This window comes from Podarcis melisellensis (genome assembly GCF_964234715.1).
Source record: "Podarcis melisellensis genome assembly, chromosome: 6".
In the NCBI taxonomy this organism is placed as follows: domain Eukaryota; kingdom Metazoa; phylum Chordata; class Lepidosauria; order Squamata; family Lacertidae; genus Podarcis; species Podarcis melisellensis.
Window position 1 is genome coordinate 1,041,175 of NC_138538.1, and position 139,623 is coordinate 1,180,797.

At 48.2% G+C, this 139,623-nt stretch overlaps 8 protein-coding genes across 13 annotated transcripts; 2 read left to right on the plus strand and 6 right to left on the minus strand.

The window, feature by feature from the left end:
* Window positions 1-3,312: 3,312 nt before the first annotated feature.
* On the plus strand, window positions 3,313-7,896 carry LOC309373152 (kunitz-type serine protease inhibitor 28-like). Its single transcript, XM_081917397.1, has 4 exons — window positions 3,313-3,478; window positions 5,944-6,096; window positions 6,626-6,793; window positions 7,706-7,896. Exons 1-4 carry the CDS (start codon window positions 3,400-3,402, stop codon window positions 7,714-7,716), a joined length of 411 nt encoding a protein of 136 aa, XP_081773523.1. The 5' UTR covers window positions 3,313-3,399; the 3' UTR covers window positions 7,717-7,896.
* A 2,518-nt stretch (window positions 7,897-10,414) lies between these two features.
* Window positions 10,415-16,031, minus strand: LOC309373172 (kunitz-type serine protease inhibitor vestiginin-5-like). The gene is made up of 4 exons (XM_081917415.1): window positions 15,280-16,031; window positions 14,982-15,153; window positions 12,529-12,696; window positions 10,415-10,564 (listed from the first exon to the last, which is right to left on the minus strand). Exons 2-4 carry the CDS (start codon window positions 15,064-15,066, stop codon window positions 10,560-10,562), a joined length of 258 nt encoding a protein of 85 aa, XP_081773541.1. The 5' UTR covers window positions 15,067-15,153; window positions 15,280-16,031; the 3' UTR covers window positions 10,415-10,559.
* Window positions 16,032-33,608: 17,577 nt separating this feature from the next.
* On the plus strand, window positions 33,609-42,034 carry LOC309373145 (eppin-like). The gene is made up of 4 exons (XM_081917389.1): window positions 33,609-33,765; window positions 35,478-35,663; window positions 39,850-40,017; window positions 40,864-42,034. Exons 1-4 carry the CDS (start codon window positions 33,669-33,671, stop codon window positions 40,872-40,874), a joined length of 462 nt encoding a protein of 153 aa, XP_081773515.1. The 5' UTR covers window positions 33,609-33,668; the 3' UTR covers window positions 40,875-42,034.
* A 3,865-nt stretch (window positions 42,035-45,899) lies between these two features.
* On the minus strand, window positions 45,900-59,594 carry LOC309373032 (tissue factor pathway inhibitor 2-like). Its single transcript, XM_081917205.1, has 9 exons — window positions 59,447-59,594; window positions 58,516-58,656; window positions 58,224-58,379; window positions 55,122-55,259; window positions 54,830-55,012; window positions 51,486-51,533; window positions 48,966-49,133; window positions 47,675-47,842; window positions 45,900-46,191 (listed from the first exon to the last, which is right to left on the minus strand). Exons 1-9 carry the CDS (start codon window positions 59,460-59,462, stop codon window positions 46,181-46,183), a joined length of 1,029 nt encoding a protein of 342 aa, XP_081773331.1. The 5' UTR covers window positions 59,463-59,594; the 3' UTR covers window positions 45,900-46,180.
* On the minus strand, window positions 59,518-69,718 carry LOC309371640 (uncharacterized protein; the record flags this gene model as incomplete). The annotated part of the gene is made up of 6 exons (XM_081914490.1): window positions 69,561-69,718; window positions 67,061-67,135; window positions 65,966-66,109; window positions 64,380-64,529; window positions 61,693-61,911; window positions 59,518-59,567 (listed from the first exon to the last, which is right to left on the minus strand). The coding sequence occupies exons 2-6, from the start codon at window positions 67,101-67,103 to the stop codon at window positions 59,518-59,520; spliced, it is 606 nt and encodes a 201-aa protein (XP_081770616.1). The 5' UTR covers window positions 67,104-67,135; window positions 69,561-69,718.
* Window positions 69,719-73,489: 3,771 nt separating this feature from the next.
* LOC309372891 (uncharacterized protein) lies at window positions 73,490-102,750 on the minus strand. Of its 6 annotated transcripts, none has more exons than XM_081916936.1 (14): window positions 102,675-102,750; window positions 101,137-101,325; window positions 95,856-95,996; window positions 93,725-93,868; window positions 91,614-91,757; window positions 90,178-90,288; window positions 88,631-88,741; window positions 87,282-87,428; window positions 83,850-84,002; window positions 80,971-81,135; window positions 80,097-80,159; window positions 78,257-78,322; window positions 76,386-76,523; window positions 73,490-73,656 (listed from the first exon to the last, which is right to left on the minus strand). In XM_081916936.1, the coding sequence occupies exons 1-14, from the start codon at window positions 102,739-102,741 to the stop codon at window positions 73,613-73,615; spliced, it is 1,683 nt and encodes a 560-aa protein (XP_081773062.1). In that variant the 5' UTR covers window positions 102,742-102,750; the 3' UTR covers window positions 73,490-73,612. The 6 variants fall into 6 exon arrangements, with proteins under 6 accessions (XP_081773062.1, XP_081773063.1, XP_081773061.1 ...); XM_081916937.1 differs by having other exon boundaries at window positions 80,986-81,135; window positions 101,137-101,328; XM_081916935.1 differs by having other exon boundaries at window positions 101,137-101,328.
* Window positions 102,751-113,966: 11,216 nt separating this feature from the next.
* On the minus strand, window positions 113,967-119,769 carry LOC309373090 (uncharacterized protein). Its single transcript, XM_081917310.1, has 4 exons — window positions 119,264-119,769; window positions 118,130-118,279; window positions 117,332-117,484; window positions 113,967-114,399 (listed from the first exon to the last, which is right to left on the minus strand). Exons 1-4 carry the CDS (start codon window positions 119,673-119,675, stop codon window positions 114,368-114,370), a joined length of 747 nt encoding a protein of 248 aa, XP_081773436.1. The 5' UTR covers window positions 119,676-119,769; the 3' UTR covers window positions 113,967-114,367.
* Window positions 119,770-127,673: 7,904 nt separating this feature from the next.
* WFDC2 (WAP four-disulfide core domain 2) lies at window positions 127,674-135,768 on the minus strand. Its single transcript, XM_081917396.1, has 4 exons — window positions 135,599-135,768; window positions 135,128-135,277; window positions 129,254-129,406; window positions 127,674-127,867 (listed from the first exon to the last, which is right to left on the minus strand). Exons 1-3 carry the CDS (start codon window positions 135,705-135,707, stop codon window positions 129,255-129,257), a joined length of 411 nt encoding a protein of 136 aa, XP_081773522.1. The 5' UTR covers window positions 135,708-135,768; the 3' UTR covers window positions 127,674-127,867; window position 129,254.
* Window positions 135,769-139,623: the final 3,855 nt, after the last annotated feature.

The following is a 139,623-nucleotide window of genomic DNA, read 5'->3' on the forward strand; positions in this document are numbered from 1 at the left end:
TTCTAATTCAATTTGTTATTTCAGCAAATTCTTCCAACCTTATTTTTATCTTAATACTTTGTCTCAATATACTATAATTTTACATTCTCTCTTTCACGCAACTCATTTTAACTTAATCCTTTATGTCATTTCTACTAAAACCACATAATTTTCTTTTCCCAACATCTTCCTAGCAATCCTTAAGTTTACAATATTTTTGAAGATAAACTTTGAATTTTTTCCAATCTTCTTCCACCAACTCTTCTCCTTGGTCCCAGATTCTGCCAGTCATCTCAGCCAATTCCATGTACTCCATCACCTTCATCTGCCATTCTTCCCGGGTGGGTAAATCTTGTGTCTTCCAATACTTTGCAATGAGTATTCTTGCTGCTGTTGTGGCGTACATAAAGAAATTTCTATCCTCCTTTAGCACCAATTGGCCGACCATGCCCAAGAGAAAGGCCTCTAGTTTCTTCTGGAAGGTATATTTAAATACCTTTTTCATTTCATTATCCAGAAATTCATTACCCAGAAATTATTTCATTTCATCTCCCAGAAGGTCTTAATCTTTGGGCATGTCCACCAAAGGTGAAAGAATGTACCTTCAACCTCTTTACATTTCCAACATTTATTATCGGGCAAATGATAAATTTTTGCAAGCTTGACTGGTGTCATGTACCACCTGTATATCTCTTGTTGACACTCTCAGATAACTCCAATATGTTCGTGAGACATGATTTGTCCTTGCAGAAGCCACACTGGCTCTGATTCACCAAGGCTTGTTCTTCTGTACACTTGGATATCTTGTATTTAAGAATACTTTCCACTTTCAAGAACAGTTGTTAAGCTAGCCAGCCTGTAATTCCCAGAATGCCCTCTGGATCCCATTTTCTAAAATTGTTGTTACATTGGCTACTTTCTTGTCCTTTCTGTTCTGCTATTCCTGTGCTAGTGGCGGCGATTGTGGCCCAGTTAGGAGGCGACGATGAGCAGCAGCCGGCATGGACGAAGCATCTGGAAAGTATGAAAAGATGTTGCTAAACTTCCCCTCTGGGTCTGCTTGCCTGTGTGTCCTACATACTTCAGGTTCTTTCCTGCTTGCACTCACAAGAGGGGACAATTTGCCATGACAGAACAAGGAAGGGGGAGATCAGATATGCTTGTCCAGGTCACCAGATCACTGCAAGCTCTGCTGGAGCCCAAGGTCTTGTTTTTGGAGCAGATCCCCAGCAGAAACCCCCTCCAAGGCTGAGCTCACATCTCTTGTTGCTTCCCACTAGCCCCTGCTTTTCAAATCCTGAGCTGCTCTCTCTGTCCCATCCCCTTCGAAGCCAGGCCCCCACAACCCCTGTTTTGCCATCCATGCCCTGTGCATGTTCCTGCCCCACCCCTTTCTGGAATCTGGACCTATAGTCTGTAACTGTGGCTCATAGGAATAATAGAATACTAAATCATAGAACTGTAGAGTTGGAAGGGACCCTGAGGATCATCTAGTCCAACCCGCCTTCAATGCAGGAATTTCAGCTCAAGCATCCAGGACAGAGGCCTTGTTGGAAATGTAGAGTGAAAGTTGGCAAGTTTTTTCACATGTGGTGGACATGTGAAAAAATGAAAAAAAAAATTGTGATATGATTTACAACGAAATGAAAAAATTGTTTAAACACACTTTCCCCAAAAAACTAGAAGCCTCTTAGCTGGGGTTGATAGGAGATGAAATAAGAAAAGCAGACCAGAGATTATTCATGTATGCTCTGACTGCTGCCAGAATCCTAGTAGCCCCAAAATGGAAAACCCAGGAAATACCAACATTAGTGGAGTGGCAGACAAAAATGGTTGAATATGTGGAATTAGTAAAACTGACCCTCAGGATCTGTAACCAAGAAGAAACAAAGTTCAGAAATGAGTGGCGTAAATTTGTGGAGTGTATACGTAATAGCTGCAGAAGTTTAAAAACTGTAGTAGGACTAAAATAAATCTTATGATGTGATTAGGATGTTATTAAGAATCTGTGATAAATGAAAGATTAATATGAAAACCTGTTGAAGGGAGGGAGGGAAGTCTGTGTTCAATAGAGCGTGAGAAAATAAGTGTATATAAGTTTGTAGAACATCAGTGTATTTATTTTTTTTGTTGGTGTTAAAGAAAATTCATGACAGATGCCCATCCAACCTCTGCTTAAAAACCTCCAAGGAAGGGGAGTCCGCCACCTCCCGAGGGAGACCGTTCCATGGTTGGAAATCTCCTACTGCCAGAAAGTTCTTCCTGATGTTTAACTTGTAACTTGCAGCCATGGGTTCAAGTCCTACCCTGCAGAGTAGGAAAAGGCCCTCATTTCCACAGCAGGTAAGACTGGGGAGGGAAGAGTTTCCTTCTCGATGGTGGCCGTTGGGGAGCCTGAATGCCTCTCACTGGGGGAAGTGCTGAATCCACTTCTGGGCACTACAGGTTTGGGGTTTTTTTTTGCTATGAACCACCCTGATATCTTCAGGCGAAGGGCAGTATGCAAATTTAATCAGCAATAAAGAATCATTAGGGCCCTGCGGGACTTGACATCTTTCCGCAGGGCCTGCATGACAGAGCTGTTCCACCTGCCCTTTGGTTTGGACTCAGTCTGACCCTTATGTTTCCCTCCCCTTATGGTTTTGATTTATGGGGTACTTTTAAAATGAGGCTGCATTTTAAGTTGCATTTTAACCTGTATTTTAAATTGGGTCCCCCCCCCATTATGTTTTTACTGTAATTTTACTGGTGTTAGCTGCCCTGAGCCTGGCTCTGGTCGGGGAGGGTGGGGTATAAATAAAAAAATATTATTATTATTATTAAAAGAAGGAGATGGTGAAGTTAGAAGGTGTGCAGAGGGCGACCAAGAGGACCTTGAAACCAAGCCTTGTGAGGAACAATGGATCGAGTTGGTATGTTTAGCCTGAAGAAGAGGACACTTAGAGGTGACATGATGATAGCCATCTTCAAATATCTGACAGAGCAAGCTTGTTTTCTGCTGCACAGGAGGAACCTGAACAGCAGATTCAAAAGACAACAAAGGAGAGCGGAGGTTTTTCAACAGAGGTTGCATGACCACCTGTCAGGCCTTCCTTTGCTGCAATTCCTGGGATTCTGTGAAGAGAGATCCCAGCACGTCCAACACTCCAGGAGTTCCTGATGGAGCCGCAGGTTCCTCCTGCCCGACTACTTACCTGTGTGTCCAGGCATCCCAGCCTGGCTCACCGTAGAGGGGAAGCAAGCTGACTTGCACTTTCTGCTCACAGCTCCTCCCTGGCTGGCAGGGGTGCCCTTGCGCAAGAGAAAGGGGCTGGCAGACGGTTAGACGGTTAGTCTTTCCCACCGCCCCTCCCTTGCTTGGGACGGAGACATCTCCAGGATGACTTGACTCAGCGCTGGGCACTCTCACTTCACGCCACGATGGCCTCAGGAGGTGGCGTCGCCCTTCTTCTGGGGCTGCTGGTTCTTGCAGCTGATCTGCCACGTATCGTATCGCAAGGTAAGTCCTGTGAGCTGCCAGGTGGGCGGTTGGGAAGAGAGGTCCCTCTGGCCTCCCGGTCCAAGACCACCAAACCCAGCTCCCTCCCATCTCTGTTTGGCTTGCTACCTGACCATTCCTTGTCCTCCCAGTGGGGCATGAATTCGAAATGCTAGGCTTCCCCAATACCCTCCAACTATGGCTTCACAGGCTGCTTTATTTAGGCCTACAGGGGTGGCTTTTTAAGTCAGACTCACAATTCTGCTTTCCTTCACACACATATGGAACTAAACTATCCATCCACCACTCAAAATACAGTCATTTCTTCTTCTTCTTCGTCTTCTTCTTCTAAAAAATATGGGAACATCTAGCCTCTAGAAATCACCATATCATTTAAAGATTTGTCTGATTTTCAAGAAGAGAGGAAGATACATTTGAAGGATAGTTCCTTTTTTCTTTTTCTCTTTTTTTAAATGAAACAGTAATTTATTTGAACAGTTTGCAGAGAACACACATACATATATATCTCACACTATACATATGCAGACTGTCTCATCTAACTTTGTCTTGTGTTGAACAAAGCAAAGCATTATGATTAAGAAAAAGCAAGTGGTTTGAAAAAAATAAATTTAGGTCATATATGGTTTTAACAGAAATTATAATATCTGGTCAAAAACAATTCTGCTGTTCTATTTTATTTTATTTTATATTTTAATGTATTTTAATTAAAGATTTATTGGTTTACAAAAGTATGTGCAATGCCTCCTTTTTTCAAGTTACATTTTCTACAGACCAGTCTCATTTGTTGAGACATTAGTGTTATATTAGGTAGGAGGGGGGAATGGTGAGTGGGTCTGGGGTCTGGTGGCGATGCTTCTTTCGCCTTTTGATGGCTAGTTTCTGTGGGGCAGGTGGCTGGCAGGGAGCATCTCCTGACTTCATGCCCCCCTTGGGAGCTTTTTGGCAGCTGATCGCCATTGGAAGCAGGAGGCTGGGCTAAGTGGACCCACCTGGATCTCTAACTGCAAGGTTGCTCTTGCGAGACCCTCTCCGATCCTTTCTTGGAGCTCCCAACCAACTGCATGGATCACCAGGAAACCCCTGATGTTTTGCCAACTGAAGATAAGCTATGCCCCCCCCCAATCCCCCGGGAACCTTTGCATCAAAGGTTCAGAGAAGGGCAACCAAAATGATCGAGGGGATGGAGAGATTCCTTTATGGGGAAAGCATGCAACATTCGGGACTTTTTCGATTAGAGAAAAGGCCAAGAGGCAGCATGGTGCAAATTTATAAAATTATGCACGGCATGGAGAACGAGGATAGAGAAAAGTTTTTCTCCCAAGCATCATAGAAGAGTTGGAAGGGACCCAGAAGAAATCTAGCCAAACCTTCTGAAATTCAGGAATTTCAACTAAAGCATCCGTGACAGATGGCCATCCAGCCTCTGCTTAAAAACCTACAACTTGTGGACAGTTGGATGATTGAGGACAGATAAAAGAAAGCCCGTCTTCCACAGTTAAACTATGGAACTCCCTGCCACAGAAGGCAGGCATGGCCACTAACCTAGATGGCTGCTGAAACAAAATTTAAAAATTCCTTCCAGTAGCATCTTAGAGACCTACAACCGTATTTTTTGCTCCATAAGATGCACCTAGTTTTTAGAGGAGGAAAACACACAAAAATAATATTATGAACAAAACAGTGGATGTATCATTTTTGTGGTTCATGCTGTGGCCACAGACATGACATGTGATTTGACGGTGAATTTGGGGTGACCCAATGCAAAAATCCTGAGGATCCATGTGGATCCGTGCTTTGTAACCACGTTTTTACGCTATTGCGGCCCCACGCAACAGTGGGTGTGTGGTTTTTTGTGTGCAGGCTGTAGCCATGGACATGCTATGTGATCTGATGGTGAATTTGGGGTGACCCAATGCAAAAATCCTTAGGATCCATGTGCTTTTACCTCCCCCCTCCCGAGCAGCCTCCTTTATCGCTAGCGTCCCTTATCTCCCTCCGTCCCTTATCTCCCTCCGATCGCTTGCCGATCAGCTGCTCAGTGGCTTCATTTCAACACCCCCTTCCCTCTTTCTAAAAAAAAAAAAGCACGATTTGCTTTTTGTGTTGGGCAATTCGGCTCCAGGGACCATGCATTCACTTCATAAGACGCACAGACATTTCCCCTTACTTTTTAGGAGAAAAAACGTGTGTCTTATGGAGTGAAAAATACGGTAAGTTAGTTATTGGTATGAGCTTTCGTGTGCATGCACGCTTCTTCAGATGGCTGTGTTCTGTCTCCAGGGCCGGAGGCAGCAACATTTCTGAATGCCAGTTGCTTGAAACAACAGGAGGGGAGAGGGCTGTTTTGCTGGAATCCTGCTTGCAAGGTTCCCTTTGGGGAAGCTGCTCAGCTATGCCTTCCTTTCAATGTCTTCCTTCTCCCCCAGTGGCTAAACTGGTCCCCACTTGTCTTTCTTTCCTTCCAGACCAACCTGGCTATTGCAGGGAACTCCCTCTCCATTCTACTGACCCCTCTGGTGGGGGCTCCTGCAACACGTGCAGTTTGGATGCCAACTGCCCACCAGGCAAGAAGTGCTGTGGTTCGCCCTGTGGCAACACTTGCCAGGCACCTGAGCCGAGTAAGAACACCCTCCCTTCCGGGTTCTGTGCTTCTTTCCTTTTTGGCCTGTTTCCTATGCACATCTTTTTGTTCTTTTGGAAAATCAGGGATGGTTATTGCCATCTTGCACCCTGTCATTATCTCCTAGGAACGCTCACGTCTCCAGACTCCCTCCAGGCAAGACTGTGGCCTGCAACTGGAAAAGCCAGATTGCGTAAAGGCAAACGATGAAAATGTCCCGGAAGGCCTGCAAATGGGAGTCAAAATTGTCAGCATTTGATTAATTGCTCTTTGCTTTCAGGAATGAGCTTGCATGTGTCTGTCCGCTTCGGAGCTTTGAAACACATTTTAAGCTGTTTTAAATTTTCTGTTTTTAATTGCTGTAAGCTACCCTGGGAGCTTAGGGGGAAGTGGCTCCAGGCTTGTGCTGTGGGTGGGCAGCTGCGCAGAACGAGACTCTGTGTGGCACGCAGTGTTGCTGTTCGTGTGCCACAAATATCCCCCCCCCCCGCCCAGCACTTCTCTTCCTCCTCTTCTTCCTCCTCCAGATCTTTGCAGACTTCCTCCTGCCACAGGTCCCTGCAAGGCTTTAATACGGAAACTGTATTACAACTGGGGGAAGAAGAGGTGTGAGGAATTCATCTACGGGGGCTGCCAGGGCAACCTGAACCGGTTTGACACCCTGGAGATGTGTCAGAAAGCCTGTGGGGGTCAAGGTAAGCACAGCTCCAGCTCTGGGCTTTGCGGGGACCCTGGGGGAGAAAGTCCCCTTGAGAAGGGGTCCAGAAAAAAGGCCAAGACTGGATCCCCAAGTATAGAATCCTAGACTAGTAGAGCAGGAAGGGACCCTTGAGAATCATCTGGTCCGCCAGCAATGGAAGAATCACAACCGAAGCATCCTTGTTGCAGGGCAAATCTGCTGTCTCACAAGTACTATTAACTACTTGTGAGTTGGGTTGAAGAAAGAGTGCAAAATTTATTTACTGCAGTAAATAGGTTCAGTGTGGTCACTTCCACAAAGGCTGAATGTGTGTGAACCTTTTATAGGGTTTACAGACAAAGAATTAATATAAAATCCAACCAGAGCGCTGCAGACATTTGCAGAGGGTAGTTGGCAGAACACTCACTGGATACAACTTTCTAGATGTCCAGCCTGCAACTTGACATGTGTCCAGCCCTTCTAGGGTCCCTCGCTTCTAAAGTTTTGAAGCCTACATAGATACAAGCATAAAGGTAAAGGGACCCCTGACCATTAGATCCAGTCTTGACTGACTCTGGGGTTGCGGCACTCATCTCGCTTTACTGGCCGAGGGAGCCGGCGTACAGCTTCTGGGTCATGTGGCCAGCAGGACTAAGCCGCTTCTGGCGAACCAGAGCAGCGCACGGAAACGCCGTTTACCTTCCCACCTATATATCTACTTGCACTTTGACGTGCTTTCGAACTGCTAGGTTGGCAGGAGCAGGGACTGAGCAAAGGGAGCTCACCCCGTCGCTGGGATTCGAACAGCCGACCTTCTGATCAGCAAGTCCTAGGCTCTGTGGTTTAGAACAAAGCCTACATACCAAAGAAAGGAGAATTGTAGTCTCAAGGAGCTGCCTCTCCTGATCTGCTTGTCTTCCTGTTCCAGGTGCGCCCTAGAGCAATGGAGGGAGCAGGTGAGGGTTTGCCCCGTGGGGAAGAAGATGGAGCAGCACCCACAGAGCCATCCTGCTGGGCTCCTTCCTCCCTCCTTCCTGACCCCCATTTCCCCACCCCTGGGGGGCTGACGGGCTCCTGGAACATGCTGGGTAATACAAAACAATAAAATTATGCAATTGACTGGCTGGCTCACTGTCTCTTCCCTCCTATGGTATCCTGTTCTTCTCCCAAACCCCGGACCCTTCTTGACCATCAGCTGTGCGAAGAAAGGATGTGATCCCAAATACCTTTACTAGGGAGTGGCTCCCATTGTACTCAGTGGGGCTTACTTTGGAGTAAACACACACAGCCCTGCCTTCTTGCCTGCCTCCTGTGCTGATGGGTGCCAGCTGAGGGGCTGGTTTTGGTGCCCAGCCTGGGATAGAAAGATGGGGGGCACAGTTGGTTAGTCTGGGTGGGGAAGCAAATGCAACCCTCCCAACCTCCCCAAAAATTCTTATTATTTTGTAAAATGTATACACTGCTTGATTGTTAACAAACTTCAAAGCGGTTTTTGGAGGGGAAGGTAACAAAAATAATAATAAACTAAAAAGAGATTAAAACTCACATCAAGATTAAAACTCACATCTGGGTGGGCTTGCCTAAACAAGAATGCTCTTAGCAGGCACTGAAAGGAAGACCTTGAATGCAGGTAGGTGCTGCTATGCTAAAAGGTATTATGTGGCAGGTGTAACTGTGCCGGTTCTGCAGATGGAAGCGATTGAGTGGGCGCATCTCAGGTATGGCAACCTTTGCAGATAAACTAGCCCTCAGGAGGAATCCACTCCAGAGGCCACACACACTCTGCCATGGCTCCACCCCTTCCCAGATAGAGAGGTGGAGAGGGGGTGAACAGAGGAACTGTAGCGTTCCAAAAACAAGGAAGGATTGGACTCTGATTCATAGAATACACACGAGGCTTGACCAGCAAGACTCTGGGAGGAGGTGCCAATAAATAATAATTCCTGTCCACCCCTCAGCCCAGGTCGTTTTATTCACGAAAGAACTTTTTACACAGTGTTCGTAAGAACCAATCAGATTTCCTCTGAGCATATCAAAAAACCCCACGTGGGGACAAAGTTAAAGATTAAAACCACAAGAGCTAATTTCCTACTTGAGCATGCGTATGTAATTCAGAGTAAATAAAAGAGGAAGCAAGGAGGAATGCTTTTAGGAAACTCCGGAGGTCATAAACAGCAATAAGGATAGGATAGGTAGTATTTACCATCTCCTTGTGAACGTTAACAAGCTACGTCAAGCTACCTTCTAGCTTTATGACCCAGGATGCCTGATGAACAACTGTGTATTTAGAATGCTGATACGTGCCTGTCAGGTGTAGAGAAAGCAGAGATGCAGAGGCTTCTGGGATTTGAGCAGAAATTATTGTCAATGAATTAAACCCAGTCAACGCAATCCTTTCATCGCGGACACCATGGCCTGATGCATATTTCATAATTCCTCATAGCAATCCCACCTGACCCCCACACTCTGGATATCTGCACCCCTACAAGGAACCACTTTTGCGTGGCCAGAAACCAACCCCCGGTACAAAGATGCAGTGACTCTGCCCATCTTTTGCCACTGACCTTGTCCAGCAATGCCATGTGTCTCTAGGAATATTGCCCAAGATTGCCTTGAGTGGAAATAAATTCCCTGGGGTGGGCCAAACCCAAACCCTGCAGGATCACCGTGAGCGCTCTGTGATCCCCCCCCCCCAGATTCCCAGACTTGATGGCTACAGCGCCTCCTTCCCTGCAGACCCTCTCGGGAGCTGAGAGCAGCAAAGGGGCCCCTCTTGGTAGGTCCTCTGCCTTCAGAGGCTGAGGGTGGTGGCCTCAGGAGAGAGGGCCTTCTCAGTGGTGGCCCCTGAGCTGTGGCACTCCTTCCCCACAGAGGGGCGCCTGCCTCTGCCCCTGAGGTCTGTGTCTTTGGCTGCACCAAGCTCAACGCTCACCCCTGCTAGGTGCTCTGTCATGCACCCTCTTACATATGACTCGGTGGTCATATTATCCTGCCTACACAAAGGGAGAAAAAGGTATCTTTTGCATCAAGATGATATACGTAGGAGTCTGGCAGGACATTTTGCCTTCATTTCTCTTTCCTGACACATCATGATCTTGTTTTGATCTTTGGATAAAATAAAAATGCATGCAGGTTTCCAGCTATAGGCACCCACAAGCCAAACTGCTCTTCTGATAAAAGCTTTGACTAGGAGCTGGTCCAGGTCAGATCTCCAGCATGGCTGGGGAAAACCTCAATGTCAGCCACCTTCTGCCCTCCATGTGCTGGACTGCAGCTCATAAGAGCACAAGGAGAGGTTGCAGGATCAGGCCAACAGCCCATCTAGTGCAGCGTCCTGTTCTCTCATAAAGCCCAAATTGCATTCCAGTATATACCATTTTTCACTTGGTTTCAAACTGATTAATATTAAGCCTCTTGCTTCATTTGTTTAGCCGGTCATGTTTCCCGTTAACAACACAACGAACAATCATTTCTCCATACCATTTCAACGGAGGTATAAGACATACCAAATGTGGAGCGTTTGAATTAAATAGATTTGATTCCTCTTGTCTGCAAACTTCCTTCCAGGGAAATTTGCCTGGAAGAGATGTTCCCTTGCACTCACGATGATAAGAACACCATTTCACCCGGAATCAGGTACTAGTCAGGTTCCATTTATTTGGAGAGGAGAAACACAAAGCGAACCTCCAGCAGGAGATGCTGCCTGGTGCAGAATCTTGCCCCACTTCTCAGCTGTTTCTCAGCGGACGCTCAGAGGAATCTAGTCTTCTCCAGCATCCTTGTTAGGCTGTGGGGAGAAGAGGCGGCAAGCGTCAGCCTGATGGGACTCATCCTGACTAAAGGCTTTCCTTCTCTCGGAGAGGATTTGGTGGAGAAGATCCTTGGCAATAAATTGATTTATTAATTTTCATTTCATAAAAAAACAACCCTTCAAAGCAGTTTAGGTTAGTAAGACAGGACTAAACTTCGCAGAAGCTGTCCTGGTTTGTCTTCAGCAAGTCTGATAATTTTAGTCTTCACCCAGAATGGACCATAAGGCAACAAGCCCAGCCTGGGCTCTCCTCCAGGGGCAGAGAGACCACATACAGGCCCACCAAGTGTCCCTATTTTCCAAGAACAGTCCTGGATTTACAGAAGCCATCCTAGTTTCTGATTTGATCCTGAAATGTCCCTCTTTTCCTTAAGAAATCCCTATTTTCACCAGAGGAATGTTGGAGGGTAAAGAGTTCTCCGACCCCCGAGCCAAGCAGATAAGTAACTTTGCAACCTTTAGAAGACATCAGAAGGCAGCCCTGTATAGGGATTTTACATTTTTATATACTGTATTGGCCTGAATATAAGCCTCACTCCCCCCGCAAATAATCTGACCGTGAAAAGTTAAAGCACAGCTTCAATTCGCAACCTTACAAAATTTGGCTTTTATGATATCGCTGCTGAAACAGACATACAGTAAAACGGAACGGGTGTGAGAGCCTGCAGAATTTTAAGGGAGTGGCTTATATTCGGGTATTGTTTCTCTCTCTCTCTCCCCCCCCCCATGAATTTTAAAGGTGTGACTTATATTTGGGTGCGGCTTATATTTGGGCCAATACGGTATGTTGGAAGCCACCTGGGGCAACCCTATCAGGTGGGCGGGGTATTCTTCTTCTTCTTATTATTATTGAATAGGACTTCCCTATTTTCACTGGAGAAATGTTGGAGGGTATGCATATAGTTATTTTATATATATATATACATATTTATTGATTTTTTTAACATATCAGTTCCACCAGTCATACAACATAACTTCCCTTCTTATACCATGTTTTAGACTTCTGTCAACACCTCTGATGATTTTCCATGCTTTATCACTTATTCTGCATTTCTTAATTTCTCTATTACTCTTAATTATCATTAACTAATAGTTCATCTCATAGTCTTTCTTGCAATATTTCCAATAGTCCACCTTACAAAACTTCTTGCAAACCTAATAGTGTGATCACAATTGCTTTTCAAATAGTTCATATATTTACTCCAGTCTTCTAAGAATCTCTGGATATAGGCATATAGTTAGACTGTGGAACTCACTGCGACAGTGGTCTCTAATTCATGGAGGAGGAAGAGAACTCCGCCAGTGGCTTCTAGTGGCAATGGCCATATGTCTCCTCCAGGATCTCAGGCTGCAAGCCATAAAAGAGCTTGAGTGACCATGTTGGGAACAGGATGTTGGACCAGCATGAAAACCAGAAAAGCCCTGGAGACTTCCCTCCAGCTTCCCTCAGATGAAAACAGGGACATTTCTCACTCCCCCACCAAATGGACGCTTCTCGGCCCCCATTTTTGTCCTCCCCCCACAGAGCATTTCCTATCAGAAGGGCGAGTCCCACCACCACTTCACCAAGGGGACACAGCACACACGCCCTCCGCAGTCCAGGGTTCGAATCTCCACCCAGCCAAGAAGCTCCCTGGGTGGCCTTGGGAGCCAGTCGCGACCACTCAGCATAACCTACCTCGCAGGGTTGTTGTGCGAATTAAATGAGGAGGAGAGCCACATGGGCCACCTTGAGCTCCTTGGAAGAAAAGGTGGGCTATAAATTCCTGGGGTTGGACTGGATGACCCTTGGCTTCCCTTCCAGCTCCACGATTCTGTGAAATGTGATGACCAAATAGCCCAATAACTAAACCTCTGGCATTAAACATTTTAAAATGGGCTTCTGGAGCTGAGCAACCCTCTCTGTGGGATGGGGGTTTCTCGGGGGGGGGGGGGCTTACCGTATTTGCTGCAGGCAGCTTCACACAATTTCCGACTCTCAAAGTTGTTCTCGTTCCCTTGGCATCCCCCCCAGGTGAAGGGCAGGCATTGCTTTTTCTCATAGCTGTAGTACCAGCGCTCTTGCAGGATAAAGCAGAGTCCTTCGTCCGGAGGGATGATGCAGATACCTGGTGGGGGCAGAGGAATGGGACGCTGAGAAGCCTGGAAAGCAGAGAGTTCAAAAAGAGACAGAGACCACCTGGGTCAGGAATAGGCAACCTCGGCCCTCCAGATGTTTTTGGCCTACAACTCCCATGATCCCTAGGTAACAGGACCAGAGGTCAGGGCTGATGGGAATTGTAGTCCCAAAACATCTGGAGGGCCGAGGTTGCCTATGCCTGGCCTAGGTGATAAAGGCTCTGGAAAGGGCTCAATGAGTTGGATCTGCTTAGTCTGGAGAATGGAGAGCAGGAGATGGAGAGGTGAACCTAGAACCATCTAGGTTCTAGGATCCAGTAAGGATGGAGCAAGCTTGCTTTCTGCTGCTCCAGAGGAGAAGATCCAAATTCCAAGAAAAGAAATTCACACCCAACCTTAGGAAGAACTTTCTGTTGCTGAGCACTGTTTAATAATAATAATAATAATAATAATAATAATAATAATAATAATAATTTATACCCCGCCCATCTGGCTGAGTTTCCCCAGCCACTCTGGGCGGCTTCCAACAAAGATTAAAAATACATTAAAACATCGGTCATTAAAAACTTCCCTTCAGATGTCTAATAATAATAATAATAATAATAATAATAATAATAATAATAATAATTTATTATTTATACCCGGACCATCAGGCTGGGCCTCCCCAGCCACTCTGGGCAGCTTCCAAAAGAATATTAAAATACTGTGATACATCAAACATTAAAAGCATCCCTAAACAGGGCTGCCTTCAGATGTCTTCTAAAAGTCTGGTAGTTGTTGTTCTCTTTGACATCTGGTGGGAGGGCGTTCCACAGGGCAGGTGCCACCACCAAGAAGGCCCTCTGCCTGGTTCCCTGTAACTTGGCTTCTCGCAGTGAGGGAACCGCCAGAAGGCCCTCAGAGCTAGATCTCAGTGTCCGGGTAGAATGATGGGGGTGGAGACACTCCTTCAGTTCTACTGGACCAAGGCTGTTTAGGGCTTTCAAGGTCAGCACCAACACTTTGAATTGTGCTCGGAAATGTACTGGGAGCCAGTGTAGGTCTTTCAAGACCAGTGTTATGTGGTCTTGGCGGCCGCTCCCAGTCACCAGTCTGGCTGCTGCGTTCTGGATTAGTTGTAGTTTCTGGGTCACCTTCAAAGGTAGCCCCACATAGAGCGCATTGCAGTAGTCCAAGCGGGAGATAACCAGAGTATGCCCCACTCTGGCGAGACAGTCTGCAGGCAGGTAGGGTCTCAGCCTGCGTACCAGATGGAGCTGGTACACAGCTGCCCTGGACACGGATTCAACCTGTGCCTCCATGGACAGCTGTGAGTCCAAAATGACCCCCAGGCTGCGCACCTGGTCCTTCAGGGGCACAGTTACCCCATTCAGGACCAGGGAATCCTCCACACCTGCCCGCCTCCTGTCCCCCAGAAACAGTACTTCTGTCTTGTCAGGATTCAGTCTCAGTCTGTTAGCCGCCATCCATCCTCCAACCACCTTCTTCTAAACATCAGATAGTTGTTTATATCTCTTTGACATCTGGTGGGAGGGCGTTCCACAGGGCGGGTGCCACCACCGAGAAGGCCCTCTGCCTGGTTCCCTATAACTTGGCTTCTCACAGTGTGGGAACCTCCAGAAGGCCCTCAGCGCTGGACCTCAGTGTCCGGGCTGAACAATGGGGGTGGAGACGCTCCTTCAGGTCTACTGGGCCAAGGCTGCTTAGTGGACTCCCTCCAAAGGTGATGGCTTTTAAGCAGCGGTTGGATGGCCACCTGCCATGAATTCTTTAGCTTCAAGTCGTGCATGGCAGGGGGTTGGACTAGATGACCCCAACAGGTCCCTCCCAAATCTACAGTTCTACGAGGAAGGAAAGGGGTGGAGGCAAGAGGCAGCAGGTTCAGAGAGAGAGAGTGCCAGGGAAGTGATGCAAGCGGAAACTCAGCGGTGAAAGGGGAAGTCACAGATCATTTAATGGATTTCATCAAGAAAGGGGAAAGTGTGGTTGGATGAGAGATGGTGGGGCAATGGGATGGCAGAAGGTGGCTGGGGAGAGGATGAAACAGCCAAGATGACCTATAGTGGCTAAAGTTTGTAAGGTGTTGCTGAATAAAAGTGTGCCTCTCCTTCAATCTGTCATGCCTTAGTTGAGATTCCTGCATTGCAGAGGGTTGGACTAGATGACCCTGAAGGTCCCTTCCAACTCTACATTTCTATGATTCTATGAAATGGGGAGGCAGGGAATCAAAGGACAATCCCCACTGGACCACAAGGGTTTCAAGCCCTGTACTCACCAAGGTCTGCAGACACCACAGGCAGCTTGGCCCAGAGGGCAATGAATGCTGGAAGAAGGCAGAAGATGTCCCTGGACATCACCATTGTGCTTGGAGAAGGCTCTGAATCCCCAGGACTACTGATCCAGGCTGTGACTCGACTTGCTTTGCAGTGGACCTGCCCCCGTGCGTTCTGTTTGAGGGAAATCAAGCACCCACACAGCTGAAACCATTATTTGCAAACCAAGTTTTTGCTGCTGAGGACGACCCTTGGGGCTCCCTTCCAATGCTACAAGGCTTCTTCCACAACGATTCTTACCTGCAGGTATGGAGGCCAGGTTGGCCCAGAGAAGAAGGAGGAGCTGCAGAAGGAGAAGAATTATGAGGAGCTCAAATCTCCTTGTGCTCTTTGGAGATATGTTGGATGTTCCAAAGATGAGCTGGGCTGAAGTCAATCCTTGCCCCCTCTTCTCTTCCAGCTACAGCTGATGATGTCCAGGCCAGCTCTGAAGCTGGGAGGCAAGACTTGGGCTGGAGAAGAGTCATCTGATGATGGGCTTGGTTGGTTAAGGACATATAGCACCGAGGAAGCCTTAATTTGAGCTCCAGTGATCAAGGAGTCCCAGAGAGAACACCAAGTGTACGAGGACATCCCACCAGGCGGCATTTTAATTGGAGGACCAACAGCTCCAGGGTTCGAAGCAGGTGGGAGATGAAAAGGTCCCACCTACATAAGGAACAAGGTCCGTTTATCACCAATCAACAGGTTACAAGAGTTCAAACTGACCTAAAACAAGTCTTGCGTTCTTCTTCTTATGAAATGGCTAAAGAAACGGCCAGTTACTTCTCGTCTAAAATGACGAAAGGGGATGGAAGGGGTCTAGCTAGCCATTAAAAGGACAGATGCATGAAAAGGACGAGGAAATGGGGCTCAGGAGACAAGCTGTTAGAGGGTGGGCAGGAAACCTTTTCAATAAATCACCAGTTAAGGAGCCTGTTCACCACGTTTGCATGGGCTGTATGCATGGAGTAAGAAACAATGACGCAATGAAGATACAGAACTTTCTCTCATCTATCATCTATCTATCATCTATCTATCATCTATCTATCAATCAATCAATCAATCAATCAATCATCTATCTATCTATCACCTATTTGCATTTTCAAAAATAGGAACAGAGAGCATATTTAACCCCCTGCCCCACTTACAACTTATCAAATACAGCAAGTTTTCATATACCATATGACTTCCTTTCCAGTCTTTTCCTGATTCCTTTTATTCTTCTACTGCTCTGCGTAATCCACATCTTTTTAATCATCCAATTTGTTGTATCTTAAATATTCTATCTATTTCAACTCTGCTGGATTTACACTAGATCTGCTAAGCATGTATTTGTCTATTCTGGTTCTTGAAATAGTCAATAAACATTCTCCATTCCTCCTTATATTTCTTATCTTCGTTTTCTCTTCTCCTGTTCATCAGACCAGCCAGTTCAACATATCCGAACATTTTACACTGCCATTCTTCCTGAGTGGGTACTAGACGTGTTCTCCATTTTTGTGCCAGTAGGGTTCTAGTTGTGGCGTATAGTACTAAACTCCTTTGTTTTTGGGGACCTCAGTTGTTACCATCCCCAAGAGGAAAATCCAGGTGTTTTGGGGAAAGTTTTTTAAACTATCTTTTTAAATTCATTCTACAGTATATATTCCCAATATTCCTTAATTATTTTACAGGACCACCACATGTGGATAAAAGATCCCCCAATTTCATTACACTTCTGACATATACCTTTTTCTTTTTTAGATATTTTCACCAATTTGGTGGGTGTTAAATACCATCCGTGGGCCATTTTCATCATATTTTCTTTTATTCCATAACATGCAGTGAAATTCATATTTATTTTCCACAACTTTCCCCGTAATCATAATCAATATTGTGCCCCACATCTTGTGCCTACTTAATCACGCTCAGTTTCACAAATACTGTACAGAACTTTCTGAGACATGGCAGCGGAGCCACAGTTAAAGTTTTGATTTCAGCTCATCTCGGAAGAGCATAGAGTTTCCTCTGCAGTAGCAAGCATTTCCCTACCCAATTTTTTAGAGTCTCACAGTCAGGAGGCTCAGAGAAGCAATGCGCTGACCTCAATCCAACATTCCACCAAGGAAATTAACCCATAGCATTTCCAGATGGTTTCTGATGCAAGAAGTAGAGTTTCTTTCTCCTTCATGGCAAAACATCTCAGGTCCAGGAGCCATTGCTGTTGGAGTGCTGAGAAGTGTCTAATGAAAGAAGTCTTGATGGCCTTTCCAATTCTAGAATCCTATTATTCTATGACTCGCAACCGCAGAGTATATGGATTTTGGCCATCCCATCTCCTTCTTCTTCCCACGCAGCTCAGCCGGAGCTTCATTGTTCAGTCTTGCGTGCAGTTTTGTCTCTGGGCAGCAGGGGGCATGAGAAGACCTTGAATCATTGAACTGAAGAGTTGGAAGGGGTCCAGAGGGTCATCTAGTCCAACCCCCCGCTAAGCAGGAATTTCATGTCTCCATACAAGTGCCTTCAGTTCAATCCAGACGTCTCGGAAGGGTGCTGTGTTTTCTCTTCTGAGTAGAATCCAGAAATGCAAGAAGGGCTTTCACTCCTGCTAGAAGCTCAGCCTTGCCCTCACTGGTTCTGGAAGGCTCCTATAGAAGAGTCCCTTACGCACAGAGACTTTGCGCCTGCCCATTAGGGGAAATAGGAAGCCTCGAACATATATATATTTTTAGATGTCCTTTTTATGTTGAGATCCTTAGAGACACCATTGATCCTTTGCTGAAGAGGCTCACCGATCTTTCAGACAAGTCTAAACTTAATTCTCTCCTCTTAGGCAAAGATCACAAGACGACCTGGCTGGCAGCCAGATTCTGCGCCCAGATTTGTAGGCACAGAATAAAATAGCTTACTAGGGAAATGCTGAAGTTGCACTTTGGGGTGCCTCAGGGTCAATTTTTATGGTAGCCCAAATCTCAGTTGTATATATCTCAATTTTAACTCATGAGCTATTGCTGCAATCTGCTCCAATTGTATATTTTATCTTTATGAACGCTGCTTTTACTGTGTTATGTGAGCTGGTCTTTGACCGTAATAAATTATCTATCTATCTAATTAGCACTTCCATGGGACTACATTTGCCTCCTCCCTTTGATTCTGTTGTTCTTCTTGTTGACATTTTCAAAATTTAGTTTGGATAGGTCTATAGCATCTGGAGCTAGTGAAACCAAACCAAGAAATAAAGCAAAACTAATTAGAAGTCCCATAAACACCAGGGCACAGTAAAGAAAGATCACAAATGCCATGCTTAATTGTTCATGATTTCAGCAAGTCCCTCCAAGAATAGAATTGCAAAGTTGGAAGGGACCCCCAAAGGTCATCTAGCTCAACCCCTGTAATACAGGAACCGCAGCCATGGTGTGTCCGAGGCAGCTGTTTCAGCTGGACATTCCTCTTTGGCTTGAGGTTTTCCCCACAGGCCCTGAAATGAGAAAGCTAGAGCAATAATCTGCCAACGAATTAGGGATGTGGAACTGCAATGCCACATGAGCGAGATGAATAAACACCCAGCAATAAAAGAAAATAGGAGAGGATTTACCCCAGCAAATTATTTGTCAAAATTACAAATACCCAAATACAGACGGTCATTTACCCTGGCTAGATTCAACGTGCTCCCATCTGCCTTATTGCAGGGCAGATTTGAGGGTAAACCATACATGGAACAAGTCTGCCCCTGCAGCTTGATGGAGGTGGAAACTGTCTCTCATGCCTTGTTGCACTGCCGTTTCTACAGGGATATATGCTCGGTATTTATTACCCCTGCTATGCAAAAATCTCCAGATGAGTCCAAACTTCAATGTCTAAAATCCCTGGTAGAGGACAAGGATCCTGAGATCACGTTAAAGGTAAAGGTAAAGGTAAAGGTAAAGGGACCCCTGACCATTAGGTCCAGTTGTGGCCGACTCTGGGGTTGCGGCGCTCATCTCGCTTTATTGGCCAAGGGAGCTGGCGTACAGCTTCCGGGTCATGTGGCCAGCATGACTAAGCCGCTTCTGGCGAACCAGAGCAGCGCACGGAAATGCCATTTACCTTCCCGCCAGAGTGGTACCTATTTATCTACTTGCACTTTGACGTGCTTTCGAACTGCTAGGTTGGCAGGAGCAGGGACTGAGCAACGGGAGCTCACCCCGTCGTTGCGGGGATTCGAACCGCCGACCTTCTGATCGGCAAGTCGTAGGCTCAGTGGTTTAACCCACAGTGCCACCCCGTCAAGGGTAGCCAAATTCTGTGTGATTGCCATAAAACTTTTTAATGATAATTTTAGATTATAGGTTAGTGACTAAGTTTTAATTTATATATTTTTTAACTGTTGCTATATCTGTATTGTCCCTGTTATACCTAATTGCAATTTCAAATGTATCCCTATCATGTTTTATGAATTCCTTGATATTGTATGTGGGCTGGAACTGGTCTGTGACCGAAATAATAAAATTCATTCATTCATTTCTCTTTAGATGCAGGAGGGAGCAGGGTTGTCGGGTGACAGGTGATATATCAGCGTCAGGGCAAGCTTGAGCCACCTTTATCTGATGCTTTAGTCAACTGTTCACCCCTGAACATGCAAAGGGTCAACTGACTATATTTCCATACAGAAAGTTCCAAGCTCAGAAACCTGGAGGGGTTGGGGGTTGGGATTGTGGGATATTTCTGCATATGTGATGGATTAGCCCAGTTGCAGAAACAGCAGAAAACCATAAATGGTCACAGCTTAGATTCCATCCCAGTGAGGCCCTGATGGCAGGCTGTTCTGTCGCTCTGGGGAAACCACTGAAAACACATCTCTTTGGTGTTCCTGTGTGGGACAGTTGGAGGGCAGGCAAGAGATGTTCCTTTAGGCGTGCAAGAACCACCGTTTGTGGGCAAACTGACTGCTGAATTTTGCCCACAGGGAAGAAGCTGGAGCGTTGTTGCAACGCTGGCCCAGTGGCCCTGGAGGCAGCAGACACATCCGGTGCTCTTAGCTGAAGCCTCCAAAGAGTCTTCAAGGGCTGTCCCAAACAAAGCACATAGTAGTAGTCTATACTTGGGGCTCTTAAGAGAGGAACGATAGCCCAGTTGAATAGTGGCTGCCTTGGGAGGTTGCAGACTCTCCTTCCTTGGAGGTTTTTAAGCAGAGGTTGGGTGGCCATCTGTCATGGGTGCTTTAGCTGAGATTCCTGCATCGCAAGGGGTTGGACTAGATGACTAACTGTGCTGGGCCCGGGGGTTAACCTGAGCAAAGCGGTCCAGGTTCAGTCCCGAATCCAAGGGTTCCGCGAGGAGTCAGTCCAACAGGGCCATGGCAGGAAACCAAGCAAGGTCAGGATCTCAGGCAGGTTCCAGCAAGCAGCAATGTTGCTCCCGTAACCTGGGGCAGGGTCCGGCAGCCCTTTATCTTTGTTGGGGCAATGGCCGGTCCGGATCCCCCGGTGATTCACCTCCCTGTCTCATCCGAAGGTGAGCACTCCTCCTGCGAGTACTCAGGTCTCTCCTTCTCTCAGACCTCAGTCTCTGCAGCTCGGGAGACGTCGGTGGGTGGGTTACTAGACCCAGGGGCTGCCTCAGCCTCCCCTGACCCAACCAGTAGTGGAGCAGCTGTAAGTGATGGCCCAGCTGGAGGCAATGAGGGAATCCCCACATCTGGAGCCAGGGCAGGCTCAGGCCCCTGACTCGGCCCAGCTGGTGCTTGTTACAGGGGAACCTGTGCAGACTGGGGCTCTTCAGGATCAGGCCCCAGACTTGGTTCAGATGATGCCTGAGGCAAAGGATGCCGTGCAGACTGAGACTCCTCTGGTTACGAGCCCGAGCTCCAGGTTATCACACTCACAGGGTCCCTTCCAACTCTTCAATTCTATGATTCTATGAAGGAGGGCCTAAACATGGTTTGTAGCACCCTTTGACCTGACACACCTCCCTCGTTCCATGCCAGAGAGCGAGAGCGAGAGAGCGCACCCTTTTTGTCTGCTCCCTCCCACACTGAGCCAGAATTTGCACCTGCACCTTGCAGCAATTAAGGAGACAACAATCCCATTGGAATGGCTGCCTCTCCCTCCCGCCTACACCTCTGCTCATCCCTCTCCATCTCATTTGCCATGAAATTCCCTGCCACACCCAGCACCAGGCCAGGCGTCCGTGCAGCGAGATGTCAGCTAGGGAACGGGGAAGAGAAACTTGGCTGTGATTTCTGCATCCCAGGGGGTTGGACTAGACGATTCTATGCTTCTAACTCTGGTCACATAGAAGAACTGAAGTCCACCCCTGAAATAAGCCTGGAAGGGAGGGGCGTTTCTCTAGCAATGAGGCACTTTGGGAACAAAGCTGGAGTGGTACCTCTTCCCTGTTCCCTCTCACAACTACAGTACAGAGTTCACATCTCTGGCCTGGTGCAACTTTCCCCATGTGAAAAAATCGCAGCATCGCAGTTTAAATTAAAAGATGGTACGAGTGTGTGAAATGATGGATGGTGTTTTGTGAGAAAGCTTCTCTCTCTCTCTGTCTGTTTCCTAGCACTAGAACTCAAGGGCATTCTTGATGTGCTGGGCCCAGGGGTAACCTGTGAAATGCGGTTCAGGACCGCTCCAGAATCCAAAGGTTCCGCTGGGAGTGAGTCCAACAGGGTCAAGGCAGGACATGAGGCAGGAAACCAGGCAAGGACAGGTACAGGATCTCAGGCAGGATCTGGCATACAGCAATGTTGCTCCCACAACCTGGGGTGGGGTCCAGCAGCCTTTTATCTCTGTCGGGGTAACGGCCGGTCCTGATCCCCCGGCGACTCACCTCCCTGTCTCACCCGAAGGCAAGCACTCCTCCTGCGAGTACTCAGGTCTCTCCTTCTTTCAGACCTCAGACTCTGCAGCTCAGGAGATGTTGGTGGGTTACTAGACCCAGAGGCCGCCTCAGCCTCCCCTGACCCAACAGTGGAGCAGCTGTAAGTGATGGCCCAGCTGGAGGGAACTGGAGCCAGGGCAGGCTCAGGCCCCGGACTCGGCCCAGCTGGTGCTTGTTGCGGGGGAACCTGTGCAGACTGGGGCTCTCCAGGATGAGGCCCCAAACCAGGTTCAGATGATGCCTGAGGCAAAGGATCCGGTGCGGACTGAGACTCCTCCGGTTCTGAGTCTGAGCCTGAGTCCCAGGCCATCACACCTGATTCAGGATGGATAAAAGGAAGTCTTTCTTCACACAGGGCATAAGCTGTGGAACTCCCTCCCACAGGAGGCAGGGGATGGTGGCCAACTTGGTTGGCTTCAAAAGAGGATGAGACAAAGAGGACGAGTGGGCTTTCGAGGGCTGAAAGCTATAATGGCTAGGCTGTGCCTCCACAGATGGGTGGGTATAAATAATAAAATTAGGCTCATTTTATGCCCGTATGGTGATGCCAGTGTGACTGGCACTGATATGAATATGGAACACTTGCGTGTGGCAGGAAGTGGAGCACCTCATGGCCTCCATAAATGACTTGCTAACCCACTGATCCAGCATCCCTGCAGGGAAGGGCGTGAAGCAGATCCCGTCTGGCGTGGGGCTCCTGCACCCGCATGACTGCACACCTCCTAGCTGGCTCCAGCCTCCCACTCCAGGTGAGACATTGCTCAGTGCTCCTAAGCAGCGAGAAGATCCTGGGCTGGATTCCTTCTGGAGGAGAGGTCACTGGAGGCTGACTCACAGAATTTTCCTAATGTGTGATTGACGTCGGAGGGATGGGTAGAATGTAAGGCAGAGGCCCAAAGAAGGCGTCAGGAAATCTCAGAGCAGCCATCTCCTTTAGACGTTTGTCCATGCAGAAGTCATGGGCCAGAGGGACCTTTGCTGAAGCTGCAGAGATGGTTAGGTCTCAGCTTCTGGACCAATAGGAAGATGAGAATTGATTTTTTCATAGAGTTGGAAAGGGTCCTGAGGGTCATCAGTGTTGGTGCTGACCTTTAAAGCCCTAAAAGGCCTCAGTCCAGTATATCTGAAGGAACTTCTCCACACCCATTGTTCTGCCCGAACCCTGAGGTCCAGCTCTGAGGGCCTTCTGGCGATTCCCTCCCTGCAAGAAGTGAGGTTACAGGGAACCAGGCAGAGGGCCTTCTCGGTGGTGGCACCCGCCATATGCAACGCCCTCCCATTAGATGTCAAGGAGATAAACAACTGTCTGACTTTTAGACAACATCTGAAGGCAGCCCTGTTTAGGGAAGCTTTTAATGTTTGATGCATTACTGTATTTTAATATTTTGTTGGAAGCTGCCCAGAGTCTTTGTGGAAGCCCAGCCAAATGGGTGGGGTAGAAATAATAAGCTATCATCATCATCATCATCATCATCATCATTTTCTCCAACACCCTAAATGGAACCCCAGCCAGTAATCTCGATGCTGCACTTTGGGCCAACTTAACTTTCCAACTTCAAGGGCTGCTCCATGCACAGGGCCCTGCAGTAATCTAATTTGGAGCTCCAGCAATTGAATTTATGGTATTTCAGTGCATGCTTAAAACACACCTCTGCCCTTGAGTCTTTTCTAGTGCTTAATATCAGGAAGGAATTCACGCGCCTTTGCACTGCCATCTATGTTTTGTTTACATTATTGCAATTTTACTGTTTGATGGCTTTGCCAGCAGACAGGTTGTTTTAGATGCTATATCAACATTTTTATAAATAGAATGAATGAATGATTGAATGAATGAATGTCTGGTTGGCTGGCTGGAAAATTAACAACATTGACTTTAACCACACACCCAGGTTGTGAACCTCACCCTTTGTGTGTATTGCATCTCTGTGCTGAACAGGCTGAACTCTGCCTCCTTCACGCTTGCCAGGTGAATGACTTGATCATCAAAGCTCTGCCTTGCCTCTGAGTATTGGGCCCCAGGATTCACTGTTTCCAAGAGCCTGGGTGTCATCAGGAGAAGAACATGAGAACATAAGAAGAGTCAATGGCCCGCCCAGTCCAGACTCCTGCTCTCACAGTGGCCAACCTGGTGCCCATTATGGGAAAGCCGCAAGCAGGATCCCACCAACCTGGTTGGCTTTAAAAAAGAATTAGACAAATTCATGGAGGCAGCAGTGCTTCTGAAACCAGCTCTTGTGCTTGCAGCCTCCTTGCTGGTTTCCCATAATAGGCAACTGTGAGAATAGGGTGGGCCATGGGCCTGACCCAGAAGGCTCCTCTTATAATAAAACAATAAATAAATTTTTATTTATACCCCGCCCTTCCCAGTTCAGAAAACCGGGCTCAGAGAGGTTAACAACAAATTTAAAACACTTAATTGATGCAATAAAAACAGCATAAAATACGGTATAAAATGTGAATGACAATAAATTCAGAATTCAGAAATCAATTTAGGGGGGAAATCCATCCAATAAACATTAGATGATCACCAGGACTAGCTGGCTAAATTAGTCCTACTTGGGCCAGCGAGGAGACCATGGGAGAATTAGCTGTGGGGTCTCAGAGCGGGTGATCTTCATAAAAGGGGAGGGGGAGGGAAGGAAGGAAGGAAGGAGAATAAAAGATCAGACTGAATTCAAATTAAAGGCCAGGCGGAATAGCTCTGTCTTACAGGCCCTGTGGAAGGAGGTTAAATCCTGCAGGGCCCTGGTCTCCTGGGACAGAGCATTCCACCAGGTCGGAGCCATCACTGAGAAGGCCCTGGCCCTGCTGGAGGATAGTCTGACTTCCTTAGGGCCTGGGACCTCTAAACTATGGTTATTCATAGGCAGTCCCGTAGATACATGGGCCCTAAGCCACATCAGTATGTTCTTACTGATCTGGGGGTCACACCAGCCGTTGTCCTTTTCGGCCAGTGAAGCCACTCTGTCCCAGCCGTGCTCACCTGCCCTTCACCTGACATAATACAGGATGACGTCAGCCTCTTCAGTCTGCTGCCATAACATTGGCCTCCCAAATCCAGTCTGGTGTATTTGTTTTGGGCACATGTTTGCCACGCCCGTCAAGTGTTGCTGGGGTGGCTGTTTCGCTGGCCAGACTGACAGATCCTCCATGGCTGGGGAGTCTCCAGGGAGCGAGAGATCAGCCGCCGAGAGCTCCTCTCCCTGCATCTGGGGTGGGGCTGTGTCTCGATCTCCTGTCTTGAGGCTCAGCTCCTGGGTGCGAGGGTGGCAGGTTACGCAGCAAGCGGCAGGAACAGGCCAGCGGAAGTCGTATCAACCCAACCTGGTCATTTCATTTTTTTAAAAATTAAAATTTACATTTTTATCATGTTGACAAAACATCAAATCACTGAAATAAAATTACAAAGAATACATTCCCCAAAATTCCCCCCAATTCCCTCAACTTCCTCTTCTGTTTTTTTTATGTATTAACTTCCCCTGCTTGCTTTGTTATATCTAATAATAATAATAATAATAATAATAATAATAATAATTTATTTATACCCTGCCCATCTGGCTGATCCACCCAGCCACTCTGGGTGGCTTCCAATCGAGTGTTAAAAACAATACAGCATTAAATATTAAAAACAGGGAAGTTATTTATATTAATTATTGTTTTCTCTTATCCTTTTAACATCATCTTCATAGTTTCTATATTTATTTTTGTTAATTGTAAGTGTTTATTTGTATATTTCAACATACCATACATAAGAATGTCTTGCTATTAATTAAATTCAATAAAGCATTTTTTTGGGGGGGGGAAGTGTTTACTCAAACCCTGCTAGTGAGTCCATTTCTTTACATTGTAGATATAACACGAATGGTTCCCAGTCTTTTTTAAAATTCTCTGTTGTCTTTGTCTCTAAGTCTTTCTGTTAGCTTCGCCATTTCAGCATATTCCAGCAGTTTTGTAGCCCAACCTGGTTATTTCAGACCAGTCATTGGATACTTGGGGTTTCTTCCATCTCTTAAGAACAGGCGGGTGCAGAATACAGTAAACGAGGAAAGCTAAAGTCAAGTTGGGCACTGGGAGAACAATGCGGAGCTTGATGGCTTCTGGCTTCATCCAGCCACATGGGACTACTTCTACATAACGGAGGTGCCCTGTCTCAGCCCCTTCAACTCGTCCGTTAGTATCTAGACCTGTGGCTCCCAAATTTGTTTGGGTCTCCTCTCCCCTGGTTCCATAATCTCAGTCTTGGTGCCCCCCACCCTACCCTATGAAAAGCATTATTCAGAATACGTAGCAGTTTGCAAGCCCCACTGAGGAATCAAAGAATCAGAAATTGCTGAGCTGGGAGGGACCTCGAGGATTGTCTTGTCCCATCAAATAGCACAAGAGATCTGAATCAGATCCAGAACAGTAACAATTAACTGCACATTTGTCCAAAATCCAGTTAAAACCATTTAGGTTAATTAACATGGCAAAATTGATTTACTTGATCTAGTGACGCCAGCTTTTCGAAATCTGATAGGCATTTGCACTGCCACCTCCTAGTTTGTGCAGAAGGCTTTTAAACGTATTTTTTTTTTAATGGCAGAGTGCAATTGGAAATCCAGGTGGGTGAACAGAAGGGCTTTAAACGTATCTATGAACAAAATTTAAACAGCAAACACTACCAGTGGGAATGCAAAGTTCCACTCGTATGGCAGGTCTTTCTTCCCCGCTTTGCCCCCCAAATTAGCTCAGAGACTGAGAAGTGATAAGATAGCCATCTTCAAATATTTGAAGGGCTGGAAGAGGGAGCCAGCTTGGTTTCTGCTACTCGGGGAAGACCGAGTAAAAAGGATCCTGATTGCAAGGAAGGAGATTCTGACTCAACGCTAGGAAAAACTTTCTGGCAGTATAATAATAATAAATAATAAATAATTTTATTTATACCCGCCCTCCCTGGCCAGAGCCGGGCTCAGGGCGGCTAACACCAGTAAAATTACAGTAAAAACATCATAGGAAAAAACCCACACAATTTAAAATACAGGTTAAAATGTAATTTAAAATGCAGCCTCATTTTAATAGTTGCCATAAGGGGAGGGAAACATAAGGATCAGACTGAGTCCAAACCAAAGGCCAGGCAGAACTACCGGTACTCTGTCTTGCAGGCCCTGTGGAAAGATGTCAAGTCCCGCAAGGCCCTGGTCTCTTGTGTCAGAGCGTTCCACCAAGTCGGGGCCAGTGCTGAAAAGGCCCTGGCCCTAGTTGAGACCAATCTAACCACCTTGCGACTTGGGACCTCCAAGATGTTGTCATTTGTGGACCTTAAGGTCTTCCGCAGGGCATACCAGGAGAGGTGGTCCCATAGGTACGTGGGTCCTAGGCTGCATAGGGCTCTGAAGGTCAAAACCAGCACCTTCAACCTGATCCTGTACTCCACCGGGAGCCAGTGCAGTTGGTAAAGCACTGGATGAATGTGATCCTATGGCAAGGACCCTGTAAAAAGCCTCACCGCGGCATTCTGCACTCGCTGGAGTTTCTGGGTCAGCTTCAAGGGCAGCCCCACATAGAGTGAGTTACAATAATCAAGCCTGGAGGTGACCGTCACATGGATCACTGTGGCCAGATCAGGGCGAGAAAGGCAAGGGACCAACTGTTTGATACAGTAAGAGCTGTTTGACAGTGGAATGGACTGACTCCCCTCTGGAAGTTGTAGACTCTCCTTCCTTGGAGGTTTTCAAGCAGAGGTTGGATGGGCCCCCGTCAGGGATTCTTCAGCTGTGATTCTTGCATCACAAGGGGGTGGACTAGATGGCCCTTGGATGCTAGTCTAACTCTACAGTTCTAGGATTCTGTGGTTGCATCACGCAAGGAGAAATGCTTGAGCTGGCGGGGGAGATCTGCTTAGTGCTGCCCTGAATTCCTCTCCATGTATCTTTAAATATGGAAATGAAAGTGCAGTCACAGGAAAATGAAAAGGAGGATTAGCAAAGAGACGGATGAGGGATGGCCTAAGCCACACAGGCACTCAATGGATGTTTGAGGTCAGTAGAGGCTACACACCCCGAAATCCTAGGCAGAAGCAGCCTGCCAGGGAGCGAACATGGAGTCATGGGTTGAGTCATGGCCTTGGTCTGGGAAGACTCCTGGTTTTGAATCCCATCTTGGGCCTGTTTCTCTCTCTCAGTCTCAACTGCCTTGTGAGGATAAAACCGAGGGACTGAACAACATAGAGCTATAGCCAACGTTGTCTTACTCAGAGTAGACCCATTTAAATTATTGGGTAGGGCTGGAAGGATCTGTCAACTTCAGTGCTTTCCATTTCATCAGCAAAAATAAATAAATGCATCCACATTTTTGTGTGAATTTCTCATAATAAACACATTTTTTTTGTCTGGAGTTTTGACCTAAATACACATTTTCATAAGCAATGTCCCTAATACAATGCATTTTTTGTGAACACTGTTTGGCTGGAGAGCTGCATCAGAAAAACTGGATGATTTTATTTATTTATTTATTTATTTTAATAAGATTGATGCACCACCAGATTGTAAAGAAAACCCTCCAAGCATTGTACAAAAATAGGTAAAAATTTTAATAAGAAAAAATAACTACAGTAATATAAGAAATAAACCACAGGCTAAAGAAAGATCAAAAATTTGCATCAACTTTTTGAAGAAGACTTGTTTTAGTGTGATGGCTTCATGTTGGATTGTCTATTGTTTTCAAAAGTGCAGATGTGATAAATTCAGCTTTAAATGTAAACAGCATTGAATTTCTTCTCCATCCCTAACTCTGGGCAGTCCCAGACCTTTCCCCCTCAAATTTACCAAGGCAAGTGAGGTGTTTATATTTCCAGGACGTGGGTTATAATGTTCCTACAAAAATTACGCACCCAAGAAATTCCCGTCCAGCATGGAGATACCCACAACAATTACACTAACATTTCGGTTTCCCATTTCTGTGCCTCGCCCTTGTCGCTTCTGAATGGGTTTGTGCAGGAATAACATAGAGGTTCTTGCAACTGAAACAGAGAAGTGAGCAATTTAATTACTCTATTTCATATTGGGATGGTGCACTTAAACATTTCCTTTATAGACGGCAAAGCCAGAAGCTTCAGGTGCAAAGTAACTGGAAATTCCAGGATTGCTCTTCTGGATGGATTTTGCCGAATGCAAATCAGGGATGGGCGGCTTGAGAACAGTACCTGGCCCTTCCCTTCCAGCCACCCGTCCATTCAAAACCCTGGCTACAGAATTAACCTGCGCCTCCATGGACAGCTGTGAGTCTAAAATGACTCCCAGGCTGCGCACCTGGTCCTTCAGGGGCACAGTTACCCCATTCAGGACCAGAGAATCCTCCACACCTGCCCGCCTCCTGTCCCCCCAAAACAGTACTTCTGTCTTGTCAGGATTCAACCTCAATCCGTTAACCGCCATCCATCCTCCAGCCTCCTCCAGGCACTCAGACAGGACCTTCACTGCCTTCACTGGTTCTGATTTAAAGGAGAGGTAGAGCTGGGTGTCATCTGCATACTGATGAACACCCAGTCCAAACCCCCTGATGATCTCTCCCAGCGGCTGCATGTAAATGTTGAAAAGCATGGGGGAGAGGACAGAACCCTGAGCCACCCCACAAGTGAGAGCCCAGGGGTCTGAACACTCATCCCCCACCACCACTTTCTGAACTGGCCCAGAAGGAAGGAGCAGAACCACTGTAGGACAGTGCCCCCAGCTCCCAGCCCCTCTAGACGGTCCAGAAGGATGTTATGGTCGATGGTATCAAACGTCGCTGAGAGAGCCAGCAGAACTAGGAAACAGCTCTCACCTTTGTCCCCAGCCCGCCGGAGATCATCAACCAGCACAACCAAGGCAGTTTCAGTCCCATGATGAGGCCTGAATCCCGACTGGAACGGATCCACTGAAAGCCAGTGTGGTGTAGTGGTTAAGAGCGGTAGACTCCTAATCTGGGGAACCGGGTTTGCGTCTCCGCTCCTCCACATGCAGCTGCTGGGTGACCTTGGGCCAGTCACACTTCTTTGAAGTCTCTCAGCCCCACTCACCCCACAGAGTGTTTGTTGTGGGGGAGGAAGGGAAAGGAGAATGTTAGCCGCTTTGAGACTCCTTAAAGGGAGTGAAAGGCGGGATATCAAATCCAAACTCTTCTTCTTCTTCTTCTTAAGAACATCAGAACCTCCTGCATCAGGAACAATGGACCATCTGGCCCAGCATCCTGTTCTCACAGGTGCTTGTGGGAAACCAGGATGCAGAATCCGAGCACAGAAGCCCTCTGCCCTCCTGTGGTTTCCACCAGTTGGCATTTATAAGCTCTGCTGCTTCCAACTGTGCAGGCATAGCAAAGCTATTGTGACTAGCATCCATCAAAAGCCCTCTCCTCCTCCATGAATTTGTCCAGTCCTCCTTTCAAGCCATCTAGCTTGGTGGCCCTGGTTGCCTCCTGTGGGAGGGAGTTCCACAGTTCACCCTCCTCCTCTGGCAGAGCACAAGTGGCAAGAGGCATAAGAGGGAGTCTGAGATGCCCAGTCACTGTGCCTGTAGGTCTAGCTCAGGGCATGGGGGGAGGCCTTGAACCCCGAGAAGCCTTGCACCATTGGGTCAGGAGCCAGGAGGATGTCTGGGGCCAAGGCAAGGTCATGTGCAGGTGGTGGGGGGAGCCCAGGCCAGGTGCTTTTGGGGCAGGAGGCGGGCATGATGGTGGGAGAAGTAAACAGGCAGTGCAGGTTGGAGGAGGAGGAGGAGGAGGAGAAGGAGGAAGGTGCAGCAAGATTGCTAAGAGGAGCAAGGCCTTGTTGGCATATAACTCCCATGCCCAGAGATCTGCACTGGTTGCCTCTTTGCTGCTGGGCCAAGTTCAGCTATTAGTATAAAGATAAAGGGACCCCTGACCATTAGGTCCAGTCGTGGCCGACTCTGGGGTTGTGGCGCTCATCTTGCTTTACTGACCGAGGGAGCTGGCATACAGCTTCCAGGTCACGTGGCCAGCATGACTAAGCTGCTTCTGGCGAACCAGAGCAGTGCACGGAAATGCCGTTTACCTTCCCGCCGGAGCGGTACCTATTTATCTACTTGCACTTTGACGTGCTTTCGAACTGCTGGGTTGTCAGGAGCAGGGACCGAGCAAAGGAGCTCACCCCGTCGTTGCGGGGATTCGAACCGCCGACCTTCTGATCGGCAAGCCCCAGGCTCTGTGGTTTAACCCACAGCACCACCTGCGTCCCTAACTATTAGTATACAAACCCTTAACAACTTGGGCTCAGTTTACCTGCAAGATCACCTCACCCCAGAACCGGCCCTGTTACAGGTGCCACACAATGCCTGTTCTGCAGTTGCAAGAGCTCAATCTTTCTGTTGGAAGCTGCCCAGAGTGGCTAGGAAAACCCAGCCAGATGGTTGAGGTATAAATAAATAATAATTATTAAATTATTATTATTATTATTATTATTATTATTATTATTGAGCATGGCAGCACCTGTACTTTTGAGCCCTCTGCCTTTCGGCATCAGGCAAGAGCCATCGCTGGTGCTTCTTTTCAGTGCCTGCTAAAAACATTTCAGTTTAGGCAAGTCTACCCAGATGTTATTGCTATTTTAACTTTGCCAAAGTCTTAAATGATTGTTGATTTTTCTCGTATCGTTTTTGTAAACGGCTTTGAGGGTTGTTGCTCTTTATCCCAGTTGCAGCGCCTGCGTTTTCCTTCCCATCCAGCCCTGGCTCCCGGTCTCCGCAGCTTCGATTGCCCTGCTTGGTGCAGCAATCCAGGTGTGCTCAGTGCTGCCAGTCAGGTGCCAGGGTGCTTAGCCTGGCTAATGATAAGCCATAGCTGAACAATGGGAGAGGGAGGGTGGGGTGAGGTGCACTTTTGGTGGCCACCGAAAGCCGCCCTGTCCTTCTGGCGAACTCTGCAAGTGTGGGAGGCAGAGGGGGCCAAGGGGACTGGGAGGAAGGTTGCACGGGTGCTGCCTCTCGAGTCGCCATCCAGCCCGACCGAAACACAGCTCTCTGTTGAAATTCGCATTTCTCTGAATTTTGCAATGCAATTCTCCACACACCCCAATAGTTACATAATTGCATAGATTGGGGGGAATTGTGCACAGAGGTGCATGTCTCTGTAAAAACTGCACACAAAATCCATTATATTAGTATAATGAAATGCTATTATTAGTATTAGAAATATTATTATTAAGAATTTCCTGCCCTCCACACAAAGGTCCCAAGATGAGTCACAGCACCAAAACACAATTTTAAAACAATGATAATTACATTGCCATATCTATCAATTACATTGTCTATATCTATCTATCTATCTATCTATCTATCTATCTATCTATCTATCTATCTATCTATATCTATCTATCATCTATCATCTATCTATATCTATATCGATCTATCTATCTATCATCTATGTATCTATCTATCTATCTATCATCTATCTATCTATCATCTATCTATCATCATCTATCTATCTATCTATCTATCTATCTATCTATCTATCTATCTATCTATCTATCTATCTATCATCTATCTATCATCTATCTATCTATCATCTATCATCTCTCTCTCTATTATCTATATCTATCTATCTATCATCTATCTCTATCTATCTATCATCTATCTATCTATCTATCTATCTATCTATCTATCTATCTATCTATATCTATCTATCATCTATCTATCATCTATCATCTATCTATCTATCTATCTATCTATCTATCTATCTATCTATCATCTATCTATCTATCTATCATCTATCTCTATCTATCTATCATCTATCTATCTATCTATCTATCTATCTATCTATCTATCTATCTATCTATCTATCTATATCTATCTATCTATCTATCTATCTATCTATCTATCTATCATCTATCTATCTATCATCTATCTATCTATCTATCTATCTATCTATCTATCTATCTATCTATCTATCTATCTGTATCATCTATCTATCTATCATCTCTCTCTCTATTATCTCTATCTATCTATCATCTATCTCTATCATCTATCTATCTATCTATCTATCTATCTATCTATCTATCTATCTATCTATCTATCTATCATCTATCTATCTATCATCTATCATCTATCTATCATCTATCTATCTATCTATCTATCTATCTATCTATCTATCTATCTATCTATCTATCTATCATCTATCTATCTATCTATCTATCTATCTATCATCTATCTATCATCTATCTATCTATCTATCTATCTATCTATCTATCTATCTATCTATCTATATCTATCTATCTATCATCTATCTATCATCTATCTATATCTATATCTATCTATCATCTATCTATCTATCTATCTATCTATCTATCTATCTATCTATCTATCTATCATCATCTATCTATCTATATCTATCATCTATTTCAAAATATGAAAGGAGTGAAAACCACATCCAAAAATCCCTTTTTCAGGTGAAACTCATCCTAAAACACTAGTGAACTTTTAGGAGGACTAAATACACATATATATTGCAAATTGCTGCATGAATGTGGACAACTGAAATAAGGATTGGGAAAAATGGGAAACCTGGAGAGTGGAGATTGACAGCTCCCTCCCCCTGCCAGGCTCCAGTCTGACTGGTCTCCCTGCGGCCGGGTGTCGCCCTGTGACGCCTCCCCCGTGTTTGGGAATACGCCGACCTGGGTAGGGCTGTTGCTCTGAGGCCGGATTAGAAGGGAATCCAGTGAGCCGGCTTGTGACAAGCCTTAGCGCGTCCCCCGTGAGCCGGCCCCGCCTGCATGGCCCTTTAAAAGCTACTGGGCTCGGCTGGCAGGGCTCAGACACGGCTCTGGCAGCACCATGAAGGCAGGTGGTCTCCTCCTCCTCCTCTTCCCTGTGGCCCTGCTGGCCCTGGGGGCCCATTGCATGCCCTCTTTGGACGCCAAGGAAGCAGAAGGTGAGTACAGCTGGTCAGAGGGAGCTTGGGGCCTCTGAGGCTGGGCTGGGGGCACCTTGGGTGGTCACTGGAATTGTAGAGATGGAAGGGACCCAAAGGTCCTCTAGTCCAACCCCCTGGAATGCAGGAACCACAGCTCTAGAATCCCTGACATATGGCCACCCAACCTTCAGTGAAGGAGAGTCCACCACCTTCCAAGGTAGACCATTCCACTGCCCAAGAAAGTTCTTCCCAAGGTTTGGTCGGAATCTCCTTTCTTGTAACTTGAAGCCATGGGTTCAAGTCCTCCCTTCTGGATCAGCAGAAATCCAGCTTGCTCCATCTTCCAGGTGACAGCCCTCAGGTGGCTCTCATGTCACCTCTCAGCCTTCTCTTCTCCTGGCTCTGCAGCTCCTTTTCCGCCCCACCCCAACCCCAAGACGCACACCTGAGGCAGCCGAGTCTTTTGTTGTATGACGTTCCTTCTCTCTCCACCAGTGGTCTGTGGGTCCAGGCCAGGAAAAGATGGGACCCTCTGGCACAGTCTTTATATAGATGCCGCTCAAGGTGGGCTGTCCAGACTGGGGTGGGGCTGTTTGTTTTTTAGGGGTGTGCACCAATCAGCAGGCGATCTGAGCATTGCTCCCCAAGATATCTTCCCTTGGAACTGATGGTGCTTTAGGGGGTGGGGGACTGCGTGCGCATAGGGGCACAGCCTGGGCAGGGCCCCTTCTGCACCAGCTGCTGTCTTTAAGTGCCAAAGAGAATAGAGGTAAGGGACCTGCTTGACATCAATGGGCAGGGAGTTCCAAAGTGAAACTGCTGCCATACGAAACAACCAGGTTCTTACAAATATGGAAGAGGTATTACGTGGTTCAGCTTACGTTGTTATCTCTTGCACTTCTTTGTGGGAGGTGCTCTGGAAAGTGGCTTATGTAAGTGAACCTTTGTGGGTCCCTTAAGGAAATCCTGTTGGATGAGGCCAGTGACTCACCTAGTCCAGCATTCTGTTCTTACAGTGGCCAACCAGATGTTCATTATGGGAAAACCCATAAGCAGGATTAGAGCATTGAGAAGAGACATCCTGGCTAGTAGCCTGCGAGAGCCCTCTCTGTGAATGTCTCTAATCTGCTTTATAAGCTGTCCAGCTTGGTGGCCCTCATTGCCTCCTGTGGCAGGGAGTTCCACAGTTTAACTCCACAATTTGTGAAAAAGGATTTTCTTTTAGTTGTCCTGAGTCTTTCAACATTCATCTTCACTGGATACCTATGAGTTCTCATGTTAGGAGAGAGAGGGAGAGGGAGGGAGAGGGAGGGAGAGGGAGAGAGACTTTCCTCTTTCCCCTTTCTCCGTGCCAGGCATGGTTTTATAAACTTCGACATGTTGCCTCCCAGGGCTTATGCACACCTCTATTTGCCCCACTGCTTTCCCCTGGGAAAACCCAATCTTTAGCGCTGAATTGGAACAAACAGCAATCAGGTTTTCCACGAACTGCCATTTGTTCTGATTGATCCCTAAAGAGCAGGTTTTCCAGGGGAAAGCGGTGAGACAAAAGCAAAACTGTTTGGACCCGTGCTTTGTAGACACAGGACAAGCAGAAGTGTAGACAATCACTTGGCCACCTTTAATCAAAACCCCAAAGTCCCAAACGCTGCAACCTTTGCTCCACCCCCTTGATAGTTTTGGCTGCCCTTCCCCGTCCCTTTGGTGAGCTTCACCTGTGGCTCTTGCAGGCAAGGACGGCAAGGACGGCTACTGCTACAACGTGCCCCCCGTGGCGAACATCTTCGAAGAGAGGAACTGTAGCGCCTGCCTCCAAAACAAGTCCTGCTCCACCTGTGACAATGACTCCCAGTGCCCAGGCACCCAGAAGTGCTGCCCGGGGGACTGTGGCTACGTCTGCCAGGAAGCCGTCATTGGTGAGTGGGGTGCTGGGTGGGGTCCCTACCTGCCTGCCCCTTGCCTCTCCCCACGGCTTCCTTTCTGTGTCTTAGGGGATGTCCATGGGAGGCAGTCAATCTAAAAAGTTCACCCCCCCCAAAGCTCTCCTAAGTTATTGTGGCAAAAATGGGAGACCCTATTCCTCAATTCTTGCTTTCTTTCACATTCGATAAATTTCTGCACCCAACCGCTGGACTCCTAAAGGATATTGTACATGATTGGCGCAGTTCCCCCCTCCTTTTTTTGCTATACTGAATCATGTTATTGGGTCCCTCCCCCCATATGGCTGTACTCATATAGACAAATGTGATTTAAACATGATATTCAACCTTTATTCAGAGCCTTACGTGAAAATGCTTTGGATTGGAACACTAAGACATCGTACCTTTTACGGCCCTTAAAATGCTTAGTTTTTTAAAATTTTCTTTTAGGAAACTGCTGAAAACTGTTAGAATACTAAATTCCAAGGGTCACTAACACTCGGGTCCAGTGCCAACGGCCTTCTGGCAGTTCCCTCGCTGCGAGAAGCCAAGTTACGGGGAACCAGGCAGAGGGCCTTCTCGGTGGTGGCACCCACCCTGTAGAACGCCCTCCCACCAGATGTCAAAGAGAACAACAACTACCAGACTTTTAGCAGACATCTGAAGGCAGCCCTCTTTAGGGAAGCTTTTAATGTTTGATGCATTACTGTATTTTAATATTTTGTTGGGAGCCACCCAGAGTTGCTGGGGAAGCCCAGCCAGATGGGCGGGGTATAAATAATAAATTATAATATTATTATTAACTTCCAGTCCACGCAAAAGGTGCAGGTGCAAGTCAGTTATTATTTGGGAATTGCAAGAAGCATCCCTGCCACTGAGTGTGGTTCCCCCACCCGTATGTTTATTTATTTCACGAGATTTCTAAACTGCAAAGCATAGCCACTGTGGCTAACAGCCCTAGGTAGCCCCACACCTCTCAGGGGGCACCTCTCAGGGGGACCCACTGATCTAGTCAGCCTGGGGACCTGCTTTCAGCCGTCCAAACACCCCAGCTCAGCGAGGGCTTGGCAAGTTGGGGCTTCCAGACCAGCTGCGTGTTCTGGCTTGCCTTTCTCTGGGGAGCCCAAGGCTGACCAGAGGGAGGTTGCAGAGTCCCACAGAGTGCCCAGACAGCATCTTCCACGTGGGACAAAAGTGATGGATGGGGGCAGGTGAGGAGGAGAAGGAGGGGGGCCAGGAGCCTTGGCTGGTTGGAGCGAGCCGTGGGTTTCTTAGGGGCCCTGTTCAGCTCCTGAAGGCTGCATCCGGCCATTTTCAAAGTGCGAAAAATAATATTGGGTGTGGGATTCTCAAGCAACAACTGGATAATTGCTGTCTTTAAAAAGTTATAGAATTGTAGAGTTCAGGGACTGACAGGCGTCATCCTGCAATGAGGGAATCACAGTTGAAGATTCCCAAGAGCTCAAGTCATCACAAGGTGTGCGTGTGTTTTAAAAGGGACCTTCAAAATGCGATTTTGAAAAATCAGTCTTCAGAACATCACTCATTCCTTGGTGATCCTGGAGATTCTGACTTTCAGGGAACGGAGAGATTGAGGTGTTGGGAGATCCCATGGATGGGAAATGGGAATTGTAGTTCTCCTGCTACAGGACACAGACGTGTGGCAAGTGTAAACTGCTTGACGCTTGAGGGGTTCTTCGCCCATCTCCCTTGCTGTGCTCCCCTACAGGGCAGACTTGCCTTGCTCTTAACAGTCCAAAACGGGGAGAATTCCAACAGGTACAGTTTCTCCAAGCCCGGCGCTGTGTCGGCGAAGGGAGCTGTGCCTGCAGAAATTCTCCACTCTGCGCAGCAGTGCCTGCAATGGAATCTGGAAACCAGCCAGTAGCTTCCTGTGCCAAATCCCTCCTCACACCTGAGATGTTCACCTTGAAGGTGTGAGCACCTGTGTCTCAGGGAGGGAGAAAGAGGCCGACCTGTGTCCCCACACCCTTCAGTGTGGCTCGCCTCATGTTTCTTTGTGGTTCTGTGTCTTGCGCTGGGTGGGAACCACCTCTGACTGCCTCACGAGGAGGGCTGGGCCAGGCTGGCAACATTACACCAAAACAACATCTCAGAACCAGGATGATGCAAATGCCATGAGTTTCTCCATCGTCCTCGCTTTCCTCAGTGCCACACAGAGCTGCACATCACTAGCTGCCTGTTGCCAGCTGTTGCCAACGCACCTGTGGCTGTTCATAGGCAGGAGAACCCACCTGCGCAGGTGTGACTTGAAGCCCTTCCAACTTTGTGTGTGAGAGAACAAGCTTGGCTTGAGCCTTTACTTGCGTCCCCAAAGGTACAAAGTGAAAGAAACTTCTGCACATATTCAAAAGCAAATTTGGAGCAAAATTATGGTGTGTGTTTTTTAAAAAAACAAAGCAAGTAAGAACTTAAGAAATGCCACTCTCCCCTCCTGCCTTTTACAGCAACTCATATTCAGAAGCATTATTGCTTTCAGCTGTAGAGGCCTCGGTCCAGTAGACCTGAAGGAGCATCTCCACCCCCATCGTTCTGCCCGGACACTGAGGTCCAGCGCTGAGGACCTTCTGGCGGTTCCCTCACTGCAAGAAGCCAAGTTACAGGGAACCAGGCAGAGGGCCTTCTCGGTGGTGGAGCCCGCCCTGTGGAACGCCCTCCCACCAGATGTGAAGGAAATAAACAACTGCCTGACTTTTAGAACGCATCCGAAGGCAGCCCTCTTTAGGGAAGCTTTTAATATTTAATAGGTTATTGTATTTTAGTGTTCTGTTGGAAGCTGTCCAGAGCGGCTGGGGAACCCAGCCAGATGGGCAGGGTATATATAATAAATTTTATTATTATTATTATTATTATTATTATTATTATTATTATTATTATGGCTAGCAGACAGACTTATCCTCCATGAAATTGGCTAATCCTTTTTCATAGAATCGCAGAATTGTAGAGTTGGAAGGGACAACAAGGGATCATCTAGACCAGGGGTTGTCTACCTGGTCCCTGCCGCCCAGTAGTGGGCATTTCAGGATTCTAGGTGGGCAGTAGGGGGTTCTAAGGCACAAGCTGAATCCTCCTTCCATCGAGTGCTGGTGGGCAGTAAGGAAATTTGACTATCAAATAAGATGCATTAGTGGGCGGTAGGTATAAAAAGATTGACTACCCCTGGTCTAGTCCAGCCCCCTGCAGTGCAGGAATCTTTTGCCCAAAATGGGGCTTGAACCCCAACCCTGAGATTCAGAGTCTCATGTTCTCTGCTAATTGAGCTATCATTTGGTGGCTGCCACCGTTTCCTGCAGAAGTGAGTTCCGTAGTTTCCATCCCTTTGTTTGTACTCTTTTCAGGGCCGGATTTAGGTTTGATGAGGCTCTCAGCTCCTGAAGGTAATGGGGCCCTTTCTATGTCCAGCTGTCCTTTGCCAAGAACAATTTGTTGCTGTTTTTGGGGTTGCTATATGGTAATTTATGGACCTCATAGGTATCTCAAGCCATTTGCACATAACAAACAGGAGCCTACACAACACAAAACACTGTTGCTGTATGTAGGTTTTATTACATTTGTTTTTTATCTTATATTTTGGAAATGTAGATCCAGTTTTTTTATCCTTTAAATTGTTTTGGGGCCCCCAAGTGAGTGGGGCCCTAAGCTAGAGCTTGTTTAGCTGATAGGTAAATCCGGCGCTGACTCCTGGCCTTTCCCACTTTTAAAATTGGTTTATGTGAGACATATGACCCATATGTTTAAGTACCACCTTGTCTCCTTCGACAATTCTCTGGAAGTTTGCTCTTTCTAAAACCTTGAGGCACAATTTGGAGCAGGAGAACTGAAAAGGAAGGCGAGGACAGCTGGCATTTTTTGGGCATGAGCTCAGCCATGGTTTTTCCACCCGAGGGTGACATTTGTCACCAGCCAGCACATGCCTGAACATAAACACCTGAAGCCTCCCTGAGTTTGCCTGCGCATTTCCAGATCCGGTCTGTCCGGTTATGCAAAGAATTCTCCTCCGTCCTTCTTTCTCCCCTGCGTGCCAAGAAGATCAATCAATAGGGTAGAAAACCAAGTGGGATTGCCAACGAAGGTGGGGGGCCTTCTGATGTTTCCTTCCTCCTAAGGCCTGCCTCACATTGCTGTGCACCCTCCCTTCTCTCCCTCTCTCTGGACCCCACAGACTTCTGCCGCCTGCCCTCGGTCTGCGGAAACTGCAAGGCGATGTTTGCTCGCTACTTCTACAACGCCTCCACCCAGAAATGCGAGCAGTTCGTCTATGGTGGCTGCGGTGGGAACAAGAACAATTTTGACACGGTAGACGACTGCATCCGAACCTGCGGGAAGTCCCGTGAGTACGCACTTTTAAGCTTAGCATGAGGCGACAGTGTGATGCAGCAGCAAAAAAGGCAAAGGCTATTCCAGGTTGCATCAGCAGAGGTCTAGTGCCCAGATCAAGGGGAGCCATAGGAGTACTCTACTCTGCCTTGGTCATATCCCACCCAGAGTCCTCTTTTGGGCACCATTTCTTAAGGAGGATATGGACAAGCTGGAAGGTGTGCAGAAGGGGGTGACCAAGATGATCAAGGGCCTGGAAACCAAGCCTTATGAGGAATGGTTGAGGGAGCTGGGTGTGTTTAGCCTGGAGAAGAGAAGACTGAGAGGTGATATGAGGAAGGGCAATATAGCTCAGTGGTAACAGCATTTATCTTGCAAGCAGAAGGCCCCAGATTCAGTGGCACCTCCAGGTGGAGTTGAGAGAGACTCTTGCCTGAAATCCTGCAGAGCCGTTGCTGCCAGTCGGCGTAGACTAGGCTTCCTCAACCTCGTCCCTCCAGATGTTTTTGGCCTACTACTCCCATGATCCCTAGCTAGCAGGACCAGTGGTCAGGGATGATGGGGATTGTAGTCTCAAAACATTTGGAGGGCTGAGGTTGAGGAAGCCTGGTGTAGATAATACTGAGCAACATGGAACAATGGTTTGATTTAGTACAGGGCAGTTTCCTGGATTCCTATATGGTCGCCATCATCAAATCTCTGAAGGGGTGTGATATGGAGGATGGAGCAGCTGGAGTGTTTCTTCGGAGCTTCTTGGTGCAGCTAACCAGCTGTGCAGGGGATCAATATTTGGACCCACCAAGCTCCAGAGGAGGACATGACTTGCCCTTTCTCTAAATTGTCCTCCTTTCTTTTCCAGGGACGGCCTAGACTGAGAAAGCCATCGGGGCAGACCTGTCCCCTCGCTGCGAGACCTGACTCTCAGCAGCTGCACCTTCTTTCCTGGCCTGGTGGAGAAGGGGCTCAGAGACCCCTGACATCTTTGACTCTGTTTTGGAAAATGGGATGAGAGGAGCAAGGGATCCTGGGTGCGTGCTCTGCCTGCTCTCCAGCCTGCCAGCTCCTTGATCGTGGGTTCCTGGGAACACCTTACCCTCTGCAATGCATCCGACATGTTTCTGCATGAAAGCAATACTGTGTCGAAAGCCTGTGTCACAATCGATACTTAACCCCCCTTTGACACTTCTCTGCTGTTTCCTGTTTCCAGAGTGATAGTCCTGGCAGGGGAGACCAAGAATTTGTGCTTCAGGCCTCTTGGTCCACATCTTTGTAGATACTTGATCCTGTGGAGAAGTTTAGGGATCTCCAAAATCATAGAATTGTAGAGTTCTAGTCCAACCTGCTGCAATGCAGAATCCCTGACAGGTGGCCATCAAACCTCTGCTGATAAACCTCCAAGGAAGGAGATCATTTTACCCAAGGAGCGCTGCTGGATGACCCGCTGATGTGGCTGGCCCCTCTCGTGGTTTCCGTTGCTCCCCGATTGTTGCTTGCAGCCCCCACTGCCTGCTCCCCTGCAGCTGTCTCTGACCTCTGTGATGACCTGCGTGGCGTGAGATGCACCTGTTTGCGCTTTGGAAAGGGACAAGGGCTTTGCTAGGATATACGGCTGCACTCCCCACCCCACCCAAGGAAATGAGAAGCAAATACTGCATTTGCCCAAGCAAAGCTCATAGCAGATCCTCTCCCCCCATTTGGAAACTCAGCCATGCAAGGCAGGCGCCCGCTGAGAAAAAGATGTCACCTTATGTCCAAGATACAGAAAAAGGCAGCTATTGGCCGCCTCCTGAGTGTTAAGTTCCTAGAATCCTAGAACAGTAGAGTTGGACTCCAAGAGTCATGGGCAGAGCCAGGATCTTTGCTGGGGGGGAAGAACCTCAGTTAGCTATGTATTTTTTATTTTTTTATTGATTTAGGGGGGCAGCTGCCCCTCCCTGCCCCCCGGCTACGCCCATGCCAAGGATCATCTAGTCTCTCTGTTGATGTGTTGGTGCTTTCTAAATACTCAAATAAAGAAATAAATAAACAGATTTTGGCTTCTGCTCATGAATGAATGAATGGGTACTGACTGTCACCCGTTGGTGGGTCTATGTTCCAGGCAGCACTTGCCAAAGCCACAGATGCGTAGGCAGAGAGGGAGGGGGCTGGACAAGGGGGGGGGGACAGGGAACCAGTCTTGTTTGTGATGCCAGCCCTTCTTAGGTACTCCTTAAAGGTAAAGGGACCCCTGACCATTAGGTCCAGTCGCGGACGACTCGGGTTGCGGCGCTCATCTCTCTTTACTGGCCAAGAGAGCTGGTGTGCAGCTTCCGGTTCATGTGGCCAGCAGGACTAAGCTGTTTCTGGTGAACGAGAGTAGTGCATGGAAATGCCATTTACCTTCCCACCGGAGTGGTACCTATTTATCTACTTGCAGTTTGACGTGCTTTTGAACTGCTATATTGGCAGGAGCAGGGACCGAGCAACGGGAACTCAGTCACAGGGATTCAAACCACTGACCTTCTGATCGGCAAGTCCTAGGCTCTGTGGTTTAACCCACAGCGCCACCCACGTCCCTTTGCAGATCTTTCTCTGGCGTCCTCAGATTCAGGTCCTGGCCAGCAGAGAGAGCTGTACCAGCTGCTTGCCTTATTTGAAGGCAGAAGTTTCAAGCTGTAGCACTGAGACCCGGACAGTGCTGGAGTTACGTGTAAGCTAAACAAGCTATAGCTTAGGACACCACTCTCTTGGGGCCCCCAAAAAAATTTAAAGGAAAAAAAACACCTGGATGTACATTTCCATAATATAAGATAAAAAACAAATGTAATAAAACCCACATACAGCAACCGTGTTTTGTGTTGTGTAGGGTCCTGTGATGTAAGTCATGGGCCTGCTAGCCTGCTCCCTAAAATATCACTGGTTTGCTCCTTTCTATATATAGGGTGCCGACATTCTGCATGGACTGGATGCATGACAACATGTGCAAATGGCTTGAGATACCTATTAGATCCATAAATTACCATATAGCATATATTCAACACAAAAAAGCAACAATTTGTTGTTGACAAAGGGCAGCTGGACATACAAAGGGCCCCATTACCTTCAGGAGCTGAGGGCCTCATCAAACCTAAATCCGGCCCTGGACCTGACCCAGAGGACGCCCTGACCCTCCTCCTGCTTCAAAAAGCCCTTTTAGAGCTCGTTTGCATGCCCTCAGGCTTCCCACAACAGCTGGGGCTAGAAACTCGAACCTTCAGCAGAAATTCCCCCACCGCCCTGCAATTTTCCAGATCCTTTGATTCAGAAGAATTTGGGGTTTGGAAAACCCACACAAAGCCGCCCTCCGCATGGCACCAGCAGTCGACAAAGCTGAGAGGAGAGTGGGCTGGCACTGGAGTCTGTGCTGAAGCTGATCACAAAACCTTGGGGTAGGTCTTGTGGAAATGGGAGCACGACGAGCGATTCTACCACGAGCCCCCCAGGCCTGGCAGGCTCAGAGCAGTGGGGCAGTGTTGTGGTGCTGTGAGTTTTGGGGTCAGTCTGGATGATGCCCCTTCCGGTTCTTGGGAGCCTACGAGGGTGGAATGGATGGAAGCCAGCTGGCCAAATGAGTCTCTTGGTCCAGACAATGGCCTTGGCTATTTATGCACCACCATTAGCTGAACTGAAGTATCTTCTCTGTGCCATAGAACAAATGGGGGGGGCTGTCTTCCACCCCCTCACCTACCTGCTAGGTAGGTGTTATGTTGAATAGGATCCAAAAGGCAGCAGTCTGATTGGTCCTAGAACAATAGGACCCAGAATGCAGCAGTCTGATTGATCCTAGAACAATAGGATTCAGAATGCAGCAGTCTGATTGGCCCTAGAACAATAAGTTCCAAAATGCAGCAGTCTGATTGGTCCTAGAACAATAGGACCCAGAATGCAGCAGTCTGATTGGTCCTAGAACAATAGCATTCAGAATGCAGCAGTCTGATTGGTCCTAGAACAATAGGATCCAGAATGCAGCAGTCTGATTGGTCCTAGAACAATAGGATCCAGAATGCAGCAGTCTGATTGGTCCTAGAACAATAGGATTCAGAATGCAGCAGTCTGATTGGTCCTAGAACAATAGGGTCCAGAATGCAGCAGTCTGATTGGTCCACAGGAGCCACCCAATCCAGCTCCAGGTGGGAGTGAATCCGCAACCTGATTGGCCTGCAGGAGAATCCCAGAATTAGCCAATCATGTGTTGCCCATTGTGTAAATAATGTACATAAAGCAGACATTCTGGGGGAACTTCTATTCCTCCTCACCACTATGAGCTGAATAAAGAGCAGGAAATCCACTCTCGACTCCGAGTATATTTCAGTAGGAGTCAACTGAGATGGAAGCAGGCTGGAAGCTGGAGACACTGAGACCTGCTTGCTCTGGGCTGGAGCCAAAGCTGCAACTAACAGAGAAGCAAGAGCTGTTTGGGTGTCTATGCTGTGAGCCCCCAACCCCATCCTGTTCTCTGGATGTAAGGTAAAGGTAAAGGTACCCCTGCCCGTACGGGCCAGTCTTGACAGACTCTGGGGTTGTGCGCCCATCTCACTTAAGAGGCCAGGGGCCAGCGCTGTCCGGAGACACTTCTGGGTCACGTGGCCAGCGTGACATCGCTGCTCTGGCGAGCCAGAGCCGCACACGGAAACGCCGTTTACCTTCCCGCTGGTAAGCGGTCCCTATTTATCTACTTGCACCCGGAGGTGCTTTCGAACTGCTAGGTTGGCAGGCGCTGGGACCGAGCAGCGGGAGCGCACCCCGCCGCGGGGATTCGAACCGCCGACCTTTTGATCAGCAAGTCCTAGGCGCTGAGGCTTTAACCCACAGCGCCACCTGTGTCCCATTCTCTGGATGTACATGAGTGTAAATAAAACCCTCTAGTCTAAATAAACCACAGTTTCTGCTGACCTTTATTCCAAGAAAACTTTCCCTGCAACGTCCAGGAGGCCATCACCATTTGGTGACTGGAGTGTCATGTAACAACACAATCACCGGATTTTCCAGGCTGCAGATAAGGCAGTGATTTCTTATTTTTTTAATTTTATTAAATGTTTTCACATAAGAAATTATTCCAACAAATCATTATGTTTTCCCCCATTTCCCCCCGCCCTCCCTCAGCTCCTCTCTCTGATTTTTTAACACGTATTATTCTCTGCATGCTATAAAAATGTAAAGATCCTCAACTTATCTATCTATTATATTAGTATTGTGTATGTTTGTTCAAAACCTGCCTAGGAGTCCAGTTTATTTTGTTGTTTTTTAAAATAATTTGTAAAAGGTTCCCATTCTTCTTTAAAGTCACAGTTGCCCTTATCTCGCAATTTATATGTCAAATTTGCGATAAGTAAGTAAGGCGATACGGCAGTGGTTTTATTGCAGGGTCCACAAGGCTCTGCTTAACCCTCCAAGCAAACCGGCAGCTGAAGAGGCCTTATAATGGTGAATACTCAAAAATGACTGAAAAGCATTAAAAATACAAAATTCACTGTGGTTCTGCCACCGCCCAGCAGAAGCCTGCTCCCTAACAACTCCCACCCCTGACAACAAAACCCCTGGCTATGCCCATGCCAGCAAGGCATATGGTGAGTACCAGAAGCAGAGTCAGATCCCTGCCCCTAAAAGCTTACAATATGATGGGAGGCAGGGAGGGTAACGAAGGATGATTGCATTGTGCAAAGACTCTGCAGAAAAGGAGTTTTGAAGAACGAGAGAGATGGTATCACAGGGCTATTCTCTGGAAGGGAGGGAGGACACAGAATCATGAAATTGTAGAGTCGGTAGGGAATCCAGTGGTCATCTAGTCCAACCCCTGCAATTCAAGAATCACCATTGATATTGTCACATGACCTTTCCTTCCCACCCAACAGAATCATAGAATAACTGTGCTGGGAGATGGGTGACTTGCCCAAGGGCACCTGGTGGGCTTCATGGCAGAGTGCTCTAACCACTGCACCGCACTACCAGAAGGGGCAGCAAGGGAGAAGGAGCCCCTCTGAGGGAGAAGGGACCCTTCTGAGAGCTGTGGCTGGAGAAGCAAAGATCGAGGTCTTAAGATATAAGTGTGGGCAAGCGAGAGTGAGAAAGAGAGGCGAAGGAAGGAGGAGTCAGCCTCGGGTTGGTGGGCTCTTCTTTGGAGGGTCCCAGGAGCTTTGTATCTTGCCTTGGTGGGGGGGTCACTGTCTTCCTGGAAAAAGAAGAGAGGCACCCCCATCAGTCTCAGAGGGCTCATCTTGCCAGCTGGAGATCTGGAACATGATTGTGATGCCCTGGGACTTGGGCTCGGACTCGGAACCAGAGGAGTCTCAGTCTGCACGGCATCCTTTGCCTCAGGCATCATCTGAACCAAGTCTGGGGCCTGATCCTGAAGAGTCCCAGTCTGCACAGGTTCCCCTGCAACAAGCACCAGCTGGGCCGTGTTAGGGGCCTGAGCCAGCTGGGCCATCACTTACCGGTTCTCCACTACCGGTTGGGTCAGGGGAGGCTGAGGCGGCCTCTGGGTCTAGTCACCCACCGACCGACGTCTCCCGAGCTGCAGAGACTCAGGTCTGAGGGAAGGAGAGACCTGAGTACTCGCAGGAAGAGTGCTTGCCTTCGGGCGAGACAGGGAGGTGAGCCTCCGGGGGATCAGGACCAGCCATTACCCCAACAAAGATAAAAGGCTGTCGGACCCTGCCCCAGGTTGGAGGAGCAACATTGCTATTTGCCAGATCCTGCCTGAGATCCTGTACCTGTCCTTGCCTGGTTTCCTGCCTCGTGTCCTGCCTTGGCCCTGTCGGAATGACTCCTCCGGAACCCTTGGATTTGGGACCAGACCTGGACCACGTTACTTGGGTTAACCCCCGGGTTCAGCACAATGATAAACCTTTCAGAAAAGCCTGCTGGGTCAGTCCAGGGACCCACCTAGACCAGCAGCCTGTGCACCCAGTGGCCAAACAGATTCCTGTGCGAAATCAGCATGCAGGATCTCTTACGGTTTCCAGAAACTAGCATTCAGAAGCATTGCTGCCTTTGCAGAGGCCAGTTGCCATTGACTATTTTTTATTTTTTATTGAAAATTATTTCTTTCCTCTGTTCTGAATCTCCCAACATGCAGGCCGCTGCCTAGTCCAAGCCACCCACCCTGATCTATCTAGCCCCCAATTTTCTGTTCTGAGTAGCCGCTGGATTACCCCAGGGTTGTCTCGGTAAGGGGATCCTGCAGCTGCAGAACTAGGGATTGAAACTGGCTGGAACCTTCTGCATGCATAGCTGTCAACGTTTCCCCTTTTTAAAGGGAAATTCCCTTATTCTGAATATGATTCCTCGCAAGAAAAGGGAAAAGTTGACAGCTATGTCTGCATGCAAATCATAGAATGGGGGTCAGCAAGGTTTATCTTGCCTGGGCTGCATCGGTCTTGCGGAGATCCCTTCCGGGGGCCGGATTCCGCGCCCGTGATTTTCTGCGTCTGCACGTGCGCAGACATGATTTTCGGTGCCGCGGTTGGGGGAGGCTTGTGGGCTGGTCAAATGACCTCCGTGGGCCTCTTCCGGCCCATGGGCCTTAGGTTGCTGACCCCTGTTATGGAACCATAGAACTGCCGAGTTGGGACCCCCAGGGATATCTAGTCCAACCCCCGGCAATGCAGAAATCTCAGCTGACGGTGTCCTTGGAGCAAGCCTGTCCTTACCACGAGCTGCGCAGAACTGTAGGCAGTCTTCTTTCGTCAAAAAGTTGTTTCCGTTGCCTCCGTGCCCTCGATAGATGAACCTCTCACAGGTCCTGGAGGTGGGGCTGTAGTAGAAGCGAGTGCGCAGAGCATCCCCATTTCCTTGATGCTGTGGGAGCTGGCAGACACCTGGAAGGAAACAGCAGGGATTTGCCAAAATCTTCCTCTGTGCAGGCACAGGGCCTTCTTGGTGGTGGCGCCCTCCCTGCAGAACCCCTCCCGTCAGATGTCAAGGAAATAAGCAGCTACCTGACTTTTAGAAGACTTCTGAAGTCAGCCCTGTTTAGGGAGGGTTTTAAAGGCTCGGTGTTTTCATTATGTTTTCATTTTTGTATTATTTTTTTATTTTATGTCTTTTATTCTTAGGACTGTTTTTAGTTTGACTTCACACAGAATATAAATTTTCTGACAAAGGGAAGAGCCATGTAGAATCAGATGCACAAGTAGCATATTTTTTAATCAGAAATGTAAGAGAACTTTTAAAAAGATGAATTTAATTTAATGGAAATGGAGGGGATGAAATTTATTATGTTTTTAGTTATGCTGTAAGCTGCCCGAAATGGCTGGAGAAACCCAGCCAGATGGGTGGGGTATAATAATAATAATAATAATAATAATAATAATAATGATGATGATGATGATGATGATGTATTTAAGAGAATACTGTAAACAACCATGTGGCCCCTGAAAGATTGTCCATGAGGGAATATGACCCTCAGGCGTATCGGGCTCCTCAGCCTGGTCTAGGGCCTTTTCAGTGGTGGCTGCACATCTGTGGAACTCCTTGCCCAAGGCAGTCTGTTTGGCCTGCTCCCTTCTGGACTGTAGACAGCAGGTGGAAAACATTTGTTTCAAAGAGCTTTAGACTGTAGGAAACTTTAGCCCATGAGTAGACAAACTAAGGCCCAGGGGCTGGATCCGGCCCAATTGCCTTCTAAATCTGGTTCGCGGACTGTCCGGGAATCAGCTTGTTTTTACATGAGTAGAATGTGTCCTTTTATTTAAAATGCACCTCTGGGTTATTTGGGGGGCATAGGAATTTGTTCATTCCCCCCCAATATAGTTCAGCCCCCCCCAAGGTTTGAGGGACAGCGGATTGGCCCCCTGCTCAAAAAGTTTGCTGACCTCTCATTCCTTGGCCCTTCTTTCATCTTGCATACAGTATTTCACGGCATGCATAAAGCAAACAGAGAAAGGGATGAATTTACCCTCCCCGTCCCCAGCCCACCGGACTGTCCTCCTGCCTGCTCACCAGGATCCGCGCACGTCTGCAGGCAACTCAGCTGCGTCCCAAAGTTGTTCCTGTTGCCCCCGCAGCCTCGGTAGAGAAACTTCAGACACTGCCCCGTGTGGGGGCTGTGGTGGAATCGAAGGGTGGAGTTGTCGCAATGGCCGGGGTCACTGGGGAGGTTGCAGAAATCTAGGCACGGAGGAGAGACCCGTTTTACAGACTGTGGTGAGGTCAGAGAATCATAGAATGGTAGAGTTGGAAGGGACCTGAGGGTCATCTAGTCCAACCCCTAGCAGGAAGGAATCTCAGCTCAAGCATCCAGGAAGATGACCGCCCAAACTCTGCTTAAAAACCCCCAGGAAAGGGGACACTGGGTGGCGATGGCGCTGTGGTCACAATATGTATGGCGCTCAGAAATAAAATCCACAACAGCAATAAGATGACATGGGTGGAAATGTAAAAAGATAAAATAAACTTTGGGGAATTATTTATAATGAGCTAAAACAATAACATTTAAACTAACTTTCATAAAAAAACCCAGAAGCCTTCCTTTTAGGCATCATGGCGGCAGATATTCCGAAGGAACTGAGAAAGGTATTCGTGCATGCAACCACCGCCGCGAAAATGCTGATAGCCAAATGGTGGAAGGGACACAAAATGCCAGCTAAAATGGCGTGGCAGGCGAAATTATTTGGCCATGTAGAATTGGGAAAGATGACAGGGAAAATTAGGAAGGAGACAAAGAATGGGATGCGTACAGATTGTATTTAAAAGAACATGGTTGACATATGAAATATTTGACATGCTTTGATTAACTTCTGCAATGTTCTGTGCTACAAAGATTATAGATAATTTATGATAAGTTAAAGGTCACACAATATGCAGTCAACAAGGAAACGAAGAACCCATGCTGAGGATGACGGAAGTCTCAACGTATGGAAGAATTTATTTTATATGTAACATTTCCTTTGTATTTGATGTGTTTTTTCCCTTGGTTCTTTTTGTGGGGAATGGATTCAATATTTAAAATCGATAAAGATTAAATTGCAGAGAGAGAGAGAGAGAGAGAGAGAGAGAGAGAGAGAGAGAGAGAGAGAGAGAGAGGACATTGGTAGAGCCAAAGGAAGTCAGGAGAAATAAGCAGGGTGGGAGGGGAGTGTTGGTGGGTGGGTGGGAAACATTAAACTAATAATAACAATAATAATAATTTATTTATACCCCGCCCATCTAGCTGGGCTTCCCCAGCCACTCTGGGCTGCCAACCACTCTGGGCTGCTTCCAACCAAATATTAAAATACAGTAATACATAAAAGCATGAGAAGAACCTGCTGGATCACGACAATGTCACATCTCATTCAGCATTCTGTGCCCACAGCAGCCAACCAGAGGCTTGTGAGAAACACAGGAGCAGGATCTGAGCACAAGAGCAACTCTGCCCCCCTGTGGTTTTCCAGCAACTGGCCTTTGAAACCATTCACTGCCTCTGACTGTAGAGGCAGAGCAGAGCCATTCTGCCTAGGATCCATCGACAGCCCTCTCCTCCTGCTTGAATCCATCAAATGTTCTTTTAAAGCCATCTGATTAGCCCAGCGGTTTTCAACCAGTGTGCCATGGCACCCTGGGGTGTCTTGATGGTGCTACGGGCAACAATGGCCTCCATCCCTCTTTCCTTCCTTCCCTCCTCTGATGCCCTCTTGTGTCTCTGCCTCCCAAAGGCTTGAGCAGCTGGAGGGGCGTAGGAAGGGGGCAGTGGGGCGGTCCACCCTGGGTGTCATCCTAGAGGGGGGTGACAAAATCGGGCCTGGGCGGATCGCTGCCCCGCCCCCCTGGGTGCCAATCACCGTGCCAATCGCCTCCCTGGGTGAATCACTGCCACACCCCCTGGGTGCCAATTGCCACGCTGATTGCCCCCAATGGGCACTGATTGCCATGCCAATTGCCCCCCAGGTGCACAGGATGTGCTCCACTCTGGGTGCCCGAGTGGCTAGCTCCACCACTGAGGCGAACGGTGCCTCTGGGGCTGGCCAGGGGGTGCTGGTGGCCAGGAACTGAGATGTCCTCGGAGTAAGCAAGCAAGCAAGCAAGCGGGAGCCCAGACAGGCAGCCCACCAGCCCTTGTTACTGGGAATGGACAGACAAGCCCACAGGGGCAGGGTGAGGAGGCACCTCTCTATGGGGCAGATAGGGGGCAGCTCAAAGACAGGAGTGGCAGCAGTGGCAGCTGGAGGGATTCCCAAGGAGCCTGAGGGAACACTCCACAAGGGAGGATGTTTGAAAAGGGTTGGGGGCTGCTGGCTTTGCAGTCAAGGGGTGGTGTAACTGGGCTCCTGAGCCCCACAGGGGTGCCACAGAAAGACTGTAGTTGGTCAAAGGAGCCATGGACTCACAAAGGTTGAAAACCTCTGGATCAACCAAACGATTTGCAAATAACTTGAAGAGAGAGAGAGAGAGAGAATGCTAAAAACACGCAGAGGAATGTTTGCCATCCTAGAGGCATCACCAGCCTGTTGAGAAAACTTGGGAAGGTGCCTTTACACTTACCAGGAACAGAATGGGATGCCAGCTCCGTCAGAAGCTCCTCATCAGCTCCTAAAGGAAGAGATAATGGCAGGTGAAATTCAAGAGGCCAACCTCAAGTTATGTGTACGAGGGAAAGGCTAGAAATTAACCGGGTTGCGTCAGCTTCCGTGTGGCACTTGGCATCACTCCTAACATCGTTCTCAGTGGGGCCCTGTCCCAGAAGCATCTTGATGCCAAACTAGAGGGACCTTTCCTTGTCATTGCATATGCCAGGTGTGGGGAACCTTTGGCCCACTGGGTGCTTGCTGAACTACAACTCCCATTGGGCATGCTTGGTGAGGTGGAAGGGAGTTGTAGTTCAGAAACATCTGCATGGGCCATGAATGCCTCGATCCTACTGCAGCACAACCAGCTGTCGTAATCCAAAACAGCTGCCAGGACTCAGGCTAGAAAAGGCTTCACTACCAAGACCCCCCAACACCCAGGGGGCAGAAAACATGCACAGCTGGACATGCAGGGCCACCAAAAGTAGGTTTGGCCCCCGGTGAAATTTTTTTGGGGGGACCTCTGCAAAGGCTAAGAATCTTTACATGGATATAAAATAACAGCAGGGTCTCATTTTCATGTTAATAATAAATATGATGGTATCCATACTTGTTGAGAATATCAAGATCCTAATGACTCATATCAATAATACAAGCACCCACAAGATTGTTGCAGAACCAGCCATGCACTTTAGATGTTAAACCTGCGTGGGCAACACAACCCAATGTGTATCACACAAGCGCTTTGTTGTATTCGCACGGGGTTCGCTTACGAAAACATACAAATCATAAAATGAGGCTGTGCTGTCCTGCCGTCAAAGCGCAGGAGCGAATGTTCATATAGATTTGGAAATGCTCAGAAACGCTCAGTTCACAGCACAAGTGCGCAAGCCATTGCTCAGAACGTGCATTGAAGGTTAAATTATGGATTTGGTTAAGAATTACAAAAATCAAAAGATTTTTGTAGGCCCCAGGAAGTTACACTGTCTCTCCTGCTGCCTCATCTCTGCAATGTGAACCTGCTAGCACCGAGGGCAAAAGGATTAAATGCTTCTGGGCCTGATGACCCGACGCAGTCCTTGTCTGGTTGTCCTCATGAGTCCCCCCTGGCCTGGGCAAACAGAGACCACCCTCAGGCGGGGTGCATGGCCACCATGTCCCCCACTCACCCCTTGGCAGGTGACGCCGGCTCTCACCACCACCACCAGCAGCAGAAGAGTTGGCACAGCTGGAGAGGAGCCCCAGAAGCAGGAGGAGAAGGGCAAGGTGGAGCTGCATGGTGCTCTCTGGAAGCGGAGTGGGGGCTCCCTGGGGGTGGGACCTTCTTATAAGGCAGCTGGGGGAGGTGAGCCAGGAGCAGTTTAACCACAGGCAGCAGGCGACAGTTGCCCATGGCTGGCGCAACCTTCCTCTGGGCCAGAGAATGACATTGGGAAACCAAATAATAAAAAAAAATCCTTCCTGTAGCACCTTAGAGACCAGCAAAATTTGCTCTTGGTATGAGCTTTCATGTGCTTCTTCAGATACACTGAAACAGAAGTCACCAGACCTTTATAGATGGCTAAAAATAGCTTTATCGTGTATAATGAGATAAGAATCCAATGTCTCTATTCAGACCAGGTCTCTCCATGGTTTTAAGTTTGGCAATAAGTTGCAATTCAGCAACTTCTCTTTCCAGTCTATTTCTGAAATTCTTTTGAAATAAGACAGCTACTTTGAGATCTTGTCTAGAATGTCCTGGGAGATTGAAGTGTTCTCCTACTGGTTTCTCTGTCTTGCGATTCCTGGTGTCAGATTCATGTCCATTTATCCTTTGGCGTAGGGTTTGGCCTGTTTGTCCAATATAGAGAGCTGAAGGGCACTTGATGGCACTTGATGGCATACACAATGGTAGAAGATGAGCAATTAAATAGGACTATTTCAAAAGAATTTCTCATTATACATGATAAAGCTATTTTTAGCCATCTCACCCCTTGCTTTTTCCTGTAAGACCAATTGCAGTCGTTAACAGTCGTCAACAGGTTTACCACACCTATCAGCCAGTCACCCATTCCCACCCCCCTCCCCACCCTCCCACTATATATACAAGGGTCAGGTGACTTCTGTTTCAGTGTATCTGAAGAAGTGTGCATGCACACGAAAGCTCATACCAAGAACAAACTGAGCTGGTCTCTAAGGTGCTACTGGAAGTATTTTTTTTATTTTCTTTCAACTACAGCAGACCAACATGGCTACCTACCTGTAATTTGGAAACCAAACCCCCAAGTGATGGGGCAGTGAGGAACCCCAGAGCAACTAGGGGTCTTAGCAGATTCCAAGCTGAACATGAGTCCACTGTGGGATGCGGCAGCAAGAGAGCTGCTCCTGTTCTAAGCTGCGTCAGCAGAGCTATAGTGTCCAGGTCAAGAGAAATAACAGTACCACTCTATTCTGCATTGCAGGGGCTTGGACTAGAGGACCCTTGGGGTCCCTTCCAGTGTGGTGTAGTGGTTAAGAGCGGTGGACTTGTAATCTGGTGAACCGGGTTCGATTCCCCGCTTCTCCACCTGCAGCTGCTGGGTGACCTTGGGCCAGTCACACTTCTCTGAAGTCTCTCAGCCCCACTCACCTCACAGAGTGTTTGCTGTGGGGGAGGAAGGGAAAGGAGAATGTTAGCCGCTTTGAGACTCCTTAAAGGGAGTGAAAGGCAGGGTATCAAATCCAAACTACTACTACTACTACTACTACTACTACTACTACTACTCTTCTTCTTCTTCTTCTTCTTCTTCTTCTTCTTCTTCTTCTTCTTCTTCTTCTTCTTCTTCTTCTTCTTCTTCTTCTTCTTCTTCTTCTTCCAACCTTACAATTCTATCATTCTATGCTTCCATGGACTCCCTTGCACAAATGTGCATGGATGTTCAGTCTGTGTGTCTGTGTGTGTTTGTGTATGCACAAAATATTTTGGAGAAGAGCTGCCTGTTTAACAACCACCTGGCTGCTGAAATAATATTTTGCAACTGTCAGGTCTAACCACTCCAGATAGTATCGCAATTGCTGCATCAGCAGTTGAGGAAATACTCCTGGCTATTGCTGCCACCAGCTGGGTTTTCCTAGGTAGCACAGAGCCCAGGATAACTCCCCAAGGCTGACTTTGAATGAGACTCTTCTTGCCTGAAGAACTCTTCTTATGTCAAACTGCCATTTCTTTTTCCCAGATTTGAATTGTAAGCTGAGAGTTTAGTGGGTGGCAGAGTCCATGATGCACCCTTTATTCTTTTCAAAAAAAATTTTTGCAGTCAATAAATATTAAAAAAACAAACAAACAAGGCAGATGTTCCATACCTGCGTTGATTTTCCCACAGGACTTCTGACATTCCTCCTTTGTGCTAAATCGGTTGGTGTTGCCCCCGCAGCCGCCATAAATAAACTGAAGGCACCTCCTCCGCACTGGGCAATAGAAGTAAAGCTGAACGTACGCTCTGCAAAATCCGGTCTCAGGGGGCAATAGGCATCGGTTGCTGGGAACTGTGGGAGGCAGAGGGGATGGAGGTCAAGGAGGGGATGTTCTTGGGCCCCAGAGCTCTGAGCTCTGTGCCCTTTTTGTGCTAGTGTTGTGCAGGTGTTGTGCTAGTACCTGGGTCCAGGCAGTCCCGCCCACAGCCGCTGAAGCAACATTTCTTGTTGACGTCACAGTCTCTGTCGTCTCGGCACTTGTCCTCGCAGGGGGCAAAGCTATGCACCACGTTCTTTCTTGGACACATGCCAGGGTGCTCTGGGGGAAGAGGAAAGAGGAGGAGAAGGAGGAGAGGTCTGCGTCTGTGCCCTGAACCACAGAAGCAGGAGACCAGTTCTAAGTAACTTATTTTCCCTTCTTTTAATAAGTTCAATGGTGGTGGTGGGGTTTGACAAGAAATGTTCTGCACGGGGTACCACCTGACCTTGCTACGCCACTGGTTCTACCTCCTCCAGCCACACTCTTGTCTGAATGACGCCTCGAGTCCCTTCCAGTTCTTGGTGTGGGATGTGAAACACAAGAGCAGTCAAGTTACAGATAGGTAGCCTATCTGGCGTAAGGTTTGGCCTGTTTGTCCAATATAGAGAGCTGAAGGAGTTGTTTAAGAGCCAGACTGATACCCAGAGAGAACTTGCTGCAAGACAGACCCAAAAAAGAAAATAACAGAACACCTCTAGTCATCACATACAGCTCCCAAGTTAAAACAGTACAACACATCATCAGAGATCTACAACCTCTCCTGGACAATGACAGTTCTCTTTCTCAAGCTCTGGGAGGAAGACCTTTCATTGCCTACAGACAGCCACCCGATCTTAAACAACTCCTAACCCACAATAATACTACAACCAGACTTAACACAGACACTGGCACCAGAGCCTGCAATAAACCCAGATGCCAACTTTGCTGCCACATACACCCGGACAACACCATTACTGGCCCCAACAACATCACACATACCATCTCGGGACTATTTAATTGCTCATCGTCTAACATTGTGTATGCCATCAAATGCCAACAGTGTCCTTCAGCTCTCTATATTGGACAAACAGGCCAAACCTTACGCCAAAGAATAAACGGACATAAATCGGACATCAGGAATCACAAGACAGAGAAACCAGTAGGAGAACACTTCAATCTCCCAGGACATTCTATACAAGATCTCAAAGTAGCTGTTCTACTACAAAGGAATTTCAGAAATAGACTGGAAAGAGAAGCTGCTGAATTGCAACTTATTACCAAAGTTAAAACCATGGAGAGACCTGGTCTGAACAAAGACATTGGATTCTTATCTCATTATACATGACAAAGCCATTTTTCACCTTCTCACCCCTTGCTTTTTCCTGTAAGACCTATTGCAGTCGTTAAGAGTCGTCAAGAGGCTCATCACAGCTATCTGCCAATCACCCATTCCCACCACCCTTCTGAGTAATACCCCTCCCCACCTTCTCACTATACAGAAGGGTCTGGTGACTTCTGTTTCAGTGTATCTGAAGAAGTGTGCATGCACACGAAAGCTCATACCAAGAACTAACTTAGTTGGTCTTTAAGGTGCTACTGGAAGGAATTTTTTTTAAGAGCAGTCAAGTACCGGTACAACATCCCTAGAGTGAGCATGTTTACACATGGGGAGGAATGTTTGTCCAGCCAGCAGGTAAACTTCCTGTTTCCTTCTGGGCTGGGACAGACTTCCTCTGCATGTGACTAGAGGTGGGCGTGGCCTCACCTGTGCAGGTAACGACAAAAGCACAGGGCAGGGCAGCCATCTCTCTCTTTTTGACTACATGCATTGAAGAAGCAACATCTGCTTAGCCAAAGATGCTCTCTTGGCCTCCAGCCAGGAGAGGACAAAGGGACTGTCTCCTTATGAGATAGTTTCCAGGTGAATGTTAGTTTTCTAAGCTAAGTCTGCCTCCTGGGATCTGATTGTGAACAGAATGTGAGTAAACTCTTTTTATATTTTTATAGAAGACTGTGTCGTTTCTTATCTTTTATGAGGGAATAAGGGGAAAATATCAGAACAGTTATTATAGAGGCTTTAGCAAGCCTGAGCAAACGCATCCGCTGCAAGTTTAAAAAGGGGAATGTTACTCTGCTAAATTATGAACTTGTTAACACAAGCTGGAAAAGGATATAATCAGACAATATATTCTCTACTGCATCCCTGAACATTCCCACACTTGGGGTCTTGCACCCAGGGAGGGTTAGAACAGAACAGTGGAGGTTGCTGAGCTAGTCAGGCAGTCTCTTTGTGAGCCATTGGCCTTGGCTGGCCCCTTAAGTGTCCTCTTCGGCATTCCCAAAGGAATGCCAGACTGCAAGAGCCACAACTAAGTGATGAAGCTCTCCAGGCTAATGATCGAGCTTTCCTCGATCCCCCTCACCCAAGTGCTACATAGCATGGGGTTTTGTGTGTGAGCTGAGCTGGAAGCAGGCTGGAAGCTGGAGACACAGAGACTGAATTGCTCTGTGCTGTGGCTAATGGAGAAGCAGGGTTTATTGGGGTGTTAATGCCATGAGCCCCTCCATCCTATGCCCAGGCTGGATATATGTGTGAATACAACCACATATCCTAAAGACACCACAGTCTGACCTCCAAGGAAACTGGACCTGGGTAATTGCCTGGAACCCCTGTTTGGGGAACCCCTGTTTAGGGAAGTTTTTAATGCTTGATGTTTTATTGTGCTTTTAATTCTGTTGGGAGCTGCCCAGAGTGGCTGGGGAAACCCAGCCAGATGGGTGGGATATAAATAAATTATTATTATTATTATTATTATTATTATTATTATTATTATTATTGACTCTCTCCCTTCTCCTGGCCAATGCTAATGGTCTCTGTTGTCTTTCATAGCTGCATGTACATGAACTACCCTCTCTGGACATCTCTGAAGAGCGCATTGTGGCAACAGAGTCCAGAGGCTCCGGATAGTTTTTTGAATGCCAGGGCTCAATCCTAGAATGTGTGAGGAAGTGACAAATGAGAGTGCCGCTGAAGCATGCGCAGAGTGCATTGCCCTCTCCCGCCCCCCGAGTCCCACAGTACTACCACAAGTGATCACAAAACAGCTGGGCATTAGGGAGTGGAGATTCTGCAAGCGGCCTCTGCACACACTCCCTACTTGGGCAATATCCAAACTCTGGGCTCTACAAAGCCCCATGAACATCCTTCCCAAGTCCTGCTGGCATTGCCCACCCCCACCCCCAGCATTCCTGGAGAAGCAATACCTTCCTCAGCCTCCAGGCAAGTCTGCAGATGACCGTAACTGCAGCACTTCTTCTTCCTTGGGGAGTCAGCGCCTGAACCACAACTTAAGTCAGAAGAACAATTTGCTACATTCTGGCTGGATTGGGGAGGTTCCCTGGGGCAGTATCCTCTGGGCACTGGGTAAAAGAAGAAAGGGAGAAGACTGAACAGGAGGAAGTTCTGGAAAGGCTGCAGGGAACGTTGAGGATGATCTGGCAAGCCAAGCTGGAGAGCATCCCCAGTGTTTTCTTCTATCGCCAGGGAGTTCCTCACCTCCGAAAGGGAGCAAGCATTGCCGCCCACACATGGTCTCGCAGCAGAGCTGGTCCCCTGGGCAGCTGGCATCCGTGGAGCAGAACTGGAGGGGCAGTGACTCATTGCCTTGAGCCAGAGCGGGGCAGATGCCAGGCTTGACTGTAACAGAGAGAGAGATTATTGAGCCCTTTGTTGGTGCTGAAGAGAGAGAGGATTCCAGCTCTTTTGCTTTTATTTGGTATTCTGTTTTCTTATTTTGTTCAGTGGTACCTCGGGTTAAGTGCTTAATTTGTTCCGGAGATCTGTTCTTAACCTGAAACTGTTCTTAACCTGAAGCACCACTTTAGCTAATGGGGCCTCCTGCTGCCACCGCGCCACTGGAGAATGATTTCTCTACTCATCCTGAAGCAAAGTTCTTAACCCGAAGCACAATTTCTGGGCAAGCGGGGTCTGTAACTTGAAGCGTATGTAACCCGAGGTACCACTGTATTTTCATGTTGTGACCTGCCCTGTGATCTTTGGATGAAGGGGCGGTGTACAAATTCAATCAATCAATCAATCAATCAGTCAGTCATAAAAACATCAATTCCATTTTCTCTCAGTTTCTCCTTTTCCCCAATCTTAAATTCAGTTATCCACATTTCTGTATCATTTGGCACTTTAAAAAAATCACAAGAATTTCCTCCCTACACGTTTTCTTTTTTATTCAGTTTCCATTCTTTGCTTTCTTCGCCAAAGTTCTGTCCAATTCGCCCAGGTGTAGAAGACCCACCGCCCCACTGCTACCCCACAGCTTGCTCAGTTCCAGATCCAAAGCTGTGACTCATGGAGAAGCGAGATCTGCTGAGGTGCTGACGCTGCGAGCGCCTCCATCTTAGGCTAAGGTTGCATAGATGTGCCAATGAAGCTGCTCAGAGCGATGGCTTGGGCTCCCGCTGACTTCTCTTACCTCCAGTGACTTTCATGCATTCGTGGCCACAGGCGTTGCTGCAGCACTTCTGCCCAAGCTGGCAAGAGGCATCACTGCGACAGAGTTCTGCGCACGTCCCGGATCCATGGGGCACAGGGCACTGTCCGGGGCGCACTGAAAGAGAGAAAGGGGATGCTCTACAGAGGTGGGGTGCAACCAGGGGTGTCACAAGGGGGGGGTGCGGTCTGCCCCAGGTTTCATGCCTGGGGAGGGTGCCAAAGAAGGATAGAACTTTCTTTATGTACGCTACAACAGCAGCAAGAATACTCATCGCAAAGTATTGGAAGACACAAGATCTACCCACCTGGGAAGAATGGCAGATGAAGGTGATGGACTATATGGGACTGGCAGAAATGACTGGCAGAATCCGAGACCAGGGAAGAGAGACAGCGGAAGAAGATTGGAAGAAATTTAAGGATTATCTTAGGAAACATTGCAAAATTAATGAATGTTAGAATGACGTTGGTTTAGAAATTAAGTGGTTTTCAGCTGTAATGATTAAGTAAAAAGAAAAGAAAGGCTAAAAATTAAATGAAAATTAAGGGAGAGGATTTGCTGAACTAATAATTAGAAACTGGAATACAGAAAGGGGAGGTATGAGGAGGTCAGGGAAGTAAGTTATAAGAAAATAAGGGACTGAAATTATACTTTTTTGTGTTTTGTTTGTATTATTGTTTTGTTTTTATATAATTTTTGAAACTTCAATAAATATCTTTTTTTAAAAAATATCCCCCCTGGGCATAGTGGCGCTCTCACCTCCGGCGGGTGGATTTTAATGACTGGCATGATCGTTGTCGTGAAAATATGCCCGCTGATCATGCAAATACGCTCGGCGATCAGCCTGGCACCCCCCTGGTGGGTGGCGCTTGCATCCCAGGCAGGCGGGTTTATGCGATCAGCGGTCAGATTTCTGTGGTTAGCGGATGCTGCTGGTACCCCTGATGGGCAGTGCTCACACTTCCGGTTGCCAGTGCTCACACCCCTTTCAAAAGTATGTATTCTGACAAGGAACACAAACTCAAATATCTTTATGAGTTTGAGTTTGTAATCTCTGTTAGAGTTCGTAACCTCTATTTGAGTTTGTATTCATTGTCAGAATACATACTATTGAATGGATTAGTTTTTGTTACTATTGACTATTGATTTGTGAGTAGGGACCACTATTGAAACTTGCATTGGCCTGAGTTCTTGGTGTGCTTTTTTCTTGGTATATTTAATAACAAGAACTCCAGCTTATCTTAGGTTAGTGCTCACACCCCTGGCAACGTTCCCAAAAATTGCAGTGTGTGTGTGGGGGGGTGACAACAATTTTTTCGCACCAGGTACCACCTGACCTTGCTGCGCCTCTGGGTGCAACCAGCATCTGCAGGAGCCTCTCACTGCTTGCCTTGGACCACTGAAAAATGGGTGGGGGGCTTTTGCACTTCCTAAAGACAGTCAGCGGCTATGCAGAACTCTAGACTTGGAAGTAGCAGCTCTCCAAGGCTCTTGGTTCCTTTCACTCCCTTTTTATGGCACCTCAGACTGAAGCCATGAACAAAATCTCCTAACAACACACTTCCTTTGGGACACCTGCCCAACTGTGGAAGACCCACCACCCCACTTCTACCCTGAAGGAGGGGGCTAAGCCCTCTTCCTGGACTCATCAGGAGCTCTTGGCCTCCCTGCAATGAGGCCAAAATCAGATCCGGCAAACGTTCCCACTGCTGTTGCTGCTGCTGCTTCGGGAGCCTCCAGACTCTGCCTAGGAAAGACCCTCCCTTGGCCCAGCGGCAGTGGCAACTTGCCAGACAGAGATCCACAGCAGACCCCTCCTTCTGAGGCAGCTTCGCTTCCCGCCTAGAGCAGGGATTGGCAAGGTTTACCTTGTCTGGGCTGGTTTACTCCAGCAGAGATCCCTCCATGGACCGGATCGCATGCATGCCCACAGTTTCCAGCGTCTGCATGTGTGCAGACGTGTTTTCTGGCATCTGCGCAGATATGATTTCTGGTGCCGTGGAAGTGAGTCCCTGTGCTGCGCTGCGCCGGTTTATTGCAGCACACAGGGACTTACTGAGCAGGCGGCTCAGTCCAGGGGAGGCTTTTGGGCTGGTTAAACGACCCTAGTGGGCCGCTTGTGGCCCACGGGCCTTAGGTTGCCGACCCCTGCCCTAGATCATTGCAAGGGGGGTCCTTGGGTCTCTGCCAACTCTACAGTTCGCTGAGTCTGTGGTTCCACAACTCACCTTCTTCCTGCTTGCTGGGCTCATCCTTCTCCCTTTCCCAGAGCTGCCTGTCGTGCTGCCCACTGCCCTGATGGTGAATCTCAGGGTCAACACACTTCAAGCCGCAGTCCTTAAAGCAGCACTTCTGCCCAAGGCTGCAACTTCGGTCGTCCTTGCACTCGCTGTCGCACGGGCGGAACGCGGGCAAAAGGCGGCTCTTGGGGCAAAGGCCCCTTTTTTCTGGAGAGGAAGGGAAGAGTGAAGCACAAAGGAAGATTAAATCTACTTGATTAACTGGGGAAATAGTTAAATAAAAGTCTCAGTGGGAATTGAACATGAGCCGTCAATGGCAATAGAGAATGGGTGGAAAAGTAATTAGGAAGTATTTTATTGTGAGCAGCAAAGGAGGAAGGGAAAAGAAACGTTTTGAAGGTGGGTTAAAAGTCAACTTTCATGTCAAGTACTTTATTATGGTCATAGACCAGCATAAGCAAAACATCTTAAACAGATTAAAGAAATAATGAAATGCGTTTAAGCTAGTTGGAAAAATAAAGCAGCATAACAAGAACGGCTGGAAGTTAAGTCACTTGGTGGGTGTCTGTGTGGGGTAGGTGTGTAGGTATAGTATAGGTAGGTAGTATATAGAGTAATGTCGGTATGTTTTATGTTATGAACATTAGGTAGTGTGTTGTGTACGTGTATTGTGTAAATGTATATGTATGTGTTTCATATGTTAATAAAATAAAATAATTTTTTTTAAAAAAGCATAAGCAAAACATCTAAATAAATACATAACAGGATGAATCTAAGTGAACAATTATTAAATAAATAGAAGCAAGATTTAAACATATACATAGAATACTTAATTAAGCATAGATAATAGGTGAGTAAAAATTAAGCCGACTTTTAAATTTGTGTTAAATTTGAATTAATTTGCTGTTAATCTGTTAAAAATTTGGAAGATCAATGAAAATTAATTGGCAAAAAGCAGAGCCCTAAGAGGCGGCTGCCGGATCAGGCCAGTGGCCCGTTTAGCCCAGCCACCCTGGCTATGCCAAGTCATCTTCTGGAAGAGGAGGAGCAGACCAGGCAAGGGATGCCAATGGACTCTTGGCTTGAGCCACATCCGTGATGCACAACCCTCCCTTCTCTCAGGTCTGCTGATAAGGCAGGGTCATCCTGACACACCCTTAGCACCTTTGGCACCAAACCTTCTCCTGTGGCCACATCATGGCTGGCCAGCTGCCCAGGGGGCTCTTCCTTGCCAAGGACAGCAAAGGTTGGTTGGCAGGATTGAGGTGCTCTTGGGTTCAGAGTCTGAAGGAGCGTTGCCACCCCCATCGCTCTGCCCGGACACTGAGGTCCAGCGCCGAGGGCCTTCTGGCGGTTCCCTCGCTGTGAGACGCCAAGTTACAGGGAACCAGGCACAGGGCCTTCTCAGTGGTGGCACCCACCCTGTGGAATTCCCTCCCATCAGATGTCAAAGAGAAGAACAACTACCAGACTTTTAGAAGACATCTGAAGGCAGCCCTCTTTAGGGAAGCTTTGAATGTTTGATGCATTATTGTATTTTAATATTTTGTTGGAAGCTGCCCAGAGTGGCTGGGGAAACACAGCCAGATGGGCGGGGTATATATATATATATATATATATATATATATATATATATATATGCTTTCGTAGATTTTCACGGGTACAGGAATGCAGGTTTTGGTGTCCTCGGGTGTCTTCCCGTGTAAAAGTTGGGGTGTCTAGGCTAGACACCCCAACTTTTACACGGGAAGACACCCGAGGACACCAAAACCTGCATATATATATATATATATATATATATATGCTTTCGTAGATTTTCACGGGTACAGGAATGCAGGTTTTGGTGTCCTCGGGTGTCTTCCCGTGTAAAAGTTGGGGTGTCTAGGCGACGTTTCGACGAGGTCTCACTCGTCATCTTCAGGCTGGTGCTTTCGGCTTCTTGTTACTGGAACAGAGCAGGATCTCAGTGTTTGAGTTCCTATAAATACTGTTGAGGGGGTGTGGTGTATAGCCTCCAATGTTCTGGGCAGAGAGGAAGTTCCCAGGCTAGTGTGCCTTTTCTTCTTTTGTTCCTTAATTACTTGAGGGATATCTTGAGTGATTTCTTGAGTGATATCCTGAGTACCACCTAATGACCCACCTAAGTGGTACCCCAACTTTTACACGGGAAGACACCCGAGGACACCAAAACCTGCATATATATATATATATATACCATATTTTTCTCTCTATAAGACACACCAGACCACAAGACGCACCTAGTTTTTGGAGGAGGAAAACAAGAAAAAAATATTCTGAATCCCAGAAGCCAGAACAGCAAGAGGGATCGCTGCGCAGTGAAAGCAGCAATCCCTCTTGCTGTTCTGGCTTCTGGGATAGCTGCGCAGCCTGCATTCGCTCCATAAGACGCACACACATTTCCCCTTACTTTTTAGGAGGGAAAAAGTGAGTCTTATAGAGCAAAAAATACGATAGATAGATAGATAGATAGATAGATAGATAGATAGATAGATAGATGATAGATAGATAGATAGAATGAATCAGGGCTGGGAGCGGGTGCTGGAAGGAAAGATCAACTCTTCTGCCCCCCAGTGCTGCTTTGGCCCTTCTGGAGGCCCCTGCAGTGTGTGTGGGGTGGGGATGCTGGGGCTTCAGGTGCTTGTCACGGCCGGTACCTGGCTGAGCCTTGGTGCATCTCCTGAGACCATCCCTCAAGCAACACTTCTCCTCGGAGGTGCACTGGGTGTCATCAGAACAGGGGCTGGAGGAGGAGGAGGCAGCAGCAGCAGCACGATCTTCCGTGTGGGGACAGTAGCCGCGATGCACTGCAAGGCAAGAGGGCAGTCAGTGGGTCTCTTGCGCCACAGGTGAGCATTCTTCTGGGAGCTGCTGGGTTTGTTGCTGCTGGAGGTGGCCATAAATGAAAGCTGGAGCATTGCAAGTTATTTACAGCCATACCTCTGGTTACAGATGCTTCAGGCTGTGGGTTTTTTTTGGGTTGCGCACAGCCAAAACCTGGAAGTACTGGAACGCATTACATCTGAGTTTTGGCGGTCACACATGCGCAGAAGCACTTAATCACAACCTGCGTGAGTGCAGATGCACCACTGCGGGTTGCGGATGCTGCAAGTTGTGAACGTGCATCCCGCACGGATCACATTCACAACCCGAGCATCCACTGTATTTATTTCATAAAATGTAAGCACCACCAAAAGAATAAAATAAAACACTAATCAACAACAGCCGCGTAAGACTTTTGAAAAGTTAAAATAGGGCTGCCATACGTCTGGGTTTTCCTGGACACATCTGGGGATCGGGCTGCAAAACAGCGACTTGGCGGATTTTTGCTGAATCTGCAAAATTAAGATTAAGATTCCCACAGATGCAGAACAGGAATTTTATGGCACCTGCAGTAGTGCCTATTCCACTGGTTGAAGCTGATCTCGTAGGTAAACTGGTCCCAAGTTAAGCGTTTTACTGCATAAAGGGACCCCTGACCGTTAGGTCTGGGGTTGAGGCGCTCATCTCACTTTATTGGCTGAGGGAGCCGGCGTACAGCTTCCGGGTCATGTGGCCAGCAGGACTAAGCCGCTTCTTGTGAACCAGAGCAGCGCACAGAAATGCCGTCTACCTTCCCGCCAGAGTGGTACCTATTTATCTACTTGCACTTTGAGGTGCTTTCGAACTGCTAGGTGGGCAGGAGCAGTGACCGAGCAACGGGAGCTCACCCTGTCGCGGGGATTCGAACCGCCGACCTTCCGATTGGGAAGTCCTAGGCTCTGTGGTTTAACCCACAGCGCCAACCGCGTCCCACTTTACTGTATATACTTGGCCCAATTGCAGATAAGCAACCAGGGCAGATCTCTGAGCACAGGAGTTACACGCTGATGAGGTCTCACTCCTGTCAGTGCAAAGTGCTTGACCTCCTCATCCACTCAGGCCACTGTAAGGCCACTTACTCATGGCAGAGGAGATCAGGAAGGGGTTTTTCTTAGGGTGAGGCTCGGCCACTGCACCCTGTAACTCCTCCAGATGCAAGAAACTCAACTCTAGGATTCATGGTTGTGTGCAGAGGGCAGCGTAGGCAGAATCCTTTCTCAAGGGCACTCTGGCAAACAGCAGGGAAATTCACAGGGCTCCTCCAGGATCTTGAGCATTGCTCCATCCCAGCCAGGGAAGCAGTGGCTGATTTTTAGAAGAACTATGTCCCTTTCCACCATGCATGGCACTGGGATATGGGGAACAGGGGCAACATACATACCTCCTTCTGGAAGGACACACTTCAAAATATTCCCCACACGGCAGCACTTCTGGTCTCCTGGGCAGGGCCTCCCCTCGCTGCAGTAGGCAGCTCCTAGGTGGTGATGGGTGATAGTGGCAGGGCACTTGCTGGGCGTCGGGGACCCTGGGCAGGAAAGGAGACGAGAGGGCACCATTCACCAAAGCACAAAGGCAGTGATGGCCACCACCCTGGGTGGCTGTGAAAGAAGACAAGATTCTTCCATGGAGGAGAGGACTATCAATGGCTGCTAGACACGATGGCAATGATGATGATGATGATGATTATTTATACCCCGCCCTTCCCAGTTCAAAAGCCGGGCTCAGGGCAGCTAACAACAAATTTAAAACATTTAATTATAAAAGCAGCATAAAATACAGTATAAAAACATGAATAACAATAAAATTCAAAAATCAGTTAGATAATTCCCCAGGGCTAGCTGGCTGAATTGGTCCTACTTGGGCCAGCAAGGAGACCAGGGGAGAATTAGCTGTGGGGTCTCAGAGCGGGTAATCTTCATAAAAGGGGAGGGGGAGGGAAAAGAAGGGAAATAAAAGATCAGGCTGAATTCAAATTAAAGGCCAGGTGGAATAGCTCTGTCTTACAGGCCCAACGGAAGGAGGTTAAATCCTGAAGGGCCCTAGTCTCCTGGGACAGAGCATTCCACCAGGTCGGAGCCATCACTGAAAAGGCCTTGGCCTTGGTGGAGGATGTTCTGACTTCCTTAGGGCCTGGGACCTCTAAGCTATAGTTATTCATGGACCTTAAGGTCCTCTGCGGGGCAGAACAGGAGAAGTGGTCGCATAGATACGATCTCCATGGTTGGAGGCAGCGCTGCTTCTGAATACCAGCTGCTGGCATCTGCAGGAGGGGGAGAGTTTCTCTTATGCTTGGATTCTACTTATGGGCCTCCCATAATGGCACCTGGTTGGCCACCGTGAGAAAAAGATGCTGCACTGAGTTTCACCTGAACGTGGACTGATGCCCACCTGTGGGGTCTTTGGTCCACAGCTTGAGAAACGCTGATGTCCCAAAAGCTTGTTAGACTCCGGCTGAACTTTGCAAATAGTTTCTCACCGTTTGCTGAGAGCACTGGAGTCTGGAAGGTCTCCTCATCCATGTGAATTTCTCCTGCCTCGTGATGATTCTCACCTACAAGGAGGAAATAAAAATAATTGATTATGTGCTCAGTAGAGCCTGTGAGCTTTTCACCATCAGCAACTCAGCATGGAATTTACCCTCCTTACAGCTGCCATTAATAATAATAATAATAATAATGCCTATCTAATTTATAACAAAGTGGCAGTCCATAAAGAATTTCTAAGCCACGTAATTAGAAATGCATTATACAAGGACTGGGTGAGACATAGAAGGTTGTTAGAACCAAAAACCCCATGGTGGGTCTCACCACTAGAAGTAATATCAGTTAAAAAGAAAAATACTATAGGAAGAATGGCAACTTACCAGCAGCTCCTAAAGGAAGAACAGGGCCAATTAAAACTAAGACCATACGATGAGGTGACCCAATACTGTACCACATGGTTACAATATCACCAAATTCCACAAATATTCAACCAGGATAAAGTAATAGGATTTGAAAAAGAAGAATCAAAATTACAAAAAGTATTATTACAAAACTCAAAAAAATATATATCCAAAATGTATAATTTATTATTAGAATGGGAATTAAAGGATGAAGAAGTAAAAGAAGCTATGATCAAATGGGCATGTGATATAGGATATGTAATTCGGCTGGACCAATGGGAGAAATTATGGAAATATGACATCAAATTCATGGCATGTTATACAATAAGAGAAATTTTTATGAAAATGGTGTACCAATGGTACTTAACTCCAGTAAAATTGGCTAAAATTTACAAATTAAAATCGAATACCTGTTGGAGATGTAAAAAAGAAATAGGAACAATGTTTCACATGTGGTGGGAATGCCGACCTATTAAACAATTCTGGAATGAAATCTATGAAGAACTCAAAAAGATGTTTAAAATATATTTTAGTAAAAAACCGGAGACATTCCTTTTAGGTTTAATTACAAATGATATCCCCGAAAATCAAATGAAAGTATTCCTTTATGCAACAACAGCTGCCAGGATGCTTATAGCTAAAAACTGGAAAGGCAGAAAAATTCCATCAGTGAAAGATTGGCAAATTAAACTTTGTGAATACATAAATCTGGCAAGACTCACAGCTTACATAAGGGGACAATCGGACCAGAAATTATTAAAAGAATGGGGTTGTGCTAAAGAGTATATGAAAAAACATTTTTCTGGAGTTAGTATATTGGTATGTAATGAATGATGCTTTACAGGGTTAAAGAATAAGAAAAAATGGTGTAAAAAAGCACAAAGATGGAAGTAATCTAATTAGACACAACAATACAGTAAGAGTAAACTTTTTGAGGTCTTAGAACAAAGGAAGGAAGTCAATTTGTGTTTATGTATGTAATGATATGGTTTTGTTCTGTAGATGTGTGCTTTTTCGTTTTAGTTTAGTTTAGTTTTTTTTCCTTTGCCTTTTTTTTCCTTTTCTGTTTTTTTTTTTATATGTTCCGGGGATTTTTGTCTGTATAGTATTATTTTGGATTCAATGTTTGTAATTTTTGTTATGATTCTGCATTGAAAATAAAAAAAATCTAATAATAATAATAATAATAATTTATTTATACCCCACCCATCTGGCTGGGTTTCCCCAGCCATTATGGGAAGCTCCCAAAATAATATTAAAAACACGCTAGAACATCAATCATTACCAAAACCCCAAAACCCCAAAATCTCCTTCCTGGTCAGTCAACACCAGTTCAGATTCTGTGATGAGTGTACATGTGAACAGTCGTCGCTTCTATACCTCAGTGCACATCACTTTACACTTGCTTAAACTCAACAGCGTTTGTTGGAAGATGGATGGATAAATCAAAGTACTTCTCCAGGCAGAGCATAGCTGATCCCACAGGAGGATCAAACTGAGTAACAAAGGCACAGAACTTATAAATTTGTTTCTTTAAAAAATCCCTTCTTCTCTCTTCCCAGCAGCCTCTGCTGTTTTTAACAATGTTGTTTATTGATTATGATCGGCTTTTAATACCATCCTTCTGGACATTCTTATCAAAAAGCTGATGGAACTAGACCTTTCTTCTACCATCTGTGACTGGATTAAAGACTTTCTGAGGGATCGGACACAAAACAGTGAGGATTGGGCCTGTTACATCTACCTCCCGGAAGCTCAGCACTGGCACCCCACAGGGAGGTGTGCTGAGTCCCTACCTGTGCTCTGTTGCATACATATGACTGTATTTCATCTGACCCATCCACTGCAATTATTAAGTTTGCAGATGATACTACCATAATGGGTCTAATTACAGGTGGAGATGAATCAGCGTACAGGGGGGAGGTTTAAAAAGTATCTACATGGCGCTTAGAGAATAACTTGCACTTAAAAATTAGCAAGACAAAGGAGATTGTGTTGGACTTTCAGAGGAAGAGAGGGGAAGTAGCCCCGTTGTATATTGGGGTGTGTGTGTGTGGAGAGAGTCTCTTCCTTTAAATTCCTGGGAGTTTACCTTAGTGAAGACCTCACTTGGAAAAACAATATAACTCAGGTGGTTAGGAAGGCCCAACAGAGACTCCATTTCCTCAGGTTCTTGCGAAAAAACAATGTTAAACAACAATTGATGACCTCCTCCTACTGGTCCACAATAGAAAGTATCCTTTCATATTGTATCACAGTGGGGTATGATGGCTTGACAGCCACGGACAGAAAGTTTCTATAGAGGGTGGTGAACACAGCACATGATATGGGCTGCTCCCTGAGCCCGACAGATGACATCGCAAGGGATCATTGCCTTAGGAGAGCAAGGAAAGTTCTCAGGGATGACTCACACCCCGGCCAGCACCTCTTTAATCTTCTACCCTCGGGCAGGAAATATAGAAGTATAATCAGTCATAGGTAAAGGGACCCCTGACCATTAGGTCCAGTCGTGGCCGACTCTGGGGTTGCGATGCTCATCTCGCTTTATTGGCCGAGGGAGCCGGCGTACAGCTTCTGGGTCATGTGGCCAGCAGGACTAAGCCGCTTCTGGTGAACCAGAGCAGCACACGGAAACGCTGTTTACCTTCCTGCCGGAGCGGTACCTTTTTATCTACTTGCACTTTGAGGTGCTTTTGAACTGCTAGGTTGGCAGGATCAGGGACCGAGCAATGGGAGCTCACCCTGTCGTTGCGGGGATTTGAACCGCTGACCTTCTGATCGGCAAGTCCTAGGCTCTGTGGTTTAACCCACAGTGCCACCTGCGTCCCATAATCAGTCATACCAATGGGCTAAAAAACAGTTTCTATCCGTGGGCTGTTAGGCTGCTGAACAGAAAGTAATATAGTGCAACTGACTTTCGGGGTTGGTGTGTTGTGTGACAAGCACACAGAGTGCAATGAGACTGAGTGTTTGGGGGGGGGAGACTCAGTTAATTTCATTGTACACAGGTTGCACATTGACAATAAAGGTATTATTATTATTATTATTATTATTATTATTATTATTATTATTATTAAAGTCATGGTTTGGGAAAGGCTCCCAGGGCTGGATGGTGGGGCAAGGCAGCTGGAAAAAGCCATTGCCTGATGAGCAGCACAAAGTCTCTCTCCCCTCACAGTTCTTCCTCTGGAAACAGCTCCCTTGTGAAGACTCCTAGGGCTGGAAAGTGGGGCTTCTGAATCCTAGATGCTGGAAGCCACGGGAGAGGAGCGAGCCACTCTTGGGCTCAGATCCTGTTGGGAATTTGACAACGTGCAGTTCTGTGCAGCTTCACACAGAGTCAATTATAGTTGGCCGACAGCCAAGGATGACTGAGCAGAAAGGAGAATTTCTGCCTGGAGATAGAGGAGCCTGGAAACAGCTCTAGGTCTCACACAGGCATAATGATTTACGTCCTACTGACTGGAATGTGTTCGTGAACTCTGCGTATGCTCTGCTAAGGTCCTGCAACAGGTCAAAGTTGCAAAACACCAACAGACCCTGCTTGTGGGCTTCTGCACTGAGGCATCTGGTTGGCCAATGTGAGAACAGGATTCTGGACTAGATGGGCCACTGGCCTCATCCAGCAGGCTATTCTTGGGTTCTTATTTTTAATGCCCATTTCCTTGGCAGTCGCTGCCACTTCAGACCCCCTTATTCCCCATGTAAAGTTAGAATTTCCGCCCCCAATAGGCATCATTTTACACTTGCTTATGCTGAACTGCATTTTTGTTTTAGCCAGGCCGAACATTTCTCTCTCAGCAGCAAATGTAGCTACCTCGCTGCTCACTGCTAACTCTGAACCATTTATGAACAAGTCTAAAAGGAAAAATCTCAAAGTTGCTGCTCGAGGGACCGTCCGGAGAACTCAACAGTCATTCCCACTCGCTGCTTCTTGCCATGTATCCAAGTTCTGATCCATCGGGGGACCTCTCCTCTTTCTGCATGACTGCTAAATTTATCCCGGAGTCTCTCTCTTATCAAGCCATCCCAAGGAGTTGCTTAGATCAAGAGCAACTAACAATGACCATCACCTCAAAGGCTGCGGACCATCACTGCCTCCAGAGGGAGTCCCACAGTTTAACTATGTGCTTCATGAAGAAGGGTTTCCTTTCATGCGTCCTGAACCTTCCAACATTCAGCTTCAGGGTGTCTGCGAGTTCTGGCGTTAGGAGAGAGGGAGAAAACCTTTCTCCTTTGCCATTGCCTGTCATATCAAACCCAGAAGCCCCTCAGCGCCTTCTCCTGACTGCATTTCCCTTGGCAAATCAGGGCTGGGGTTTCTAGCAATTGCTTTTCAGAAGCATTGCCAGGATCTTATTGTGGGGAACAGAAGGAGATTGTGCAAATATCCTCTTTTGCCCTCTTTCTTTGAACAACGAGGATTCTCTAAGCAAGAATGATTCCGTTTCTGCCCACCTGGAATGGTAATGCGGGGAAGGTGAATTTCTGCAAGCACCAACCTTGTTTGCCGCCCCCCCCCAAACAGCAGAATCAGCACTCACCCTGTGCCCTGTGCTTCATCATTTTGGCAGAACTGGGCTCCACTCGGAGGGCCAAGAGCCCCAGGAGGAGGAGAACGGCAAGGTGGGCTCTCATGGCTGTGGCTGGAGCTGGCAGTGCCTCTGCCAGGGTGGGCGAGGCTGGAATATAAGCCCCCCAGGCTGGACCTGGCCGTTCTGCTTGTGACACACACAGCTACCTGCCCACCTCTTGGTCAGCTGGTGACAATTCCCAGAATCCTGTGTGCGGGTCACTCTGCCAGGGTGTGTCAACAGCCTTATCTAGTGGCCCAGCAATTCTGCTTGGGGCATGTCGGCGTGACTCTGGCAGGAAGGCAAATGTTGTGAGCTTTGCAAAAAATGTCTGCTTGGGCCTTTCACTTCGCCACCCTTAGCAGCCACCCAGCCAGCCTGGCTGACTCTGGTCTGCAGGGCCCATGAAGGTGGCCTCACCCCTTGAGAAGCATCTTTTCAGCCACCACCTGGAGGTGGCTCAGTCTCAGATGGGCCGACAGCAGGACATGCCAAGCTGGACCTTTCCTTGGGCCACACATGGACATTTGCCTGATATTATGCATCTTCTGCTTCCTGGGAGAAAAGCAACGACAAACCTAGACAGCATCTTAAAAAGCAGAGACATCACCTTGCTGACAAAGGTTAAAGCTACGGTTTTCCCAATAGTGATGTATGGAATGAGAGATGGACCATAAAGAAGGCTGATCGCCAAAGAATGGATACTTTTGAATTCTGGTGCTGAAGGAGACTCTTGAGAGTCCCATGGACTGCAAGAAGATCCAACCTCTCCATTCTGAAGGAAATCAGCCCTGAGTGCTCACTGGAAGGACAGATCGTGAAGCTGAGGGTCCAAGACTTTGGCCACCTCATGGAGAAGAGAAGACTCCCTGGATAAGATCCTGATGTTGGGGAAGATTGTGAGATGGTGGGACAGTGTTCTCGAAGCTACCAGCATGAGTTTGACCAAACTGCGGGAGGCAGTGGAAGACAGGAGTGCCTGGCGTGCTCTGGTCCAGGGGGTCACAAAGAGTCAGACATGACTAAACGACTAAACAACAACAAACATGCATCTTCCAAGCCCTCTCCAGGATCCTGGAGCAGTTGGACCCAAAGACATTGCTTCTCTGCTCCCCCTTGCAGAAGTTACTTTATACAATAAGGAACATTTCCATGATAAGATTCTGGCCTCATTTATTATGAAGGGAAGAAGAGCTCAGAACCGCACTCAAGCCAGCCTCACAGTCAGACTGCTGCATGAATCAAGACAGTCAAGATTCACGCAGGCAAAATGAGGGCTGGGTTACTCGCGGCACCAATCTAGTTTTGTCTTATATATACTGGGCTATTTTCCAAATAGCTGGTGTAGCAGCAGCGCTTAATCCTAGCTCTGACCCTAGCTAATTTTACATTTCCAGGTTTTGCTGTTCTTTATTGCGTTAAGAAACAACAACAACCACACACAATATTAAATACTGAACTTTATTTGTTCCCTTCAGTTTCAGCATAACAGTGCCAACAGTTAAAATAAGAGTGTTAAGTTCCTTGTGAAATATTTACTTCATTTTAAGCAGTCTATGGGTTCTACTGGCTATTTATAAACTCTGTAGACAGAGGCCTTCTTGGACATCACACCTGTAAAAGATAATGCACACAAGTGACAGGTGAATAGGAAATTGTTAGTGAATCACAACCTCAGACACATCAAGGCCGGGATTTCTGGGCCAATGTCTCCCTAGTTCCATAATCTCACCCCCAATTTTTGCAGAACTGGAAGGGGCACAAAGGGCCATCTAGTCCAACCCCTTGCAACGCCTGTGAAACAGCTTGCGGTCCAAGAGCTCGACCCTCTTCCCATTATGGCATTTCATTATTAGTATTTTTTAAATGGGTAAAACATTCTTTTCAACGCTGCTTCACTTTACTGCAAACTTTTTCTTAACACGGAGTTCATAACTGTGTAAGTAGAAAATGGCTTGAAAATTATGACCACCTATTTTATCCCGGTTACACATATTTAGAAATGGCTCTACAAGACTGCAGCATCTTCTGATTCATCAAATGCTTTTTTTAGAGTCGAAACAAAATAATAAAAAAAAATCCTTCCAGTAGCACCTTAGAGACCAGCTAAGTTTGTTATTGGTATGAGCTTTCGTGTGCATGCACACTTCTTCAGAGACACTTTGCATGCACACTTCTTCAGATAGTGCATGCACATGAAAGCTCATACCAATAACAAACTTAGTTGGTTTCTAAGGTGCTACTGGAAGATTTTTTTTATTTTGTTTATTTTGTTTCGACTATGGCAGACCAAAACGGCTACCTACCTCTAACTTTTTTTGGAGTGTGTGGGTAATAAGAAAAGGACAATATTGTCAGCTGGCTGAGCAGATTGTGCTAAATATTGTCTTGCCACAATTCACCATGGGAAGACTCCAGACTCCTGACCTCAGGTTCAAGACTGATGCGGGAGCCCACAGGTGAAGCTGGTGCTTCAGGACCATGGATAGCTCCAAGCGAGCCACTTGCTTCCAAAAATGATGAGCGCAGATTGAGGTTTTTGAAACCTCTATCTCCTGACTCCCCTATTCTAGACTTGACCCCCTTGCAGAGGCGTCTCTAGATTCATACAGGGCCAATACTGCAGGAAAGGCAGCTCATTGGGTTTAAGCAGCTTGGCAGTTTCCTAGACCTTCTCACGTAAAAAACAAGGATATGGACAAGCTGGATGGGGTACAGAGAAGGGCAGCCAAGACCATCAAGGGTCTGGAAACCAAGCCATAGGAGGAACAGTTGAGGGAGTTGGGAATGTTTAGCTGGAAGAAGAGGAGACTGAGAAGCGATAGAATAGCCATCTTCAAATATCTGAAGCCACCTGGATGAGGAAGCTAGCTTGTTTTCTGATGCTCCAGAGGGGAGGACCCGAACCCATGGATTTGAATGACAAGAAAGGAGATTCTGACTCAAAATTAGGAAGAACCTTTTGGTGGTAAGAGCTGCTTGATGATGCAAAAGACCACCTTCAAGGATGGTTTTTAAACAGAGATTAAATAGCCTCCGCCGCCCCACCCGGTTTGATTTGATTTATTGTGTTTCCTTGCCGCTTTTCATTGAAATGAATCTTAAAGCAGCTTACAAACATTAAATAACAATAATGTAATAAAACATAATGGAAAAAACACCCATGATTTAACTGGGTCACTCGTTTCATGAACATGGAGGACCAGAGGACCCCAGCCAGTGTAGCATTTGGGTGAGCTGTCTTAACAACGGGCATTATGAGTATTTAATGTGTAGTGAACTGTATAGAAAGATTATGAATCACGGGGGGCATGGAGAGAGTGCAAATGAACTTAACAATGCTCAGCTTATTTTTTTAGTTGCCATTTTGTTAATGCTGTTTTATAGATTATAGAGTGGCTGGGGAAACTCAGCCAGATGGGCGGGGTATAAATTATTATTATTATTATTATTATTATTATTATTATTATTATTATTATTAATATTATTAATGCCATATCAATTGCTAATCGTGTAATATGCCTTTTGCTGTAATTGTGATTTTTGGCTTTTTTTTTTAGTTGCTGCTGTGTTAATAGCATTTTATAGATTGCAGTTGTTTCATGCATGATGTTAAATAGCCATTTGTTGGGGATTTTGTTGCTGTGATGGCAGCACTGCAGGGGGTTGGACTAGATGACCCCCGGGGGACCCGCTTCCATTTCTGCAGGTCTATGATTCTATGAATTCTGGCCTCCATCATCTCTTTGATGCTTTGAAACTCATCATGGTTAAGAGCATTTTGTCTAGAGCAGCTGGAATTGTGGGTGTTGAGCAAAGGGATAAAGCTGAGTGATTTCCTTTGCCAGGCAGTGGAGGCAGGAAATGTTGGACATTTTCCATATCTGCTCTTGGGTCCTCGGAGCACAGATTCACACAAAGTGGCAACCAACCTTGCAGGATTTAACAGGATTTATTTGAAATGCATATGCAGAACAAAGGCACAGAGCAATGAGTTTGCAATCTGCACACCCCAGTCAGGGTGCGCCCCTTTTTATACATTTGCAGAATACAATACCACCTGATTTCTTGTAAACCACCTGATTTCTGGGAAATCAAAAGTTATAGCAACTTCCTATGTCCTATGCCCCCCCCCTTCCTGTAATGGCCCCACCAGCCTCACCACGCCAGGCAGTGTGCATTCCTGAGTCTGCTTATCTCTTTACAACCTTGAATAATAAACATTTGAGCCTGTTCCATCAGTGCCAGCCTTGTTCACCTGACGGACCTCTCCTTTCTCAGAAAGGCCTTGGGGAGGGGTTGCTATGGCCCTACGGGGGGGGGGGGGGTCTGACTCCCCTTACCTGGCTCCACACACTTCCAAGAACAGCCACTCAGGCAGCACTTCATGGTCCCACTGCAGCTGATGTCGCTCTTGCATTCATGGGTGAGCATTGTCTTCCCACACTTGTATGCAGACTCCCTGCAATGGCCTGGTTTTGCTGTAGAAGCAGAAAGACACCCGAGATTGGAAAGGCTTGAGTCCCCTGGCCAAAAGCTCTGGGCGCCACTGTCTCCCCTCTGCCTCGGATGCTGGGATGGGAGCCTTTGGCTTGGGATAAGCAGAAATAACTCCCCCCCCCCCATGTTCTCCCCCAGAAGCAGGTGGCACTGTGGGTTAAACCACAGACCCTAGGACTTGCTGATCAGAAGGTTGGCAGTTCAAATCCCCATGATGGGGTGAGCTCCCGTTGCTCGGTCCCTGCTCCTGCCAACCTAGCAGTTCAAAAGCACGTCAAAGTGCAAGTAGATCAATAGGTACCGCTCCGGCGGGAAGGTAAATGGCATTTCCGTGCGCTGCTCTGGTTTGCCAGAAGGGCTTAGTCATGCTGGCCACATGACCAGGAAGCTGTCTGCAGACAAACACCGGCTCCCTCGGCCAATAAAGCGAGATGAGCGCCGCAACCCCAGAGTCGGCTACGACTGGACCTAATGGTCAGGGTACCTTTACCTTTACCTTTTATGTTCTGCCCCAATGCCTTCCTCAGAACAGCTGATTGGGCTGGGGCTGTTGGGAATTGTATATACTTATATTCAGGTCATTTATGAACCGCTACGTATTTCTTTCTTTCTTTCTTTTCATTGTTCGTGCTCAGTGTTTTTGTATTTTTATCCTACCTGTTTCTCCAAGGAGATCCAAGTGGCATTTTTTTTAAAATGCAAAATTACAACAAAAATTACAAACATTGAATCCAAAATAAAACAGTACTAACAAGCAAAAAGAAGAAAAAACAAAAGAAAAAAGAACAACCCCCCCAAAAAAACCATAAAACAAAAACACACATCTACAAATAAAACAATATCATCATTCTGAGCTAGTCATTACATACATATACACATGCTGACTTCCTTTCTTTGTTCTAAGACCTCGAAATTTTTACTCTTTCTAAATTGTTGCGTTTAATGTAGATTACCTCTCTCTTTATAATTTCCACACCATTTTTCTCTTTCTTTAACCCTGCAAAGCATCATTCTAATGAATGAACTGGTACGTATTTCAAGGAAAATCTCCTAAGCGTTTACAACATCTTAAAAAATGTTATAGATAGAAGTCCAATACAACAAGTACAGTTTTTTTAAAAAATAAATAAATAAATCACATTTTAGAGCAGCATCGATAACAGTCAAGAGATCGTTAATCATCAACATGAACTGAAACAACTAGCATGCGGGGACTAGAATGAGTATTAGGAGATCAAAAATTGAGAAATACAGGGAAGAAAAACAATCCCAGCCCTCAGTTAAATGCCTTTATAGGTGGAAGAAGCATTCTCACTTCTGATGTTTTAAGGATCTCAAAAATCTGCATTTTTGAAGAGCAGGGCACTTCTCAAAAGCCGATTTCTCAAAAGCTGGACCTACAAATAATTTTATCTGGTGTAGGTAGACCTTGTTGGTCTGTTGCTTAATGGCTTTCTGCAAGTGAATGGTTTTATATTTCATTGATCTTTATATGAAGAATGCATGAAGTTTCACTATTCACTTTTGGGGGGCAGCAGGTGAAGGTCCTTCAGCAAGGTTGTGCCTTTCTAAACACCTTCCCCCCCCCCCCGGGAGACGTGAGCTACCTGAGCAACCAGCTCTGGCCCCTCATTGGTCAGAAAGGGTTGCAGTCCATCATGTCTAGCAGGTTGCCACGTTGGCGAAGGCTCTCATCTCCTCTCGCCCTCCTTACCTGCTGATATTGGTGACTCTGTTGGCTTTTCTGTTTTCCTCAGAAGAGGCGTAAGAGTTGGAGCCCCTGGGGAAAAGCACCGTGAAAGAAACAAGAAGCTTTAGATGGACACCTTAACACTTGATATTTCATTGGTTCTTGGAATTTGGGCAATTTTCTGGGTGTGCAAGACTGCCTCTCGCTAGCAAGATTGGCAGGTGAAGATGTTGGATTTTTTTGGAGCTGGCAGACCTGACTGGAAGAATCCGCGACCAGAAAGAAGAGGAGACACAAGAGGATTGGAAGAAATTTAAAGAATATTTAGCAAAATATTGTAATATAAGATAAATAGAAAATTCTTGGAAGTAACAAATAGGCTTAGGGGTAGAATAAGAATATGTGGTAGTAAATATTAATGATTGGAATAATAATAAAAGAGAAGAGGTTAGTCAATGAGAGGAGTTAATATTATTAGAAATATGAAATTGGAGAACTGTTATACAGGTGATATAATGAAATTCAGATAGAGGAGATTTGAGGAAGTCAGTTACCAATGTTAAGAGATTTAGGTATTTGAATTAATAATTTTATTTTGTGTTTATTGTCTGTTGTGTGCTTTGTCATGTTTTTTGTCATGTGTGAAAAATCTGGAAAATCAATAAAAAAAATTGAATAGAAAAAAAAGACTGCCTCTCTCTAAAGAGTCTCCAATGGCAGAGTTTCTGACAGAAGAGGGAAGGGTTTCAGTGGAAAATGATAAAAGCTGGCATGGTGTAATGGTCAGAGAGTCAAATTAGGACCTGGGAGAGACCAGGGTTCAAATCTCCCCCTCAGCCATTGTCACGGCCACCCAGGTCTGGTCCCAGCTCACAAGAGACCTCACTCCGTTGCAGCTTATTTACAGGAAAAGTTTATTGAAGATTTCTGCTTCTCATACAGTTCAGCATTGTGGCCGTACGTCTGCCACGTTAGACCGCTGAAGTCCCCTCTGACTCCTCCCCTCTTCCGCACCAACTTAATAGCCTGGCTCTAGACCACCTCTTCCTCTCCTTTCTTTTCCGCAGGGTCTTCCTGCCCCCCTGGGTTCCCTCTCTCCGTGACTCGCCTGAGGCTGAATCCTCTGCCGCCTCTTCCCCCCTCTTTCTGGCTTTAGGGCCGGGCTCCTCCCCTGAGCTCTCTCCACTTCCGCGCGCCTCTACGTTTGAACTTGGCGCGCGTACGTTGCTGCTGACCTTTCTTTCGACCGCTACACCACCCCCTGCTCTGCTCTCCACCCTTTCCGGCTGAACACCCTGCTCCAACCCCCTCTCTCTGTTCTCTCCTAATCCTGCTCCCTCCGAGAGGCTGACGACTCCACCCCCTTTACTCCGTTCCGGCTGAGACGTCTCTTGCTTCCTCTGTCTTCCACTGGGCTCCTCTCCGCTTCTCCCTTCTCCTCCCCTTTGCTTGATTAAGGTAACCCCCTTTTGAGAATCCTCTGACTCGCTGCTCAGACTCGTGGATTCCCTCAGAATTCCGTCATCTTCTTCCTCATCCTTCTGCCCCTCCTCCCACTCGCTCTCCGTCTCCTCTGTCATCTCCTCCTCTCTCCCAGAAACCCTGACAGCCATGAAGCCCCCTGGTTGACCGTCTCTCAGCCTTGCCTACCTCCCAAGGTTGTTGTGGGGTTTCATTGAGGAAGCAAGGAAGCATGTACGTTACCTTGAGGTCCTTGGAGGAAAATGTGGGGAATAAAGGTGAAAATAAAATGGGACCCTTGATATCCTGGGGGCAAAGGGGTCCTTTTATAAGTCCACCGGGGGGGGGCACAGAAAAGGAGCAGCCCCCTCCCCTCTTCCTTCTGTTCCTTCTCTCTACCAACCTGTGGCTCCAAGTTCTGTCTGGGCTTCAGCGCTGAATGTTGGTGGTTCCATAGCTGGACTATCTAAGAGAAGAACATTATTAAAGGTTTGGCATTAATGTTGCCTGGAGGCAGCGATGGGCCAGAGGAGAGCGAACAAATGGCAGCTTAATCCAGACCAGACAGAGGTGCCCATCATCACCATTTATTATTTATACCCCGCCCATCTGGCTGAGTTTCCCCAGCCACTCTGGGCGGCTTCCAGTCGAGTGTTAAAAACAATACAGCATTAAACATCCATCATAACATGGATCCAGCCGGTTTTGGATGGGGCATGACTCCCATTCAGCAGTCCAGATTACAGTCTAGGGGTGTTCCTGGACTTAACCTCATTCATTCATGCATTCCCTATACCACCCTTCACCAACAGTTCACAGGGTGGTTCATAATATATAAAAAACCAAAAATACATACCATAATAGCAAACGAAAACAAGAACCCCTCCACACCCCATTTAAAAGGCCATAGATTGATTAATCAGCCAAAGTTCTTGTTATAGAGGAAACCCCTGGCGTTTAATAATAATAATCATAATAATAATTTATACCCCGCCCTCCCTGGCCAAAGCCGGGCTCAGGGCGGCTAACACCAGTAAAATTACAATGGGGGGGACCCAATTTAAAATACAGGTTAAAATGCAATTTAAAAAGCAGCTTCATTTTAAAAGTTGTCCATAAATCAAAACTGTAAGGGGAATAATTAGTGGAGGTGCCACCCCCACCCCCAAATGGGCAAAGGAACGTCCAGTCTCCAGCCCTGACTCCAGGATGTGCCCAGTTCATGTGCCACCCCCCCCCCCCCGTGAATCCCCTCCCCAGCCAATCCTCAGCCTCACCTGGGGGAGCCTCACCTGTGACAGCCAGGCAGACCCACCCGCAACTCAGCCAGCAGCACTTCTCGCTGGGCCTGGAACAGTCGTTGTCTCTGACGCAGAAGGTCAAGGTGGAGCAGTCTGGCTCCTGGCTCTTTGCAGCTTGGAGGGGGCAGGTCCCAGGGCGCACTAAGGGGGGGGAATCAAAAGGGAGGAGGGAGAAACTGGGGTCAGAGGGGGTGGCTGCAGTGGGCAGCCCCAGGACTCTCTTTCTCCTTCCCCCTACTTTTCTTGGCACAAACGGTGGATTTACTTACAGAATTTGACTCTATACATATAAATTAGCATATGCAAGTTGTGTGCAGATTTGGGCCATAGCTGTCAAGTGTCCCTTATTTGGCGGGACAGTCCCTTATCCCAGCGCCATGTCCCGCTGCTGTCCCGTATTGATGAGGCTTCATTTGGCTGCTGGCTGGGCTTTCTGCCTTCGGCTCAGAGGGGCTCAGAAGTTGAACATACCTGTGCCTGGAAAATCCCTTATTTTGGCTGCTGATCCCTTATTTTCGAGGCTGCTGGTCCCTTATTTTCAAATATGTAAGTTGACAGCTATGATTTGGGCCATAGGACTGCAAACCGAATCTCTTTAGAGCCTAGCAATGCCCCCACTGTCCTGGCTCCCAAATGGCGGAGGGTCTTAATTGTAGGTAAGAGTAGTAGAATTGCAAAGTTGGCCAGGAACCTGGGGGTCATCTAGTCCGTCCCCCCCCAAATGCAGGAATCACAGTTAAAGATTCCCTGACAGATGGTCATCCAACCTATGTTTGAAAACCTCCAAGGAAGAAGATTCCACAACCCTCCAAGGGAGTCAGTTCTGTTGTCAATCAGATTTAACCTTTGGGAATTTCCTCCTAATGTTTAGGCAGAATCTCATTTCCTGCAATTTGGAGCCATTGGTTCAGATCCCAGCCTCAGGAGGAGGGGAAAACGAGCTTGTTCCATCTGCCATGCGACAGCCCTTCAGGTAGTCGAAGACAGGACTGCCAATCACCCATCAGGAATAGTGTCCTGGCGGAATTTCTGAACATTCCCCGTTAAATAGCTCAAAAACGTGGTGGTTTTTTTGTGATTTTGCAAAAAATACCTCCAGATTTTCATTATTGAAATATGGCAACCCTATTTGAAGATTGCTCTCATATCTCCTCTCTCTGTCTCCAGGCCCTTCATCATCTTGACCCCCTCCTCTGCACACGTAAGGAAAACATCTTTTTTAATGCAGAATAACATTATAGATAGGGACACGAGTGGAGCTGTGGGTTAAACCACAGAGCCTAGGGCTTGCCAATCAGAAGGTTGGCGGTTTGAATCCCCGTGACGGGGTGAGCTCCCGTTTTTTTAAAAAAAATTATACTTATTGGAATTTTGATTAACAATAACAATAACAACAAAAACCACTACACGCTACACAGATACAAAAAAGAAAAAATACAGAACAAAAAAAAATGCACAATCAAACTTATATAAAAAGTGAGAGAAAAAAAAGAAGAAAAAGAAAAGAAAACAGCACATAAAATTATATTTTCCAAAATGTCCTTTCATTAACTTGTTTCTTTGACTTCCTCTCGCCTCCCTTTTTGCATTCTATTTTAATTTGTTGTTTTAGCAAATCCTTCTGATTTAACATTACCTGCTTTTTCATAATAAAATATTACACATAATCTAAAAACAGCTTATGCATTACAAACGTCCTTTAATGGTTGTATTATCCAATCCTTCAGTCATTTATAGTACTTCGCGGACAAACCGTCCGGACCTGGTGACTTGCCCAATTGCATGTTCTGAATGGTCGATTCTACTTCCTGGTCCGTTATTTTATAGTTCAGCATTAATTTATTTTCTTGTGAAATTGTTGGTAGACCATTTAGTTTCAAAAAAGCAGTCAATATCTATTTCTCTCTGCGGCTCCTGTGTATACAGCTGTTTAAAATACCTCTGGAAGCACTTTCTTATCTCTCCTGGGTTCTGTATGTTCCTTCCTTCCACTTCCAAGTTTGTTATGGGATTCAATTTTTGTCTTTTTTTCAATTGCCAAGCCAACAGTTTCCCGCATTTGTTTGCCGAGTCAAAAGTTTTTTGTCTCATTTGTTTAATTTTCCACTCTATTTCTTGATTCATCAATTTCATGTACTGTACTTGATATAACTTTATCTCCTTCAGAATCTCCTGTGATTTTGGGGTGAGCTCCCGTTGCTCGGTCCCTGCTCCTGCCAACCTAGCAGTTTGAAAGCACGTCAAAGTGCAAGTGGATAAATAGGTACTGCTCCGGCGGGAAGGTAAACGGCGTTTCTGTGCGCTGCTCTGGTTCGCCAGAAGTGGCTTAGTCATGCTGGCCACATGACCCGGAAGCTGTACGCCGGTTCCCTTGGCCAATAAAGCGATATGAGCGCCGCAACCCCAGAGTCGGTCACGACTGGACCTAATGGTCAGGGGTCCCTTTACCTTTACCTTTACCATTATAGACTCAGCGGTTGTAACCCTTGGTGCCAATGCCACCCACGGTAATCATATAGCAATCTGAATGCAGTATTTTATGGAAACAACCTTTCTGAGTTAAGAGTCAGGAGAGGAAGAAAATATAGACTAGAGCAGATCCCAGGGTTAAATGTGGCAGAGTTTGTTTAAGCCTTGAGCAGGATGCAGCCCTGTGGATCACCCAGTCTTTTTCCGCTCAGCTGCCCATTAACTTCCGTCTCCAAACTTGCTGGCCGCCCAGTGTGTGTTTCTGTGCAGACTCAGCTGTGGCCACCAAGGGCTCTCCTAGCCAGGCCCAGGACCTGGGAGGGAGGGAAGAGACAGGATGGGTTTGTGTGGCCCCCAGAGCCTGGGGAGAAGCAGGGCAGCCTTACCTTCTTCCGCCTCCTTGCAGACATTGCTGCAGCTGATGGAGCAGCATTTCTTGGTGCCCTCACAGTCAAAGTCATGGCTGCAGTTCTTCAGGGATGGTTCTGGGCAAGGCCCCATGGAGCCCCTGAGCTGCAAAGGACACGCTCCGGGCTTCACTGCAACACACAAAACCCATGGACCTCTGAGGCAGAAAGGCAATGGTGGTGAGGATCCCACCAGAGCAGGTGGAGAGGGTCAGGGGACGAATGAAGCAGGAAAGCTTTCCAGCGTCCATCTGGCTGGACAGTGCAATTCCCAGAGAGAAGGAGTTGGGAGATGGTGACCAGGAGATAACTGAGGAAGCTACCATTGGCTCATCTCGCTCAGTAATGTTAGGGCCGCCTTCACCCGGGGGTGCAAGAGGTGCAGGGCACCCGGGTGCTGAATTCTGGGGGGCACCAGGTGCCCGCCACTGAAGCCTCCTAAGCTCTTAACTGTCTACCAGTTATGAAATAATAGATAATTTTGATGAAGCTAGAAAAACAAAATTACATATATACCTAGGTATTACTGAAAGGTATACCTACTGTTTCACTAAAGAACTTTTGACTTTGTGTGCTCATTTACCAAAGACGTGCCGCGCCAGCAGTGGCACTTGTCATTCACAACGACGGCACTTGTCATTCTCAACGGCGCCCTGCACGCGAAATTAACTCTTGTTATGTTATGTATTGTATTGAGCTGCTATGCAGCAGAGGGGTCAGCGGCACCTTTGACATGACTGATGTTTCTCCTAAGTAGGTGCCCAAACAACACTTATAAATTTAAGTGTGGTGGTGTTGTATACTTAGGTATAAGTGTATTGTAAATAATAATAATAATAATAATAATAATAATAATAATAATAATAATAATAATAATTTATTTATACCCCGCCCATCTGGCTGAGTTTCCCCGGCCACTCTGGGCGGCTCCCAATCAAGTGTTAAACAGTACAGCGTCAGACATTAAAAACTTCCCTGAACAGGGATGCCTTCAGATGTCTTTTAAAGATAGGATAGCTGCTTATTTCCTTCACATCTGAAGGGAGGGTGTTCCACAGGGCGGGCGCCACTACCGAGAGGGTTCTCTGTCTGGTTCCCTGTAACTTGGCTTCTCGCAGTGAGGGAACCACCAGAAGGCCCTCAGAGCTGGACCTCAGTGTCCGGGCTGAACGATGGGGGTGGAGACGCTCCTTCAGGTATACTGGACCGAGGCCGTTTAGGGCTTTAAAGGTCAGCACCAACACTAAATACAACAATAAATGGGCAAATAAAAAAGTTTGTTTCTTTCCCCTCCCTTATTTCATAAACAAGAGGCATAAGCGTGGTGTCTGACATAAGCATTAAAAAAGTTAATTTGGAGGCTAAACTAAATTTGGGGGCGCTGGGCAGATCTTTGCACCCTGGCGGCGCATATGCTAAAGACGGCCCTGAGCAATGTCCACACTGACTGGCCACAACTCTCTGGGGTTAAGGCAGGGAGTCTCTCCCAGACCTACCTGAAGATCCAGATGGGGATTGATACTAGTCAATCTCCTTTCAATGCAGGAAAAACAGGTGGAGAATTTTGTGGATAGTTTTTGGGCAAGGACTGCTCCTTAAATAAAGTGGAGGTTGGGCGTTACATGCCACACTAAGCTACGGTTAATGTTAACTGTGGCTTGTAAACCAACTACAAGCCTCTAGCCATAGTTAATAAACCTCAAGTAAGCTCCTGAGCTGCATTCACACACAGCACTAAGCCGCAGCTTACTGAACCATAGCTTAGCAACCCATGGTTTCGTGTTATGTGTGAACCAGGTGACTGTGGAAGATCCTGAACTAATGGACCAATGGTCTGACATTGGATAAGGCAACTTCCCATGTTTCTATGCAAAATACCATTAAGAACATCAGAAGAACATCTGCTGGATGAGGCCAATGGCCCATCAAGTGCAGCATCCTGTTCTCACAGTGGCTAATCAGACGTCCCAATTGAAATCTCACAAGCAGTTGTTCAGCACATAGCCTCCAGACTGGATTATTGTAACTCGCTCTACGTGGGGCTGCCTTTGAGACTGACCCAGAAACTCCAGCGGGTGCAGAATGCCGCGGCGAGACTCCTTACGGGGTCCTTGCCATGGGATCACATTCACCCAGTGCTTTACCAGCTGCACTGGCTCCCGGTGGAGTACAGGGTCAGGTTTAAGGTGCTGGTTTTAACCTTTAAAGCCCTATACAGCTTAGGACCCTCGTACCTATGGGACCGCCTCTCCTGGTATGTCCCACGGAGGACCTTACGGTCTTCAAACAAAAACATCTTGGAGGTCCTGGGCCACAGGGAGATCAGACTGGCCTCAACCAGAACCAGGGCCTTTTTGGCCGTGGCCCCGATCTGGTGGAACGTTCTGCCATAAGAGACCAGGGCCCTGCGGGACTTGACATCTTTTCCCAGGGCTGCAAGATGGAGCTGTTCCACCAGGCCTTTGGCCAAGGCACAGTCTACCCCCCTCCTTTGGTAATCCTCACAGAACTCTAACCCAATTGGTTGCCATTAATCTGATTTGAATTAATTTTATAATGAAATGATTTTAGAATGTGTATCATTGTTAGCCTCTCTGAGCCCGGCTTCAGCTGGGGAGGGCGGCATATAAATAAAATTTTATTATTATATTATAGCCTTTTCCCCTCCTGCAGTTTCCAGCAACTGGGATCCAGAAGCGTTGCTGCCTCCATCCGTGGAGTAATCATTGGCAGCCTCCTCCTCCTCCTCCATGAAATCATCTGATCTTCTTTCAAAGCCTGCTAAAAACCGCATTAGTGCACCACAGCTGCCTCTGTTCTCCTGTGTCCTCTGAAAGCCACACTCCTCATGTGCATGATGCAGAATGAGGCATGTTTCTGCAGCATCCCTAATACCTGAAGGAGCATCTCCACCCTCATCATTCTACCCGGACCCTGAGGTCCAGCGCCGAGGGCCTTCTGGTGGTTCCCTCATTGCGAGTAGCAAAGTTACAGGGAACCAGGCAGAGAGCTTTCTTGGTGGTGGCACCCGCCCTGTGGAACGCCCTCCCACCAGATGTCAAAGAGATAAACAACTACCTGACATTCAGAAGACATCTGACGCAGTGGCGTAGCGTGGGTTGTCAGCACCCGGGGCAAGGCAAGTAATTTGCACCCCCTAACCCGTGGATTTGCACCCCCTAACCCCCAGATGTTGCGCCCGGTGCGGCCGGCCCCCCCTGCACCCCCCACGTTACGCCACTGATCTGACGGCAGTTTGTAATGTATGACATTTTAACGTATTTTTAATCTTTGTTGGAAGCTGCCCAGAGTGGCTGGGGAGACCCAGCCAGATGGGCGGGGTACAAATAGTAAATTATTATTATATTATTATTATGCCTGACCTGTAACCCCCTCCAAGAGGCAACTTACCCAGGAGAGGCACCAAACAGACACGGGCACAGCCATTCCAGCAACACTTCCTTGCTCCGGGGCACTCGCTGTCAGCTCTACACCCCTGCCAGCACCACCGTGGGGTATTTGGGGGCACGACAGGGCAGGCTCCAGGCCGCTCTGCCTCTGACAGGAGAGGGAAGCAGAGGGGGAAGAGTTTAGGAATTCCATTTGTTTCCACAGTTAAAACTTGTTCATTGGTTACCCCATAAATGCCCACTTTGCCTTTCTCTGTGTTTGACTGCTTTGGACACCAGAACTGGCACTGTTAGTGGTGCTGCACAAAACCCATCCTGCATTTGTAAGACACTGATGTTCCAGCACCTGCACTTTGGAACTCCCTGCCTCTTGATATCAAGCAGCCACCTTTATCTGCGTCGGCTGAAAGCATTCTTGTTTAATAAGCAAGCAAATTCTTATTAAGAATTTTAGGACAAGATTTGCCAAAAGATAAGGAGAATCTATTCATGTATACGACAACAGCAGCCAGAATTTTATTAGCTCAAAGATGGAAAAGTGATGAAATGCCAGTGAAAGAGCAATGGCAAGAAAAGTTGGTGGAATAGGCTGAAATGGCAAAATTGACTGAAGGACTTAAAGACAAGGACAGTGATGACTTCAAAAAAGACTGGGAACATTTATGATGTATATACAGAAACAATGTACTGAAATGGACTCACTTGCAGGATTCGACTAAGGCACTTACAATTAACAAATAGGGGGGGAAATGTAAGTATGTGGTTAAAATGTTGAAAATAGAAAATGGATCAATAATGTATAACTTTAATCTTAGAAAATAAGGTGTATATCATAAGCAGAAGAAATAAATATGGGATAAACCAGGAAGGGAAGTTGGGAGAAGTCATGGGGGGGGGCGGTAATTCTGAAATGTAAAATGTAATTTGAATTCTTGATTATGTTTAAATTTGTTGCAAATTTGTAATAAAAAGGAGGAGGAGGAGGAGGAGGAGGGGAGACTGGCAGAGATGCCCCTCTATGGGCTCCTCCACACTTCACTGGTGCCTCACCCAGAGAGCATGGCAGTTTGGAGAAAACTCGTTGTCTCCTGGGGAAAACCACTCTCTAGTGCTCAACGGGAGCAAGCAGGAATTTCCCCCTGGTGGCCCTGCTTTCTAGGCAAGGCACAAGTGAATTGTGAATGAGCCCCTACAGAGGAACTCTAAGGGGTGTGGGGAGCAGGAAAGGTGTGTGGCTCTGAGATTTTGAGGAGGGTTTTTGGGGAAGGGAAAGATTCTTGAGTTTTCAGGGGAGGGCTGTGCCCTTGTAGCCCCAGTACACCCAGAGGAACCCCCTCCAGAGTCACTCACCTGCAGGTGGGGGGATCAGGATGGGGCCCTTGCCCGACTGCCCAGGTGCGTAAACGGTGGCTGAGGTGGGTCCCTCGAGTCTCGGCGCCACTGTCTTTGTTTTGGTTGCAGCTGGGGGAAATGGTGGAGAATCAAGAGCAGGACCAACTAGAACAGGGATGCCCAACCGGTCGATCGCAATCTACCGGTCGATTGCGGGGCCTTCCTGATCGACCGCATGATCCTTTAAAGCCCATTGCGGCTTAGGGCCCTCATATTTATGGAACCGCCTCTGCTGGTCTGCCCTACAGAGGACCATAAGGTCCATGAATAACCGTAACTTAGAGGTCCCGGGCCCTAAGGAAGTCAGGCTATCCTCCCCCAGGGCCAGGGCCTTCTCAGTGATGGCTCCGACCTGCTCTGTCCCATGAGACCAGGGCCCTGCAGGATTTAACCTCCTTCCGTTGGGCCTGTAAGACAGAGCTATTCCGCCTGGCCTTTAATTTGAATTCAGCCTGGTCTTTTATTTCCCTTCTCTTCCTTCCCCCTCCCCTTTTATGAAGATCACCCGCTCTGAGACCCCACAGCTAATTCTCCCCTGGTCTCCTTGCTGGCCCAAGTAGGACCAATTCAGCCAGCTAGCCCTGGGGATTATCTAATTGATTTTTTGATTTTCATTGTTATTCATGTTTTTATACTGTATTTTATGCTGCTTTTATAATTAAGTGTTTGAAAGTGTTTTGAATTTGTTGTTAGCCGACCTGAGCCTGGTTTTTGAACTGGGAAGGGTGGGGTATAAATTAAAAAATATTATTATTATTTATTAAAATAAAAAAAGAAAAAGAAAGGAAAAAAGAAAGCATTCTTGTTTAGACCAGTCGGCACAGACTCATTGGGTGCTGCTGGCGCACATTTAATCTGTATTTAGTTGATTGCATAACTTATTTTTTGAATGTTTTCAAGAGTGGCTTTCAATGACCATTTTATTGTTCCATTCTCTCTGTGAACCGCTTTGAGGGTTGTTTCTGGGTTTCTTCAACCATGAAACGGTGCATAGATTTCAAGATCCAACTGGCACAAAATACTCAGGCATCCCCCCTCCCCCCTCCAAGGGCTCAGAAAGAGGGAGGGACCTTGTTGCCATAGCTGCATGCCTGGGTGAGGATTGGCTGAGCAGTGCAAGGAGGAGGAGGAGGAGGAGAAGGGGAGACTGGCAGAGATGCCCCTCTATGGGCTCCTCCACACTTCACTGGTCTTCACTGGTGCCTCACCCAGAGAGCATGGCAGTTTGGAGAAAACTCGTCTCCTGGAGAAAACCATTCTCTAGTGCTCAACAGGAGCAAGCAGGAATTTCCCCCTGGTGGCCCTGCTTTCTAGGCAAGGAACAAGTGAATTGTGAATGAGCCCCTACAGAGGAACTCTAAGTGGTGTGGGCAGCAGGAAAGGTGTGTGGCTCTGAGATTTTGAGGAGGGTTTTTGGGGAAGGGAAAGATTCTTGAGTTTTCAGGGGAGGGCTGTGCCTTCGTAGCCCAAGTACACCCAGAGGAACTCCCTCCAGAGTCACTCACCTGCAGGTGGGGGGGTCAGGATGGGGCCCTTGCCCGGCTGGCCGGGTGTGTAAACGGTGGCTGAGGTGGGTCCCACGAATCCCGGCGCCGCTGTGTTTGTTTTGGTTGCATCTGGGGGAAAAATGGGGCAAAATCAAGAGCAGGAGAAGTGCTTCCCATTAAGACCAACTAGAACAGGGATGTTCAACTGGGCGATCCCAAACTACTGGTCGATTGCGGGGCCTTCCTGGTTGATTGCGTGATCCTTATCGATCGCCGCCACCCCCCCCCGCTCCAAAGAAGTTCAACAACTTTGTTGAAGTCTCCCGAGAAGAAGCAGAACAACTGTGGGGGTTCCTCCCCCCAAAAAACTCAACAAGCTCAACAGCTTTGGTCAATCCAGATCACTGGCAGTGGGAGTAGATCACAGTCTCTTGGGAGCTGGACATCCCTGAACTAGAACAATAGAACTAGTTACAGGTAGGTAGCCGTGTTGGTCTGCCATAGTCGAAAAAAATAATAATAAAAAAATTCCTTCCAGTAGCACCTTAGAGACCAACTAAGTTTGTTATATGCCTGTTGTCTTTGTCCATGGAGTTTTCTTGACAGGGATACTGGAGTGGCTTGCCGGTTCCTGCTAGACAGCATATTAAAAAGCAGAGACATCACCATGCCGACAAAGGCCCATATAGTAAAAGCTCTGGTTTTCCCAGCAGTGATGTATGGAAGTGAGAGCTGGACCACAAAGAAGGCTGATCGCCGAAGAATTGATGCTTTTGAACTCTGGTGCTGGGGGAGACTCTTGAGAGTCCCATGGACTGGAGGAAGATCAAACTTATCCATTCCTAAGGAAATCAGCCCTGAGTGCTCACTGGAAGGACAGATCCTGAAGCTGAGGCTCCATTACTTTGGCCACCTCATGAGAAGAGAAGACTCCCTGGAAAAGACCCTGATGTTGGGAAAGATGAGGGCACAAGGAGAAGGGGACGACAGAGGACAAGATGGTTGGACAGTGTTCTCAAAACTACCAGCATGAGTCTGACCAAGCTGCGGGAGGCAGTGGAAGACAGGAGGGCCTGGCGTGCTCTGGTCCAGGGGGTCACGAAGCGTCGGACATGACTAAATGACTAAACAGCAACAAGTTTGTTATTGGTATGAGTTTTCGTGTGCATGCAGGTATCTGAAGAAGTGTGCATGCACATGAAAGCTCATACCAATAACAAACTTATTTGGTATCTAAGGTGCTACTGGAAGGAATTTTTTAAATTTTGTTAGAACAATAGAGTCACTGAATTGTAGAGCTGCAAGGAACCCCAAGCATCATTCAGCCTAACCCTTGCAATGCAGAGGTTTATATTGTGTGTGTGTGTGTGTCACCTGACAGACTCTAGCCTTCTGGCAGTGGCTTGAGAAAGAAGTTGACCTTTCAGGAGTGCCACCAGGGGAAGACAAGGTACCTGGGAGAAGCCCTGAACACTTGAAGCCACAGTCCGTAGCGACGCACTTCTCGCCTGCTGGGCAGTCAAAGTCATCCCTGCAGAAGTCAATGCAGCTCTTTGGAGTGGTTTCGGCTGGTGCCTCTGAACACGGAGCGGGATTTTCTGGAGGGGGGGGGGGGAGAGGGTTGTTCACAGTCACAATCTTGCTCACTGCCTCCTGCAGGAGGGAGTCCCACAATTTAACCCTTCGCTGCATGAAGAGAACCTTGTCTTTTATCTGCCCAGAACCTCCCCAAACGCAGCTTCTTGGGATGCCCACAAGTTTTAATGTCATTCGTTTATTTTATTTTTTATTTTTTAATCTGTGTATCAGGGCAATTCACAAGGTAAAAATACACATAAGTAGTTAAAACAAAAACAACGAAACAATAGCACCCCACCTAAAAACACAGTGCTTCCCCCCCTTAAAAATGCTTAGGGGTTACTCTCATTTTGACTCAAGAAAACCACAGTTTTATAGTTCAAATCAGGAAAAATACTGTAAATGGACAAAAGTACATAGATTCACAAAATGTTTGGGGTATGTGTCCCCCCAGAAAAAAACACTGTAAAAACACATTTGAGAGGCTGTAGAATATTAATCAGCCAAAGGCCTGGTTGTAGAGGAACATATTTTAATTATGGATGTTGATGTTTTAATGACTGTATACTGGGTTTCTGTGCTTGGAAACTGCACGATAAATAATAATAGGAGTTGGTTTAGCATTTTAAATCAAAAGGAAGAGAAGCATTAAAATTGTTTGAATAATGCACACGAGAGAAAGGGTCTGGCAACCCTTTAAACTGCACAAATAAATCACTGTGCCAAAAAATACATTTGATTTGTCCTATGTGCCACATTTACTGTGTGATGAAAGAGACACATGTGCGCAGATGACCTGCCAGGGACTGTTTTTCTTTCAGGTCACACAAGCCCACGTACTTAAAACTTTTCCAATGATGTCTTTGGGTTGTTGTTTTCTCTGCTGCTTTTATTTCGCTGTGTTTTATGTCATTGCGAACTGCCCTGGATAAATATTTCCTAAGTAAACATGATGGCAGAAAGTGAGGAGGAATTAAAAAAACCTTTTAATGAGGGTGAAAGAAGAGAGAGCAAAATATTGTCTGAAGCTCAACATCAAAAAAACGAAGATCATGGCCACTGGTCCCTTTACCTCCTGGCAATGTGGGAAGACCTGGGCGCATTTCTTCCAAATCCTTCATATTTTAACCCTAAGCTTAAAGACACCCCTGTCCAGGAACAAACCTCTCCCATTCTCCAGGCTCCCTGGCCCACAGCCTCTCTGAGCTCAGTCCTATTCCTGGGAGACAGCTGGGAAAGACAGAGGTTTGTTGTGTGAAGAGGCCTTAACTGGCTGCAGAGGATTTTCTCAGAGAGTTGGGAACTGGCTCCTGGCCACCTTCTCTCAGATCCAGCAGCGAGTTTGGCAAACAAAACCTGCTGGTGCATTTCATTGAGCAAATAAGGTTAGCAGGAGGGTCACTGGCACAAAACTCCCTCCTCCCTCTGCTCTTTCCTACAACTGTTTTCCAGGTATCGCTGCACCTCCTTCATCCCTGCCTTGTCATGTGACACAGATAACTGTAAGTATCTGTGGGTTCATCCCAAACTTGCTTTCTGTGGGGACCAGAAACCAGGAAGGACTTTGCCTGTCCAGGACTTTTCTGCCCAGGAAAGGGTGCCCAGTTTGGAGAGTCTGTGAGTTTCCCTCTTTTCTCATCTGGTACGCTGTGGCTGGGCTTGCTTGCCTGAGCCACCTGCAACTATTTGCACTGTAAGCAGCTGACCGCTAAGGTCTGGGTGGCCTGGCTTGATCTGTGAGAGGCCGGCTGGCTAGCAAGTTTGGTGTCGTGGTGAAGAATCAGACGGGATGGCCATGCCTGCATTTTCAACCTTTGTCTGGATGCGCCTGAGAGTTTAGAATCACAGAATGATAGAATTGTAGAGTTTGAAGGGACCGTGAGGGTCATCTAGTCAAACCCCCTGCAATGCAGGAAAGTGAAGCACCTGGAAACTCCCCACCCCCATGCTTTGCGCCCCAGAGATGCTCATGAGACGGCTCTGGTACCTGCAGAGAGGTTCAGGCATTGAAGGCCACAGGCAGCGAAGCAGCACTTCTGGTCCTCAGGGCAGTCTCTGTCATCTTCGCATTGGTTCCCGCAGGGGGTGCCATTCGGCCGTGCCATCCTCCGTGGGCAGATGCCAGGCCTAACTGGGGCAGAAAGCAGCACAACGCCATTCAGTCGAAGCCTTTGTTTTCCTGCTCCAAGGTTGCTGCCCAAGAGCCTTTCAGCATGACATGTATTGCAGTGTCTACACTTTGGGTTAGGCCCAGAATGCAGATTTCTCAGAGGCCGGGGGTGCCCATACCTCCCCCCTCCTCAGAAACGGCATTCCTGTCCTCTGATGTTAATTATGCAAGTTTATTGATTTGGAGTGTTTATTTTGCTCCCCGATCTTGGGACCGCCAGGCCTCTTCCTGCCTTTGCCCATCAAGGCTGCCATTAATCTTCTGTCCCAGTGACCTGTTTCAGTCTGTTCCCTAGACATGAACACCATGATTTAGAAGAGGCAACACGGAGGGCACCTACCGTTTTCGCAGGCAGCGAGTGCCAGAATGTTGTCATTGTTGCCACCTGGAAAGCTCAACCCCTCGCAAGCGGAGAAGGAACGTTATGTGCCCATTACGAAGGTCAAAGCGGTTGGCGGGATACTTAGATTGCGGGGGAAGGCGGTTCTTGGACTGAACTGACTCTGAGCTCTGGAGGGCTTTATCTACTCAAAGGGAAGCCTTGGCCAGGTAACAAATTGGCAGCCAGGGCAGATCTTTGAAGAGGGAGGATTTCTTCACTCAGCACATCTGGGCATTAAGCCATGTGCAAATAAATAATGCCTGGTATCAGCAGTGCTCTCCCCCCCCCCCCGAAAAATAGGTGCTGGCCATGAAGTTGTTGCAGTAAGTGCCACACTTTTTAACGACAACAAAAAGAGGTGCCAGACTACATACCCTGGAGTGCCCCCTGAAAAAAAGCACTGGGTATAAGCAACATCACGATGTCTGCCTGAAATCATGGAGAGCTGCTGCCAGTCTGTGCAAGCAGTGCTAAGCTAGGAGGCCCAAGGGATAATAAGGCAGCTGCTTGTCTTCCCAGGACCAGCTCTCAATTGCCTTCATTTGCTTCATGAATTTGTCTGATCCTCTGTTGTTGTTGTTGTTTAGTCGTTTAGTCGTGTCCCTGCGTGACCCCCTGGACCAGAGCACGCCAGGCACTCCTGTCTTCCACTGCCTCCCTTATGTTGGGAGCTTCGAGAACACTGTCCCACCATCTCGTCCTCTGTCTTCCCCTTCTCCTTGTGCCCTCCTTGTGACGCTCCAGAGTCTCCTCCAGCACCAGAATTCAAAAGCATCAGTTCTTCGGCGATCAGCCTTCTTTATGGTCCAGCTCTCACTTCCATGATCCTCTTTTAAAGCCATCTAAATGAATGGCCATCAGTGCTCCAGGTGGGAGCAAATTCCATAGTTTAGCTGCATGCAGAGTGAAGGATTCTTTCCTTTAGTGACTGGTCTGAATCTCCCATTTTCTGCTTCGTCTTATGCATGTGGCATAAGGTCTATTCTACTCTGGGTCCAGTTCTGGATGACAGAGGATGAGAACGACAGAGGATGGGAAGGTTGGACAGTGTTCTTGAAGCTACCAACATGAGGGAGGCAGTGGAAGACAGGAGTGCCTGGCACGCTCTGGTCCAGGGGGTCACGAAGAGTCGGACACGACTGAATGACTAAACAACAAAGCCTGGAAAAGAGGAGTCTGAGCAGAGATATGATAATCTTCTTCAAATATCTCAAGGGCTGTCACATGGAACAGAGAACAAGCATGTTCTCTCCTGCTCTGGAGGGTAGGACTCAACCAATGGATTCATGTTACAAGAAAGGAGATTATGACTAAACATCAGGAAGAACATTTGGACAGTAAGAGTTGTTTGACAGTGGAACGCGCTTCCCTTGGAGGGTGTGTCTCTCCTTGGAGAGGTTGGAAGGCCACCTGTCAGGGCTTCTTCAGCTATGATTCCTGCCTTGTAGTGGGTTGGACTTGGGGATTCTTTCTGAATCTACAGTTCTGTGATTCTTTGGTTAGGAAGACAGGCGAGAGCTTCCCTCTCCCAAGCTGAGATCTGCCAGCTCAAAGACCCCCGCTTACCTGGGGCAGCTGCCACACAGCGCATGTGGCAATCGTCAGGGCAGCACTTCTCCCCGGGGCCACACCAGGTGTCATCCAGACAGCTCACTTGGCAGGCCTCCTTCAGACCAGAGCAGAGCTTCGGACAGTAGCCTGGGCTCACTGGGGAAGAAGAGGGATGGGGACCAAAATCTGCCAGTGTGATATCTCATATTTCCAAACTCAAGTTCAGTTCCCCATATTGCCATGGATTTTCTTCGTGAAAATTCACCATATGAACACTGAAGAGCTCTGCTGGATCAGACCAGTGGCCTATCTAGTCCAGCCTCCAGCTCTCTCAGTGGACAGCCAAATGCCTCAACAGGAAACCCACAAGCAGGATCTGAGCGCAAGGTCCCTTTCCCCTCCTGTGGTTTCCAGAAACTGGTATTTGGAAACATTTACTGTGCCTGACATGGAGGCAGAGTATAACCGTCATGGCTTGTCACCATTTTCTCCATGAAAATTTACATGCTTGTCTATGCAGTTTGACTGAATATACAAATTTTGCAAGGAATTTGCATGTTTGCATGCATGTTAGTTTCACGTATGCATGCATTTTTATTCACACACTCCCCTGTTATTTGCACTCTTGTACACATTTCTCATCTTTTTTTAAAAAAAAAGGATTATTTTTTTATTTGTGCTTTTCAGTTATATACATTTCAGTAGTTTTACAATCATTCTCACATTTCAAAAGCTGACTTCCTTCCTCCTCTTTCTGTGGTTCCTTAAATTAATTTTTTTTTTTTACATTTCCTGCATATTCTAACTTATTAACTTATTCTTTCATTAGATTTCTCATGTGGGAAACTGCGCCGTGCTGGAGAAGTGCAAAATTTGAAGGATCCCTGCATTTTTGGAAAGAGCAAATTGGGCCGGTTTGTCTTGAAGTGTGACCTGAACGGAATTTCACCCCATTGGCGAAGACTTCAGCGAGAGGCGAGGTTCCTCCAGAAATGTTCTTGAGATGAGGCCAAGCCAGGTGGGAGCAGGTCAGGCACTGAGTCAGCAGAGAGTGGGGAGGTCTTGTGGGTCTGTCCCAGCCAGGAGGAGACAGACCAGAAGGGATGCTGTGTTCCCACAGCAGAAACCCCTTTGGCCAGGGAGCCTGTCCCTCAGAGCGGCCTCAGGGCTTGTGCTGGTGACTCAGTGCTGAGGGAAGATTCATCCTGACCTCCTCCTCCCAACTCCAGCTTGATAGATAAAAAGTTGTGGTTGATTCACCTGCAGGAGTCATGCAAGTTCTGGAATGGATTCAGGAAGATCGGACGATTCAGGAGAGGTCAAAGAAAGAACACAATGCATAGATAAACTATGGAACTCCCTGCCACAGGAGGCAGTGATGACCACCAGATTAGAGGGCTTTAAAAGAGAATTGGACAGATTCATGGAGGAGGAAAGGACTATGGAGGGCTCCTGGGCAGGATGGCTCTGCTCTGCCTCAACAGATGGAGGCAGCAGTGCTTCTGAATCTCAGGTGCTGGAAACCACAGGGAGGGAGGTGGTTCTTGTGCTCAGGTCCTGCTAGTGGTTTTTCCCACAAGACCTCTCCTCCTCCCAGAGGGGAGGGGTTGTGAGCAGGAGCAGCTTCCCGCTGGGGCAGGGAGGCGTGCTTGGCTCCCTGCTCCTGATTGCTTCTGCTGCCATGGCCAAGCCTCCCAGCCGACCAATAGGGCGGCTGGTGGGCGGGGCTAGCCGCATTTAAACAGCCGCAGCAGCACTCAGCTCCCAGTCTGTTCCTGTTTTCTTTGGATCTCCCTCCCTCCCTCCCTCTTAGGTCAGCTTCTTTTTGCGTATTGACCTTGCTATGGACTTTGGTTGGTTGCCCAAGGGGCCTGGTAGGACTTTTTTTTTATCCATTTGGCAAATTGGCACCAGCCTCTTGGTTTTTTCGCCTAGCTCGTAGCAATTCATCACAACTTCTGGTATCAGTGGTTAGGCATTGGAATAGGTGTGCTGTGTTGGAGGATTGGGTATGCACCATCATCTACCCCTTTTAGGTATTCTGTTAAAGGAATCCGGCGGGCGTGGATCCTGTCTGATGCCCTGCTGGTGGCCGGGGCCATGGCACGACCCCCAGGGACATCATGGGGGAGCTTCCAGTTGTATTTGCATCAACAAGCTCCTCCCATTGGTTGTTAACCCGGATATGACTCCCGGTGGAGTCTTGCATTGCTGTTTCATCCAGTGCCTTAGCCATTACTACTCACATGCTGTAACCAATAAAAGTTGTGGCCTAATTTCGCCCATTAACCTAAAATAATGTGTCTGTGTGACTTATTATGCGAGTGGCGGGTCCTCGACTCACAAGAGACATCTGCTGGACTATTGTGAGAAGAGGATGCTGGCCTGTATGGGGCCCCTTTGGCCTGATCCAGCTGCTACTGCAGGTCTTTGCTGAGGTTATTCCTGGAGCTGATTCTTTCACCCTGGTTTGGTAGTCATCTTGCCAAGAAACCAAGCTAAATGAAAATTATGGCCCCCTTCCCACTGACATTTTTTCTCTAAAATTCATGTTCAACAGAAATAATGGCGCCTGTCTGCCGGCTTCGATGTATGTGATTTTTGCATTGCAGAGGGTTAGAGTCCCTTCCATCTCTACAAATCCATGATTCTATGAAGGTTTGCTGCTGGAAAGGCAGAATCAGGAGGGATGTTTCAATATCTCTTTCCTGTTCACGGAATATAAGCATTTTATCTCTGAGCCACTTTTTGTTACCATTTCAGAACAGAGTCTTTTCCCTCCAAAACACTGAGAGTGCTTTTGAATATTCATGGCAGAAAGTTGGCTGAGCCAATGGCCAGGGGTGAGGGGAGGCTTGAGAAGATAAGAGGAGCCCTGGTGAATCAGGGCAATAACCCATCTAGTCAGAGAACCATAGAGGCATAGAATGGTCGAGTTGGAAGGGGAGCCAAGGGTCATTTAGTCCAACCCCCTGCAATGCAGGAATCTCAGCTAAAACATCCATGACCGATGGCCACAGGCCCAGACGGGGGGGGGGGGGGCATATAGGCCACTTGGCCTGAGCCTCAGATTCCAAAGGGGGCCTCGGTCAGCATATTCACAAAATGAATTAAGTCTTTCTTTCGATCAACAATGGCTCAAGAACGCCTAAATGGTTTAGCAATGATAAACATAAACCACGATAAGGCGAAGTTGCTTGATTTTTCCTATGTAATTCAAGAATTTGCAGAAAAGAAAGCTAGGAAAGCATTTTTAAATGTACCGTATTTTTCGCTCCATAACACGCACCCGACCATAACACGCACATAGTTTTTAGAGGAGGAAAATCCGTAGGCATGCCACCCGTAGGCATTCCCTCCATAACACGCACAGACATTTCCCCTTACTTTCTAGGAGGAAAAAAGTGAGTGTTATGGTGCAAAAAATACGGTAAATACCGTACTATTGCACTATTGTATATCTATATTTTCCATTTGGTCTTTATATGAAGATACAGTTCAAGCCTTGAAATAAAATTATTTGTCAGCATAACTTTTGGGAAAATTATTTATATACTTACTTATTTATAAGACTTCAGTTATCCCCAGAGTAAAAAAGGGGGGGCATATTATCTACCTGGCCTGGGCCTCTTCTTGGCTCTGCAAGGCCCTGGATGGCCATCCAACCTCTGCTTAAAAACCTCCAGTGCTGGAGAATCCACAACCTCCAGAGGGAGACCTGCATTCTCTTCTCACAGTGGCCAACCAGATGCCCAAATGGGAAACCTGCAAAGCAGGACCTGAGGGCAAGAGCAACTCTCCCCTCCTGTATCTTCCAGCAGCTGGTACTCAGAAGCATCACTGCCTCCAACTCTGGAGGCAGAGCAGAGCCATCGGGGTTACTAGCCACTGAGAGTCCTCTCCTCCATGAACTTGCCTACGTTATTTTTTGCTCTATAAGACATACTTTTTTCCTCCTAAAAAGTAAGGGGAAATGTCTGTGCGTCTTATGGAGTGAATGTGTGGTCCCTGGAGCTGAATTGGCCAGGGCAAAAAGCAGACCATGCTTTTTTTTTGGGGGGGGGAGAGGGAAGTGGGTGCTGAAACAAAGCCGCTGATCGTTTGCCAATGGGGGAGAGAGATAAGGGACGCTAGAGATAAAGGAGGCTGCCTGGGAGGGGGGAGGTAAAGACAGCAAACTCGCAAAGGGGGGAAACAGGAAGACTAAAGCAATAAGGGGAGAAATTAAAAGAAAAGGAGGAGCAAAAAACTGTTCTGGCTAAGGAAAACAAACTAAGGCAAACAAGAGGGAAGGGGGTATTGAAAGGAAGCAGCTGATCGGTGGGATCGGAAGAGAGATAAGGGACGCTAGTGGAGGCTGCCTGGGAGGGGGGAGGTAAAAGCCCATGGATCCTCAGGATTTTTACATTGGGTCACCCCAAATTCACCACCAGATCACATAGCATGTCCATGGCTATAGCCTGCACCAAAAAAATCACGCACCCACTGTTGCCTGGGGCTGCAATGGTGTAAAAACGTGGTTACAAAGCACAGATCCACATGGATCCTCAGGATTTTTGCATTGGGTCACCAAAATTCACCATCAGATCACATGTCTGTGGCCACAGCATGAACCACAAAAATCATATATCCACTGTTTCAGAATATTTTTTTTTCTTGTTTTCCTCCTCTAATAACTACCATATTTTTCACCCTATAGGACGCACTTTTTCCCCTCCAAAAATGACGGGGAAATCTGGGTGCATCCTATGGGGCGAATGCAGGCTTTCGCTGAAGCTTGGAGAGCAAGAGGGGTCGGTGCGCACCGACCCCTCTCTCTCTCCAGGCTTCAGGAAGACATCCGCAGCCTAGGCAGCCCTGCGGGAGTACCCGCATGGGGCTCCCTGAAGCAGAGCGCCCCGCATGCCGGACAGACATCAGCCAGCCCCACAAGCTCGGGGGACAGCAGGGAGGCGCAGCGCCGCCATTCCGCTGTTCCTCGACCTGGTTCGGTTTCCCCGACCTGGTTTTTGGGGGGAAATAAAGGGGGGAAATCCTTTATTTCCCCCCCAAAAAACTAGGTGCATCCTATGGGACGGAGTGTCCTATGGGACGAAAAATACGGTAGGTGCGTCTTATGGAGCGAAAAATATAGTAATTCTCTTTTCAGGGCATCCAGACTGGTGGACATCACCTGTCTCTTGCAGGAGCGAGTTCCATAGTTTAACTCTGTGCTTGTAGAAAGTCAACCATTTGGCCTCCCCTGAGCAGGCGGTTCTCACCATTGCTGCTCCCATCCTCTGTCTGCCACACTTACCCATTGCAGGATGTGCACAGATCCTCAGAGTCCCCATGTTGCAGCACTTCTCACTGCTGGGACAGGAAGCGTCAGAGAGGCAGAAGACCTCGGAGGGCTGGGCATCCGGGTTCCTCCCTGGTGGGCACAGGCCAGCTTTCTCCAGGGCAGAGGCAGGAGTTGAGGGCAGCGGGCTCCCCTTTCCAGCACCTCCTGTGGAAAAGAAGAGACCATTTGGGCAGCAGAGCCTGTCAGAGACAAGTCACAGCCCTGACTCCTCTTGGCCGGCCGGCCTTTCCTGTGACTTCCTCTGCTCCAGAGGGTGTTTCTCTGGAGAGGAAGGTCTTCCAGAAAGGCTGCCAGTGGGAGCTGCTGATCCCTCAGTGGCAGAGCAGCTGCCTTGCAAGCAGAAGGTCCCAATCCCCAAAGGCAGCTGCAGGCAGGGCTGGCAGAGAGTCCTGCCTGAAGCTCTGGAGAGCCATTGCTGCCAGTCAGTGTAAGGCAACACTGGACTAGATGGACCAACAGTCTGATTCAGGAGAAGACAGTCTCCTAAGTGGGAGCCAGTACAGTGTAGCGGCTAGGGTGTCAGAGTAGGACCTGGGAGAGGCCAGGGTTCAAATCCACACCTGGCTATGAAGCCCACTGGGTGTGACCATGGGGGGGGCAGGTGGTGCCTCTTTGCCTAGCCTACCTCACAGGTGTGGGGATTAAATGAGGAAGGGGGGGGACCACGTACGCCACCTTCAGCTCCTTGGAGAGAAAAATGTGAGATATAAATGCAATTAGTAAAATAAAAAATAAATGGTCCCTGAGCTTCAAATCCCTTCATAGCAGCTCCTGGAGATGGGATGAGAGGAACTCTCTGATTGTGCATGAGAAGAGTCAGATCTCTTTCTTGCGAGTTGTACAATATTATGATTCTAGCTGGAATGGCAGTTATTGCTCTGGGATGGGAAGAAAAGGCCAAATGAATATGGAAAAATGGAATGATTATGTTTTTGAATACGTACAATCAGAAATATTTGCACAGATAGGGGCAGAGGATAGATGGGAAAACAAATGCCAAAGAATCACAAATAAATGGGCATTTTACAGGAACTGGATAGAAAGAGGGGGAGCCAACCCTAAGACACAAGCTCACATGAACAGACTGTGTACATGGATAAAGATATGAAGAAGGAAGGCCTGACCGGGGGGGGGGGGGGAGGGGTGGAGGGGAAAAATAATAAGAATAAGAATAAAAAGGTAAACCGGATGGTATTTTGTATTGATTTTGTTATGTAAGCCTTTTTTCAGAAACCATATATATTAATGTTATGTAGTTATGCATTGTAGTATGAATGAATGTTGTTTTGTATTCTTTGTTTTATAGATTATATATAATAATGTTATGTTACTAAGCAAATTTAACAAAATTAGAAAAAAAGAGATCTCTTTCTTGCAAACCCAAACACCCAAACACCCAAACACACACACACACAGACACACACACACACACACACACACAAACACGCATGTTTCTCTTTGGCTCAGCTTGCACACCCTTCTCCACTAACCTCCCAGCCCTGGCTTGGCCACTGAGATGATCAGCCCCGCGAGAAGGCAGAGGGATGGGAGCTGCATGGTGCTGCATGGAAGTGGCTGGCCTGCCCGGAGTTGCACCGCCTTGGGATATATATAGGTGGACCTCCCTCCCTCGCCGCCTTCCCAGGGGAACAGGAGGCGCTTGCACAGAAGTTTCCCATCTGAGCCGGCGGTGGGTCCCTGCCAGCATGAAAGCAGCCTCTGCCCTCCTTCTCCAGGGTTTGGTCATCTTTGTTCCCAGCAAGCCACAATTTCTCATCTGCAGCTGTCACCTTGACATGAGCAGAGCTGCTGGGTCAAGGCCTCGAAGCAGCGGAGCACAGACCCAGGGAGGCCGGAGCACTGAGCCGTGGAAACACAAGAAGCGCTGGAGGAGATGACTCTGTTGCGCTTCTGAATTCCAGCTGCAGGAAACCGCAGGACGGAAGAGAGTTGCTCTTGTGTTCAGATTCTTCTTGCTGGTTTCTCATAATGAGCACCTGGTTGGCCACTGTGAGAACTGGACGCTGGACTCAGTGGGACTGGGAATCTCCCCTACCTAACCCTGAAATGTTGCTGCCGGCTAGTGCAGACAATACCAAGGTGGATGATCCAATCCTCCGATTCAGTATAAGGCAGCTTCCTATGTACCATATTTTTCGCTCTATGACATACCAGACCATAAGACGCACCTAGTTTTTGGAGGAGGAAAACAAGAAAAAAATATTCTGAATCTCAGAAGCCAGAACAGCAAGAGGGGTCGCTGTGCAGCGAAAGCAGCGATCCCTCTTGCTGTTCTGGCTTCTGGGATAGCTGCGCAGCCTGCATTCGCTCCATAAGACGCACACACATTTCCCCTTACTTTTTAGGAGGGAAAAAGTGAGTCTTATACAGCAAAAAATACAGTATGTTTCTACACAGAAATACTAGAAATATGGCAAAAATGTAGTTCTGTTTTGTTGTAAACAAAATCTGCCCTTTTTCCCTTATGGGGGACACAAGAGCCCATATAGAGTCCTTATGTGGGTTCCCTATTGGTAGGAGAAAATAACAGAGGCCAACCAGAGAATATTGAGAAGCAAAGCAGCTAGTAAGCCTGATCTTTATTAAACTGTTGCAACAGGGTCTCCCCTCACATGCAGGAAAGGAGGAGGACTCAGAAACCAGGTGTGTCTGCCCTTATATAGACATTTTAAATTGCCCGCCCTGGAGTCCAAGACCACCCCTCCATACATCATACCTACATCAGAGAAGGGGTGTAGCCCAAGACCACCCCTCCAGATACATGATACCTACATCACAGAAAAGGTGGTCTACAACAGAAATTTGAATGTTGTTGTTTTTCCTGTCTGCCAGGTTATCTGATAATGCCTTATCTGATTGCCTTTCGCTCCATAAGACGCACACACATTTCCCCTTACTTTTTAGGAGGGAAAAAGTGAGTCTTATAGAGCAAAAAATACAGTATATATAAGACCTTAAAATTCTTATAACAGTTTCATTGGAGTTAAGCTGCCTTTGTTGGCAGGAACTGGTGGTAAGGGGATGCAGTTAAAATGGAAGTGATTGGGAGGGTGAAGTGATTGCAAGCGATATTTTTTCTGCTGCGCTGCTGCCTGGCTGGGTCCATTTGTCATCAGCTGCTTTTCCATTGTTCTCTGCAGTCAGTGAGGGGAGGACAGGAGGAATCGGAGTCGGGTCATATTGCCAAGGACTGGGGGAGTCCAGAAGCAACAGAGGTTTTCCTCCTTGCCCATTGAATTCCAGGACAATGCAGCTCTACTCCTCCAGCCAGAGGCCACAGAAGCACCTTGCCAAGTTTGCACAGCTGTTGCTCCTACAGTCATAGAATTGAATGATTAAGGCTTTAAATGATAATTTTAGATTATATGTTAGTGACTAAGTTTTAATTTGTGTATTTTTTAACTGTTGCTATATCTGTAGTGTCCCTGTTATACCTAATTGCAAATTCAAATGCTTCCCTATCGTGTTTTATGACTTCCTTGATATTGTATGTGAGCTGGAACTGGTCTGTGACCAAAATAATAAATTCTTCTTCATAGAATTGAAGAATTGAAAGGGACCCAAAAGGGTCATCTAGTCCAACCTGCCTTCTGCAATGCAGGAATCACAGCTAGAAACTTCCTGACGGTTGGCCATCCAACCTCTGAAGGAAAACCTCCAGTTAAGCGAGTCCAGCACCTTCTGAGGTGATCAGCTCTACTATCAAGCGGTTCTCGCTGTCAGAAGGTCTAGTTGGAATCTCCTTTCTTGTCCTTGGAATCCATTGGTTTAGGTCCTCTGCTCCGGAGCAGCAGAAAACAAGCTTGCTCCATCTTCTGCAGGTCTGCCATTTCCTAATGAAGGGCTCTGGGTCTCTTGGGTGCCAGTCAGAGAGGCCGGGCGAGGAGGAGATGGACTCAGATGCAACCATGGCAGAGTCCTCTGACACCTCATAGAATTGTAGAGTTGGAAGGGACCCTCAAGGTCACGAGGAAGGGGATTCCAGCTGGACATCAGGAAGAACTTTCTGAAAGTGAGATCTGTTGGGCAGCGGAACCAACTCCCTCAGAAGGTGGCGGATAATAATAATAATAATAATTTATTATTTATACCCTGCCCATCTGGCTGGGTTTCCCCAGCCACACTGGGCGGCTTCCACAGAGACAAAAAATGCACTAAAATGTCACACATTAAAAACTTCCCTGAACAGGGCTGCCTTCAGATGTCTTCTAAAAGTCTGGTAGTTGTTCTTCTCTTTGACATCTGGTGGGAGGGTGTTCCACAGGGCAGGTGCCACCACCGAGAAGGCCCTCTGCCTGGTTCTCTGTAGCTTTGCTTCTCTCAATGAGGGAACCGCCAGAAGGCCCTTGGTGCTGGACCTCAGTTTCCGGGCTGGACGATGGGGGTGGAGATGCTCCTTCAGGTATACTGGGTCTTTGAGGCTGTTTAGGGCTTTAAAGGTCAACACCAACACTTTGAATTGTGCTCGGAAACGTACTGGATCAAGTATTTTCCAAAGACTGGAGTAAAATTGTCATTTATTTAGAAGACCACCGTAAACAGTTAAAACCTTTGGCAGAGATGGAAAGACGCTTGTAATGTGGAATTGTTGTAATGGTAATTATGGTTACTATACAATAGCTAGATAAGGGTAAAAAATGCAGTAAATTTAATCTTAAAGATGGAAGCCATAGAGGGAGAGAAGGAAGTCCAAGGGTTCGAAAGAACTCTGCATTTTGATGTTTGAAATGGTTTTGTTTTATATGTATATTTTTTTTTCAAAAACTTAATTAAAAAATTATATAAAAAAGGAAGGAACAGGTGGATGCTCCTTCCTTTGAGGTTTTTAAACAGAGGTTGGATGTCCAACTGCCAGGAGTTCCTTAGTTGTGAATCCCACCTTGCAGGGGGTTGGACTAGATGACCCTTAGGGCTTCCTCCTGACGCTACAATTCTATGATTCTGTGATTCCTCTGGAAGAGTTATTTGTATTCAGAAGAATCCACCTTTGGGCATGTGCCCTCCGCACCCCACACCAGCTGATACCATTTGTGCATTTTCAAATTAATAAAAAACCTTGCCCATACAATGCCATGGATCTGGTTTGACCTTCGGACTGTCATCTTGCAGACAGGGCCTGTTTCTTTTAATATGATTAATCTGCAGCATTGAACTGTTCCTGTAGAAGCAGCAGGAGTCATTCCTCTTTTTAATTTACTCGTGGGTTTATAAAAAAACCCCTCCTCCTCCTTCAAAAAAAGGCGCTTTTCCATAGCAGGTATATTGCAACCATCTGTAAAAAGAGATCAGCAGGATATGCCTTTTCTCTGGCTCATTTTATTTTATTTTATTTTTAATATCTTTATTGATTTAAAATGCAAACATACAAACATACTGTCACGGCCACCCAGGACGGGTCCCAGCTCACAAGAGACCTCACTCCGTTGCAGTTTATTTACAGGAAAAGTTTATTGAAGATTTCTGCTTCTCGTACAGTTCAGCATCGTGGCCGTACGTCTGTCACGTTAGACCGCTGAAGTCCCCTCTGACTCCTCCCCTCTTCCACACCAACTTAATAGCCTGGCTCTAGACCACCTCTTCCTCTCCTTTCTTTTCCGCAGGGTCTTCCTGCCCCCCTGGGTTCCCTCTCTCCGTGACTCGCCTGAGGCTGAATCCTCTGCCGCCTCTTCCCCCCTCCTTCTGGCTTTAGGGCCGGGCTCCTCCCCTGAGCTCTCTCCACTTCCGCGCGCCTCTACGTTTGAACTTGGCGCGCGTACGTTGCTGCTGACCTTTCTTTCGACCGCTACACCACCCCTTGTTCTGCTCTCCACCCTTTCCGGCTGAACACCTTGCTCCAACCCCCTTTCTCTGTTCTCTCCTAATCCTGCTCCCTCCGAGAGGCTGACGACTCCACCCCCTTTACTCCGTTCCGGCTGAGACGCCTCTTGCTGCGTCTGTCTTCCACTGGGCTCCTCTCCGCTTCTCCCTTCTCCTCCCTTTTGCTTGATTAAGGTAACCCCCTTTTGAGAATCCTCTGACTCGCTGCTCAGACTCGTTGATTCCCTCAGAATTCCGTCATCTTCTTCCTCATCCTTCTGCCCCTCCTCCCACTCGCTCTCCGTCTCCTCTGTCATCTCCTCCTCTCTCCCAGAAACCCTGACATCCATCCCCCCCTCGAAGCCCCCCCTTCCCCCCTCCCGCTCGCCGGGTGCAGGTTGAGGAAAACGTGGTTCTTCCGGGGTCGGTTCAGGATACAAGTTGTCCACTTCAACGTTCTCCTCTGTCATCTCCGTATATGTGTGTTCGAACTCGGGTTCCCCACCCACAGACCTCACAGTCTCTTCCTCCATCACTGCTTCTCCTGGCGCTGCCTGCCAAGGACCTACCATCCATCTCTGACTCCATGCCTCCCTTGGCTGATCCACCCACCAACAAGGGCCTGTCTCCTCCCCCCCCAGTCTCGGATCCCTGGTCGGGCTTGTTTCGGGCGTATGGCCCTCGGGTGAGGAGAAACCCTCGAACGTGCTGTCTGACAAAGTGGGCGTGAAAAGCCAATCATCAAAATACTCCTCGGGCATGGGCTTGTGCGGAAAAAGTGCATGGAACTCCTCCTTCAACAGGGGTTCGTCCAACGCGTAACCCGGCACCCAGCTATTGGCAGAGGCCGGAGTGCCTTCCCTGGCTAGAAAATATTCAACTCCCTCCTCCCCCCATCTCGAGTCCAGTATCTCTGTGACCTCGTTAAGAGGTTCTGGTCTTGGCGATTCCCCCCCCTCAGGCGCCCTCCTACGTGGCTCTGGGAGTGCTCCTGACTCTTGAAACCTGTGTGGGGTTTTGTAGGGAGTGAGCACCGACCTATGAAAGACCGGGTGCACCCTGGAACCCTCCGGAAGGGCTAGACGGAAAGCCACCGGATTGATCTTAGCCTCAACTTGATATGGCCCTAGCTGCCTGTGTCCTAACTTCTTCTTGGCCAATGACCTGGCCGGCATCGCGTGGGCTGCTAACCACACCCAGTCCCCAATCTGGATGTCCTCTCCCGCCCTCCTGTGCTTATCGGCCTGCACCTTATACGCCTGTTTTGCCAGCTCCAAATGTCTCCGCAGCTCCTCGTGCACCTCTTGCAACTCCGCTGCAAAGTGGTCGGCATCTTGAGGCCCCCCCCCCTCCTGGTGCCTCAAATCTCGGGAAGGTTCTGGGATGACGGCCATTGTTCGCGAAGAAAGGCGTCACCCCGGTGGATGCGTGTTTCGTGTTGTTGTAGGCGAATTCGGCCATCGGCAGATAGTCCACCCACGCCGCAGGTCGCTGGTTGGCGTAGCACCGCAGGTACTGCTGCATGATCGCGTTGACCCTCTCCGCTTGACCGTTGGTTTGTGGATGTCTCGCCGATGTCAGGTTGATTTTGACGTGCAAGATGCCCAGAAGCTTTCGCCAGAAAGTGGAAACAAACTGGCGCCCCCTGTCGGACAAGACGGACTGCGGAAGTCCATGCACTCTGAAGACGTGATCGATGAAGAGCTTTGCGGTCTGTTCTGCCGTCGCCACCTTGGCACAAGGGATGAAATGCGCCATCTTGGTGAACAAGTCCACCACCACTAACACCGCCGTCTTACCTCTGGAGCTGGGCAGGTCCGTAACAAAGTCCAACGCTACCCTCTCCCACGGTTGCTGCGGTGTCTCCAGCGGTTCTAGCAATCCCGCCTGCTTCTGGTGCACTGGTTTGGACCTCTGGCAGATATCACACCTGGCGACGTAGTCCGCCACCTCTCCTCTCATCTGGGGCCACCAAAAGTCTCTAGCCACCAACTCCATCGTCTTCTCTTTGCCGAAATGGCCTGCACTAGGGGCGTCATGCAATTGTTGCAGAACCTTGGCTCGAAGATCGTCGGTGGGCACGTAAAGGGCACCCTTACGAGTCAAAAGTCCATCGTGCAATTGGAACTCATCGTTGTCTCGCGACCCTCCGCGTAGCTCCTCCATCTTGGACTGTGCAAACCGATCCCTTTGCAACGCGCGTCGCACCGCGTCCAGGTCGACTGCGATGGTAGCGCACGTCCACGCCTGCGGTGCGAAAATGTGCTTTGCTGCGATTGGAGCTGCTTCCTCCAAGTATTGCGGCTTTCGGGACAGCGCGTCTGCAATAACATTGGAGTCTCCTGGGATGTATTCTATTTTGAAGTCGAAATCCGCAAAGAACTCCGCCCAGCGCATGTGTCGCTGGGTCTGTAACTTAGCCGTCCGCCAATACTCTAAGTTCTTGTGATCTGTGCGGACTTGCACCGTGTGCTTGGCTCCTATTAAGAAGTGTCGCCACGCTTTGAAAGCTGCATGAATGGCCAACAACTCCCTGTCCCATATGGTATAATTGCGCTCCGTCTTGCTGAGCTTCCGGGAGTAGAACGCACCCGGTCTCCAGTTGCCTTGTGAATCCTCTTGCAAAAGAACGGCCCCAACCGCTCTGTCTGACGCATCGGTCTCTACCCGCATGGGTCTGCCGGGATTCACGTGGAGCAGCTGCTCTTCGGAGGCGAAAAGACCTTTAAGCGTCCGGAAGGACCGCTCCGCTTGTTCGGTCCAGACGAACTTCTTCTTCTTGGAACTGAGGGTGTCAGTGATAGCCGCCGTCGCGTTCGCAAAACCTTTAATAAACTTGCGGTAAAAATTGGCAAAGCCGATGAACCTCTGGACCTCTTTCCGATTTCGAGGGCTTTTCCAGTCCAACAGCGCTTGAACCTTAGCCCTGTCCATGGCCAGTCCCTCGTCGGACAACTTGTAGCCAAGGAAATCAACCTCTCTGACATCAAACTGGCATTTTTCCAACTTGGCGTACAGCCTGTGGTCCTTCAGCCTCTGCAGGACCTCCCTCACGTCCTTATCGTGATCCTCCGGCGATTCCGAGAAAATCAGGATATCGTCGAGAAAGCAGACACACTTCTTGTAGAGGAGACCTGCTAGCACGTGGTGCATAAATGCTTGAAAAACGTGGCTGCCATTTTGGAGACCGAAAGGCATGACTCTGTATTCGTATGTGCCCAGAGGGGTGAACATGGCGGTCTTCCACTCATCTCCTTTCCGGATGCGGATGAGATTGTAAGCTCCACGTAGGTCCAGCTTGGTGAAAACCTTGCCCCTCCTGACGGTCGCTAAAAGGTCGTCAATCTTGGGCATGGGGAAAGCTTTGGGCTTAGTCAAGCTGTTTATGAACCTGTAATCCACTATAAGCCTTTTTTGGGGCGTGTTTTTCTTCTTCACAAAGAACACAGGGCTGCCACCCGCTGCTTTAGATTCCTGGATGAAACCTCGCTTGAGGTTATGGTCTATGAACTCCCGAAGCTCTTGCATCTCGTCTTCCGACATAGAGTACAGCTTGGCAGCAGGCAGTTGCGCCCCTGGCACTAAATCAATCGCGCAGTCGTAAGGTCTGTGAGGCGGCAACTTGTCAGCTTCCTTCTCACAGAAAACCTCCAAGAAGTCCTGGTACTTGTGAGGCACTGTTTGCACCATACCCAGATGCAACCGCTGCTCGGCTTCTCCTCCCTGATCGGTCTGAAAGCAATGCTGAGCACAATACGATGAACAAAAGGTGATCTGCCGCTGGTACCACGCAACCGCGGGACTGTGCCTCTCCAGCCAACTCATGCCTAACACGATGGGTGTGTCCGATAAGTGGGTGACATTGAAACTAATAAGTTCTCGATGGTTGCCAATCTGCATCATCATGGGAGGGGTTTGCTGCACCACTTGCCCCCCCAGCAACTTCCTGCCGTCTACCGTGACCACGTTTAGAGGCGTCGTTGCAGGCAGGAGCGCCATGTTGTGCTGCTTAACGAACTGCAGTCCCACGAAGTCGGCGTTGCTTCCCGAATCGATCGTTATTGGAACCTCGAGGAGTCTCCCATCAGGCAACTGGAGTGTTGCTGTGAGCAGAACTGCCGGTCTGGGAGGCAAAGGGTCCACGCTCTGCAGTGATGCTGGGGGCTTGTCTACAGATCCGCCTGGCTGAGCCCCAGTAGCTCTGCTTCCAGCCAGGCACTGTCGTTTCCCTGAAGCTGCTCCCCTGGTTGCACCTCTGCTGTTACAGTTGCCAGTGCTGCAGTGTGCTTCTGGAGCCTCTGGGGGCACTCTTTCGCCATATGGTGCGCACTGTCACAGATGTAACACTTCCTGGTTCCTCTAGGAGGCTTCGCTTTGGCTGCACCAGGGACAGGGCTCTGGGATGGCTTCTGAGCCCTAGCACCACCAATCTCCATTGGCTCCTCGCTGTCCTTCCCCATTGGCGAGGGGTGCGCACGGCTGAAATCCCTGTGCACAAAAGGGAGAGTCCTCGCTTGCGCACGCGCTTGGGGCCCGTCCTCCTCGTGCCACGGACGTCCCTCATGTCGAATTCCAATAGCTAAAGCCCGATGCACCACGTCTTCTAGGGTCTGGGGTCTGTCCCCCCTAGCGATCTCATCCTTGATGGGGGGGCTCAATCCCTCCCAAAAAAGATCGCTGACCGGCTTACTGTCCTTTGGCCAATCTAAGGCGGTGAGCAATGCAAAAAATTTAGAGTGGTATTGGCGCACAGTCGCTTTCCCCTGCCTCAGCCCGTGCATTTGACGGCGCGCAATGTCCACATCCACAGAGGATTGAAAACAAGAATCCATCGCTTTGATGAACGCAGTTGAATTGCGACGGGCCGGTCCATCTTCGCGCCACAGATTGCGTAACCAAGCCCTGGCCTCCCCATGCAGGTGCGAAACAATGAACCCCACTTTCTCCTCCTCATCTTTAAAATCGTGACGGAGTAAATGCAGTGCATATACGACGTCCGCTCTGAAATTGGGATAGTCTTGCAAGGTGCCATTAAAATGCGGAACCAGGGCACCCCCCCTCCGTCCAAGCGCAATGCCCTCCGCTCTGGAACCTGGGGCCCCCGCCCTGTCCGCGTGTTCCCACCTTGCCTGCAAATCCTGGCACGTCTTCTCCAAGTCGTCATTCTTCTTCTGCGAAGCAATGACTGCCGATGTGAGAGCGGTAACCTGATCCCGCAGTGCAACCAGCTGCTCCTCAGCGCTCATGGCTGCTCCCGTTCGTGAGCTTCGCAAAAAAAAATTTTTTGCTTTAGGAGAGGGGACTTACTGACACGGCCACCCAGGACGGGTCCCAGCTCACAAGAGACCTCACTCCGTTGCAGTTTATTTACAGGAAAAGTTTATTGAAGATTTCTGCTTCTCGTACAGTTCAGCATCGTGGCCGTACGTCTGTCACGTTAGACCGCTGAAGTCCCCTCTGACTCCTCCCCTCTTCCACACCAACTTAATAGCCTGGCTCTAGACCACCTCTTCCTCTCCTTTCTTTTCCGCAGGGTCTTCCTGCCCCCCTGGGTTCCCTCTCTCCGTGACTCGCCTGAGGCTGAATCCTCTGCCGCCTCTTCCCCCCTCCTTCTGGCTTTAGGGCCGGGCTCCTCCCCTGAGCTCTCTCCACTTCCGCGCGCCTCTACGTTTGAACTTGGCGCGCGTACGTTGCTGCTGACCTTTCTTTCGACCGCTACACCACCCCTTGTTCTGCTCTCCACCCTTTCCGGCTGAACACCTTGCTCCAACCCCCTTTCTCTGTTCTCTCCTAATCCTGCTCCCTCCGAGAGGCTGACGACTCCACCCCCTTTACTCCGTTCCGGCTGAGACGCCTCTTGCTGCGTCTGTCTTCCACTGGGCTCCTCTCCGCTTCTCCCTTCTCCTCCCTTTTGCTTGATTAAGGTAACCCCCTTTTGAGAATCCTCTGACTCGCTGCTCAGACTCGTGGATTCCCTCAGAATTCCGTCATCTTCTTCCTCATCCTTCTGCCCCTCCTCCCACTCGCTCTCCGTCTCCTCTGTCATCTCCTCCTCTCTCCCAGAAACCCTGACACATACAAAGAAGATAAGTATAGAAACAAAAAACAAATAAGTTTGAAAAAACAAGAAAAACGGGGAAAGAAAAGAAAAGAAAACCAAGGATTTATACAACGTCATATCTATCAAATAAAAATTATCTGGCTCATTTTAACGGATCGGGGCATCATTCCATCGGGACTCATAATACAAAAATCTGGGAGCCTCTCGGCCCCTTGGCCGGCTTGTGACACTGAGCTGCCACAACAGAGTTCCTGGCTCCAGAGCCTGCAAGGAGGAGCACCTTGAGAAACTGTCTGGCGACCAGAGGAAACCTGTTGATGCATTTCCACCGCCATGAATAACTCCAAAGAAATGTTGATGCCCACTTTTTTGGCTCACTTTATGACACCTCGTAATTCATAAGATAAAGCTTGTTTTTCCTCAGATGCAGGAATTTGCCCTCTTCACCTCATGTAGGCAGGATTCCTTATAACCATTTATGACCTGGCGGTGTTTGTAGAATTTGTACTGTGAAAAAAGGAAAGGGGTCAAACCACCGCAAGAGGTGCTGAAATTTTGGGAGGTTGGATAGTTACAATGGAATGGTCTCGGGGGCGGGGGACATATTTCTATTCTTATTTATTTTTTATTATTACGTTGTCAAAATTAAAAAAAATATAAAAAATAATTATCGATGATGATGGTGGTGATCATAATCATAATCATTTATTATTTATACCCCGCCCATCTGTCTGGCTTTCCCCAGCCACTCTGGGCGGCTTTCAACAGAGCATTAAAAACAGAATAAAACTTCAAACATTAAAAACAGGGACATGGCATGAAATGTTTTGAAGAATTTCTTCAACTCCATAGTTAGCAGGAAACACAGGGGGCACAAGCACAGAGCAGAACAACAAATCCTTAATTCTATTGTACATGATAAGAAGCACCTTTAATGTGTTTGCTTGCGGTACATGATCTACTAAATGGCTGCTTTCTTGGCTTGGCTTTCATTCAGAGCCAGGAGGGAGGGACAGGAGGTGGGATGCCAAATCCAAAAGGGAAGTCCTACAGCTTCTTGATACTGTCAGGTGTTGTGTGCATGCACAGAGCGACGGGCGCAGGTGGTCTGGAGGACGGAGCAAGCAGTGACGACCCAGCCATACGAATTGAGGGCTGCTGTGCAAAGGGAGAATTTTACTTCGAAAGTGGGTGAGGGACTCCAACGAACATGGCGAAGGTGAAGAGGAGACCAAGTGCCAAGAGATGAGGGAGGCCAGTGGTTGTCATGGCCCTGGGGTCGGGGTCTGTGGAGGGTCCCCCACCTCAGGTGTTCCATGGGGTCTCGGCTTCTGGATCTGCAGAGGGAAGATGAGAGAGGGATTAGTGAGCATAACTTTGCTGGAGGTGTACAACACACTGTATGCGCGGTCTATCCAGAAGATATTTGTGTTTCAAGGAGTTAAGTGATCCGTCAAACCTAGACAGCATCTTAGACAAACCTAGACAAACCTAAACAGCATCTTAAAAAGCAGAGACATCACCTTGCCGAGAAAGGTCCGTATAGTTAAAGCTATGATTTTCCCAGTAGTGATGTATGGAAGTGAGAGCTGGATCATAAAGAAGGCTAATCGCTGAAGAATGGGTGCTTTTGAATTTTGGCGCTGGAGGAGACTTTTGAGTGTCCCACGGACTGCAAGAAGATCAAACCTCTCCATTCTGAAGGAAATCAGCCCTGAGTGCTCACTGGAAGGACAGATCCTGAAGCTGAGACTCCAAGACTTTGGCTACCTCATGAGAAGAGAAGACTCCCTGGAAAAGACCCTGATGTTGGGAAAGATGGAGGGCGCAAGGAGAAGGGGACGACAGAGGATGAGATGGTGGGACAGTGTTCTCGAAGCTACGAACATGAGTTTGACCAAACTGGGAGGCAGTGGAAGACAGCAGTGCCTGGCGTGCTCTGGTCCATGCGGTCATGAAGAGCTGGACACGACTAAATGACTCAACAACAACAACATATGATCCATCATAGTTACCCTTCCTGCCCCCTGTTCCTTTCCCCTTCCCTATCTCTTGTTAAGCTCTTTCATGGATGAGAAACAACCTTTAATGTCTTAATCTGTTGGAAGGAAGCGATAGTGCTGGGTACCTACTTTGATGTTGGACATTGTTTGGAGAAAGTGAGGCACTGGGAGAGGGTGGCTAATGAATTATCTGCACATAGCCAGTCAAGCAAGCCATGCAGGCTAACAGGCTAGCTATCTATAAATTGGATGGTTTGGGGCATAGTTTCTGAGAAGCTCATGCAGAGACGGATGGCTGTGGGGCCGTGGAAACTGGGGCTACCTGGGGAGTCACTTCGCCACTTCTAGAGGGCTTCCAAGTGGCAGATTGAGGCGCTTGCTTGGCATGTATATATTGCTTGCTGTTTAAAACCAAATCTTCAATATTCCCACTCATTTGTGTTTTGTATCACTTCTGAATCCCATTTTAAAAGAACCGCCTTGCATTTGGCAAGACACACAGCACCATCTCTGTAGATGGTGTTTGACATGTGCCTGTCCCAAGGGTTGTGCCATTTACAAGGGAGAGACACATGACAGTTGCGTGTCGAGGTCCCCAAGCCACCCCCCAAATAACTCACAATGCACACTTAATTTTTGTTTAAGGTTTTTGGCATAATTTTGGCCACAACTTTATTTAAATACAAAACCGTGAGTGGTTGTTTAGGCATTGGTTAAGACTATCTGTCCCCCCGCCTGGGGACAGAACTGACTTCTGGGCACCACCGAAAGACAGTGCGGGGGAAAGCAAGTCGGGGAGAAATGGAGCTGAGTCACAGACCCTCAATTCTCATCCGCATGCTCCCCAAAGGCTTGCCGGCCCTAGTCCCATTCCAGGGATTGGACGAAAAGATGGCAAGCCCCAGGATTCCTTTAACGGAATTCCCTTTCCGCAGCAACCATGGAGGGGCAGGCCCAGCCTATCCTAACCCCTCCTCCACCAATTTATAACCAATGCCTAACCGCAGCCTTACAAGTTGTGACGATTTGCTACGCAGTAGGCAAAAACCAAATGGCCCAGCCAATCAGCCAGATGGACAAAATTCCTACCAGTCCCCTGCCCCAACGGCAGACGACCCCATGACAGGCATAGCAAGGTCAATGCAACAACCCCTTACTCAAGGGCGGGTGGGCGGGTGATCAGTTGCACGCAGCAAAGAGAAAGCTCCAGGCTGCGTGCAGAGTATTTAAACATTTTACCCCTCCCACCAAAATTGCAACATAACTTTTACCCCAGCAACCCAGTGAACCAATCACTGCCCCAGGCCATCTTTAGAGACCCTGCCTGGTAACAGAGGGGTGGCTCAGCAGACCCCACTGCAACACGTGCTCTCCATGAAGGAGAACACGCTGAAGAGGACAGATATGGAGGTGAACAGGGGAAGGACCTGGTATGATTTCAGTTACATAAACAGTGCAATAGCATCTAATGCATGTTTAACTGGAGCAATTTCAGCTGTATGCAGTTGAAGGTAGGATGGCTGAAATTGCACAAGTTAAACCCAAGCAAAGGGGAGAGGCTCATTTTTTGCCAGGTCTGCTTGGGTGTAAAGAGAACTCTCTGCTTTGCTGGGAAGCGGGGGCAAGATCTGCTCAGCATGCCAGATCTGCAAAGCTCAGACATGACCTTGCAGGTGCCATATGATTTTCTATGAGATCTCGCACGGCCATCCCTAGCCTTATTCAGCATGAATATGGTTTTTAAGCTCTCTACTTTGCTTGTTGGGCAAGGTCTACTCATTGGATTAGGGTGGAATCTACACGCATGTAAAAATAACGCTGTGAAAATGCTTTTAAAAAAAGTTTTGAAAAATACATTAAATTTGCCATAGCTCACTTTCGCCATCTAGTGTCACATTTGTATATTGCACTTTGCAACACGCTTAAAACATTTTGTTTGCAGCTGTGTAGCTGAGTTCTGGGAACTCTCTGTCTTTTCTTCACCTGCAAGCTGCAAAGGAGCCTCCGTCAGATTGCAAAAGTGTGCATCTCAAGCAAAATTACATTCAAAGGTGGTCATATTAGGAGAAACTTGCCCTAAAATGTTGATGAATTTTCAAGAGGACTTAAGAAAATAATAACGCAGAAATGAACATGAGACCAGCAAAACGAGAAACCAGCCGCAATCAATACTGACAGGTTCACTGAGACTTCCTGCCCCTGAAGACCCACAACACAGAAATGATGTCTTCACACACCCCATGCCCCTTCTCTGCCACTCACTTACCTTGCTCTCTGGGAGGGACGCAGTTCCATTTCTTGCAGCCGCTCATGCAGCACTTCCTGTCGCTGGGACAATCGGAGTCCTCTCTGCACTGATCCCTGCAGATGCCCAGCAGTGATATGATAGGGGGGTCCGGAGGGCAGAACCCTGGTTTATCTGCATGGGGAGAAAGGGAGGGCATCAGACTCCTAATCTCAAGGTCGTGGGTTCGAGACCCAAGTTGGGCAAAAAAAATCCTGTATTGCAGGGGCTGGACTGGATGACCCTCATGGTCCCTTCCAGCACTACAGTTTGCAGGCATTGCCTGGAGGGACTGGACATCCATCCATGGAGAAGGTGCTTGCAGAATTCCAGAAGGGTTTCAGGCCGGCTCCTGCCCAGCTCCCCCTCCCTCATCCTACAGAAGGAGCAGAATTCAGATTGTGCTCCTTGCAGGAAAGCTTCACCCAGCAGGAGTTGCTTGTTGCAGCCCACTCATCTCTCTGGCACCTCACCAGCAAACACTGTTAGCCCAAGTTACAATCTGAGCATTGGGCATGCTTTCCCTGGACATTCTCCTGTGCGGAGGGGCCCCTGCCTGGAGACGGTGCCACTGCTGGGCCCCTGGCACCATGGGCAACTTGCCTCCCATCACAGCCAGCCCCCCCATTGCATCCAGCACCTTAAAATGCCATTCCTGCATGGCAGGATCCCTTGGGGCCCTTCCAGCTCTGCAGTTCTATGAACCTGGCATTGAGGTCCACCTGAGACTGGGTCCTGGGGGCAGGAGAATTGCGGGGGGCAAAGGAGGGCAAGTGTTACCGTTTGGGAGACGGCAAGAGGCCCCGCAGCCCGTCCAGCAGCATTTCTCTGTCCCCGCACAGCTGGCATCGGACTGGCACTCTTCTGTGCAGTTTCCACGGGCCGTCCCCAGTGTTGCATTGGGGCACGTGCCAGCTTTCTCTGCAGCAACTGGAAAAGGCAAAGAGAAGTAGACATTATGAAGAACTTTCGGGCTTTAAAAGCTGTTTGGCTGTGGAACTGCGTCAGGAGATTGTGGACTCTCCTCCCTTGGAGGTTTTTAAGCAGAGGTTGGATGGCTGTCTGTCATGGGTGCTTTGGCTGAGATTCTTGCATTGCTGGGGGCTGGAATTAGATAACCCTCGGGGTCCCTTCCAACTCTACAGTTCTCTGATAAAGGTAAAGGTAAAGGTACCCCTGCCTGTACGGGCCAGTCTTGCCAGACTCTGGGGTTGTGCGCCCATCTCACTTAAGAGGCCAGGGGCCAGCGCTGTCCGGAGACACTTCCGGGTCACATGGCCAGCGTGACATCGCTGCTCTGGCGAGCCAGAGCCGCACACGGAAACGCCGTTTACCTTCCCGCTGGTAAGCGGTCCCTATTTATCTACTTGCACCCGGAGGTGCTTTCGAACTGCTAGGTTGGCAGGCGCTGGGACCGAGCAGCGGGAGCGCACCCCGCCGCAGGGATTCGAACCGCCGACCTTTCGATCGGCAAGTCCTAGGCGCTGAGGCTTTAACCCACAGCGCCACCTGCGTCCCTACAGTTCTCTGATAGCCACCTTTAAATATCTAAATGATATGGTAGATGGAACAAGCTTGTTTTCTGCTGCTCCAGAGGGTAAGATCTGAACCAACGACTTCTAGTTATAGGGAAGGGGTTTCTGACTAAACATCAGGAAGAACTTTCTGAGGCTGAGAGCTGTTGGATGGTGGACCGGCAGCAGGCCTCCAAGATTCCAGGTAAAGGTAGCTCCCAGTTCTACCTGGAAATGCAACCAGGGATTGATAAGGTGGGTCTTTCTGTCGGCAAGGCAGACACTCTCCCCTCCCCCCGCTGAGCTGTGGACCTTCTGCTTCTTTGTCCAGCTGGGCTAGGCTGGAAACAAGGGCTTTACTCTCCTTCTCTCCTAGGGACTGCCACCCGCTCACACCCACCTGTAACGTTCTGCCCAGGTGTGTCTGTCAGGTGAGCTGAGGCTGTGAGAAGCCCCACCAAGGAGACGAGGAGGAGGTGGTGGAAGCAGCTGCTATTCCTGGTCTTCATGGTGATGCTGCTTGCAGAGAAGATGTTGTGGTCTCTGGCTGTTGCCAGCCAAGCTTTCAGCTCTCTCAGGTGTGGCTGGTGGAGGGGGAGGGAGGCAGGGAGGTGGGGAGGTGGAAGAGAGGCTCCTGGGCGATGACTGGAGAACACGGTGAGCCCAGCTCCCTCCTCCTTCCATTGCACAATCGGATCAGGTAACAGCCCTGGCTCTGGTGTGAACCAGGAAGCTGGAGGCTCAGAGAGCAGGCTCAGACTCAGGCGGCGATCTTTCCTGAGAAGCACAGCCCAGGCCAGGTGGTTTGCCATCAGCAACCTGGAAGCCCAAGGAATGACTCTTACCTGTGTTGGCCAAGGGTGAAGGGCTTCCCACAAATCCTATGCTTGCATCTGAGATGTGACGGTTCTCGGGGTGCAGCCTGAGGAGCCTTGCAACTTCCATGCAGCTTCTTCTGGGGTGGGAAATAGCTAATGGTGCAGCAGGAAAGAATTACTAGCCACAGCAGTGCTTCTGAATACTGTGATAGGAATTTCGAGGTCTTAAAGGTAAAGGTAAAGGGACCCCTGACCATTAGGTCCAGTCGTGGCCGACTCTGGGGTTGTGGTGCTCATCTCTCTTTACTGGTCGAGGGAGCCGGCATAGAGCTTTCGGGTCATGTGGCCAGCATGACTAAGCCGCTTCTGGTGAACCAGAGCAGCGCATGGAAATGCTGTTTACCTTCCCGCCGGAGCGGTACCTATTTATCTACTTGCACTTTGACGTGCTAGGTTGACAGGAGCAGGGACCAAGCAAAGGGAGCTCACCCCGTCACGGAGATTCGAACTGCCAACCTTCTGATTGGTGTGTCCTAGGCTCTGTGGTTTAACCCACAGTGCCACCCGCGTCCCTTTGAGGTCTTAGATATATGTTAAATGTTCATAAGTTTACCAACCAAGCACGTACAAAGATCAGCACAGGAAGATAGACCTGAAACCATTTTTGATTTCCAAACTGATTTCTCTGCAAGGTCAAAGGAAAATGGAAAAGCCTCCCCATTGTCTTTTCCTTCACAAATCCTGTCTTAAGATATGAACAGGGTGTGAGCCTGACCTGGCTCACCAACTAAGTATTTATCATTACAAAAGACTGGCCAGGCTCCCCAGGCAATCCAACCAAGTGACCATTAAACAGGTAACCTGGCAGGCAGGAAGTAAACAAAGCACTCAGATTTCTGCTGTAGACCGCCTCTTCTGTGATGTAGGTATGATGTTTCTGGGGGGTGGTTTTGATCTACAGGGTGGCAATTTCAAAAGCTTTTATAAGGCCTTGCACAACATTGTTCTGGGTTCCTCCTCCCTCCTGCGTGTGATGAGGGGAGCACCCTATTGCAACAGATCAATGAAGATCAGGCTTACTAGCTGCTTTGCTTCTCAATATTCTCTGGTTGGCCTCTGTTATCTTCTCCTACCAATAGGGAACCCACGTAAAGACTCTATATGGGCTCTTGGACACCCCATAAGGGAAAAAAGGCAGATATTTTTTTACAACAATACCATCTGTCAGTAGATGCAGGAGGGGAGAATGTTCCTCTTGTTCTGCTTGTGCGTTTCCCATTCAGACACCTGGTCGGCCCCTGGGAGAACGGGATGCTGGACTAGGTGGGCCATTGGCCTGATCCAGCAGGATCTCCTTATGTTCTTAGGAAGGAGAGAGCCTAGACTTGGTGGCTGCAGGTGCTACGGAAGAGGAAATGCCCCACAAGACAGAGAGGGCAATGGGGTGGTCTTTAAGGTGCCAGTAGAGACATTCCTCTGCCCTCTTTCAGGACATATCCAGAACTTCAGCCCTGTAAAGCTGCAAGGCAGCCTCCCCCCCCCCCCCGCCGCTGAGTTATTGGGGGTGAGGAAAAGCAGAGTTTCAGGGTGGGCGCCAGTGGTGGCTGAAGAATAATGCACCAAATTCAAGCTTATTTGAAATGGTTGAGTGATTTTTGGACCTGCTTAGTGGTTGTTAGAGAGCAATCTCTCTCTCTCTCTCTCTCTCTCTCTCTCTCTCTCTCTCTCTCTCTCTCTCTGCTGTCCCACCCCCTGCCCAGACCATGAGGACAGAGGCTCTTACTTAAGAGTAAAGGCGAGATTGAGCAGGACGATCAGGGCTGGGAGCAGCAGCCCACAGTGAAGGAGTCCACAAACAGGGCAAGGAGCTCAGAACTCCAGAGAAGCAAACTAGTTGGCCTCCTAGGAAGGGCAAGGCACACTTCCTCATAGAATCAGAGAATTGTAGAGTTGGAAGGGACCCTCAAGGGTCATCCAGTCCAACCCACTGCAGCACAGGAATCACAGCTCAGGTGTCCCTCACAGGTGGCCACCCAAACTCTGCCTGAAAATCTCCAATGAAGGAGAGTCCATCACCTTCTGAAACCATCCATTCCACCATGGTCAAACAGCCATGAGAAAGTCCTTCCTAATGTTGAGTCAGAATCTCCTTCCTTGGCATTTTAATCAGTTGGTTCAGATCTTCCCCTCTTGAGCAGCAGCAGAAAACAAGCTTGCTCCATCTTCCATGTGGCAGCCCTCCAGAGACTTGAAGTTGCCTAACCTATCGCTTCCATCTATTGGTTCTTAGGTGGAAAGCTCTCCTGGGCCTGGAGAAGCCAGATGGACCTTCCTGGGTTACTGAGGTCCAGCTACGTGTCTCTGCTATGGATGCCTATTGCACTCCTCCCTTTCGGGTCTGGATCATCTCCAGACATTGACCACCAAGGATAGCTCAGTTGGTTTGAATGTGGTGCTGATAACACCAAGGCTGCAGGTTCAATCCCCATATTCTTGTTTGCAGGGGGTTGGACTAAATAATCCTCAGGGTCCCTTCCAACCTTGCATCTATATTTCCATGATCAGCAAAACCTTCCCTGCAGTTGAAGACTTTGTGGCCACTTGGAAAACTCCAGAGGTGTGACCCTGGTCTGTTGAGACAGGTGAGTCACACTTTCCTTTTTTGAGAAGGTTTAGCTTCTTCAATGTCACCTAGTTGGGTTGTGTTTGCAGCTAATTTGCAGACAGCCCCCGGCCACAGTCCCCTATGTAGCACCTCTGAAGCCTAGGAGAGCCACTGCTGCTGCCAGTCAGTGTTGGTGACAAATAGTGCTACTTGGACGGTCCGAGGCAGCTTCCAGCATTCCTACCAGATTGATATAGATTTGGTCTATTGCTTCCTCTGGACATTTTAGCATATACCAGTGGCACTGCTCCTTCTCTTGATCTGGACACTATACTTCTGGATCAAAAGTAGTGTCCAGGTCAAGGGAAGTGATAGTACCACTCTGATCTGCCTTGGTCAGACCACATCTGGAATACTATGTCCAGTTCTGGGCGCCACAATTTAAGGAGGATATTAACAAGCTGCAAGGTGAGCAGAGGAGGGTGGCCAGGATGATCAAGGGTCTGGAAACCAAGCCTTATGAAGAATGGTCGAAGGAGTTGGGTATGTCTGGCCTGCATAAGAGAAGAAGAAGAGTTTGGATTTGATATCCCACTTTATCACTACCCAAAGGAGTCTCAAAGCGGCTCACAATCTCCTTTCCCTTCCTCCCCCACAACAAACACTCTGTGAGGTGTGTGGGGCTGAGAGACTTCAGAGAAGTGTGACTGGCCCAAGGTCACACAGCAGCTGCATGTGGAAGAGCGGAGACGTGAACCTGGTTCACCAGATTACGAGTCCACCACTCTGAACCACTACACCACACTGGTGTAGGAGGAGACTGAGAGGAGATATAGAATCATAGAATCATAGAGTTGGAAGTAGGAGGCCCAGGGTTCGCTCTGATTGTTTAGAAATACACAATCGCTTTGAGGTCCTCTCCCCTAGCATGGAAGACGAAGAGCAAACTCCATTTGAGGATCTCTCCCTCATTACAGTCGATCAGGTATATGAAGATGAGCAGCAAAGTCAGTCCTCAGGGAATGTGCAGGCGACCTTGGAACAGACAGCTCACGGAAGAACCCCGACCAGACTTGATGGCCCTTGTGGTCTCTTCCAACTCTATGATTCTATGATTCTATGAGACCACAAGGACCATCGAGTCCAACCCCCTGCCAAGCAGGAAACACCATCAGAGCACTCCTGACCTATGGTTGTCAAGCCTCTGCTTAAAGACCTCCAAAGAAGGAGACTCCACCACACTCCTTGGCAGCAAATTCCACTGTCAAACAGCTCTTACTGTCAGGAAGTTCTTCCTAATGTTTAGGTGGAATCTTCTTTCTTGTAGTTTGGATCCATTACTCCGTGTCCGCTTCTCTGGAGTAGCAGAAAACAACCTTTCTCCCTTCTCTATGTGACATCCTTTTATATATTTGAACATGGCTATCATATCACCCCTTAACCTCCTCTTCTCCAGGCTAAACATGCCCATATGATGGTCCTCTTTAAATATCTCAAGGGCTTTCACATGTCAGAGGGAGCAAACTTGTTTTCTTCTGCTCTGGAGGGCAGGACTCAAACCAATGGCTTCAAGTGAGAAGAAAGGAGATTCCAATTAAAGCTTGGGAAGAAATTTCTGGAGGTAGGAGTTGTGGAATGGATGACCTTGGAAGGTGGTGGACTCTCCCTATTGGGAGGTTTTTAAACAGAGGGGATTATAAATCCTCAAGCAAATGACCTCCATCCCCAACTTGGGTCCCTTTTTACTTATGCAAGTTTCACTTCTGAAGTTTTCCTTCTTCATTTTCCTAGTGCGGGAAGAGCATCAAAGGAACAGCTGCGCTGCCCCTTTAGGAAACGGTCAGCCTCCACAGTGCAGCCACCTAGTGGCAGGAAACGGACATTGACTGAAATGTGCTTCATCTGCACAGCTGGGAGTGACTTGAGTTATTTCCACGTTTTGCAGAAGAGCGACTGGAGGCGTGTCAGTTAGTGCAATGACAAGCAAAGTGATATTGGCCAGAAACTGTGGCTCAGCTTTCAGAGGGAGGCAGGGTCTGCTGTCCTGTAAGCACTTGCCCTAACTGGCATTGGAATGGGAATTTGGGACCTAAGGAAGACAGAAGCAAAGTGAAAATTGCTTTGCAAAGTTTCCTGGGCTGCAGGTGCGTCCTGTTCCATGATACAGTTTGCAATAAGACTCGCTGCTGGGCCTCCTCCACTCTGATGCCCCACTTTCCGTGGGGGGTAGGAAGTGGATCTTGCTGCTGGGAACGGTTGCAATAATAATAATAATAATAATAATAATAATAATAATAATAATAATAATAATTTATTATTTATACCCCACCCATCTGGCTGGGTTTCACCAGCCACTCTGGGCAGCTTCCAACAGAACTCTAAAATACAATAACCTATTAAACATTAAAAGCTTCCCTAAAGAGGGGTGCCTTCGGATGCCTTCTAAAAGTCAGGCAGTTGTTTATTTCCTTCACATCTGGTGGGAGGGCGTTCCACAGGGCGGGCTCCACCACTGAGAAGGCCCTCTGCCTGGTTCCCTGTAACTTGGCTTCTCACAGCGAGGGAACCACCAGAAGGCCCTCGGAGCTGGACCTCCGTGTCCGGGCAGAATGATGGAGGTGGAGACGCTCCTTCAGGTCTACTGGACCGAGGCCGTATAGGGCTTCAAAGGGCTTGCCATAAGTTGAAGAGCAAAAAAGAGGACAGACCAAGCTGCTGCCAGCCCAAGCTGGGGAAAGAGGCATGCGGGGCTGCCACTGCCATGCCCTTTTCCCTGGCTCAGGTTGGCAGCGGCAGTGGTGTGCAGAGGAGCCCAAGTCTGTACCTGATCTGCTCAAGCCCAAGAAACCACTAACTAACTATATAAATAAATCCCCAAACCTGGACATTTCCCTCAAAATGTAAAAATTCCCCCAGATGGGCATGTTGGACCCCCAAAAGAGGACATGTCTGGGATTTCCCAGATGTATGGCAACCTTACTTCTGGGGGAGACCATCTTCTCCTTGCTCTGCAGCCTCCCCTCTGAGAGTGACCAGGCTGACCACGCAAGTGGGAACAAATGTGCAGAAAGTCATGTGCAAGGCAGGGGAAGAAGAAAGGGCCAGCAAGCCCCCCAGGAGGTTGGCGCCCTGTTGGAAGTTTGAGTGCTGAGACAGATATGGACCTCCAGATTCCCAGACTACCCTTGTACCTTTATTTCTATGCTGACCTCTCTCATTGTCTCTTTGTTGGTTAGACTGATACCTCTCCGCTTGCATTGTGCTTTCGGCTCCCTCTGCCTTCTGACACTCCTCTCTCAGACCTCGAGAGGTCAGGCTGGAACGTTCCATCACAGGAGGAGCCAGCGTATTGAATAAAATAACACCACAGGCTAGTCACTTAGACTAGAACCAGGAGCGTTTCTACCCAAGTATGTAGGTACGGCAATAAACGGCTTTGTGATTTTCCTACCTGCAAGCATCTCCCTGTTTGTGTGGTGGCTGGTTGCCACAAGCAAAAGTCTTCTCTCTAACCGGGATCCACTCCCTTAGTGCTTCCTTGCTGGGTTTCAGCAAGTCACCCAGTGAAGTCCAGTACACTTGCAAGGAACTGCTCATTCCCCCACCTGCATGCTCCAGATGAGTCCCCATGCGCACTCTGGAAGCAGCCCCAGAGAAACATCCCGTGAGAGAATGAAACCAGGTCTGCATTTTCAGGAGGAGGCACTCAGCCCTAAAGTCTTCCTTTCTGCTTTGAAATTTGGCCCTCCAATTTTGTTTCATGTTGCCTCATTTGCACATAAAGGGAACTGTGGTTTATGAGATGAAGCCCTGGACCTGGCCAGGGGCTTAACTATGGGTTGTTTCCTGCCAACAAGCAACTGCCTGAAGCCATGGTTTGTGATTTGTGGCTTGACAGGCCATCTAGCAGCAGTGCTTGCCAGGAGATAAAGGCAGGAGGAAAGAAGAGCCGGATAGCAAACTTTGGAAATACAAGCCATGGTCTATTTGATTATCCTGATTTATTTATTTTTAATGTGTTTGTGGGAGGTGGTGCTATTGTTCTGCTTTTGCTTTTATTATGTTTTTCGTGTTTTTATCTTGTATCTTTATGCTGTGAACCAACCTGACATCTACGGATGAAAGGAAGTATGCAAGTTTAATAAATAAAATAAGTAAATATTCAGGCACAGGTTGTGGTTAAGTCTTGTGTTGATGAACAAAGCAAGTGATTGTCAAGTAATTTAAGCTTTGCAAAAACTGAGCTATTTGGTTAGAATGTGGTGCTGACGCCAAGGTTGTCCCCATCTGGGGCAGCTGCGTATTGGGCTAGATGATTCTCGGGAAGCTTCTCAATGCTATGATTCTTTGAGAGCAACCAAAGAAAAGCACTTTGCAAGACACCTTTGCTAAACCCAGCAGCTCTTGCTTTGAAGAGTTTCCTTAATCACATAACTAGCAGGTGTGATAGGAATTTTGTGGTCTTAGATATATGTTAAATGTGCATAACCGCACGTACATAGATCAGCACAGGAAGACCGACCTGGAACCATTTTAGATTCCCAAATTGACCAAATGTTTTCTCTGTAAGGTCAAAGGAAAATGGAAAAGCCTCCCCACTGTCTTAAGGGTATGTCTGTGTTTGAAGAGGGTGAGCCTATGACCAGGCTCAGGAACTAAGTATTTATCATTACTAAGTATTTATCATTACAAAAGACTGGCCAGGCTCCCCAGGGTATCCAGTCAAGTAAGCATTAACAGGTAACCTGCCAGACAGGACTCAGATTTCTGTTGTAGACAGCCCTTTCTGTGATGTAGGTATGATGTATCTGGAGTGGTGGTCTTGAGCTACACCCCTTCTGTGATGTATGTATGATGTTTCTGGGGGTGGTCTTGATCTACAGGGTGGCAATTTAAAAGTCTATATAAGGGCTTGCGCACCATTGTTCTGGGTTCCTCCTGCCTCCTGCGTGTGAGGGGAGCACCCTGTTGCAACAGATCAATAAAGATCAGGCTTACTAGCTGCTTTGCTTCTCAATATTCTCTGGTTGGCCTCTGTTATTTTCTCCTACAATAGGGAACCCACTTAAGGACTCTATATGGGCTCTTGGAGACCCCATAAGGGAAAAAGGGCAGATTTTTGTTTACAACACAGGAAACACAGGGCATGTGATTCTGTGCAGAGCATTTCGGCACACGATCTGTGTGGCTGTTTTCTTGGCTTGGCTTTCACTGTGAGACAGGAGGGAGGAATGGCAGGTGGGAGGAATGGGAGGTGGGCCTCTCCCGGGGGGGGGGGGGGTGTTTGTGTGCTCCATCTCCCACTTTCTGGTGTGTCGTCCCCCCCCCAAGCAAGGGAGGCGGGTGGTTCAAAGGGCAGAGCAAGGGGAACAAGAAAGCCACAGGAACCAGGGACTGCTGTGCAAAGTGAGAGTTTTACTGCAAAAGTGGGTGAGGGGGTCCAGCAAACATGGCGGAGGTGGGGAGGTGACCAGGTGCTGAGAGCAGAGCATCAGGGAGACGGTGCTGGTCACTGCCCTCAGGTCGGGGTCTGTGGAGGGTCCCCCACTACTGCTGCTCCACAAGGTCCCGGACGCTGCATCTGGAGAGGGAAGATGACAGAGGGTGAGCCCAGCCTCATGAGTGCCTTTGCAATTATTACCATTTATTAAATTTAGACACTGCCCTCCATCTGAAGATCTCAGGGCAGTTCACAACATAAGGCAGCCCTGTTTAGGGAAGCTTTTAATGTTTCATAGACTTCAGTCATACCTCGGGTTGAATATGCTTCAGGTTGAGCGTTTTCAAGTTATTCTCCATGGCGACCCGGGTTTTGCCGCTCACACATGCGCAGATACTCAAAATGATGTCACGGGCATTCACAGGTGCATGTTACGTTCTACTCAGGATGTGAACGGGGTTCCAGAATGGATCCCGTTCGCATCCAGAGGTACCACTGTATTGTATTTTAATATTCTGTTGGAAGCCACCTAGAGTGGTTGGGGAAACCCAGCCAGATGGGTGGGGTATAAATAATAAATTATTATTATTATTATTGAAAAGGCACTGTTGCAAGGCCTGTGTTTTACAGGCACTCCAGACAGTTGGGCTGGCAGAATCCAGGCCACGACACACACCACCCCAGTGTTATAACTGTCCCACAGAAATCCTTCTAGTGAGTCAATACCGTGATGCCCAAGTAAACCCTGTGGGGGGGCTCATGGCAGGTTATGGGAGTGTCCCTGATTTCCAGGGAATGGCAGAGTTTTTCCTGCCGGCACGGCCAGTTCTGCCTGGGGTTTCTGCCGCAGACCTTTCCTCCCCTGGCTCTCAAATATGCTTCCTGCAGGACGTCACAGGTGTGGGATGTGAAACACAAGAGCAGTCAAGTACAACATTCCTAGAGTGAACATGTTTACACATGTGGAGGAATATTTGTCCAGCCAGCAGGTAAACTTCCTGTTTCCTTCTGGGCTGGGACAGACTTCCTCTGCATGTGACAAGAGGTGGGCGTGGCCTCACCTGTGCAGGTAACCACAAAAGCACAGGGCAGGGCTGCCATCTCTCTCCCTTTGACTACATGCATCGAAGAAGCAACATCTGCTTAGCCAAAGATGCACTCTTGGCCTCCAGCCAGGAGAGGACAAAGGACTGTCTCCTTATGAGTTAGTTTCCAGGTGTATGTTACTTTTCTAAGCTAAGTCTGCCTTCTGGGATCCGACTGTGAACAGAATGATGTGTGAGTAAACTCTTTTTATACTTTTATAGAAGACTGTGTCGTGTCTTATCTTTTAGGAGGGAATAAGGGGGAAATACCAGAACAGTTATTATAGAGGCTTTAGCAAGCCTGAGCAAATATATCCGCTGCGAGTTTAAAAAGGGGAATGTTACTCTGCTGAATTGTGAACTTGTTTACACAAGTTGGAAAGGCTATAATCAGACAATATATCCTCTCCTGCATCCCTGAACATTCCCACAACGGGGTCACCTCAGAATTCAGGAGTGGAACAGGCCAATTTGCCGCAGCCATTCTGGCAGCATTTCTTGTCCCCCGGGCAGTTCGAATCCACTTCGCACGCATTGTGGCAGGCGCCCAGCATGGAGATCCCGATGGAAAGGCTGGGGCAAGTGCCTGGCTTATCTGCAAGGGGAGAAGAGCAGAGAGTGAGCAGGCAGAGATGCCTGGAGCCCCAGGGAAAAAAGGAAGGCAAGCGCAGAGGCAGCCTCTGCAGCCCATCTGGCAGTGGGTCTCCTCCTCCAGGGCAGCCCAGGCTTTTCACTGCTTGTGGACAGGCGGGTGAAGGCGAGGGAGAGCATGTTTGAAGTGGAATCACAGAAGGATCCTGCAAAGCAGAAGACCAAGAAAGGAAGGGTGGAAGGGGAGGAAGAAGGAGATGGAGCTTCAGAGTCACAAAGAACACCAGAAGAACCTGACGGCTGGAACAGGCCAGTGACCCTTCTAGTCCAGGATCCTGTTCTCCCAGTGGAAAACCAGATGCCTATCATGGGGAACCAGTAATAAGTGGAAGCAGCAGCAGTTGCCTTAAAGGGGAGGCCTCTGCTGCTGACGGACAGCTGCTACCCCAAGCACACTTTGTAGCACTGGACAAGACTTACCTCTGAGGTTGGACACAGGAAGCCTTTGAAGCTCACACGACTTCCTTTTCCACACTGCACTTTTCATAGAGTTGTGGAGTTCAAAGGGACCCCCAAGGGTCATCCAGTCCAACCCCCTATAACAGAGGTTCTCAACCTGTGGGTCCCCAGATGTTTCTCAACCTGTGGGCCCCAGACTACAACTCCCATTCTCCCTGAGCTCTGGCCTTGCTAGCTAGGGTGATGGGAGTTGTAGTTCAACAACATCTAGGGACCCACAGGTTGAAAAAGGCTGCCCTGTAATGTAGGATTCTCAACTAGATCATAGATCATTTGTACAAATAAGTATGCAATTGGACACACAATAACTGTCTAAAGCAGTAGCTATAATAACATCATCATCATCAACAACAACAACAACAACAACAACAACAACAACATTTATACCCCGCCCTCCCTGGCGAAAGCCGGGCTAAGGGCGGCTAACACCAATAAAATCACAGTAAAAACATAATGGGGGGAAAGAGAGGGGGGGGGACCCAATTTAAAATATAGGTTTAACTACCACTTAAAATGCAGCCTCGTTTTAAAAGCAGCCCATAAATCAAAATCCAGACCATAAGGGGAGGGAAACACAAGGGTCAGACTGAGTCCAAACCAAAGGCCAGGCAGAACAGCTCTGTCTTGCAGGCCCTACGGAAAGATGTCAAGTCCCGCAGGGCCCTGGTCTCTTGTGACAGAGCCTTCCACCAGATTGGAGCCACAGCCGAAAAAGCCCTGGCTCTAGTTGAGACCAATCTAACCACCTTGTGACCTGGGACCTCCAAAGTGTTGTCATTTGTGGACCTTAAGGTCCTCCGCAGGGCATACCAGGAGAGGTGGTCCCGTAGCTACGAGGGTCCTAGGCCACATGTCCTAGCTACTAGTAGTCCTAGCTACTCTCTGTGTTGTCTTTGCACACAGGTGGGCACCCTTACAAACTAGTGTGCAACAGTGTTCTCTGTTCCCCTCCCCTCAATTACTGTTTCTGTTAACTTTTTTTCTATTTTGTATTTTAAGGGTGAAGGTTCCAAGGGTTCTGCATATACATACCCAAACCCTTGGGGGCCCAACCCAAAACCATCAAACGGTGCCCCCTGCCAAGGAAACAAGATTGTGGGGTTGGTGGGGGTCAAATCAACCTTTAATCTGGGAATCAAAGGCTGCTGCAAAGGTGGGGGGAGGGCCTACTGAAGGATGCTGGGTGGTGCAAACCCCAGGAGGCGCCAGGAGGCAGTCCCCCCCTTTCCTCCCTAGGGGTTGGGAGGAGAGCTTCAGTGCCACCTATTCACCCAAAGGCCACTGTAGAGGCAGCACTGGGGGAGGTGACAGCCCTCTTTCCAAGAAGTGCACCATGAGTGCAACGCAACTGTTGCTATCACCACAGGATCAAGAGCAGGTGCTGGCAGTGATGCATTCATCCGAGGCTAGATCTCCTGCCGCATGGATCCTGCTGCCTGAGATACTTGCCTCACAGGGCCTCACAGTAGATGCAAAGATAGACACACACACACAGAGAGAGAGAGAGAGAGAGAGAGAGAGAGAGAGAGAGAGAGAGAGAGAGCGCTTTTTCTGGGGGGACGCAAGGGTATGCATGTCAGGAGATCTGTTCCGCAGCTTGGTTCAAGCTGGAACAAACTTTTACTGTCCTTATCAGACGGCTATAAATCAAGCTTTCTTCTGCTGGCCTTTCTTTACTTTCACTTTTAGGCAGCTTCTTACTCACAGTGTCTCTATGCAGCTTTTTTCTCTTCCGTCTCTGAAAGCTGCCGGTACCAGGAGACTCCAACCGGGACAAAAACAGCCCCCAGTTCTTCCTCTGCTGGCACTGGGCCTGTAGCCCTGATCCCTGGGCCCATAACCATTGTCAGGAGCTTGACCTACACCCGACTGGCATGTTCTTTCCCTCCTGGTCAGTCGTTCGGGAGCTTCAAAAGCTTTCTTCAGCCTGAACATCACAGCGACCGATGCCAACAGACATCGGCACACTTAGGGATCCGCAGAGTCTTCGCAGTTTGCGTAACTCAGCAACTCAGCATTTTGGCTAGTCTATTTACATATAAACAAATACAGAGCACTGCAACATGGCTCCCTCTCTCTCTAGCATCAGACAGCAAAGAGAAAAAGAACAAAGGACAATAGTCCCACTTCATGGAACACAGGAACACAAACATCCCGTCTCCGTCACTTCCCACTCTGTGGAGTGAAAACATACATTGTCACGTGATAGACAAAAATCCCATGACTGCAGTCATGGAGCAGGAATTCTAACATCGCATACCCCTAAACATTTTGTGAATCTAAGTTTGGCTTCATTGAGGGGCAGTATTTAAATATGAGTAGGAAAATGAGAGTACCCCTAAACATTTTTTTTGGGGGGGGGGAAGCACTGGATGGATGGATAGATAGATAGATGATAGATAGATAGATAGATAGATAGATAGATAGATAGATAGATAGATAATAGAGATAGATAGAGATGATAGATAGATATCAGTCTATAGAGATGGCAAGGTTGCTGCACTGCTATCCTGCCTATTTCATAGAATCCTGGAATTATGTAGTTGGACGGGACCCTCCCCCCTCAAATCTAGGGATCATAGCTAAAGCATTTCATTCATAGACATGTTAAACACAGGAAGCGGAAACTTCGTCAGACTACTGCAGTTGAAGGTGACCTCAGAAAGCTCCATGGAGGCCATGAGCTCTTGAGAAGGGCTTTCTTGGGCCAAAATGAGTTAAATAGACCCTTGGGGTCCCTTCCAAATTACAATTCTTTGATTCTAAGGACAACATGGGGATGATGTTGCATGCGCAGGACCCCAACACGGCACCTGCACCCAGCAGTGGGTGCACCTGATCGTATGGTTTGTACACGCCCTGAGTCAACACTAAGTTCTTGCCTGTGTGAGACGCTCATTAAAGGATTTCAACAGGGAAAGAAGCACTATATTAAGCACTATATTAAGTATTTCCTGGAACTGCAGCTGGTTGCGAAAGAGAAATGCCTGGGCAAGGCGGTAGGAGTACCTTCTCCGAATGGGGAATGTCAGCCCTGCAGAGACGAAAAGGAGATTCTCTTAAGAAGCAAAGTTCTCTGCATCTCTATCAGCCTAGATGGGGCACCATCTCATCTCCGAACGCCAGCCCAGCCCACTGGGTTGGCAGGCTTAGCCTGGCATTTAACAGCATCATGAAAATGCAGAAAGTGCCCAGAGGATTCCTCACTGCTTTGTGGAGAAGCTCAGCTGGAGAAGTGGGCAACTTTCCAAGGGAAGAGGAGCCTGGAAGTGTTTTGGGGCTACCCAGGAGGTCCCTGCACGAGCTCTTCTTGCTGTTTCTTACTTCTCCAATGCCACCAAGTGTGCCTCTTTCCCGCCCCATCCTGCCCCCAGCCAGAGAAGCAAGAAAAATCCACAGCCACTTCTCCTGTGGTGGAGGCTGCCTCCAGAAGCCTCTGCCACAGCCATACGACCCCAGCAAGCCAGGCTTCAGCAGGGGGTGGGGTGCACTGGAACCTGAACATTTTGCCTCAGGCGGCAAAATGGGCCATCCCAGAGCCTAGGACTTGCCAATCAGAAGGTCGGTGGTTCGAATCCCCACAACGGGGTGAGCTCCCATTGCTCAGTCCCTGCTCCTGCCAACCTAGCAGTTTGAAAGCACCTCAAAGTGCAAGTAGATAAATAGGTACCGCTCTGGCGGGAAGGTAAACGGCGTTTCTGTGCGCTGCTCTGGTTGGCCAGAAGCGGCTTAGTCCTGCTGGCCACATGACCTGGAAGCTGTATGCCGGCTCCCTCGGCCAATAAAGCGAGATGAGCGCCGCAACCCCAGAGTCGGCCATGACTGGACCTAATGGTCAGGGGTCCCTTTACCTTACTTCCAAAAAGCCACCAGGAATTCCTGTGAAGGCCTCCCTAACCGGAGGAGGGTGAGCAGGCACCTCTGCACCCCATCCTGCTCCACTAGCTCCAGACACTTAAGGAACATGGTTACTCTTTGCAGACTGGAGTGGCAGGACATTTCAGTCCTGTGGGGGCCTCAGCTAAATGGTGGGAATGGCGTATCCAAATGGCTATGCAAGGGTTAATGTCGTAGCACAGAATCCTATGATGTTAACACCACTGTTGGGTCAGTGGTCAAGGGCAGAGAGTGTGTTTTAATTGTGAGAGCAGCAGGTGTTGTTTTCCTGCTGCTGTGTGCCTGTGAATATTTGCCAGTCTCATATATGAATTCATGTAAATATGTTTCAGAATACCAAGTAAAGTGTTATTTTCAAACAAAGTGTCTTGATAGTCTTTTCTAGGAGAGAAAAAGAGAACTATTAAAAAGGGTCGAATGACCCCAGGCAATTTCCGCATAACTGTGTACAATTACCAGACGGATATCCCCCGGGGTCCCTTCCAGTCCTCCCAGCTCTGCAATTCTATCATTCCACAAAGAAGATGCTTATCTCCTGCTTCTGCAGGATCCTGGTTGTCACAGAGAGGCTTCAGGCTGGATCCTGCACGGCTCTCTCATCCTCCTACCAAGAAGCTTAGAATCACAGAACCATAGTCGGGACCCCTGAAGGTCCTCTAGTCCAACCCCTGCAATGCAGGAATCTCAGCTAAAATATCCAACCCCTGCTTAAATGCCACCTCCCTCCTTTATGCAACAGAAGGAGCAAAATCCCAAACACTGCTCTCTGCAAGGACACTCCACGCATCAGGAGACCCCAGGCCTCACCTGCATACCTTGTTTGCCCAACTTATGACCTGACTGTTCTGCATCCATTCAGAGGGTCCTGGGCCTGGTGCCACTGACTGCTGGAAAGATGGGGCAGGGGCTTCCATAACAGGCAGCCCCCCTCCACTCACAGCATCTGGCATCATTGTGCTGAAGCTGAGGCCTAAGATTATAAGAGGAGCCTCCTGGATCAGGCCATTGGCTCATGGAATCCAGCCTCCAGTTCTCACAGCGGCCCATGGGAAATTTGCAAGCAGGATCTGAGCACCAGAGCCCTCTCCCCTTTGTGGGGATAGAGCGGAAGCATCCTGGTTAGTAGCCATGGATAGCCCTCTCCTCTACTGAGTTATCTAAACCTCTTTTTAAAGCCTTCCAGGTGGGTGCCCATCAGGGTCCCCTGTGGCAGTGAGTTCCACAGTTCAACCACGTGGTGCCTAGCTGAGACTGGCTCCGGGGGGGGGGCAGGAGGATTGCAGTGGGGGCGCAGGAGAGCCAGCATTACCATTTGGGAGGTGGCAAGAGGCCCCGCAGCCCGTCCGGCAGCACTTCTCGATGCCCTCGCAGCTGGCATCAGACTGGCACTCTTCTGTGCAGTTACTGCTGGTGCTCTCCATCTCTGTATCTGGGCATGTGCCCCCTTTGACTGCAGCAACTGGAAAACGCAAAGAGAAGACAGTGTTGCCTGGAGGGGTGCCACCCAGCCTCTTCTTGGGGGCCCTTGATGTGGCTGCAGGGAGTTCTCCTGCCCTTGGGGTGGCAAGCTGGCATCAATGCCCATGGCAGGCATTGCAGCAAATGCCTTTTCTGGGAGGGTGGAGAGCAACTGCCCTGGGCTCCCTCCCAGGTACCCACTGCAGGTAAGAGAGGCAAGAGAGTTTCCCTGCCGAAGGAGAGTCAGGCGGGCCGGGCCTCTTCATCCAGCTGGGCCAGGCTGGAGACAAGGGCTTTTCTCTTCTTCTCGTCTCACACCCACCTGTAATGTTCTGTTTGAGCAGCTCTATCCGCAGAATCGAGGCTGTGAGAAGCCCCACCAGGGAGGCGAGGACGAAGAGTTGGAGGCAGCTGCTATTCCTGGGCGTCATGGTGTTGTTCCTTGCAGAGAAGGTGCTGTGGTCTCTGGCTGCTGCAGGCCAAGCTTTAAGCTCTCTCAGGTGTGGCTGGTGGAGGGGGAGGGAGGTGGGGAGGGGGAAGAGAGGTTCCTGGGCGATGGACAGAGAACAAGTGGAGCCCAGCTCCCTCCTCCTTCCATTGCACAATCGGATCGGATCAAGTAACGCAACTGGCCCTGGTGTGAACCAGGAAACGGCAGGCTCAGGGAGCCATAAGAGAAGATTCTGGGAGTCTCTGCTCAGCTGGCTAGGGACCCTTCTGTCTCTCCACCAACTCCTGGTCTCCTTGCAGCATGCAGGGGTTGAAGATGCTCAAGCAAGCCCCTGCTCTTCCCAGAGGAGAAGTGCAAGTTGGATCAGCATCCCGAAGGCCAAGGACATTGTGCCATTGACCAAAATCACATTTCCCCATCTGAGCCCGCAAGGGGTTCTCAGGAGACATGCCAGGGCAGGTGGAGCTTGCCATCGAATGTGGTGCCACAGGGAAAGGTTCGGAGGAAGAGAGGCTGGCTGCTGGCACTGCAAAGGTCCAGGAGCACATGAGGCAGAGAAGGCAGCAGAGTGGCAGAGACTCTGCCCTTTTTCAGGGTATACCCAGATCTTCTTGTAGTGCCTCCTCTGCCACCTGAATTGTGGTTGATGGTAAAGGATGATGCAATGTTTGACGATAAGAAGAGCCCGCTGGGTCTGGTCAGTGGCACACCTGGCACAGCATCCTGTTCTCACAGTGGCTGATGTCCTCGGTGTTGCTTGAGTCCTCAAGAGCTACTGGCTCTCTCAGTCCTTCTCTAGCTTCCCACCAACTCATGGCCTCACCAAAGACCAGAGCAATCCACTGTGCCCTGTTGGTGTCTGCTCCCAACCAAAGGGCTGGGCGCAATGCAGAGTGATGCCCTGCTTTGCACAACCAGCCCTTGAGCAGGAGAGAGAAGGGGCAAGCCTGTCATCTGAGGTACCAGGCTGGCTGTCCAGGTCTCATGTTCCATGTTAGCCCGGCTGGGGGGCCACCCAGGTCCCTTTGCCCCCTCCCTGTTGGGTCACAGGGCACCTGGCAGCTTCCCTCCTTGCGTGTGTTCTCACGCCAGTTAAATCCCCGCTGTCAACAATGAGGCAAGGTTTTGGGAATGCTGGAGCTGATGCTTTGTTTGCAGTTGCAGGCACCATGCCTGATCGAGGGACACAGATGTCCGCTTACGTAATGGGGGTTTAACTCTCCCAGCTTCCAGGGCAAGCAAGATTGTCGGCCCAAGCAGGATTAGCACCCCTAAGAAAATGGGCAATGAAGGTGCCATGAGCTCTGATGGAAAAGGAACTGGCTGGCAAGGAGGGGTGTTTGGCTTCTGCCCGGGCGTCGTAATCGCAGGTGAGCACTTCCTGGCTGAAGCGTTCCTCCACAAGAACATAAGGAGGTCCTTTTGGACCAGGCCAATGGCCCATCTTGGACGCGGATGGCGCTGTGGGTAAAAGCTCAGTGCCTAGGACTTGCCAATTGTATGGTCAGTGGTTCGAATCCCTGTGGCGGGGTGAGCTCCCGTCTTTCGGTCCCAGCTCCTGCCCACCTAGCAGTTCGAAAGCACCCTTAAGTGCAAGTAGATAAATAGGTACCGCTTTATAGCGGGAAGGTAAACAGCGTTTCCGTGTGCTGCACTGGTGCTGGCTCGCCAGAACAGCTTCGTCACGCTGGCCACGTGACCCGGAAGTGTCTGCGGACAGCGCTGACTCCCGGCCTCTTAAGTGAGATGAGCGCACAACCCTAGAGTCAGACACAACTGGCCCGTACGGGCAGGGGTACCTTTATCTAATGGCCCATCTAGTCCAGCATCCTCTTCTCATAGCAGCCCAGGAATCACGAACCTTCTTAGAACTTCATAAGAGTCTCTTACGTTGATGGTCTGAATCCATTCTTTTCACCAGTCACTCTGATAGTGGCAGGCAGGTCCTTGGAGGCTGGAAAGTCATCCAGAGTGGGCTCCCTGCAGCTGTGTGCACAGAGGAGCCAAGGAGCCTGGGTGCAGCATCAGCTCTGATTTCTTTACACAGGGAAGGGTGACTGGCGGGCCAAGCGGCAGATCCGGATCTTCTTTCCATATTTGCACATCTCCAATAGAAGCACAATTGAATCGGGACGTGGGTGGCACTGTGGGTTAAACCACAGAGCCTAGGACTTGCAAATCAGAAGGTCGGCGGTTCAAATCCCCATGAGGGGGTGAGCTCCCGCTGCTCAGTCCCTGCTCCTGCCAACCTAGTGAGGCATCTAATCATAGCCTGCATTTTTGTCAAGGCTTATATTTTGATCAGGGCCTGTATTTTAAAATGAGCTTAAAGATTTTCAAATGTTTTATGCCAGGCAGAAGACCAGCTGCCTAAGTACTTTGGCAAGATGTTTATCCTCCTGGACAAGGGGGCCCCCTGATTTATAGCAGAAAACAATTCTCAAAGTCGTAAAAGGGGAATTACAGGCTGAGAGCAAGGTTACACTGACCCTACATATTACAGAATATAAAAAAGCTGAAGAAAAACATAATTATGAGTTGGTAAATAGTAAAATAAAACCATGTGCCTCCCATTAAACTTGAGCCATATCTTCCTAAGGTTAAAGGGCAAGAGCAAATGGAGAAAGCAACTGGCCTTGAGAAGGGGAGTGTAAACAGAAGAAGAGGCTTTTTCCTATTTTATTTTGAGGCTGTAAACTGTTCCTTCCTTTTTACTTTGAGAAGGTTTATTCTTCTAAAAAGCTATCTATGATAAATGTATGAAATATATTGGCTTAAATGTAATTATGCAAAGGATCTAGAAAGAAAGAAATGTTAAATTCTTATTTCATAGAGTCTTATAGCTGTATGAGACCAGAGGGGCAAACGAGCCCAGCCCCCTGCCAGACAGGAGACACCATCGAGCACTCCTGACATATGGTTGTCAGGCCTTTGTTTAAAGACCTCCAAAAAGGAGATCTTTCATTGATGATGCATGAGAATGTGAACCCAAGATCTCTGACATCTGTTAAAGATAAAAATTTAAAACTATTAACCATCTGTTTTGGAGGGCAATAGGGCAAGGAGGGCAAGAGGTGAGCTGGTAATTAAGGTTCCTTGTTGAGACAAATGTAAGATATATGACTACTTATTTGTCATTTATAGATAGAAGAATATATAGCTTTTTGTTTCCCATAAAAGGCAATAGGAAATGGGTGTATCTTTTGTGGTTGGTTCTAGCAAACAGCCAATGGGAATTTCAACCAGGCTGATTGGACAGAGGCAGCCAAAGGAGGAGCAAGGAGGCTGGGCTGAGGGAATATAAGTGCTGGCCATAATGGCAGAAGCCCAGGCCAGAGCTTGGTAACCATATACCACTGTGCCTCTCATTTATTTGTCTGACAAATAAATTATTATTTTAATTTCTCTATTGCTGCGTTGAATATTTCATTCCAGCTAAGCGTTAACCACAAGCAGGGTGCTACACTAGCAGTTCGAAAGCACGTCAAAGTGCAAGTAGATAAATAGGTACCCCTCTGGCAGGAAGGTAAACGGCGTTTCCGTGCGCTGCTCTGGTTCGCCAGAAGCGGCTTTGTCATGCTGGCCACATGACCAGGAAGCTGTACGCCGGCTCCCTCGGCCAATAAAGTGAGATGACCGCCACAACCCCAGAGTCGTCTGCGACTTGAGGTAACGGTCATAATGATCAGGGGTCCCTCTACCTTTACCTAATCGGAGCACAAAGTAAGGAGGAGAGGAGAGTGACCGAGCTCTGGAGAGGAGCTCACCTCCTTTTCTGTTGAGGGATTCCTAATCTTTGGGACACATTAGCTGCCCACAACCACATTTGCCCACATTATCCAGAAATATTTGCAAGAACCTGCTGGATCAGGCTTATGGCACATCTGGTCCCTCAT

What these genes read in the sequence shown, in the direction of transcription:
- LOC309373152 (XM_081917397.1), top strand. Translation starts at nt 3,400, where the DNA reads ATGGCCTCAGGAGGTGGCGTCGCCCTTCTTCTGGGGCTGCTGGTTCTT. An exon ending in GCCACGTATCGTATCGCAAG is followed by an intron (nt 3,479 to 5,943) that starts GTAAGTCCTGTG and finishes CTTTCCTTCCAG; the next exon opens with ACCAACCTGGCTATTGCAGG. An exon ending in TTGCCAGGCACCTGAGCCGA is followed by an intron (nt 6,097 to 6,625) that starts GTAAGAACACCC and finishes TTCCTCCTCCAG; the next exon opens with ATCTTTGCAGACTTCCTCCT.
- LOC309373172 (XM_081917415.1), bottom strand. Translation starts at nt 15,066, where the DNA reads ATGGTGATGTCCAGGGACATCTTCTGCCTTCTTCCAGCATTCATTGCC. An exon ending in TGTGGTGTCTGCAGACCTTG is followed by an intron (nt 12,697 to 14,981) that starts GTGAGTACAGGG and finishes TGCCCCCACCAG; the next exon opens with GTATCTGCATCATCCCTCCG.
- LOC309373145 (XM_081917389.1), top strand. Translation starts at nt 33,669, where the DNA reads ATGAAGGCAGGTGGTCTCCTCCTCCTCCTCTTCCCTGTGGCCCTGCTG. An exon ending in GGACGCCAAGGAAGCAGAAG is followed by an intron (nt 33,766 to 35,477) that starts GTGAGTACAGCT and finishes TGGCTCTTGCAG; the next exon opens with GCAAGGACGGCAAGGACGGC. An exon ending in CTGCCAGGAAGCCGTCATTG is followed by an intron (nt 35,664 to 39,849) that starts GTGAGTGGGGTG and finishes TGGACCCCACAG; the next exon opens with ACTTCTGCCGCCTGCCCTCG.
- LOC309373032 (XM_081917205.1), bottom strand. An exon ending in GCGGGACTGCCTGGACCCAG is followed by an intron (nt 55,013 to 55,121) that starts GTACTAGCACAA and finishes TGCCTCCCACAG; the next exon opens with TTCCCAGCAACCGATGCCTA. An exon ending in GGCATCCCATTCTGTTCCTG is followed by an intron (nt 49,134 to 51,485) that starts GTAAGTGTAAAG and finishes CTCCGTGCCTAG; the next exon opens with ATTTCTGCAACCTCCCCAGT.
- LOC309372891 (XM_081916935.1), bottom strand. Translation starts at nt 102,741, where the DNA reads ATGCAGCTCCCATCCCTCTGCCTTCTCGCGGGGCTGATCATCTCAGTG. An exon ending in ATGCCTGAACCTCTCTGCAG is followed by an intron (nt 91,758 to 93,724) that starts GTACCAGAGCCG and finishes CCCCCCCTCCAG; the next exon opens with AAAATCCCGCTCCGTGTTCA. An exon ending in CCTGACCCCCCCACCTGCAG is followed by an intron (nt 88,742 to 90,177) that starts GTGAGTGACTCT and finishes CATTTCCCCCAG; the next exon opens with CTGCAACCAAAACAAAGACA.
- LOC309373090 (XM_081917310.1), bottom strand. Translation starts at nt 119,675, where the DNA reads ATGGCAAACCACCTGGCCTGGGCTGTGCTTCTCAGGAAAGATCGCCGC. An exon ending in CTCTTGCCGTCTCCCAAACG is followed by an intron (nt 117,485 to 118,129) that starts GTAACACTTGCC and finishes CTCCCCATGCAG; the next exon opens with ATAAACCAGGGTTCTGCCCT. An exon ending in CGTCCCTCCCAGAGAGCAAG is followed by an intron (nt 114,400 to 117,331) that starts GTAAGTGAGTGG and finishes TTCCCTCTGCAG; the next exon opens with ATCCAGAAGCCGAGACCCCA.
- WFDC2 (XM_081917396.1), bottom strand. Translation starts at nt 135,707, where the DNA reads ATGACGCCCAGGAATAGCAGCTGCCTCCAACTCTTCGTCCTCGCCTCC. An exon ending in GCTCAAACAGAACATTACAG is followed by an intron (nt 135,278 to 135,598) that starts GTGGGTGTGAGA and finishes TGCGTTTTCCAG; the next exon opens with TTGCTGCAGTCAAAGGGGGC. An exon ending in CTCTTGCCACCTCCCAAATG is followed by an intron (nt 129,407 to 135,127) that starts GTAATGCTGGCT and finishes CTCCCCTTGCAG; the next exon opens with ATAAGCCAGGCACTTGCCCC.